Source organism: Eucalyptus grandis, chromosome 1 (assembly GCF_016545825.1).
Source record: "Eucalyptus grandis isolate ANBG69807.140 chromosome 1, ASM1654582v1, whole genome shotgun sequence".
Taxonomy (NCBI): Eukaryota; Viridiplantae; Streptophyta; class Magnoliopsida; order Myrtales; family Myrtaceae; genus Eucalyptus; species Eucalyptus grandis.
This window is the reverse complement of record NC_052612.1, coordinates 34,535,108-34,657,003: the sequence shown is the minus strand read 5'-3', so window position 1 is coordinate 34,657,003 and position 121,896 is coordinate 34,535,108. Positions and strand designations below refer to the sequence as shown.

At 42.5% G+C, this 121,896-nt stretch overlaps 19 protein-coding genes, 1 non-coding gene and 1 pseudogene across 32 annotated transcripts; 10 read left to right on the top strand and 11 right to left on the bottom strand.

Annotated features, from left to right (window-relative positions):
* Positions 1-274: 274 nt before the first annotated feature.
* On the bottom strand, positions 275-1,840 carry LOC120286503 (exopolygalacturonase-like). Its single transcript, XM_039298749.1, has 4 exons — positions 1,715-1,840; positions 1,316-1,624; positions 624-1,139; positions 275-529 (listed from the first exon to the last, which is right to left on the bottom strand). Exons 1-4 carry the CDS (start codon positions 1,838-1,840, stop codon positions 275-277), a joined length of 1,206 nt encoding a protein of 401 aa, XP_039154683.1.
* Positions 1,841-2,913: 1,073 nt separating this feature from the next.
* On the bottom strand, positions 2,914-7,209 carry LOC104434853 (threonine--tRNA ligase, chloroplastic/mitochondrial 2-like). The gene is given in 9 exon segments (XM_039305906.1): positions 2,914-3,418; positions 3,555-3,755; positions 4,016-4,179; positions 4,182-4,323; positions 4,636-5,013; positions 5,178-5,431; positions 5,892-6,039; positions 6,191-6,337; positions 6,790-7,209. Coding segments are annotated over 9 exon segments (2,046 nt in total). The 5' UTR covers positions 7,141-7,209; the 3' UTR covers positions 2,914-3,157.
* Positions 7,210-8,342: 1,133 nt separating this feature from the next.
* On the bottom strand, positions 8,343-10,083 carry LOC104434844 (cytochrome b561 and DOMON domain-containing protein At5g35735). Its single transcript, XM_010047706.3, has 3 exons — positions 9,360-10,083; positions 8,989-9,240; positions 8,343-8,865 (listed from the first exon to the last, which is right to left on the bottom strand). Exons 1-3 carry the CDS (start codon positions 9,984-9,986, stop codon positions 8,551-8,553), a joined length of 1,194 nt encoding a protein of 397 aa, XP_010046008.2. The 5' UTR covers positions 9,987-10,083; the 3' UTR covers positions 8,343-8,550.
* A 14,127-nt stretch (positions 10,084-24,210) lies between these two features.
* On the bottom strand, positions 24,211-24,786 carry LOC104454666 (cytochrome b561 and DOMON domain-containing protein At5g47530-like). Its single transcript, XM_010069583.1, has one exon. The coding sequence runs from the start codon at positions 24,784-24,786 to the stop codon at positions 24,211-24,213; it is 576 nt and encodes a 191-aa protein (XP_010067885.1).
* A 1,395-nt stretch (positions 24,787-26,181) lies between these two features.
* Positions 26,182-26,769, bottom strand: LOC104454657 (cytochrome b561 and DOMON domain-containing protein At5g48750-like). Its single transcript, XM_010069572.3, has one exon. The coding sequence runs from the start codon at positions 26,767-26,769 to the stop codon at positions 26,182-26,184; it is 588 nt and encodes a 195-aa protein (XP_010067874.2).
* Positions 26,770-30,194: 3,425 nt separating this feature from the next.
* LOC104434835 (cytochrome b561 and DOMON domain-containing protein At5g47530) lies at positions 30,195-31,149 on the top strand. The gene has a single exon (XM_010047697.3). It carries the CDS (start codon positions 30,419-30,421, stop codon positions 30,995-30,997), a length of 579 nt encoding a protein of 192 aa, XP_010045999.1. The 5' UTR covers positions 30,195-30,418; the 3' UTR covers positions 30,998-31,149.
* Positions 31,150-32,084: 935 nt separating this feature from the next.
* TRNAL-CAG lies at positions 32,085-32,165 on the bottom strand. The gene has a single exon. It is a non-coding gene; the product is annotated as a tRNA-Leu (tRNA).
* A 275-nt stretch (positions 32,166-32,440) lies between these two features.
* On the top strand, positions 32,441-34,544 carry LOC104434825 (thymidine kinase). Its single transcript, XM_010047689.3, has 4 exons — positions 32,441-32,809; positions 32,966-33,110; positions 33,815-33,936; positions 34,073-34,544. Exons 1-4 carry the CDS (start codon positions 32,637-32,639, stop codon positions 34,341-34,343), a joined length of 711 nt encoding a protein of 236 aa, XP_010045991.2. The 5' UTR covers positions 32,441-32,636; the 3' UTR covers positions 34,344-34,544.
* A 122-nt stretch (positions 34,545-34,666) lies between these two features.
* LOC104434814 (BTB/POZ domain-containing protein At5g48130) lies at positions 34,667-37,965 on the bottom strand. Its single transcript, XM_010047680.3, has 4 exons — positions 37,436-37,965; positions 37,254-37,323; positions 35,824-36,975; positions 34,667-35,566 (listed from the first exon to the last, which is right to left on the bottom strand). Exons 1-4 carry the CDS (start codon positions 37,528-37,530, stop codon positions 34,868-34,870), a joined length of 2,016 nt encoding a protein of 671 aa, XP_010045982.2. The 5' UTR covers positions 37,531-37,965; the 3' UTR covers positions 34,667-34,867.
* Positions 37,966-41,287: 3,322 nt separating this feature from the next.
* On the bottom strand, positions 41,288-44,415 carry LOC104434797 (probable serine/threonine-protein kinase WNK11). Of its 2 annotated transcripts, none has more exons than XM_010047664.3 (3): positions 44,177-44,415; positions 42,765-43,299; positions 41,288-41,937 (listed from the first exon to the last, which is right to left on the bottom strand). In XM_010047664.3, exons 2-3 carry the CDS (start codon positions 43,266-43,268, stop codon positions 41,551-41,553), a joined length of 891 nt encoding a protein of 296 aa, XP_010045966.2. In that variant the 5' UTR covers positions 43,269-43,299; positions 44,177-44,415; the 3' UTR covers positions 41,288-41,550. The 2 variants fall into 2 exon arrangements, with proteins under 2 accessions (XP_010045966.2, XP_010045973.2); XM_010047671.3 differs by lacking the exon at positions 44,177-44,415 and adding an exon at positions 43,974-44,145.
* A 7,306-nt stretch (positions 44,416-51,721) lies between these two features.
* Positions 51,722-56,106, top strand: LOC104434780 (WRKY transcription factor WRKY24). Its single transcript, XM_010047652.3, is given in 6 exon segments — positions 51,722-51,992; positions 53,559-54,136; positions 54,213-54,378; positions 54,619-54,777; positions 55,368-55,477; positions 55,480-56,106. Coding segments are annotated over 5 exon segments (1,281 nt in total). The 5' UTR covers positions 51,722-51,992; positions 53,559-53,616; the 3' UTR covers positions 55,806-56,106.
* Positions 56,107-56,601: 495 nt separating this feature from the next.
* On the bottom strand, positions 56,602-60,806 carry LOC104434750 (scarecrow-like transcription factor PAT1). Of its 4 annotated transcripts, XM_010047637.3 has the most exons (4): positions 60,670-60,767; positions 60,419-60,472; positions 59,174-59,288; positions 56,602-58,603 (listed from the first exon to the last, which is right to left on the bottom strand). In XM_010047637.3, exon 4 carries the CDS (start codon positions 58,451-58,453, stop codon positions 56,876-56,878), a length of 1,578 nt encoding a protein of 525 aa, XP_010045939.2. In that variant the 5' UTR covers positions 58,454-58,603; positions 59,174-59,288; positions 60,419-60,472; positions 60,670-60,767; the 3' UTR covers positions 56,602-56,875. The 4 variants fall into 4 exon arrangements, with proteins under 4 accessions (XP_010045939.2, XP_010045932.2, XP_010045945.2 ...); XM_010047630.3 differs by lacking the exon at positions 60,419-60,472 and having other exon boundaries at positions 60,670-60,771; XM_010047643.3 differs by lacking the exon at positions 59,174-59,288 and having other exon boundaries at positions 60,670-60,769.
* A 10,276-nt stretch (positions 60,807-71,082) lies between these two features.
* On the top strand, positions 71,083-76,495 carry LOC104434740 (vacuolar protein-sorting-associated protein 11 homolog). Its single transcript, XM_010047614.3, is given in 6 exon segments — positions 71,083-71,562; positions 72,154-72,327; positions 72,414-72,684; positions 72,687-72,736; positions 72,819-74,576; positions 75,573-76,495. Coding segments are annotated over 6 exon segments (2,835 nt in total). The 5' UTR covers positions 71,083-71,340; the 3' UTR covers positions 75,933-76,495.
* A 4,684-nt stretch (positions 76,496-81,179) lies between these two features.
* LOC104434716 lies at positions 81,180-84,450 on the top strand. 7 transcript variants are annotated; one of them, XM_039302330.1, is made up of 5 exons: positions 81,213-81,318; positions 81,533-81,564; positions 81,655-81,739; positions 83,266-83,458; positions 83,977-84,450. In XM_039302330.1, exons 3-5 carry the CDS (start codon positions 81,686-81,688, stop codon positions 84,105-84,107), a joined length of 378 nt encoding a protein of 125 aa, XP_039158264.1. In that variant the 5' UTR covers positions 81,213-81,318; positions 81,533-81,564; positions 81,655-81,685; the 3' UTR covers positions 84,108-84,450. The 7 variants fall into 7 exon arrangements, with proteins under 7 accessions (XP_010045902.1, XP_010045910.1, XP_039158254.1 ...); XM_010047600.3 differs by lacking the exon at positions 81,533-81,564 and having other exon boundaries at positions 81,180-81,318; XM_010047608.3 differs by lacking the exon at positions 81,533-81,564 and having other exon boundaries at positions 81,180-81,336.
* Positions 84,451-85,669: 1,219 nt separating this feature from the next.
* On the top strand, positions 85,670-93,513 carry LOC104434701 (nuclear pore complex protein NUP133). Of its 2 annotated transcripts, none has more exons than XM_010047588.3 (8): positions 85,670-85,863; positions 87,063-87,187; positions 87,274-89,115; positions 89,571-90,292; positions 90,361-90,513; positions 90,838-91,168; positions 91,791-91,861; positions 92,564-93,513. In XM_010047588.3, exons 1-8 carry the CDS (start codon positions 85,703-85,705, stop codon positions 93,104-93,106), a joined length of 3,948 nt encoding a protein of 1,315 aa, XP_010045890.2. In that variant the 5' UTR covers positions 85,670-85,702; the 3' UTR covers positions 93,107-93,513. The 2 variants fall into 2 exon arrangements, with proteins under 2 accessions (XP_010045890.2, XP_010045884.2); XM_010047582.3 differs by having other exon boundaries at positions 87,271-89,115.
* Positions 93,514-94,163: 650 nt separating this feature from the next.
* Positions 94,164-96,043, top strand: LOC104434692 (chlorophyll a-b binding protein 36, chloroplastic). The gene is made up of 3 exons (XM_010047576.3): positions 94,164-94,393; positions 94,808-95,153; positions 95,552-96,043. The coding sequence occupies exons 1-3, from the start codon at positions 94,248-94,250 to the stop codon at positions 95,855-95,857; spliced, it is 798 nt and encodes a 265-aa protein (XP_010045878.1). The 5' UTR covers positions 94,164-94,247; the 3' UTR covers positions 95,858-96,043.
* A 99-nt stretch (positions 96,044-96,142) lies between these two features.
* On the bottom strand, positions 96,143-96,944 carry LOC104434683 (pentatricopeptide repeat-containing protein At5g48910). The gene has a single exon (XM_010047568.3). The coding sequence runs from the start codon at positions 96,906-96,908 to the stop codon at positions 96,195-96,197; it is 714 nt and encodes a 237-aa protein (XP_010045870.2). The 5' UTR covers positions 96,909-96,944; the 3' UTR covers positions 96,143-96,194.
* Positions 96,891-98,766, bottom strand: LOC120286270 (annotated as a pseudogene).
* Positions 98,767-104,858: 6,092 nt separating this feature from the next.
* Positions 104,859-105,263, top strand: LOC104454640. The gene has a single exon (XM_010069550.2). It carries the CDS (start codon positions 104,859-104,861, stop codon positions 105,261-105,263), a length of 405 nt encoding a protein of 134 aa, XP_010067852.2.
* A 2,144-nt stretch (positions 105,264-107,407) lies between these two features.
* On the top strand, positions 107,408-113,269 carry LOC104434674 (heat shock protein 90-6, mitochondrial). Its single transcript, XM_010047562.3, has 20 exons — positions 107,408-107,685; positions 107,940-108,128; positions 108,219-108,292; positions 109,017-109,145; positions 109,226-109,319; positions 109,412-109,495; positions 109,635-109,778; positions 109,906-110,019; positions 110,150-110,209; positions 110,333-110,407; positions 110,496-110,600; positions 110,786-110,926; positions 111,041-111,133; positions 111,229-111,306; positions 111,435-111,689; positions 111,781-111,883; positions 112,072-112,246; positions 112,369-112,474; positions 112,571-112,660; positions 112,902-113,269. Exons 1-20 carry the CDS (start codon positions 107,581-107,583, stop codon positions 113,073-113,075), a joined length of 2,388 nt encoding a protein of 795 aa, XP_010045864.2. The 5' UTR covers positions 107,408-107,580; the 3' UTR covers positions 113,076-113,269.
* Positions 113,270-114,113: 844 nt separating this feature from the next.
* On the top strand, positions 114,114-118,223 carry LOC104434656 (OBERON-like protein). Of its 2 annotated transcripts, none has more exons than XM_010047552.3 (3): positions 114,114-114,264; positions 115,600-116,767; positions 117,340-118,223. In XM_010047552.3, exons 2-3 carry the CDS (start codon positions 115,630-115,632, stop codon positions 117,957-117,959), a joined length of 1,758 nt encoding a protein of 585 aa, XP_010045854.2. In that variant the 5' UTR covers positions 114,114-114,264; positions 115,600-115,629; the 3' UTR covers positions 117,960-118,223. The 2 variants fall into 2 exon arrangements, with proteins under 2 accessions (XP_010045854.2, XP_010045846.2); XM_010047544.3 differs by lacking the exon at positions 114,114-114,264 and adding an exon at positions 114,295-114,459.
* Positions 118,224-121,896: the final 3,673 nt, after the last annotated feature.

The following is a 121,896-nucleotide window of genomic DNA, read 5'->3' as shown; positions in this document are numbered from 1 at the left end:
GTCCTAAAGTCATTCGCCCGGCTAACTGGGCAAGGGTTGGGAATAGACAGTGACTTAAATAGAAAATAACGACTTTAACTGCCAAAATCAACGGAAAATCTTCACTCATTAAATTGCCGTCACACGACAGGCGGATCTCTTATTTCTACAGCCGGTTATTTTACTCTAACCCGGTAATTTTAACATCAGCTAGATTAAGAAGCCGACAGGAATGAATAGGAGACGGTCTAAATCCCCCATCAACTCTGTGATCACCGTGCTACAAGTATTTCGTTTACTGAGAAACGGGGCTTGCCGCCGCACTGGCGCAGATTGCGGGGTTCTGCTTGCCGGAGATCGTGGGCTTGACATTGGAACATACGGATGTAGCAGGACCCTCGGGACCATGGTACGCGATATCGATGTCGCTGATCTCCACCTCCGTGCACGGGAGTCGGCTGCTACAAGCAAGAGTAACTGCGGCTTGTGTTGAAGAAGTTCCCCGGATTCTGCTGAAGCTGACGTTGCTTATCTTTATCTGGGACGGAGCCTGAAAAAATCGCATGGAACAATCGAAAACTGAACCTCAGGTCAAAACGCACGATCGTATGGCAAGTATCCTATGAGAATGGTTCTTTGGTTACCTGCGATTTGCACTGATTCCATGGGCAGTACTGCTGATCTATGATGACCGGGTTTCCAACATTGTCCAGTGTAATATCCTCGAAATGCATATCCGATGCGGTTCCGGCAGGAGAAGCAGGCCATGTTTTGATCCTAAGGCCGTTCATCGTGCCAGTCATCGTGCAGTTCTTTACATGAAGGCCGGTCACAGGCTGTTCATTTGGGTATTTTCCAAGACTCCCTACACTAATGCCATGACCAGGCCCGCAAGTTACTCCTGTGATGGTCATTTGCTCACTGCCATCACCGATGGAAATGCAATCATCCCCGGTCTTGATGCCGGTGTCGATAATGTTGATCCCAGTCGAGCGACCAATGTGGATTCCATCCGTGTTGGGACTATCTCCGGGTGCGGTGATGGTAACATGTTGGAACGTGAGATTTTTGCAGTTCAAAACATTCACGTGGAACTGTTTGCTGTCGAGGGAAGTTATGTCCTTGACCATGCCATTGGTGACAGAGTCGAACCGTATGTTCTATTCATTTCAAACAAGGTAAATAGAATTAATGTCTCCATATAGCGAGAATTGCAGACAAAGACTTCGCTGATTATTCAGCTGTGAAAATTGATGTACTACTCTTTAAAGTTTTCAATTGAAGGCACTATAATTTTGCAGTTAACAATCTAAAATGAAGATCGAAACAAGCTTACTATAGGAAGGGTCACGCAATCCGTCTTTAGGTTGCAGTCATTCTTCGTCCACGCCGTTTTCCCTTGACCGTCAAAAGTTCCACTACCTGACAATGTGAGCAGGTCGACGCCCCGGAACGCGACCCACCCATCGGTCTTCATTTGTGCAGGATCTGCAGGGGCCTGGAGTGTGCCATCGACCTGGACCTCGATCGAGCTCTTGCAAGGACCTTCTAAGACCACTTCCCGCAACACGTATGTCCCCGCCGGTACCAGGACTTTGCTGGCCTCTGTTGCCGCGCAGGCCTCTTTCCATGCGCTAACCAAAGCCTTTTGAGCAGAAAATCAACATCAGACTAGATAATTCACACAATATCCACAGGACTGACAAGAATGATTGCCTCGGAGATATTCCGGTACCTGGGTGATATCTGAACTCGTGCCACCGCCCGCACCATATTTCGTGATATCACAAACTAGGGACCTAGCTGTGGAAGCAAAGAACAGAAGCGCAATTGCAGCAGGTAAAATTGATATTTTGCCCATTTCTACCCACTGCTGTCTCCTTTCCTCGGCTTCCTCGTTATAGATCCCTCGCTAAGAACAGTTGAGATATTCATAACTTGCACAAATGCCCCTTTTATAATCGAGTGCGGCAGCTCGAAACAACATGAAGTTTGAACTATAATTAGCCACTCCATTGTGAAGGGTTCAATTCCTGTGGCTTGACTTGGAGATACTATTATTGGCTAGTCTCTCACATTATGGATGTTGAAGATTGATTTGAACTAAATAAGGCCAAGCATAAGAATAGTTTGCAAATGGACGATAAAGAGATGAGCAAGGGCCATGAAATTCCCGTCAATAGTCCGATAAACTCTCAGGGTTGTTATCCTCCTCAGTGAACTGAGGAATGACCCGTGAAATGAACTATCCTCTTCAATTTTTCAGAAGTGTTGCCTGACTTTCAATGGCTCTACCTCTCCAGATTTCTTCTAGTTTGAATCCTTAAAGCGAACATAGTTCGAGCTTGAGCAACATCGCCTGACTTAATATCTCGTTCCACACCCGGATAGTACATGGTCCTATGAGGCAATTGTATTCGCCGGAGGTCTCTAAATTCGAGGTCCGCGAAGAACGTATTCAGGTTCAAGAAATGCAAAATAGAGCAATCCCAGTAGAAGAACCCATTAGCGACAGGATAATGGAAAAAGGAGTACTAAAAGATCTGTGCAAAATCGGCGTCGAGTTTCCTGAAACTGCAAAACCAATATCTTATCCTAAGTAGTGAACTAGTACTGGCAAATAAGGATAAACTGAGTGGTTAGACAATCAAAATGAACAATCAACGAACATTGGATTATAAGCAGCTTCCCAACATTGTCACTTTCAGCAATATTCCTCCAATCTTGTAGAATATCAGGGTCAGAGGTTATATCATTGGGCAGATTCGGACAGATCCGGAGGTCGGGCCTAAAGTGTCGCCCAAATTTGCCAATATCATAATTCATATAGGGAGTTTGCAGCCGAGCCAAGACCAAAGATAGTCTTTCTCATGTAAGGCCTTGGCCGAACCCGGCATGGGCAGGCTGCATGGCCGTGCTGGCGTCGATAGCCTCTCAAACACAAGTAGTGTCGTTCATTAGAAGCTTGGAAAGATATCGATACCGTTTTTCATAAGTGGAATATATACAGAACTCTGATGAACACATGTACAGAAAAATTTGTTACAATAACCCGCCAGTGCTCAAATTGTTATCTATATCGCGGTTTTTTGCTCCCCTTCTTTTATTTTCCTACCAGTTGTATTCGCCTCTGGAAAATAAACAGCGCCTACGGACTCCTTTTTCATTCTCGGGAAATTCAAAACGAGGTTCTGTTTTCGCTGGCCTTTGTGATTCTGTAGATAAAGTCATCGATGGTTATACTCCCGAGTTCCCCGCCAAATCTAGACCTGACCGTCACGGTTCCAGTTTCGACTTCCTTGGGGCCCACGACTGCCATCAATGGTATCTTCTGCTTCTCGGCATTTCTGATCAGTTTTGGCAAGCGCTCACCATGACAAACTTCAGCTCTAACCTCATTCTTTTTCAATTTTCGCGTCACCTCATTGCAGAAATCAAGCTGCATTAAACACGAGCAACTTAGTTTGAGAGGGAGACTGAACCAAAGGAAATTGACATGACGGTGTTGAATCACCCTCCAGAGGCTACACATGCCCAACAGATCATAGCCAAGAAAGTTCTTGCTGGGTTCTCACCTGGTTGTCCGTAACTGGCAAAATTCGAGCTTGTATTGGAGAAAGCCATAATGGAAAATCTCCTGCATAGTGCTCTATAAGGACCCCAAAGAACCGCTCAAGCGATCCAAGCACTGCCCTGTGGATCATGATAGGCCGCTTCTTCTCTAAATTTGAGTCCACATAGGTAATATCAAACCGCTGGGGAAGATTAAAGTCAACCTGCAGATGATAAAATGGAGTCACCGATAAATGAAAAGCTCAAGCAAGATACTTGAGATAAAATGAATGCTTAGTCCTGATTCAACCATATGGTAACCATCATCTCTCTATTTTTAATCTTATAGTCAGCCCATTCTGGACAAAACAACCCATAAAAGCGTGCATAAGTATAAAGAGAATCATTCACTAAAACCATCCTTTCAAAGTCTAAACTCGCGTTAAAACTCAGCTTGCTTGAGTTCTGAATGCTTAGAAGTTACCTGTATGGTCGAGCACTGCCACTTCCTTCCAAGAGCATCCTCAATCTTAAGATCAATCTTTGGACCATAAAATGCACCGCCACCTTCATCAATTTGGTAGCTCCATCCTTTGTCATCTAAAGCTTCTCTAAGAGCAGTTGTAGCCTTGTCCCATATATCATCATCCCGACAGCTTTCTCTGGTCTGGTAGATAGATTAACCTCGTATTTGCTAAAGCCAAACTGGAGTAAAATTCTTTCTGTGAGGTCCAGAACTCCCCTGATTTCACCTCTGATTTGATCTTCTAGACAAAATATGTGGGCGTCATCCTACCAAATATAAAAAGAATACAGATAGCCTAATCAAATTCACTATTTAGGGCATTCATATAAATGATCCAATTGAGGAAAAGAGATGATGCTAAAAGGAAAGGACATCCTAAACTTCTCTTCATACCATACATAAATGGACATCTTATAACCAAGGGGCCCAAAGTGTGGACCAACATATAATTGAATACATACAGAGCACTATCATAAACAATGAAGCAATCTTTCCTAATCATATAATGCAATAAAATACACCTCCAAAGTTCAATTGAAATGACAAGCTAAATGCCCTGTGGGATCAGTATCACAAACCTGTGTGAAACCTCTTACACGAAATAGCCCATGTAAGCTTCCAGACAACTCATATCTGTACACTGTTCCCAACTCTGCAACCCTGATGGGAAAATCACGATAAGAGTGGAGCTTCCTTTTGTAGACCAATATGTGATAGGGGCAATTCATAGGACGAAGCTGGTAGAGGTCATCCTCAATGTTCATCTGGTCATACATATTTTCTTTGTAAAAGTCCAAATGACCACTGGTCTTCCAAAGATGTGCCCTTGCGACGTGTGGAGTATACAAGAGATCATAACCGTGTTCCATATGAATCCTCTTCCAGGAGTCCTCAATAATGTGTCGTATAATGGCACCTTTTGGATGCCAGAACACCAATCCTCCACCAGCTTCTTCCTGCAAATAATCAATTGAGAGATGCAAAAAATTTGGAAGTAAGATTTCATATTGCATAAAACTATTGCGCCAACTTCAGATTTTTCATAAACAGTAAGATGAAATATGGTGAAGTTCATTTGTTCAAAATATGAAGTACTATAGTGTCCTGCAAAATGATTTACCTGAATGGAGAAGAGATCGAGATCTTGGCCAATGCGCCTGTGATCCCGGCGTTTTGCCTCCTCTTTAAAGTGAAGATATGCTTTCAACTGTTCCTCGTTCTCCCAGGCCGTGCCATAGATCCTCTGCAGCATTTGTCTCTTTTCATCTCCCCTCCAGTAAGCACCAGCAAGAGACTCCAGTTCGACAGCTTTCCGATTAATGTTTCCCGTAGATTCAACATGAGGACCAGCACACAGGTCCCACCATTCATTTCCTATAAAGAACACAAGAGGAACTTAAAATAATTCCTGCATTTAAATGAAAAAAAGAATATTTCACCAACTCCATAGAAGGAAGCAGATTATCAAGTCTATGAATGACAACCCACAAGACAAGTCTCTCTCTCACACGCACGCGCAGTGAGGCACTACATAGTACAGCTAAGCTACAGCATGCAACACAAATTTTAGTTGCCTAATGTTTCTATGCATTCATGTCAACTGAATAGAAAAAGGGTGTTATCGCACCTTAACAAATAGAAAAGTTTTTGCTTGTGCAAAACTTTTTGCACTCTGTCAAAAGCTTTCTCTCAGGGTGGGTGAAAACAAGAGATCTAATTAAATCAAAAACACTTTTGAGTCACGGGAATAATTACAATCCATGAATTATAACCAAAGGACATCATTAAATCAGTTGCAAAATGGAGCAGGCACTGACAAAATAACGAGGCTTACCAATATGATATATGGTAATCGGTTCTTCCTTGATACTTTCCAGTATCTCCATTTTGTAGGGTTCATTCATCGCCGTAATTCTTCTCTGAGCTTCATCTTTGGAAACTTCTTCTCTTACAAGGGGTAAATTTTTCCCAATGATACGGTCCTACAGATTATGTAAGAAGTAAATCTGTGCCCTGAAAGCATACGTGAATGAATAATCTCCGAACACTTATTCAATTAGTAAAACCAATTCTTGAAAATGAACGAGGCAAAATGAGAAAAACACCAGCATTGATTGAGTATCTTTTGCTCACCATTTCCTTCTTAATTCTCTTCAAATCTTTATCTGTCAATGGCTCCATATCAAAATCATAATAAAATCCATTGTCTATCCATGGCCCGATCGTCACTTTCGCATCTGGGAAGAGCTTTTGAACAGCCATGGCCATCACATGCGCGCACTGCATTCAAATGCTACTCGCAGTTGGTCATAAAAAGAATCGCACAATCAAATCAACTATCCACAAAATCACCAATTGATGGATGCCGCAATTCATTCTGAGATTATCTTAAAATTCGAGAATCCGCCATCTCTTACAGCCAGACATCTTCAGGAAAAAGAAAAAATGCAGCTTGACTATGAACCAGATTGAAAGCATGCTCTAAATGCATAATTAACTGAAGCATTTCGGATACACCACCATCCCCCAAACGCCGATTCAACGACAGTTCACTGAAAAAACCCAAACTTGATGCAAGTTTTGAAATCCCAAAGTCTAACAGTAGCTTCACAATTCACAACACATCACTAGTATCCGTAATTCTAGAGAGACATAACCAAGAACATCTAATCAACCGAAAGAAAAAAAAAAAAAGAAAAAAAAAGGTTAAAGGCATTTATGAGCTCCGATACCGTGTGGCGAATTCGCAGAAGCCTATCCGACGACTCGTTGGTGGGCAAGACGATCCTCTCCTCCTCTCCTTTCCGGGTCTCTTCCAAGCTCTCGGCCTCGCGCGTGCTCGCGGACTGAGCCGCCGACTCCGTGGCCACGGCACAGCGCACCGAAGGGGCCCCACCCCATTTCTCGCCGCGGACTCCCGAACCCCCGAGCCCGCTCGCCGCGAGCCGCCTCGGGACCGACGGAACGAGGCGTTTCGCGGCCGAGAGGGCGGGGATTCGAGGAGGGCGAGAAGAGGAGGGGCTCGAGAGGAGGACGGAAGAGGAGAGAGGATGGGACGTGGCCATCCAGTGGACAGCGAACATGGCGGCCTTCGCTCGGAGCGGAGGGAATGCTTCCTCAGCTAAATCCTTGATTCTTGATGATGATGTTGCTCTGCGAAGTTGCCAAGGTTTGTGTCGTGTGGCAGAGATTGTGCGAGCGGGACGAGGTAACGTTTCGACGGTTGCATAGGAAATTCCGAACCGGGTTTGAGTTTGACCCACGAATGGGCTTTTTTTTTCTTTTTTTCTTTTTATAAACGCATTGGAAATTTTAGTATTCATAGTTAAATTCTAAACTTTCAAAAGATAAAATCGAATTATAAAACGTCAGCAAATATTTACGCTTCCACGATTGCTTCGGTGCTTTAGTTCTTCCATGGTTCCTCCTTTCTACTTATAGGGCCAAAGCGACTTGATTCTTGGGCTTTTGCTGATTGGATTTATTTGAAGAGCCACTTTGACTAATTTATAATAAATTTTTAGCAACACAAATTGTTAGTGACACTTAAGTGATTGATTTTATATTAATACGGTACTTAAGTAATTAAAAAAAAAAGATTACGATACTAAAGCAAACACTGAACGAAAATTATGACGTCATCCCCGCACACATCTTTGCTCAGCACAGGTTTTGAAAGTCTAAGTATAGTATTCGTAATTTTCCCTTGATGTGGTAATAATCATGGCTTCTAGAATAACTAGGGTCAGACAAATCACATTCAGAAAAGTCTTCCTGGATATTTATCTTGAGTAATTGGTTCATAACTTCCCAATTTCTGCCTCAGAATCCTAGCTAGACTGACAATTGACAGGGCACTGTGTCGTTAACAAAACTTTTGATATCATAATTTATAGACATACCCTACTTCTCTTAGACATCATGTAACTTTTTTTATTTAATTTTAATTAGCAACAAGGTGCCACCTCCTTAAATTAAGGTTAAATTTATAAAGAAAAATTTTGATGGAACCTTTTAACACTCCTTCTCACGTGTAACTTTAACCTTAAAATATGAGTATGGAATATTTAGATCTAAGACTTCCACGCTTTAATAGGATAATAAATTTTGGTAAAATCGCTGTTAATTATTTTAAAATTTTAAATTATTAAATAAAAGTGTGATTTTTTATAATTTAACATACCAAACTGGTGACTTTGACTGATAAATCCAATCACATGTCGCCATCTTCGTCAGGGACGGATTTGAAACGACGATGGGGGAGAGAAGACGAGAAAACAGAAGGTTAAAAGGAAAAGAAGCACGGGACCTCCAATATATGTATAAGCCTAACAATATATGCATAAGCCTGATAAGAAAAAAATAAAATAAAAAGGCTCTATCATATGGGCCACACAAAAGACCCTCAACATGGAGCTGAACATAACCAAAAAAAATAAAAATTCAAGAAAATCGAAGAAGAAATAATCGGAATCTATGAGTGAAATCTCATACTATACTCTGCCATTGCTGTAACCATCGTCTCCATTCATGCCGTGAGAGATCTTCGGAGCTGAAGATGCCGTCTTTTTCCTCTTGATCACGATGTACCAAGTGGCGGCTTCCAAAACGGCGGCGCTGGCCCCCAAGGTGGCGACGATGGCGATGTACGCTGTCCGCCATTTCTGTTCCGGGTCCAGTATGTCCAGCCCCTTGAACACGTTGATGATGCTCAGGGCGATCACGGTGTATCCGACCGCCAGGTGATACATGTTCCAGTAGGGTCTGTACTTGTGATCCTTCTTGGGCCTCAGGAGCAGCGCGAATCCCTGCAAAAACACGACCGCGTCCGAATCGTCATACGTGAGATCATGTCGAGTTCACGTGCAAAGGCAGATGTGGATCGCGAATTCATGTGACTTGGCCACGCGCGGTGCAGCTTCTGAACGTACCTGAAGAGTTCCGAGGACAAAAAGGGCGATGCCGATGTTGCCGTGGACCTTGTGGTCGACCGAGGAATCGCTCCCGAGCTTGAGGCCGGTGGCCCAGCCGGCGACGCCGACCGCGTAGGCCGAGGCCTGGCACGAGATGTGGAGGTAGAACCAGGCGGGGTCGGCGGATTGGAACACCTTCAGGTACCTCGCGATCAATGCTCCCATCGGCATCAGCGTCCCCCAGCTCACCGCGTTCAACACCCCATGCACCTGCAAATCCGTGCAAATCTCCATCAACGTTCACGGAAATGATTCTTGTTTTCAAACGATTTCCAACGAATAATGCTAGTGACACCAAAACTAGTTTGAGAAGTTAGTGGGCCACTTACGTTCCTCCTCCGCTGCCTCGAGCTTGCCGACCCGCCGCTCGCCACGGTGGTCCCAGACAGGAGGTCCAGCGTCCCCACCGACTGGACGTTGGCGCCGCTCAGCGCGTGCGATCCGGGGGATCCGCTCTGCAGGGGGCCGACCTGCCACACCTGGTTCACCGTCGTCGTCCCGCTGCTCAGCTGCAGCGTCGCGAAGATGGTCATCTCGCTGCCCTCGAGCTTCGCCGAGATGTTCGACACCCCGAAGCTAAGGTTCCCCTCCGGCAGAGTCGTCCCCTCGCTGTCCACCGAGGAGGTGTAGACCCTTAGAGACGCGCTCGAGTTCTGGTAGGCAACCAGCGCCTGCGAGCCCACCATCCTGAGGCCGGAAGGGTTGATGGCCCAGGACACCCAGTCGGACTCCGTCGCTCCGGTGACCCGGAAGGCGATGTCGGCGACGGACGAGGCCTGGTTGTAGGTCCAGTGAAGGTAGGAGTTCAGGACAGAGAGGTCGACGCAGGACGAATAGGCTCTACCGTCCGAGAAGGCGTAGCTCGAGCACGTCTGCGCTCGACACGGAGCAAGGAACAGAAACAGAGCGAGCGAAAGCAGGGCGAGGCGGGGCGAGCCGGCACGAGCTCCGTCCATGGCGGTCGAACGAGCAGGAGTTCCTCGAGGAAAAAAACGAGGCGGCCTTGGGGTTGGTGAAATCTGTAGGGGGGAGCTGCGGTTGTTGACTGGTAACGCCGCGATTCGCAGTGAACGCATAGGGTAGGGCGCGTGTTTATATAGGGGTTGGCGCAGGTTCTCCACCGCCACGAGTACGAAAGCAAAGGTGCAGAATTTTTGTCGTTTTCCTGGATCGGGAAGGTGCCGAGAAATGTCTGACCGGCGGTCGCAGAGTCAAACCATGGACGCGCGAGCGAGCGAGCGAGGGTGCCCGTTTCCTCTCCGCGTTCCCACTTTCCGACCTGTTGAAATCCGTACGTTGCTCCACTGCATGGCGTTCTGATTCGTTGGTTGACTTGTCAGAGAGTCGGAAGGCGCGGGGTCAAAACGGCGTCGTTTTTTCCGCACAATTTTTATTTTATTTTATTTTATTTTATTATGTGTATCATTGCTGACCTTCCCCTGACATCGGGGCGAGGTTGACCGTGTGCTTTTCTGCCTTTTGCGAGATGTGAATGCGGCGTGTTCTTTCTAGGCTCTATTAAATATGGACGAGATTAATCTGAAGAATTTATGCTTCGATAATTACGATCGTGTGATTTGAATCTTCTGGTTCACACGAGAAAATTCACGCAAGAGAAAAATAAATTAACGAGGAGAAGAAATTGGATATTTCTAAATGAAAATTCATTTTCTTAGGACTTTTCTTGTGGACTATACATCGACCTGGAGGTTTTTATTTTTCAAACTAAAGACGCGACCTGGCCTTGGCGACTCGGCTAACTCATCTAGAACTAATTTTTTATCTTTCCCTCTGAAGGTGATAGAATCGTTCGGTATTTTTGAGCATCCAACTAGATAAGGCAAGTAATATGCCGTGCAAAGTGCAAACCATGTAAGATTATTGCGAGGTTCGTCTACCGTGATACTTAACGTATGACAACGGAGACCTCAAGGTACCCCGTATGCGCATCCATGTGGCAAATTATTTTTAGAGGTGGCCTACAACATCGGGATTATAATTGGGTGGATGACCTAATTTTATTTATATTAAATATTATGAAAAATCTCAAACTGGAAAAATTAATTTTTTTATCACCAAAAACCTCAATTGTTATACATATAATAAATTTACTTATTCGTTAGTTTTCGTTAAATTTTAACATTAAATTGCTAAATTGGATTATATATGACAGTTAATAGACATGACAGTTTAGGGTCTTACCCTCATTTTATCACAAATGTACTGGTTTATAATTTTCATGAAATTAATTAGCTTAATGAAAATCATTGGAGGTTAAATTTTCGTGCACATATTCATTTGTAATTTGGGATAAATTTATAATGGGCTTATCAATTTTGGATTCTTAGTGATTAAAAAATTAGTTTGTCATAAATTTATTACGCATGTATCAATTTGGGATTTTCATAATATTAATCAATTTATTTGAGATGAATAGTGTTACCTACCACAGACATTAAACCTAAATGGAACCATCACAGGAGAGGAAGATTACAACGCACGGTCGACATCCTTCGAAATAAACACATTGAGAATCTAGAAAGTAATATAATAAAAGAGTCCGCGCTTTCTTTTTCCTTTTCTTTATTATTTTTATTAAAATTAAGTTGCTTCTCTCTCTTTCTTCCCCGCCCCCCGAGAAGAGTACGCATCCAGTACGAGTATTATGGCGCGGAAGTCCAACTTAGAACCTTTGATAAGCGAAGCTAATGAGGAAGGAAAGCGACCGGACATGCTCGTTTGACCCGCCGACGAAACGACGGAAAGTGTTGAAAAAATTGGAAAATTATTGAGGGGGGATGGCGTGGAGGCGAAGGTGAGAACCCAACGCAACGCACCACCGACCCGGCCGTGGGAATGCACGGTTTTGTTCGTTCGGATCTTCAATTGGGTCCCGCTTCACCGTGTCGGCTCGGCAGAGCTAATCCTCCGGCCGCTCCCATGGATCATTCTCAGGTGGAGAGTCTCGGCCATGGAGTCGCGACGGCGGAGGCGCCGGATGGGACGGTAGGGGAGGTGGAGCTTGAAGGTTGCTGGTGAAGAATAGATGATCATTAGGTGGCGAGCAGTGGAGGGCGGTCGGCAGAGACGCTATGTGAGGTGGATATACGCAATTATAACTTAATCTTTTATGTTCCTTCGCCATATATTCATATAATCCAGTCTCACCATATAAAAAAATACCAATGAATTCATTTTATGAATAACATAATCGATAAAATTAATCGCGATACAACGTGGCGGTGAATTGTCACCGATTTTTCCATTGGATACATTCACAATCACGAGGGGATCGATAAGGTCCAGTTGCACTGCACCTGAACAGCAGCTGGGTTGCTGACGGATGTCCACATTGACCCCGGCTATCTACATCGGAGTCAACGCACATCCGACCGACTGGTCGACGTGGGAGTAGGTTTGATTTTTGTCCTTTGCTACGTGGAATGAAGAGTCTCTGCGTCCGTCCGTGAAAAGCACCACTCCGGCGAAAGTAGGTAGCCAAATTTGTTTTGGAGGACTGCTAATGCATCCAAAAGGCCGTACGGCAAACTCGCGATCGGTGAAAATCATGGTGAATTGATTTTCGTGACTCGGAATCGATTCCTTTCACCATTTAAACCGATGATCTCATTCGACTCTATGGTTTGATTTTTCTTTCTATGACGGCCCCCACTTCCACCCCGACTTTAGCTCCATACAGCCCCCTCGAAAGTTAGAATGACAAAACAATTTCCCTTCTTTTTTTTCTCTCTCTACGTCGTCTTCCATTCACAGCCGCCGGTTAGCTTACGGTGAAGAGCTAGCATCGACGTAATGAAGATCCCAACCGTCGAATCAATGACTGCGTAAACCATTAGTAGCGATCCTATAGAAAAATAAAGTCTGGAGGGAGCAAAAATCGGGAACATCCTCGACGAACGATTGAGAGGAAGACGATTTGAGAAGACGATTGCCATGGGTTTTGATCGAAGAGTCATTGGCGAGTGAGTGAAATTTGTCAAATAATCAAATATAAAGGAAAATAAAAAGATACAAGTATGCGAGTACTCATTTATTCATAACCCATCATTCTTATTGTTCCAAGTTTCAAGCATTTCTACAGATGCTATAGTCTCGAGTACATAGGCAACCACATCGAAGCTCCCGCCTAAATCAAGACGAATTTCACTAGCAGCGCCGGTGACGAGGTTTAAAATTCCCAACGACTTGAGATGATCTGAGCTGGTAGCATGTATAGCCGGTGCGCCGCCGTTCAAGGGACCGTTTTGCCACACCTGGTTGATCGTCACCGTGTTGCTCGGCAGCTGAACCGACGCGGATATCATCTTCTCGCTGTTCTGGTACGTCCCCCACAGCGCGGAGACACTGAAGCTCAGTTTCCCCTCTAGCAGCACCGTCTTGTAGCTATCAACCGGCGACGTGTAAGCGCTGGACGATCCGCCCGGTCTTTGATAAGCGACGAGGGCCTGAGAACCTACCATTTTGAGCCACTCCGGGTTGATGATCCGTCCCCGCCACTTGCCTAAATGCCAGGTCGGGTCGGGATGATGACGCGGTATAGTTCCAGTGGAGGAACGAGTTTAGGAACAGGAAGATCAATGCATTTCGGGTAGGTGTTTTGGTTCGAGAACTTGTAGTTCTTGCAGGTCTAAGCGAGAGACGGAGAGCAAAGAGAGATCAGAATTAAAGGCAAACACCGCGAGTTGCAATGACTTGTTCATGATGATCGATTATTCGAGTTTGGATCAAGTTCAAGAGATTGCGACCAAAGGGTTCTTCAATTTATAAATCGAGTTTCGGAAGATGCCATCATTGTCGACCGATTGTGTCATAATTAGTTTCACCGAACGTACATACACTTATAGCTAGCTAATCGAGGGGAATAAAATCTGAATTAATTGAGCCACAGGACCGTGTTATTTCCATAATATGATCTGTATTCTAGAATTTCTTCCTTTTCCTTTCTCATGCGCGTGCTTTCCACAACTGAGCCACACGACAATGTTATTTCCACCAAAAAATGCCTATTCCATATTTTCTTCCTTTTCCTTTCTCACGCGCGTGCTTTCCACAACTGAGCCACACGACAGTGTTATTTCCACCAAAAAATGCCTATTCCAGATTTTCTTCCTTTTCCTTTTTCATTCCAGTTCCTGATTTTCATCTGTTTGTTTGTAAAGAGATTTACACACTTGTGGAGTATATCAACATGTCGAGCATACCCACTTGCCTAGAGTATATCCACTTACCGAGTATATAAACTTGCTGAGTAATACCCCACATGCCAAGTATATCCACAGCCTAGTATACCCAGCTTCTAAGTATATCCACGTGCCAATTTATGACCATTTACTATTTGGCCCTGCATGGAAATGCTCCAAAAAAATGTTTCTGGAACACTTTTGTACTTTTTTTGTTCCCAGGAAACAAAAAAAAAGAATAGAAACGCGTTTGGTTGCGTTTGTTCTTTTTTTTTTTTGTTTAGAACAAAATTGGAACAAAAAAAGAAACACAAAAAGTTGTTTTGGAGAAAAGAAACACTTCTTCAAAGCCAAAAAGAAACGCTTCTCTTCTTCTCTCTCTTCTCTTTTCTTCTTCTTTTTTTTCTTTTTTTTCTTCCGCCGGCGACGCCCTTGAGGGTCGTGGCCGGCCGTCGAGGGCCGCGACGCCCTGAGGGTCGGCGACCTCGCCGGAGCGTCGCCGGCCCCAGGCGAGGCCGAGCCTCGCCCGCGCCCGGCGAGCCGAGCTCGCCCGGCCAAGGCGAGGCTCGGCCTCACTCGAGGGGAGATCTTCGGCTAGGGTTCCGGCGAGGGGCTCCGAAGGACGGTGCGGCGATGGCGCGGCACTAGAGGCCGGGATCGACACGGGCGACACGGGCCTCGTGGCGGACGGCGTCGCGAATGGCGTGGTGAGATCGGGACGGCGTCAAGGCTGCGGCTTCGGGGCGCGAGTGCTCGGCTCCGACAGCGGGCGGCGAGGCTCGGCCTCGCTGCGCCCGGCGACGCCGAGCCTCGCCCAGATCCGGCGAGGCTCAAGCTTGCCCAGATCTAGCGAGGCCAAGCCTCGCCGGGGGCCGGCGAGCCTCACCGTGGCCGGGCGAGGCTACCGGCCGAAAGAAAAAAAAATAAAAAAGAAAGGAAAAAATGGAAAATAAAATAAAAATATAAAAAATTAAAAGAAACAAAAAAGAATAAAATTTACCAAATGTGTTTCTATTCATTTTTTATTCCCAGAACAAATGTTACCAAACGCGTTCTTTTGTTCAAAAACCGATTCCGAGGAACAGAAACACTTTTTTGTTTTGTTCAGGGAACAGAAACATTACCATGCGGGGCCTTTCTAACCCGATTCTCTGACTAAAGTCCTTTATTACATCAATAATGGAAAGATTATATCAAAAAATTCTCAAACTATTGCACTTTTGTCAATTCAGTTGCAAAACTTTTAAAGATGATTATGCCGGTTATACACAACTAAGCCACACGACTTCGTGTTATTTCCATAATATGATCTGCATTCATGATTTTCTTCTTTTTCCCTTCCCATAACGTGCTTGATTTGCATGCATATATCTGTATATAGATGTATACACAACCGAGCCACACAATTGTGTAATTTCCTTAAAATGATCCGTATTCCAGATTTTCTTCCTTTTTCCTTTTCAGGGATAAGTACACTAACGGTGCCAAAAGTTGTGTACGGCGCTCACTTTGGTGCCAAAAGTTTCTGTCGGATCACTTAAGTGCCAAATCGAGGAAAAACGCTCACTTTGGTGCCACCGGCGAAAGATTCCGGCCTCCGGCGAAAGATTCCGGCCAAAATGATTTAAAAAAAAAAAAAAAAAAAAATTGATAAGCCTTTAAATGACGTCGTTTTGCCGTCCCTACGTGGATGGCTTCATGGAAACGACGCCGTTTAGCTCACATGGGGAAGAAATTAGGGTTTCGGCGAGGTTGAAGCCGTGGCCGTCGTCGGGGTTGAAGCTGCGGCCGCGAGTGGCCATCATCGAGGTCGGGGTCGAGGTCGGGGTCGAAGCTATGACCGTCAGTGGCCATCGTCGGGTCGGGGTCGGGGTTTGAGCCGCAGCCGTCGAGTGGCCATCGTCGCGGTCGGGGTCGAGGTCGAGGTCGGAGCTACGGCCGCCGAGTGGCCATCGTCGAGGTCGGGGTCGGGGTCGAGGTCGGAGCCGCTGCCGTTGAGTGGCCATCGTCGCGGTTGGGGTCGAGGTCGGGGGTCGAAGCCGTGGCCGCCGGCGCGAGGACCGTCGAGGACGGCGACGGCCGGAGATTAGGGTTTTGAATTGGGGGAGACACCAAACGGCATCGTTTTGGTGTTTGGATCTTGACTCAGCTCTCCGACGAGCCACGTCGGCGTCAAAAATTAATAAAAAAGGCCACGTCGGATTTCCGGCCAATTTCATCGGAGTTGGCACCAAAGTGAGCGTTTTCAAATTTTTGGCACTTAAGTGATCCGACGGAAACTTTTGGCACCAAAGTGAGCGCCGTACACAACTTATGGCACCATTAGTGTACTTATCCCTCCTTTTCATATCTATGCTCGATATACATTTTTCACTTTTTGCTAATTGAATCTATTCAAACAATTTTTGCTGGAAATTATAATGTGGAAAGCAGTTGTGCTATGTGACACGGCCAACCTAAGGTGGATAATTTTTAAATATTTTTCAATTTTTATTTATATTTTCCTTTTTTCCTATGCCGGCAAGGTGACCATCGCCAACCACAAAGGACTCACCTAGACAGGGGGAGGGCCACCTTGCCGAGGGCTATTGCGACCTTATCGGCTACAAGCGAGGGTTTTCGAGCCCTCGTGGGCCATGGGTGTGGCGGCACTCGCCCAATATGGGCGAGTCCTTCATGGCTAGCAAGGGTCGCTAACACATACATACAAAAAAAGAAGGAAAATAATAATTATAATTAAAAAATATTATAAATTCAAAAAATGTGAAATTTTTGTTTAAAGTTGTTCATGTCATGGTCAATTGTGCAATGTAGGATAGCTAATGTCCACATCAGCAAATTCCAGTCAAAATTAGCCAAATTAACTCAATTGACAAAAAGTGAAAATATTTATGACTTAATTAATAAGAGTGCAATAGGTTTAGAACTTCTTAGACAATTTCCTCCATCAATGATGACATGATGAGAAGAGGAGAGTATATGTGAAGTGAATGTAATTATTAATTGCATGAGAAATGACAAATTATTATGATGTATATGAGGATGACATTGACACCATGTGAGGAAGACATTTGCCATGGCTGATTTCCTTGTATGAGTATGAATTAGTCAGATGTTATACTCGTTGATGTGGAGGAGTATTCGAGTTTGTGTCTTCATCTGATCATCTATTCGTATAAAGGTATTATATCGCTCCTCCATCCCATCAGTTTTAAGACATTAGAACAGTATATTCAATTAACAAGTACAAGTAAAGTCAATTAATTGAAAATGGAGTAAAAGAGTCCAAGATTGGACCTGATAATTTATATCTCCCGTATATGATAAATAAATGGCAAAAGTCGGCATATGTGATTATGACAGAATTTTGGTAAGAAGTGTTTTCTTGTATATCTCTGTATGCTAGTACATTGTACATTTATAATGTATAGCTGAAAAGTAAACTAGGAAAGGAAATATACGACAATATACATCTATCGGAGATTTCCTATTTACTGTATTAACAGAATATCAAATAGAATCAATTACAATTAGAATCAATTCTAAGATCTTCCAACACTCCCCCTCAAGCTGGTGGCCTATATATGTCGAGGACACCTAGCTTGCTCAATAGAAACTTGTGTTGTCTTTGGCATAGTGGCTTAGTGAAAATATCTGCAGGTTGATCCACTGTTCCAATGCCTTTTTCTATGAGAACTCCCTCTTTGATCTTGTCTCGAGTGAAGTGACAATCAACCTCTATGTATTTCGTTCTTTCATGAAAAACTGGATTTGCTGCTAACTTAAGTGCAGCATCATTATCATAGAACAACTTACTTGGTCCACTGACTTGTATTCCCAAATCTGATAGAAGTCCTCGTATTCAGACTATTTCACAAGTTGTTTTCGCCATGGCTCGATATTCTGACTCGGCTGATGACAATGATATAGTAGATTGCTTCTTTGTCTTCCATGAAATCAATGATTTTCCTAACTTAATACAAAAACCAGTGATAGATCGCCTAGTCATCGGGCAAGTTGCGTAATCAGTGTCACAAAATGCTGTCATCCCCATATCACACTCGCGAGATAAAAATATACCGAGCCCTGGGCATCCCTTCAAGTATCTTACAACTTTTAAAGCTGCATTCATATGTGACTCTTTTGGCATATGCATGAATTGACTAAGTATTTGTACGGCATAACATATATCAGGTCTCATCATGGTAAGATATATCAACTTTCCAACAAGTCGCTGATATCTTGATGGATCCCTAAGCAATGAATCATTATTTGATGAAGATGAATTGAGATCATACTCATGTGTTGTCAACTTGGCATTGTTCAATAGGAATTACTGCGGCTTGCAACCTAATAACCTTGAAATGATTTCCAAGACAAATTTTCTCTGACTGAGAGAAATTCCTTTGTCAGACCTGGCAATTTCAATGCCAAGAAAATATTTGGGAGGTCCCAAATCCTTGATGTGAAAAGTGGAATGTAAATATTTCTTGAATCTCGCAACATGAGAATCATTATTTCCCATAATCAAAATGTCATCAACATATATCAACAAATAAATTGATGATTTTCCCACATTTCATGTAAATAAAGCATAATCATGCTTAGAATGTTGGAAACCTGCAGAGGTTAATGCAGCAATAAACTTGGCATACCATTGTCTAGATGCCTGTTTTAATCCATACAAGGATTTGCGAAGACGACATACCCGATACTCCCCCTGTCTGCGTAATCCTTGAGGAAGGTCCATGTAGATTTCTTCATCCAAATCACCATGAAGAAAAGCATTGTTTACATCCATCTGATGTAAGGGCCAATTGCGTATTGCTGCAATGGATAAAAAAGACCGAACGGTAACTTCCTTCGCGACTGGAGAAAACGTCTCGTGGTAATCAAAACCTTCTCTTTGTGTAAAGCCTTTGGCTACCAACCGAGCCTTGTAGCGTTCTATAAAACCATTTGATTTGAACTTGATCTTGTAAACCCATTTACATCCGATCGGTTTTCGATCCGGTGGCAAGGGAACAACATCCCAAGTATGATTCTCCATGAGGGCAGTAAGTTCGAACTCCATGGCATGCCGCCACTTGGGATCTTTTGTTGCCTCATTGAATGAAGATGGCTCATGCTCTTCGGAAATTCGACTCATACAGCACATATGATCTGCTGATAACTGTTTGAAGGAAACATATGAGGAAACAGGATAATGTGTACCTGAAGAGCTGGCAGTAGAACAGATATAATCTTTCGTCCACGTAGGGGGATGACTTCGTCTTTCAGAACGACGAGGTTGGTCAACCAAATGTGCAGGAGCCACAGATAAGTCAGCAGCCACTTCTGTTGTGTCCTCTGAGAGAGGAGCTGCCTCAGATGGAGCTTGTAATTCCGTCTCTGGATGGGAAAATTCCACCGGTGCTGGTACCATTGAGGGTTGAGGCATCAGAAGAAAACCCGGTGCTAATGACAAGTCTTCATCAGATAGGAGAAACCGATTGTCTTCTGATAAAGTGGCTTGTGATGAAAATAGCTTGTCTTTGAAAGGAAAAGTTTCTTCATGGAAAATAATATCTCTGTTGGTAAAGAAATGCCCTGTAGAAAATTCCATGACACGATAACCCTTTTGAAGATAAGGGTATCCCATAAAGACACATCGTGTTGCACGGGGACTCATTTTATCTCGAGGACCCACATTTGTTGTATAACATAAACAACCAAAAACTCTTAGATGGCTATTATCTGGTTGTTGCTTGTAAAGCATCTCAAAATGAGATTTACCATGAAGAATTCGACTTGGCATGCGATTAATCAGATAGGCAGCTGTGACCACACAATCTCCCCAAAATTCTTCAGGGATGGAGGCTTGATATTTGAGTGCACGAGCTACCTCTAAGAGATGTCTATGTTTTCTCTCAACAACTCCATTTTGCTATGGAGTATAGGTACAAGAACTTTCATGGAGAATTCCATGAGTAGATAGCAAAGTTGTGCAATCAGAAGAAAAAAATTCTCGCCCATTATCTGTACGAATCCGATGTACAGATTTATCAAATTGATTCCTAATTAAGGAAAGAAAGTTTGATAAATGAGTAAATGTTTGGTTCTTTGACTGCATAAGATATAACCAAGTGGCACGACTATAGTCATCAACAATGGTAAGAAAATAACGAGACCCATCACGATGAGGAGTATGATAAGGTCCCCAGATGTCCATGTGAAGCAAAGAAAAAAGATTTTTGGCTCGAGATGTACTAACTGGAAAAGATGCTCGAGTTTGTTTAGCTAAAGGACAAATTGAGCACTTTGGATGAGGAAATTTAGTACTGTGGCCCAATCGTTGATGCAAAAGAATATTTTTATTATAACTGATCGTGTTACAATAAATGCCTTTATTCAATAATTCTAAATCTTCTGGAGAATTGGTCCAAAAATAGAGTCCTTGCGCCTCATTACCCAAGCCCATCACTTTGCCAGTCGAAGGGTCCTGAAAGACACAATTTTCGGAATTGAATATGACTTTACAGGAATTGTCCCTACATACTTTTGCAACAGAAAGAAGATTGAACTCAAAATCTGGAATGTATAGGACATTTTTAAGAACAAAGTTCTGACCAAGATGTACGGTACCGATTTTAGTAACATGTGTAATGTTCTCATTTGGAAGACGTATCGTAACCGGAGACTGTAGATTTTGATGGATTTGGGAAAATAGGGATTCATTACAGACTATGTGGTCACTAGCGCCTGAATCGATAATCCATGCATCAACAGACAATGAATTCCTTTCATCAACAGACAATGAATTCCTTTCATGGAGAAAAGTACCTGAGAATCCTGCACTAGTGTCACCGGTCTTGAGTTGGCTCAAAGCTTGCACAATATTTTCATATTGTTCTTGAGTTATACTCTGTTGGGATGTTCCACCACTCTTTTGTGTAGAGACTTGGTATACAGAAGACTCCTTTTTATTGTTGGGTCTCCCATGTAATTTCCAACATGTATCTATAGTGTGGTGTGGACGTTTGCAATATTCACAATATTTATTTTTAAATTTTGAATTTTGCATACTGACCTTCCCTGGTATCGGTGCATTTCGTGCAACGGACGAAGATTTATACACTGGTGCTGACGTGGCAAAATGCCGAGCGTCCGATTGCACGCGATGATCCCAGACGTCCGATGGCGCGCGAGAATCCCAGCCATCCGATGGCGCCCTAGAATCCCAGCCGTTCGATCCGGCAGATCTCCTCGGCCAGTCGGATCTCACGCCGCGATCCCAGCCGTCCATTCCAGAAGACCTAAAAACCCTATGATCATTTCGCGAAGCCATGGCCGCGAAACCTCCCCCTCGTCCTCTCGATTCTCCTCCGGTCCCGGCTAGGGTTTCTGTCTAGACAAATCCAGAAGGGAAGGGAGCGAAACCTGTCCCTTCTCCGACGCGAGCGTGATCCGTTGCAGCAGTCCTCTGATTTTCTTCCTGCACGGCCAACTGGAAGATCCGGCCGAGCGGTGGTTGGGGATCCATCGCAAGAACTTGCGATTGGAACACGGCGTAGGAGTCGTTCAAGGTAAGTAAAAATCTCGTGGCTTTCTCCTTTTCCTTAATCGCGTGATACTGTCGGAGAGTGGCCTCCGGCCCTTCCAATTTGTCTTCGGCCGCTTCGATTTCGTTCCACAGGCCCGACAACCGGTTGAAGCAGGCGGTCACCGAAAGATTCCCCTGTTTTAGCTCGGTTAGGGCTTGTGTTAACGAGAAAAGCCTCGCCCTATCTGACTTTCCATACATCTCTTGCAGGTTATCCCAGTATTGCTTCGGATCTTCTGTCGGAGGAAGTCCGGCGGCGACATCCGGTGCCAAGCAATTGACCGATCCAGGTGCGCACCAACTGATTGCATCGCCTCCAATGTCTCTGCAGTCGTTCTTCCATTGGGTAAGGAATTTTTCCTTCGATAAATTCTTCTTTAGATTTAGTAACGAGTGCTCGTCAGAAATCACGGGCCCACGAATGGTAGTTCGCCGTCCCAGTAAGAGATTGGGTGATTAGGCGCAACTCCGGCCCATCTGCCGGTGATGTGTAAAGTGGATCTCCGAGCTCCGGCCGCCCTCCGTTGAAAAGATACGGCGGTCCGTGTGAAACCGGGTAGGGTTCCATCCCTTGACCCAGTATGAATTCGGGTCTGTGACCCGCATTCGACTGACCCGACTGACCAGTCGGGTTGGTTCCATATGGATATTGGCCCCATTGATGCCATGGGGCTGGAGGCCAGTAAGGATTGCAGGGAATCCTGTCTTGGAGCAGGGCGAGCGCGAGACATTGGTCACCTGCCCTTCTCCAGTCGATCCATCAGGATCAGAAGCTGAAATAGTTTGATCCTGAGTTGATGAATCTTCTACTGAGAGATCCATAACATTCTTGTCTTTTGTCATGATATTGAGAATGAATTCCTGATTGCTTTGCTAATCTGTTCTGCAGGAAGGAATCCTCAGTTACAAATTAGAAAGAAGCAACGGCAATTCAGAAGCGTTGCGGAAGCTAGGACAGTAAACGGAGCTCTGATACCATGACAGAATTTTGGTAAGAAGTGTTTTCTTGTATATCTCTGTATGCTAGTACATTGTACATTTATAATGTATAGCTGAAAAGTAAACTAGGAAAGGAAATATACGACAATATACATCTATCGGAGATTTCCTATTTATTGTATTAACAGAATATCAAATATAATCAATTACAATTAGAATCAATTCTAAGATCTTCCAACAGATTAGGCACTCCAAACACAAAAACATGAGGTTTTCTTTCAACGTAGATGAAAAGTGAAAAAGTTTTATACAACCCATCCCTCCATTGGGTTAGTCCTAAGCATCAACTGGACATTAGAGCAGTGGATTCGATAAACGAGCACAAGCAAAATTTAGACATTTAAAAATGGAGCAAAAAGAGTCCAATATGAGACTTGACAAGATTCGGAGATAATTAGGAATTTCTCTGGGACAATTATCTATGCTAAAGATATTTTAATATTTTTAATGATTAATTGTATTTCTCAAAATTGCACATATATTGTACATATATTGCATGTGTGTTTCACGTATATGTCTTTTTGATTATGCATATCCTAATTGAGATATTATTTTAAAATAATTATCTAATAAAGTCTATTAATTGGTTGATGTATTCTTCATTAATATAATATTAAAATATACATAAAATTTCATAATTTTTCCACTGCTTTATTATTCTCAACTTTTGATTTGGTCCTTTGCTTCGTGGAATGAATGTCCCTGCCTTTGTCCAAGAAAGCACTACTCTTGCGAAAAGAAAAAGTAACAGGCCAAATTTTTTTCGGAGGACTTCTAAAGCATCATAAACCATTTAGATAACTCGTGGCTTGTAAAAATGGCGGTGCATTGATTTCGTGACTCGGAATCGATTTTTTTGCCATTTGAAATAGTGTTTCCACTCGATTACATGGTTTTTTTTTCCCAAATATATAGATTTTGCTTTTATTTTAGTGAGATTATTTCTAAAAAGTTATTCAAGTTATTAATACATGACTTATCATAAAATTGTCAATAAAAGACGAAACATAAAAGGACATTTCTTGGAATTTGTCAAATAATCAAATAAAAGGAAAAAAAAATGATATAAATTCCGTGCATTCCACGGGTATCTATGCCAGTACTCATTTATTCATAACACGTAATTGTTTCAACCATTTCTACAAATTCTAAAGATACGAGTACATAAGTAAACTACATTAAAGCCATCGCCTAAGTCCAGACGAATTTAACTAAATTGCAGCACCGGTGACAAGGTTCAGAGTCCCAAACGACGTGAGATGATCCACGCTCGAAGCATGAATAGCCGGTGTACCACCTTTCAAGGGGCCATTTTGCCACACCTGGTTGATCGTCACCAAGTCTCGAGTACATAAGTAAACTATATTAAAGCCATCGCCTAAGTCAAGACGAATTTAACTAAATTGCAGCGCCGGTGACAAGGTTCAGAGTCCCAAACGACGTGAGATGATCCACGCTCGAAGCATGAATAGCCGGTGTACCACCTTTCAAGGGGCCATTTTGCCACACCTGGTTGATCGTTACCAAGTCGCCCGTCAGCTGAAGCGACGCGAATATCGTCATCTCGCCTTTCTCGAACGTCCCCGACAGCTTGGAGAAGCTGAAGCTCAATCTCCCCTCCGGCAGCGCCGTGTCATAGCCGTCAATTGGCGACGCGTAAGCGTAGAACGTTCCGTCCGGTCTTTGGTAGGCAACGAGGGCCTGAGACCCTAACATTTTGAGTCCCAATGGGTTGATGGCCCAAGCGACCCACTCGGAAGCCGTCGCTCCCACATGCCTGAACGCCAGGTCGAGCTGGAACGACGACGCGGTGTAGTTCCAGTGGAGGAACGAGTTCAGGACCGGGAGATCGACGCATTTCGCGTAGGTGTTTTGGTTCGAGAACTTGTAGTTCTGGCAGGTCTGAGCACGAGACGAACAGCATAGAGAGATCAGAATCGAGGCAAAGACCGCGAGCTGCAGTGGCTTGTTCATGATGAATGCTCATTCGAGCTGGGATCGAATTCGAGAGATTATGACCAAAGGGTACTTCGATTTATACAGCTCAAGTATCAGAAGATGCCATCACTGTCGACCGATTGTGTCATAATTAGTATGCACCGAACGTACATACATATATAGCTAGTTAATCAACGTGAATATCATCCGAGTTAATTGGGCCACACGACTCTGTGTTATTTCCATAATATGATCCACATTCCAGATTTCCTTGCTTTCTATACAGATACACGTACGTGGATATATCCTGCCCTTTAGGTAAATTTCCGCGAATGTATTAACAATATGCAGTGATTCCAATTTGGGTTCTCAGCCTTTTAGCTTTCCGACGAAGAAAAATGCAAGATTGAACGCCTGTGGAAACGATGGAGACGATTTGGAAAGTCCACGTTTGAATGTGCAAATTAATTAAGGAAAGTCAATTAAATGAGAGTAAGATGTGAGAGGTTTCATCCAATCTTGAAAGGGTTGACAATTATCTTGGCTATTTAAATTGCGATTTTGTCTATTATGTGGTACCTTATATGGAGATAACAATTTTTTTTGGGAAAATGTCACAGTCCCTGAACTTTTATCTAATGTTCAATTTCATCCCTGAGCTTTCAATTTGCTCAATTTGGTTCCTGAATTATTAACAAATGTTCCATCTAGTCCTTTCGTTTGTTCAAACTGTTAAGTGATGACGTGGAGTATTAATTGATGACGTGGAACTAGGTTGGATTACTAGAATTATGAGTCAATATATATCTTTAAAAATGAAAACAAATTAGGGGTCAGCTGGAGATGAGAGCACTCATTACAAAAGCAGAAAGAATAAGTGGTTCTATATCTGTTTTTTGGATGGTGACCACAATTTGACCTGCTTTAAAGGTAATTTCCATGTGGATATTCCACATGTCCTTTTTATTTTATATTTAAGAGACTAAAAGCCATGTAAGCCAATTCCGTTAACTTTAACTAACAGAAGGACAGAAATTGGTCAATCTTCAAATAGTCAAAGACTAGATTAGACATTTATCGATAATTCAATGACCAAATTGAACAAATTAAAAGTCTAGGGACAAGATTACACATTAAGTAGAAGTTTAGGGACTATTTGTGACGTTTTCCCCTTTTTTTTTCTTAAAAGATGGGCGTGTCATGAAATTTTTCTGCAGAAGTTCTGAGTTGGAAATCCTATGAAAAACTTTTCCATTGACGTGTAAATATATAATCTATCGCAAATACACAACAAACATTTTTGCCATACTATGCTTAGATATCATCCCTGTTATTTCGTTATGTTTTATTTTTATTTGAAGTATCAAGCAATACAATATTAAGCTCGACACACTATAAATAGTTTATTACAATGTATAATCTCTCCAATATTCAAGATGTTACGCCAGTGACAAGATTGAGAGTTCCGATTGATTTGATGTGATCTCCACTCGTTGCATGCATGCTCGGCCCGTCGCCTTTCCCATTGAGGGGACCTTCTTGCCATACTTGGTTGATCGTCCCCATGTCGCTGGTCAGGTGAACCGCCGCGAATATCGTCATCTCGCTCTCCTTCTCGAACGTCGCCGACAGCCTCGAAACCCGGTACTTCAATCTCCCCTCCTGCAATGAGGTGGCGTACGAATCGACCGGCGACGTGTACACGCGCATAGAGCCGTTGTTGTTGCTCTGATAGGCGACGAGAGCCTGTGAGCCGATCATTTGCTGGCCCGAGGGGTTAATCGCCCAGGCAACCCACCTCGAGTGCGTCGTGCCGACATGCCGGAACGCCATGTCGAGCGTGTACGAGGAGCGGTTGTAGTTCCAGTGGAGGGACGAGTTCAGGACCGGGAGGTCGACGCATCTGGCGTAAGTCCTGTTGTTGGAGAAGGTGTGGTTCTCGCAGGCGTGACTAGCTAAAGACGGAGCAAACAAGGTGATCAGGACGAACAAAGCAAAGGGCAGCACTGCCTTGTGCATGGTGAACGTGGGCGATGAAGCTCGGCTGAAACTGGCGAACGATGAAAGCTACAGAAGCTTGAGATCAGTGAGGAGTTTCTCAAAAGCTACTGCTTGTTGTCGAGCTTGTATGAAGCGAAACGGAAGAGCGAATGTACTCCTTATATACATGATGGGATAAGCCTGAAATGCGACAGCGAAACCTAGAAGAAGTCGAGGTTGAAGAGACTCGGTCGTGTTTGCGGTTCGTTTGACGAAATTACAACACGATTGTTTCTTAAACAGACCGACGGGTAGAATTTTCAAGGTTCGCTGTCGAGGGGGTGAGATTATAATATTGAAAGCTGGACGCAACTGAGAAAGTCTTCACACTCGTTTTTGTCTAATTCAATGATGGTTTTTTTTATGTCATAGTTACGAGATTGATCAGTTCAACGGGAGGAAAAAAAGAAAAACACGTGGAAATCTGACGGCAGAGAAAATGATAAATAATGTGATGTTGCAAACGTAACATGGAGACAAGTAATTTGGGATTTTTATAAGAAGCATTGTTGGCGAAAATTAGGAAACTTTGCAGGCTGATAAGTGTAATACCATCTAATGCGTGCATTTAAATGAAATTTTCTACTATCTCGATTGCGTATATTTTGACGTAGCCTTTTCGAGTGGGGCTCTAGTAATTTTCGCATGCAGTTTCGTGATGGACACGTGTCGCCCAAGGGGGGGCTCGATTTTTCCTTCTGCTCGATTCGATCCTTTGACCACTTCAGTCCCCGACCCTCCCAACTTTTTCGCAGCTGTCCAAAGACGACGCAATTGTCGCAGAAAACGTAGAAAATCAGAACGCCCTCCCGATGTTTAGGTAGCTCGCCGACTATTAGACAAAATCGCCGACCCTGACGTGGTGATTGATCCGTTGATTATAATAGAACCAATAATAAATAAATAAAAAATCTATACGTGATCGCGAGCGACCGATTCATCGCGTTGATTCTTATTCACCATCTTAGTAAAAGTCCAAATAGAAGGTGAATTGTAAGATCATTAACCATTTCAATCCTTCATAGGAAGAAAAATTTCAGACGATCCTTCTTTCCACTTTGAGAGAGCACGTTCTTTAAGCATTTTACATCACGCAGTACGATAGGGGTACGATTATCGATCGATTGATTTGATAGCAAATTGGTTCGAAGATTTTATCTCAATACAAAAAACAGCGAATGGTAAAATCTTTCCTTTTACTTTTTTGTATAAATCAATTAGAAAACATTTTCAGCTGTTTAGTGTGGAGAGTCTATTTTTACAGGAAAAAATTGCTTGAAAATTCGGTTCTTTAATTATTTTTATTCTTCTCTTATCTTGTTTTTCCTTTTTCTTTCTCCTTCAATCGCTCCTTTGCTTCCTTGCTACCATCCATGTGTCCTTCCTTTGGCAATTCATCCCCAGTCGGCTCGTAAGGGGCAGACTCACCCTAGGCCGACGAGGCTCAAGTTTGCCAAATTCCAACAAGTCAAGCCGAACCAAGCCAATTGTGGGTGAAGCTCCACCTCATTAGATTTGGCAAGGTCAAGCTCGCCCAAAGCCGGTGGGCATGAGTCCTTGCTAGAGGTCGGTGAGCTTGAGGTCTCGCAAGTCAATGATCCACTTGAGCTTGAATGAGGCACACAACAATAGAGGAAGCGAAGGGTTTCGCGTGGAAGACAATGAGCTTGAACAGAGAATTAGCCTTAAATGAGCCGACTAGCCTCGTTGAGCTCACCAGATTTCAACAAGGCTCAAGCTCACCAATCTTGGGCAAGGTCAACTTTGCCAGATTTGGTGAGGCTCAAGCTCTTTTATGGTTGGCAACTTGCCAAGGAAGAAGTGAAAATAAAAAGAAAAATATATATAATAAAAAAATATTGTAATTGATTTTTCTAAAATAATTTAATTAAAATTCAATTGTTTTAAAGTTTTTATAATAACAAACGTTTCATTAATCAAGGACCCGAACCCGAGCACCAAGGACCCACACATCGGGGCCTCAAGGGCCAAAACTTGAGCCTCAGGGAACCCAAGCATCACCTTTATGGGCCTAGGCTTGGGTGTCGGGGCATTAGGCATTGGCACTAGTGTTTCAAGCCTAGCCTTGATGGATCTGGGCATGCGTGCCTAGACCCGGCCGTTGGAAACCTAGTCCTAAACACCGAGATTGGGGAACCAATGTTAGGTTTCCATGTAAGACGTTGGGGTTTCCATTCTCAAGTATAAAGTTTTAAGTCCAAGCATCAATACCTAGTTATATTTTGAAAAACGTTTTTCAGTTCTTTTAAAGATAAAATCATTTTCCCAAATTTAAGCTTTAGTAGGAAAATTTTTTCGTTAATTAGGAAAATGTTTTTTGTTGAATCATTTTCCTAAACGAATCAAATGTCGAAAAATAAGAAAAATGTTACATTAGAAAATGTTTTCCATGAAACAAATAAACTCTTGGTGATAGTCCAAATAGTAGGTGAATGGTAAGAACATTAGCCACTTCAATTCTTCGTGAGGAAGAAAAATTTCTAGATGATCCCTCTTACCACTTCGAAAGAGCTTGTTCTTTTAGCATTTTACATCGCGTGGAATGACGGGGGCGCGATTATCAATCGAACGATCTGTTCGTGGATTGGTTCGGAGATTTTACTTCAATACAAGAAAAACGCCAAATCGTAAAATCTTTCCTTCTACTTTTTCATAAAAATCACATATGGCCACGGAAAACTGACCTCGCTAGTGAACGGGAAACGCCTTCTGCATGGATCCACAAACAATGTCGATCACATCCTTGGAGTTTACCTTGGCAACACGCGCGCGCGCACTCGCACATTAAAAAAAAGGAAGCACCACCTAACTCCGTTCTTCTCCATCTTCCTCATTTCATCTACCCACCCCATACAAGGTCAGCCACGTAGCCTTTGCTTAGTCACCGTTTCTCAACACTTGCTACCTATGCTTCCTCCGACATCCGATCCGCAAAAGGACAAGCAATCGATCGAACGCAGCATATCTTAACTGCTAAATGCCGCGAAGAAGTAGAGGAAGCTCCGCACTTCTAGATGGATTTCTAGTTCATCTCGCGCAAGTTTCCTCAGTAGTTCACTCATTTGTAGGTTAGACCAGGCCTTCCTTTCTCCCGCTGTGAAACTCTCACGTTATTAGGTCGGAACCAGAAGAAAGGCGCACTTATTTTAGAGCAGCAGCAGCAGCAGCAGCAGCAGCAGATCAGATTAAGGAAATAGGAAAAATCGCACAGGCACACGCACACTCGATGACGGACAGTTTTAGCACGACATTCCCGTCGCGCGATCCGCACGAAAGCTAAAATAACGTGAGCCAGTGACCAACCCTTGACTTAAAACATCGCTCTTTCTCACCACATCCGACCCTATAAAGACACCCGATCGGTCCAGTTCCTGATCACACTCGCACCCTTTTGACCGTCGATTGACACTTGAGAAGTGTGAGCTCCTCTCGACTGCGAAAGCTCGAGTTTTTTACGTTGATACTTCTGAAGAGAGCGGTTTCTGGACACCCTCTGCATTGCTCGCGAGGAATCCCACCCACTCTGACCACTTCAAGAACCCCGTCGGGACAAAGCAAGACCTGGAGTTCTAACTCCACCATTCATCGAACGCCTTCCACCCAGCAAATGGCCGGCCCAGGACCCGTCCTTTTCGCCCTCTGCATCGTCCTCTGTTCTCTCCGCATGGCCTCGTCCCAGGCCGGCACCTGCGCGAACCACACCTTCTCGAGCGACCGGGCCTTCGCCTCGTGCACCGACCTCCCGGTCCTCGGCGCCCACCTGCACTGGACCTACGACGCCGCCAGCGACAGCCTCCACGTGGCGTACCGGGCCACCCAGTCGCCCTCCGGGTGGATCGCGTGGGCCATCAACCCGACGGGGACGGGCATGGCGGGGTCGCAGGCCATCGTGGCGCTCCAGAACTCGGACGGGACGATGCGGGCCTACACGACGCCGGTGGACAGCTACAGCCCGTCGATGGCGGAGAAGGAGCTGAGCTTCGGGGTGTCGAACGTGACGGCGGAGTACGAGGGCGGGCAGATGGCGATATTCGCGGTGGTGGGGCCGCTGGGGAACGGGACGGCGGGCGGGGTGAACCAGGTGTGGCAGGCGGGGGACTCGGTGGTGGGCGGGGTGCCGCAGGCGCACGCGACGTCGGGGGATAACGTGAAGTCCATGGGGACGATCGACTTCGTCTCCAAGTGAGAGGGAGAGAGAGAGCATGGCATGGCATGGTTGTGTTTGGGCGGGTGAATGTGGTGTTTTCTTTTCTTTCTGGCGTTTCGTGTTGGCTCTACTGTGTTGTGCTTCTATTTGGTGCCTTTTTTTTTAATGAATCTTGTGGTTTGCTCCTGCCAGAGACATTCACGATGGAGAAATTACTGCAAATTTAGACTCCCTTGTTTAATGTAAAATGAATAACTTGAAAAATATTTTCTTAAAGATAATAATTTGTTACTTGAAACAATTAACCAATAAAAATATAGGTTAACACCATGAAAATCCTAAATTAGTACATCAATTACAAATTTATCATAAACTAATTTTTTAACTTAAAAGATCGATAAATTCACCCTTGTTAGTTTCCATTTAATATCACAAAATACCACAAATTTGTTATATTTGTGATAAATGAATAGTAAAATCTCAAATTGATTTATCTATAATAAATGGAGAGTGAAATCCCAAATTGATATACTCATTAATTGTTATATATTGTCTAACTTAGTAATTTGACAGTAAAACTTTATAGAAAATAATGAATGAATGATAAGTTTATCCAAAAATTTACCGATTTAAGGTTTTTGGTGGTGAAAAAATATCCTAAAATAAATTTATCACAAGTATACAAATTTAAAGTTTTTTTGCCACAAGTGTATCAATTTGAAATTTTCCATGATATTAACCCTAAAAAATATTTTATCACTAAAAATATTTTTGTTATCAAGAAAAATTTATGTCTAAACATTCTCGTAAATGATAATATATTTTTCTATCATTCATATTATCTTTATAAATGATGCAAGTGATTAATTTTTAGGAAATATTTTTCACTCTACTCTATCCTAATTTTCCATCTTGGATAATCCCACTAAAAATCCTATACATTTCTCTATGGGACTGATAACTCAAAAAGGAAAAAACTTGTGTAACAAATGATCCTAAAATTTGTCTCGATGGCCCAAAAATATTTTTCGTTAGACTTATGTTCATAACGAGCATCAAAAACATGTTCCAAATTGTGCAAAAAAATGAGGAAAAAAGGAAAGGAAAAAAAAGAAAAAAAAGGGAATGTCAAGAATGGGATTCGAACCCATGCCCTTTCGGACCAGTACCTGAAACTGGCGCCTTAGACCAACTCGGCCATCTTGACCTTTGGTGAGAGTTGTAGATTCATTATATTTAGTATTTTTTCAGATCTCGGCTCAGGAGATAGATGGAAATGATCAGAGGGACAGGTTTCGTCTCAGCCGCCTTTAGGAGTTCCATCTCTCGCAAGAAAACATCAACGTCCTGACTTTTTACCAATTTGAAATTTTGTAGTGGCGGTCACGGAAACCACCAAATCCTCAGGCCTTCCCTTCCTCGCCCCAGCACGCAAAAGGGGCGAAAAAGCCAACGCCGGTCTTCTCCCGCCGTTCCCTCCATCGCTTCGTTTAAACCATTCGCGTTCCAAATCCCAAAAATTCAACCTTTCCTCCCCTCCTCTCTCTTCCTCTCTATTTAACGTCCCCGCAAACTTGGACCCCCGCCATGGCATGCTCGCCTACCCCCGCTGGCCCCACCCGCTTTCCTCTTCCCTGTTTTCGCAAGTCAAAGTTGCATTCTTTCGCGCTCCCCCCACATGGCCTCCGTCCGCCCCTCGACCCCTCGCCCCTCCGCCGCCGTACCTGGGCCCGCTCCGGCCCAGGTGCCCGGCCGCGCCGACGGCGAGATCCACGTCATCGTGGGGCCCATGTTCGCCGGCAAGACCACCGCCCTCCTCCGCCGCGTCAAGTCCGAGCTCACCGGCGGCAGGTAGTCCACGATTCGTCGGCCTGGGCGTCGCGCGGCCGAGCTGGAGCTCGAGCTAGGCTCGCGCCGTCCTGATCTGGTGGTCTTGGTCATCTTTGTTGGTCTAATCTTATGTGCCCGTGAGCATCGTTCGACTGAATTTTATGCCGTTGCGTGTAGGAATGTGGCTATAATAAAGTCGAGCAAGGACACGAGATATGCGACCGATTCGGTGGTGACCCATGATGGAATGAAGTTCCCCTGCTGGGTTTTGTCGGATCTGTCGTCGTTTAGACAGGAATTCGGAGACGATGCCTATGAGAAGGTGAGTCGGGAGACCGATACGAATTGTCTTTTAGCTGGAAAAAAATCCAGTATCTTCATATAAAGACAGAAGTGGTACGTCATCTGTGTACTTAGTAAAGCGTAACTCAAGTCAAACGGCCGTTGCTTCTGGTGTTTGCCAGTGGGCGGTGAACGGTTGAAGACAGTTAAACCAATCTCTTTCATGTTTTTTAATCTCTTGATGGACAAACGTAGAGTATGTTTCTGATTAGTATTTCGGAGCTTGTCACTTGGGTCATTTCCTAGGTATTTACGGTAACAAGGGATTGGGGGACATGAATGCTTACTATGGATCTGCTATTGCTCATGGTAACCTTTCATGTTCCCCCACCCACCATATGGACTTGTGATGAAGGCATCGTGGGACGCAAATGGGTACTAGAGAGGTAATAGCCTGATGTTTTAGGAGCTGTTAGCATTCGCCTTTTTACTGGTAAGCAATCTATGCGGAGAAGATATGCATACGTAAAGGGTTTACGTTCTTGGCAGTCAGTGGAGTGCCTGTGCTAGAGCTGCATTTGCGCTAGCCAGCATTTACATGCGACTAAATAGGTGAAGCTTGGCAAATGACTTTATCTACATGAGATGCGTGACGTAATTTTGTGAACTGGAGTTGCTACTATATTAATATTTAAGCAGCGCAGTAATGTTCCAAGTTCATTGTTTTCTGCTCCACGCTGGCAGCTTGATGTGATTGCCATTGATGAAGCTCAGTTCTTCGAAGACCTTTATGATTTCTGCAGCACAATTGCTGATCGGGACGGGAAAATTGTCATTGTTGCAGGCCTCGATGGTGATTACTTAAGGTGCTTCTCAATCATAACCAAATCATCTCCGTGCTTTTGGATCTTGCAAAATTTCTCCATCATGTTGCTTTCAATTCCTTTTGTTGCTAATCAACCATGTACTAACTTGGACTGAAATGCAAATTCTTAATTGCAGAAGGAGCTTTGGTTCTGTTCTTGATGTAATACCGCTTGCTGATACTGTGACCAAGTTGACAGCTCGATGTGAACTTTGTGGTGGGAAGGCCTTCTTTACATTGAGGAAGACACAGGAGACACGGACCGAACTGATTGGCGGGGCGGACATCTACATGCCAGTTTGCCGTCAGCACTATGTCAATGGACAAACTGATGCAGATGCTGCAGAAATCTTAATGAAGTCTGGAATTAGGACCGATTTCTTTCTTGAGGCAGCTTCAGAGGTTTAGTCACATGTAAATTGCTAACGTGTAAATCATCAATGGGGATTATTACCTATAAAATCCCATGTTGTGAGCTCTAAGAAACACATAGTCCAGGTCCTTCCTGTTTCTTTCCTCACTTTCCAATGTAATAATCATACTTTCAGTGTATTTGTAATTAATCATAGTATGCAATCATGTGCCTTTTGGCATGAACATTTAATTTGATATAGTTGGAGCAACTACATTTTGCCTGGCTACACGGATGAACATTGATTTGGAAGGATATGGCCAATCGTTGTCATTAGTGGCTTACTGTGGACAAAATGGTCTGAGTAACACTGTTATCATAGGAGAAGACTGATGAAACCTCAACTGTGGTAATTGTTTAAACGACACAGCAATTCAGATACATATAAAAATAAAAGAAAAGGAGAAGCTAATACATTTAAAAAAAGAAAAAAGAAAAAAACTACAGAAGCATGTATTGAGCATTTTTACATAGTTCATAACCTTTGTCTTATTTCACCAGTATTGCTTGAGAGTCTTTGCTAGAATGACATAGTACGTGGAACTGTTGCACCTGACTTTTTCCTCGTTTTCCTACTTCCAAACAATGTTATCCGCCGGAATATTTTCATTAGTCTGCTGGCGTACTTCCTTTGGGTTGCAAAAGTGACAGAGCCAATGCAACCCGTCTTTTGTCCGAGAGGGTTCTTTCTCCTGCTCATTGATCTATTCTCCAGTCCAAATGGTTTGACATTCTGTACTTTGTTTGAAGTAAGCTCTGTTCTCTTCGAAATGTTTTGCCATTGCAGGCTTCTCTTTAAAGACATGAGCTCTTGTTCGAGGGTCTGAATCCTGAAGCTGGTGGATTCATATTCCTTTTCTGCCATATCTAATCCTTGAATCGTGTGATCCTTCTGGAGTAGAGCGCTCAAGGGCCTTCTGCCTGGCTCTGCTTCATCTACATAGGGGCTCTCCCCTAGATTCTGACTCTTGGAGTATGGACACCTAGAGCTCGAGAGGCTTCCGGAGAACTCCCCACAATGTGCATACCTGAACGAATCGGAGCATTCTTTAAAAGCTTGATGCGTGTTCAGTTGTTGAATGAAAAGTGCCTGGACAATTAAACGGAGAGGCATCAAGTCGTTCTGAACAGCCTCGATGCACACCTCTTGCGATAGCTTTTGGCAGCTAAGGTACTTGCAGACTGTGTTCTTTTCTTCTTGGGATGCATCTGGGTGTGCCTGAACAAGAGAAATGCTTTTCTTCATCACTTTGTCGGTTAAAAGTTTAGTCATCCAGATAAAAGAAGTCAATCCTACTTCTAATTTCATATGGGTTTCTGCCAGGCTACAAGCTAGAAGTTTTGGCCAAAGAATTCGCAAGAATTGAGGAATCAACAGTGCTTCACCAGAATTCAAGCTGATGTTTTTCCATTTTCTTATGTAATTAATTTTAATTATATTGACCGTAAATAAGATTAGAATATCTGTGATTTTACCTGGAGGAAAGTGTTCAATGCTCTGTACAAGTTGTCGTGGCTCTGCCTGTAGGAAATTGGTACTGCTTCAATCAGTTCCATGAACCTTTTCGATCCCAGTTTTGGGTCAAGCGCTATGTTAGCAAGATACGCATCCCATAGCTCAGCAACAACTGAGTTGCTCGTAGAAGGAGTATGATTCATATCCAAATCAAATGATACGTATGTTGAAATAATGCTCTCCATCGTAGCCAACTCTATGCTGAAACAGACTGATTCAGCCCTGCTTTTTGGTATGAGAAAATCGTCCACATGGGCAAGTGGCAACAGCAATGCGATCTGATCCTGCAACTTCGATTTGATTTCGCTCCTCATATCGAGCTCTAGAGTCTTGGATAGCATAGCAAAGTAGAAACCAACGGGGATGATTCTGCTAGACTTCTCCCTCATGGGAAGTAAATCAAGAATGCCATGTAAGATAGTCGAGACTTTATCCTGAACATTTGTATCACGGTCTATTTCACCTGAGTTCTGACGAAATTGACGTGTCTTCGCTGAGATTACCCATTTATTTGCATAGAACACTATCATTGGGCTAACGTATTTTTCTTTCATTCCTTGCCTCCTCAGAGATCCTATAATCCTTTTGAAGAACCCAAATGGCAGAGCAATCAGGTCCTTGACCCAGAGATCTTGGCTCACGAATTCCTTCACACTTTCACAGTTCCAAGCAGAGCTAGCTAATGCCTCTAATGTCAAAACTGGTCGGTCATGTCTCCTTTCCGGATCAAGAATCTCCATGCAAGCCATGAAAGCGAGAGATTCGATGCAGCGGCTCACAATTAAGAGGTCTTCAGCCCACGGAAGCAAAGTTTGGCACTTCTGGAGTACAATTAAAGTGTCGTTCCAATTTTGCAGAACTACTTGGTTCAGATACAAATCGAACCTCTCACACAGATTGCCGGAGCAGTACTCTTCCGTCATCTCAAGAAACTCAGCGGCAGATCGCAGGGCTGCTACATTAAAAGGGTCGACCAAAGTGGAAGAACCATAGACGAACAGGGTGATCTTCTCAAAAGTCTCCAGCCCTCCTGGAAAATCTTGCGGTAGCTCAACCTCAGTTGAATCATTCAACTTTTTGTTGAAATATCCGCTCTTGGAAGACAAAGGGAACTGCGAGTACAAAAAAGGGGCCAAAAAACCAAGAATCAATTAAGTGATGACTCCAACTGAGAAAATTCTCGATCTTACTTAATTTTTCTGCTTATAATAAGTTCACGAAACACTCAAATAGGAAATATTCATCCGTTTCTGCAAATTGAAGTACTGTATTCCAAGCCAGGACCGGATAGCTATTCAGGAGAAGCTAGTTTGACACGAGTTCAATCTTGCAAGTCACCAAAGCAACCATTTTAGTGCACGCAAGTGGATGATAACAAATTTCATCTTACCTTGTGCAGGCAGAGGATCCTATCACCAAGCCGAACACGAACGGAAGCAGGCAATCCTGTTTCTTGGCTCCTAAAACATGAGTAAGCAGGTACAATTATCAGGTTTCCGAAGATCCTGTCTTCCAGTTACAACGCATATTATGCAAATTATGAGACCCGCAAAACAAAACAAACCAGCTAACCATGAAAGAATCTTGATCTTGAGGAGGGCGCTGATGTTCGGTGAAGAGAACGGACTTGACGCCACTGAATTGTCTTTTGGACTTGCAGCTTCCATCTCGCATAACTGATGAGAGCTCTTCCAGAGCGACAATACAGTATGTTTTCGCTTCAAGAACTCCAAGGTTGGTTGTTAGTGAAGATCACTTCCTCTTACCAACGTCCATAAATGCTTGAAAATGAACAAAGCCCATCTCAGGAATCGAAGTGTAGTACCATCTGACCTTCTAGAATTTAGAAAACCAGGGGGGGAATGGAATAGAATTAGAATAGAAGAGAGAGAGAGAGAGAGAGAGATGGTTTTCTTTCTTTAGTTTAATTTAAAAAGATCAGCCCGTTTCACACACTCGTGCAGCTAGAAACTGTTTTTGTTGTTCGAGTCAAAAGTCAAATGAAGATGCACACGAGCCAACTCCAAAATCCAAGTTTTAAGGCTTCAAAGTCGTTCTTGAATCCAGAGAAGTTGAAGTATTTGGGGGTCATTCCTCCGCTCGAACTCGGATTTTCATGAACCAACCCACGTGCGTAAGTGTACCGAAGTCCCAATTCCTAATAGGAAATCTTGATATCTGCGAACGAAGCCTGGAGCTATATGAACCAACGCAAACCCAGCTACTTTTTTTCGCTTTTTATTTATAACCGATCTACCTGCCTTGTAGAGAGAGTAACTTTTAGCCTAGATCTACTTGTTTACTCAAGGACTCCCCCATTTCATGTCTCATCTAAGGTTTTTTCAATTGGTATTCCGCTCGCGTGTATCCTAAAGTCTCCAGATCGACCCGACCGGCCCTGACGGTGCCAATTTTCCCCAATCCACGGTGCTTAGCAATTAATCACTACCCTAGCTCGTACTTATTAAACTTGACGCCGTTGTGCAAGTCCACGAGAACATTTCGATCTTGATGGATATGTTACAGGCCTATTTCTCTGGTAGAAGACAAGAGAAGATTGTCGTTCCAGAATCAAAGGCATTGGTATTTGGAGAGAGGGAAAAGCGGGGAATTAGGTAATTACGGAGGGTAAATAAATTACTACAAAGTACGAGGGAGGCGTAGAAGGAGAAGTAAGGGCGAAGGTTTCCAAAGCGAAGACGAGGAGGAAACCGGGCGCACCCAAGACGGCACGGCTGCTGAAAATAAGGAAGCTTTGGAATTGGAGGGAGTGGCCTTTGCTTGCTTCTTGCCCAACATATCTCAATCCCAATAATTTCTTTCTTCTTTTTCCTTAAAATCTTTTTTTTCTAAACAAGTTGGAAATTAATAATTAGAACACAAGCAAAGCAAGCAATCTGGGTGCTTGTACTTTGAGAGAGACCGCAAATCGGTTCCAAAAACTCAAACTTTATTAAGACGTACAAGAGAATTCGGATTGGCGATTGCAATTGCGATTGCGATTGCGATGCGATTGCTCTTTGTGGTTTTAATTTTCTTCCGTTCACATAACATTTTCGCCAAGCTTTTGCTTTCTTGCAAGGCTCAACTCGCATTAGTTTTTATAAACTATTCAAGTTTTACCTGGCCAATGTATCGATTTCATAATGGCACAGTCCGGTCTAAAGCGACATATGGGAATCGTTGAAAGTCACTGTTAACCGATTTTCCATGCCGTGTTCAAAGCAGCAATGCTCGGATAGACATTGATAGTGCAAGGTTGTCTTTATAAAAACATGGAATACATTGTCTTGACTTGCAAAAAGAAAACACCCCTTCAAAGTCTCAGCCCAGACAAAAAGGAAGAGAAGGAAGAAAATAAAAAGAAGGAAAGTCTTCATCCGGACAAACCAACTACCTTCAAAGCTTGAATCTCGCCTCGATGCATCCAATAGGGGGGTCGGCTGGTGATGCATCTAGGGTTTACAAAAAAAAAGGGGGCATTCAAAAGCGTGAGAGAGGAAGGACAAGGAGGTTTCTTTATTTGCATTTTGTTATTGCAGCTGCTTAGGTGGAGTGGGGCCAAGAAGATTTTCGGGTATGAAGAAGTCCAGCTTACATGCTTAGAGCTCAAGCAACACATTCCTCTAAAGCTGCAGAGGAATTCTGTGCATTATTATAATTGAAGGGAGGGGGATTAAGGCTTCAATCTCTATAAGAGAAATAGAAGGACCTTGGACTCTGCGATGCTTTAATCTCAACATACTCTGGCGAGATTTCGGAGGGAAGAAAATTAGAGAAATGCTATGTCGATATGTAGAAGCTCGATAGGAACAAATGACCCAAGAGCCGACGAAGCCAGTTCCGCAAAGGAAGCCTCTTGAGGAATTTGGCACGGGCAGGTGAGGCTGCTTTGGGACCGAACCAGGTTCATTTAGTTAAGAATAATAACATGGAAAACAAGAATTGGGGAATTTTCCGAATATTTCTATGTATGAAAAAGAGTGCATGGATATTTAAGGAAATCAAATTAGATATGAAAAATTAGGGAAATGTTCTAAATATCTTTGGAAGATATTAAAGTATCTCCAATATCGTCCTCCAAACTCACGGTAATTAATTTAGCTTAAGTTTGAAATCAAGTCAAATAAAGTCTTGTGGCTTAGACGCTTTTCGTGGCGAAACTTCCAAATCTAATTGGTATGAAGATGATGAGTTTGATGGTAGTGTTGACTTTTCCAAATGACGTGTGAAAGGTCGAGAATCGGAGGGGAAACGGCAAGCGAATGGCTTGCAAGACAACAATCGAGTGATGCGTCTTATACGGCTAGTTTCTTAGCACCAAGAGGCCTATATAGCTAGCTTTGGAAATTTGTTATCGAGTGACACGACCTATGACAGCTGGCAAGAAAGGAGGCTCTGATATAAGTCAAGAATAATAATGTGAAAGACAAAAGTTCTAAAAAATTTCGTATAATTCGATAGATAGAAAATAGTACATTGAGAGTCTATTTAGAGGCTTTAATAGTGACTATCTAAGGAAATCAAAATAGATATAAAACCTCGAATGAAATATTGTAAACATCTCTAGAAGATATCTTAATATCTCTAACGCATCCATCGATTGCCTATGATGACTGGACCAGTATGGAACAAATTAGATAGACCACGGGGGACCCGTAAAGAGTCGCTACTAGGCATGCTCAATGGGCGAGCATGGACAGGCTCGAATCGAGCCCGTGGATTTGCATCCATTGCAATGAGTGGTATCTAAAACTGGTGCATAATGCCAAGCATGACAGATTGACACCGTTGGGTAGGCCCGACACAAAGGATCCACTGGACCGAGCCCGCCAACTCGAAAAGAAAAGAGAACGTGCATTCGCTCGAATGTAGGCTTTTCCACTTTTGATTTTAGCCATTCCTTTTCGCAGTCTGTAAAAACAATCTTTTGATAACGAGTAGCAAATTTTAATTGCAGGTTACAGAGTCTCATTTCTTGGATTCCAAGCAGCAAGCTGAACACCACATGATTCATGTCCCCAGGTTGATCGACAGCAGAAGTCCCTGCTGAGTGACTTCCACGGATGAGCAGAAGTGAGGAACTTTTGTCAATTGGATGCCAGAAAAGAAAAGTAGACAGCAGTGCTTCAAATAATTTCATGCATCTGCCGTAAGTCTGAAAAGAGACGCTCGTATTTTCGCTTTCCAAATGCATAAATGTCATGCGAGCACCGTCCGATACGTGCCAGAAACCGCAGATTCGAAGGAAGAGCTCCTCCAATCTGATGGTCACGTCTCCTAGGCCTTCTTCCATACGACGTGCTTCTTTTAATTCCCTTGGAATAAACCGTTAAATTGTGGTTGATGTTCTTCTAAATCCACAAGGCATAGCAGCACCATATCGGTGCACCGTACTAATTGTAACTAAGTAGGCATAATGAATCAGCTAGAAGGGGTAACAAGATAGAATGCACTAGTAAATCTAGAAGAATACAAGGATAGACAGATCTGCAATTCTTTCCCCTTTCTTCCTTTTTATTCCTTACAACTCTGCTTCTTCTTCTATCCACTACTTATGTACTTGATGAGCATGACAGAGAAAAAATTCACGAGGTATAGAGAGGGATTGACAATAGTCAATGACGGGATATTTAGGCTGGTGGAATTAGCTAATAACTCCGCCAAATAATTCGCTTGTGAAGCAATCAGCCAGTTGGGTCAGTTTCATCACCAGAGACCTCAGAAAAGAAGGGGTCCTTGAGAAGATCGGAGGCCGATGGTCGCGCCCTTGGCTGAGCTATGCACTTCTCAATAAAAGCCTTCACTTCTGGATTTGTCACTCTGGTCATAGCTCGAGGCCATATGCCACCCGTCACCTTCTTGTATATTTTGGCAATACTGTCACATTCACTGTAGGGTATCTCCATGGTCACCATCTCCAGCAAACACATTCCAAAAGAGTAAATATCCACCGTCTCTGTGTAGTCCTCCTCATACAGCTCGGGTGCCATATACTCTGGAGTCCCAATCAATGAATGCGCTATATGGCTCTTACCCACAACAGCTGCCAACCCCAGATCACCAATTTTTATCTGTTCATACATAATGTTTGAGTTTACAGAGTTGTGGAAAGCCCAATATACAAGAGTAAACTGACTAGAATCATATGAACTTTCACATTTTGCCAGACATTAATTCTAATATTCTCAGATTTCATGTGGTTAATCCAGAATTAATCGCAGTAGGCAACGGAATAGTTTGACATGAACACAGAGGAAAGAGCCAATAAAAGCCAAAAAAGGGATAAAAAAGAAACAGAGATACAATCAGTACTAGGGAGACCATGCCTCCTCTTGCATCATAGATTCTAATTAGTAATAAATTCATTCATAAAATCCCAGTCCAGAACAATGTAGGGTAGGTTTATTATTATTATCATAATTATTATTGGCTAGGCAATAGGTTTATGTTCTGCAGCTGCACTTAGAGGCTAAAGAAAAACCAGCAAGGATAATCAGACCCTTTGTAAGCAGAAAGTTACGCATCCTTTAATTGCTCTTAATAACACAATTATTTAGACCAAATTGCAACAGAAAGTTTCATGTAGCGGTAGCTATAAACGTAGGGAATGGGGGGTGAAATCTAAAATAGACACATAATAAGCACATTTTAACTTTTGACAAGAAATATAGATAAAATGGTAATCAAACATCAAAAGTCACTAAAGTCAACATGATGCAAATGATAAGCATGGACTTAACTGCATCAATTCAAATTAACTTTTAAGCCCACCGATGAGCATGGACTTGGCAAATTCACAGCGTCAAATTCCAAAGTCTCTGGATGAAATTACATTTCTTTTGGAGAGTAGGATGGTATATAAAGAAATATAGATACCAACAGAGGGCAATTGCCATACCTGGCCAATGTTCCCATTCATAAAGATATTGCTGCAATTCAAATCTCTGTGAATGATGCAGGGGTCATGCGTATGGAGATAATCCAGTCCCTCCAGTATTTGCTTTGACCATTTTTTCAGCGCCTTGATAGACACTTGACGATGTTTCCTCCTGTAATTCCTCAAGTTCCCTGAATTGCATACTTCCGTAATGAAGTTCAGAGTATGGTTTTCATCGTTCCTCCACACACTGTGGCAGACAATAATGTATTTGTTCTTCAATGTGCTCAGCAACTGAACCTCCGAGTAAAGACGATTGATGAACACCGGATCGTCGCTGAAATTAGCCAAACGAACCTGATTCCAAGCCACCTCTACTCCTTCTTCCTGATCAAATGCTCTGTAGACCTTTTTCACTGCACCATGTCCAAGGAGATCGCCATACCTCCCAAATCGCCCCGTTGGATCAAGCTCCAGGAAAGGTTCCACATCTCGATCGGATGTGTCAGCAGTTGCTGCCGGCATATTATTCAATGATCATACAAACCTCAATGGCCTGACAACATTAGAAAGCACAGTTAGCCACGCAAGGAAAAGTTTCTCCAGGGCCATATTATCTACGATTTAATCGTGGCAATCTCCGTATGCTTACAATAAGGCAAACCAGACAAAGGATGATGGTCGATAAAACTGGATTTCCACTGAAATGTATTCAACGAATGCAATCTGAACACAGAATTTCCCCTATAGATTATGTCTAATATACTAGCTAGAGCCAATCCTTGCAGAATTTCCATAGAACTGACCCCTCCGACAACTCACGAGAATCCGACAGTAGCCGCTATCTACTTTAATCATAATGTATTTCCACAAACAACCCCAAAAAAAAAAAAAAAAAAAAAGAAGATGAAAATCGGACAAAACCGTCAAAAGGCGCAAAATTAACTGGCTGCATACAACGATGAACTAAATTCAAGATGCCCAAACACCATATATCACCAAAACAAAAGAAGAATAAAATCATTTCTTCATTAGAAACGTCGGAGCTGGCGAGGACGACCTCGCCGCAATCAGCCAGAAGCAAGCGCGACCAATCCCTCCCTGCGCTCTGAGCACCCACTCGACATGAATTCGAACCCGAACCGCGAGCTCGCCGAACGAGCGGCGCAGAAGCAATTCGCCCACGCGCGGCGAAAGAGACGCCTTTAAGAAGAAAAAAAAAAAACGTACTCTCGAGCCAAAAGGGATCGATCCAAGAGCGACCCGGGACAGCTCACGTCAACCACGCCACTGCGCTGCAGCGAACGAGCTGAACTGAAAAAAAAGCGCACACGCTCGAGCGAGCGGATCGCTGCGGAAGGCGATTCGGACAGGGACGAAGGGAGCAACGCTAGCGTACAACGTAAGACGCGGAGGGAGCGAATCCGGCGTACCTTCGCAATACAAGATTCCAGAAAGAGAGAAGGAGAGAGTGGTCGGTTTCGGCAGAACGAGGGAGGGAGGGGGGGAGGGAGGGAGCTCACGGACTTGCCATGGAGAGACGAGGACGGGGGATGGGGGACTGCGCGGGTATTTATAGGTGCGTTTTGGGGGAGAGCTCGTCCGGCACGTCGGCACGGCACGGCGTCGTTTTCCGCAGCGCCTTCTCCATCTTTCCGGGGGAAGTTCCGTTTTGTTGACTTTTCGGGCAGAAAGATGGAAAATTGATGAGCACGTCGTCGGTCGAAGGAGGGGGGACGTTAGGGCTTGAGAAGGGTCTTCTGGGCATGTGATTTTGCTTGCGGAAAAGGGTAATTTGATTTTTGCAATCATATATGTATATATGTTTATATAATAGGATAATCTGATTAAACAAAACTATTTTCTAGAATCAATTATTGCTTATCGAAAATGAAAAAACCCATATTGAAAGGTTGTTAATATGGAGCAGATATAGATTAGTAATAACTTCATTTGCGAGTAGAACAGCTAAGGGGTGCCCAAATCAAAGGGGGAGAGGAATCCGATGGAGACATTAAAAGCCAGATTTGCATAGCACTGATCATTACGACACGTCTGAAAAAAAGGGAGAGAGGAATCTGATCAAGACATTAAAAGCCTCCTCTGATCTACGTACATGTCTCTCAAAAACTAAAAGGCTATAACTGAGAGAAGTTTCATTATTGATGTCAAGAGGTGTAATCACCCGTAAGTTTAAATTTATGGTTTGGACATTCCAACATAATATCAGAGTCAATGCTATCCCTTTATATATACGTCTATCCGAATCAATTAAATTCCACATACTGCTCCTACTTCGACTTGCATATGAGAGGAGGTATTGAAAAAATTGTTTCACGTGGCTTGACAACAAGTCTTGGTTCAACTTGGGTTTTTCAACATTTCAAAAGCAAATTAATCACTTGTATCCTAAGTTTGACCCTAATTTTGCCCCAAAGGTCGGTTTCGTTTGCCTAGGCTGACCAGAAGCTGGCTTTTGAAGGAGCAGCCAACAAGCAAGCAAGCAAGCACCACCCAACCCAAGACCATGTGAAGCTCGTGAGGACATTAAATCTCTTGCTTTCTCCATCGCCAAAGGAGAGGAGATCGAGGACTCCAGGAGATGCAGATCATCTGCCCATCATCTGCAGAATCTCATGCAGGGCCAAGAAAAGGTGGTCATCAACCGGTGAGACTCCCGTGTCGTTCTAGACAACATTGAATTTTAACTGTACTCGTCCTTCCCCGTTTACAGGCGGTTCCATATTTGAGCCGCCTACTCGTGCTTTGGCTCGCATTTAACTTGATCCACGAGGTCAGAAAAGTATTTCATAGATCCGAGTTTATGACCAAAAAGAGAGAGAGAAGAAACAGAAGACCCCTTGTGCGTTGCAAAGAAATTACTTTCTGGTGTGGAACGATAGGATTGCGCTATACCAGCCGACCATGTTGGCATTAACTCGCCTTTTGGCTCGGCTATAACCACAGGCTTGGCGCAATTGAATTTGTTCATCGCGGTTTGGGCTGAGATGGGGATACATGAATGGAGTACGCTAGCAATCTTTAGAGTATGAAAAGGAGGTCGACATGGTGTAAGAGCTGGGCAACCATTTAATTGTTTCAACCGAAAGTCACACAGCATCGAGAGAGCCAGTGCAGCACCGCACAGGCCCCTCCTTTATTGCAGAAACAGCAAGGATTCTTACGGGCTATCTGAGCTGGAGGTGGAGTGTCCTTGTCGACGCGAAAGCGAGCAGAGGCGGTTCGAGCCTGTCGTCGGGCGAATGAGCGGATCGAGATCATGAAACGCACGGGAAGCAGGTTGGATCGCAGAAGCGCTGGGCACACATGAAGGCGCACGTGAAGAGTGATGGTCAAGTGTAGAAGATGAAGCTCTGGTGATGGAGGAAAAAAGCTGAGGGAGGACATGTTTGTGCATGTGAGTTGACCAGGCCATATGGTTGAGTGACACATAAAAAAAAGTGAGATAATAATACAAATGATCCCTTAACTTTAATCTAATGCGTAATGTGGTTTTTGAATTTTTTATTTGTTTAATATAGTCCTCGAATTAATTCATGTACTATATAAAAATGTTAGATGTGTCCATGGATTTAAAGAACCGTATTAAACAAATTAAAAGTTTAGGAATAATATTGTATATTAAACTAAAGTTCGGAAACGACATTGAACAAATCAAAAGTTTATTGGCCATATTATACATCATGTCAAAGTTCAATAACTATTTGTGTCATTTTCCTATAAGAACTTCATAGCAAAGTTGTTTTTTATTGAGTGAGAAGTAAGTTTCTAGGAAACTTATCATTGGGTCTCCATGATTATGAATGACAACTTGATTCGGCACCACTAATGGTCATCGAGGTCGCCAACCACAAACGAGAAATTATTTACTTGGACGTTGGCAATCGTATATAGTATGACCAGCGCTGATATAGATAAATTTATTTTAGAATTTTTTTTTGTCTTTTATTTTCCTTCTTTTAAAATTTTTAGTACACTATTGGTCAGCGAGCTCGCCGGCCAAAGATGAGGGCATCAGGCTCTTGCCTAGATTCTTGTGCCAGATTGTGGTGATGCAACGCCTTTGCCTAGTCTAGGCAAGGCTTCATGGCCCTTGCCGACCATGAGTGAGGGCCTTCGTGCCTTTGCTTTAGGTCAATAAGGGTGTGGAGGCCATCACTTGTGGCCTAAGTAGTATCGACATGTGACATAATATGACACATTATTTATCAAAAATAGAGAATTCCGACATATTGGGACACGTTGTTTATTAAACGAATATTTTTATTTTTAATTAATTTGATTCAAATTCATAAATAAATAAATAAGAGCCTATAATGAATTTACACTAATAATATTAATAAATCAATTTGTTGGAAATTTGAAAGACATATTCATAGTTAATGCGTATCCATGTTTGGAAATATGTTTTTAACTTCAATAAAAGTTATTTATGAAACTAATGACTAGTAAGAAATTAGAATCAACTTATTTAAATAAATTCATGATCTTCTATAATAGCCAAAATTTATTATCATTCAAGATTTAGTACTTTATTTTTCGAAATCACTTTTTAATCTCATTTATTTATTTTTCCAATTAAAAAAAAAGTCCCTCGGGGGTCCACCCCCAACCCCACTCCCTTCTTTCCCTCGTCAATTTCCCCCAACCCCAAATTTATTTCACTTTTCTTTCTCTCCCCACCACTTGACAGGCTATCACTTCCCTCTCCCTCCAAAATGAAAAATCACACCATCAGAGTCCCCCCCTCCCCCTTTTTATATTGTTTTTGAGTTTCCATATCAAAACCCTAGCCAGGGCCCCCTTCTCCTCCTCCTCCTCCTCCTCCTCCTCCTCCTTGTCGCATGACCCCCTTCCTCTCAATCCTTCTTCTCCTCCTCATTGCACGACTCCCTTCCTCTGCTTGCTCTCGGTCTTTGTCACAATCATTCACCACCTTGCCTTTGGCCCTTCCTCCCTCGCAACTGCAACTTCGTCATTGATCCATCACAACATCACAATGGCGGCCCTTGCCTCTTTCTTTGGCCGTCTCTCGCCGTTGCGGGCTCGCCATTGCTCGCTGCCTCGTCTCTACTCCCTCGCCCTCGCCTCCACCCTCCATCGTCTTTTGGACACAAGTGTTGAGAAAAGTTGACCACGTGTCAAACACGACATGGAAGCACGTGCAATGTGTTTGTGCTTCATAACCTGTGGCTGACGAGGCCTTTAATGCCCTTGCTTGGTCTGGGCAAGGGTGTCGTGGCCCTCACCAGCCAATAGGAGAGATTTTGGCCCTCGCTTGAATCTAGGCGAGGGCTCAATGCCCTACCTATAGCCGACGAGGGTGCGGAGGCCCTTGCCCTAACCAGCCTATGGCTCCAATGACGTCATCAACCGAGAGGGTAAAGAAAAAGAGAAAAATACTAAAAAATTCTGGAAAAAAAATATTTTAAAAATATTAAAAATATTAAAAAATTCTAAAAAATTTCCACGTTAGTGCCGACCATACCATGTAAGACCGTTGGTGTTTACGTTAGCAATTTCCGACTTATATTGGTCAATTAGACTAAATTGATACCAATGCAAAAAAGTTTAGGACTAAATTCAATTAAAAGATTTATGATTGAATCGGTATTAATGCATTAAGTTTAGGACCCTTTTTCTTTTTCTCTTTTTAACTTTTCCCCTAGCAGAAAGTTAGAGGATAAGAATGCAATATTTCAAGTCTTGTTTAGAGCCAAAGACAGCTTGTGAATTAATGCCAAAGCAAGATCCACATTAAAGTTACTCATCGAAAGCAAGACTTGATATAATTGATTGTTACAACGGTAAACACTTTCAATTCGTCCATATAAGGTGTATTTGAAGTGTGCTTGGTAACCATTTTGCTCTTAAGAATAACTTCCACTCATAAATGATTCTTTTTTATTCTATTTTCAAGAATAACTTTTGATTATTTGAAGGTATTTGGTAACTGTTTAAAATTGTTATTCTTTGTATAGAAATACATTTGATAGGACTCTTAAATTTTTTGTTTATTTTGATTTTTAATACTTTTATTATATTTTTATTTTTCCTTTAGTCTTCTTCTTCCTCCTTCTTTGTGGTTGGTTGCCGGCAACGGCGGTGGCCGGCAACCGGCTAGGTGAGGTCCGGTGAGCTCGTTGGAGGCTTGCCTGGCCACCGCAAGCCTCAGCCTCGCAAATCTAGGTGAGGCCGACCTCATGCCGCTTAGGCGAGGTCAAGTCTTGCCTAAATCTGTGAGGCTGAAGCTGCCAGGTGAGCCTCCAGCAAACTCACCGGACCTTGCCTAGCTGATCGCCAGCCACCGCCGCCACCATTGTCGGTGGCCAGCAGTGGCTAATGACTAGTTAGAGGGAAGAAGAAAGAGAAGAAGAGAGAAATAGAAAAGAAGAAAAAGAGAAAAAGAAAAAATAGGTTTGGGTTTGATTCTTGAATTATTATGGGGAACAAATAAATTTTTTCTGCTTCTTGATTTTGTTCCAAATTTTGTTCCAAATGTATTCTAAAAATAAAAAAAAAAAGATTTTTATTTTCGAGAACAAAAAATTTCTTGAATGGATTTTCGTTCTAAATCTATTCCCGGGTGCATTTAGCAACCAACTAAATAATGTCGATTCTACTTTTTTATTCCTAGAAATATATTTAGAACAGAAATCCGTTTGGTAAATTTTTGTTTTCGAGAACAATAATATGTTTTTTTTCTCGAAAATAAATTTGGAAAACAATCAAAAAGTAGAACAAAATTTCTTCTTTATTCTCGAGAACAATTCTAGAATCAAACTCAAACCTTTTTTTTTTCTCTCATTCTCTCTTCTTCTTCCTCCAATCTGTCACCAACCACTCTGCTACCACTAGCAGTGGCCGGCAATCGGCTAGGTGAGGTCCAGTGAGCTCGCCGGAGGTCACCTACCCACCACGAGCCTCAACCTTGTTTATCTAGGTGAAGCCGAGCCTCGATAGTAGCTAGGCAAGCCTCGCCAGGCCACCGATGGGGCTCAACCTCGCCAAGACGTGAAGAGGTTGGCCTCGCCTTGGCCTGGCAAGGCCCAACCTCGCTAGTAGCTGGGTGAGGCTTGCCTTGCCAAATTTGCTGAGGAGAGCCAGGCGAGCCTAACCTTACGCCACCCGAGCGAAGTCAAGCCTCGTCTAGATCTGCGAGACCGAGGCTTGAGGTGGCCAACGAGCCTCCAACGAGGTCACTAGACCTCGCCTTGCTAGTCGCCAACCACAAAGAAGGAGGAAGAAGAAAAGAAAAGGAAAAAGAAAAAGAGAAAAAATATATATAATAAAAGTATTAAAAAAATTAAGGGCCCTACTAAACACATTTCTAATTCGAGAATAAAATTTTTGGGTAATTATCAAATACCTTTAAATGCTCAGAAATTCTTCATGAAAATAAAATAAAAAAGAATCATTTTTTAGTGGAAATTGTTCTTGGGAATAAAATAGTTATCAAATGCACCTTTAGTAAGCATTCTGCTTTTTAAGAATAATTTTTGCTTAGAAATAGTTTTTTTCAAATTTTATTCCATGTGCGAGTTTCTAAGTATTCGAACGCGTTTGGTAATTACACAAAATTTTCATTCTTGAAAAAAAAAAAAAAAAAGTATAGAAAGAATGGTAATGCATTTAGTAAAACTCTCATTTTTTTATGTAGAATTTTTAAATTTTTTAATAATTTTCTAAGATTTTCTTTCCTTCTCTTCTTCTTCCTTCTCTAGTTGGTCGTGGGCCAGGCCTTGGTGATGGCCGACAGCCGAGCAGAGATAAGGGCCAATAGCCTCGCTAGCCTCAAGAGAGACTCCTAACCTCTAGCTAGGTCGCCAAACCTCATCTCTAGCCAGTCATCAACTATCGCCAAGCCCAACGACCACTAGAGGAGGAAGATGAAGAAAAAAATGACTTATTTTTAAAATTGTTTTCAAGAATAAAGAAATAATTTTTTTTTCTTTTTACTTCTTGTTTCTATTTGAATCTATTCTCAAGATAGAAAAATTAGCCGATGTTGCCAAACGGATTTTTGTGCTTTTTTGTTATGGAAAACAAAAATAATGAGGATTTAGCCAATTAGGGCCATAATGTCTTTTTGAGGAGCAAAGGAAATGCATCTCAAGCCATAGGCACAAGAGGATTAATGTCACTTCTTCAAGGCTAGATAATTGATCTTCCCATCCAAAGCAATTTACTCTTTTCATCTAGCACTTACCCAATTTGTATATACTCATTCCGTACGATTACTTATGTGATATGATCACTGCTCCAATTGAATAAAGAAACCAACACCCATATCGGACAAAATGCTGAATCATGCGAAACATTGTCCATACGATGCCAAGAGACTCCTTCCAAAGTGTCGACTTTCTCCTCCTTCGATACATTCTTCGCGGTTCGAGGAGCAATGATTGAGTAATAATTCGCCATCTTTTCTTCTTTCTTCCTTTTCCCTTGGAAATTTTGACGCGGCGAATATGTATATATGCTCGAGCTTACGTAGGCCAGAGTTGAAAGGGGAAAAAAAGAAGTAGAAAGTTGAAAATGGAGCTAAAGGGCAGCATCGGATCAAGTGTCGAATAACAATCGAGAGATGGAAGGAAATATTCTCAAGACTATATTATATTTTTCCGTGGAACATATGCCGTTTTCCTTTTCATAGTGCCGAATGACTATTTTATATATATTGCGTGGGGGCCAAAATGCGCGCACCGAGAGCCGGCGCACGAGCCCCGCGAGGGGCAAAATCGTCAAACCAGGATCCCGCCCCAGAGGGGCGGCGAAGTCAAACCGGCACGCGGGGGGGGCTCCGAAATCCCCAAAACGGGTCTCCGACAGGGTCCGACGGTCCGGTCCCCCAGACCGTGGGCCCCGCACGTGTGTGTGGGGGGGCAGCATCCAATGAGAGCGCTCCGTCGAGGGTGGGGAGCAAAGATGCTCCGATGCGCCCGACCGCACCCGGTCCCGCCTCCCATCCTCGTCCTCCTCCTCGGCCTCGTCCTCCTCCTTGCCTTTCTTCTCCCCGGAGTTGGACTGGGCTTCGAAATCTCAGAGCTTTCTCCGAACTCTCTCCCCCTCTTTCTCCCTCTCTCTCCCCTGCGAATTGAGCCGCGCCGCCGCCCGGCCGTTTCGTCATCATCGTCGTCGCAATCGACGGCTGCGGTTCGCGGGTGGTTGGGTGGGTTGGTGGGGTCGGGACTTGAATTGGGTTCTGATCGAGCTGGGAAATTGAAGGTGAAGTTGATTCCTTTTTCTTGGGTCCCCCCCCTTTTGGATTTTCTTGATCATATTCAGCTGAAGCTTGCTTCTTGATTGTGCTCGGAGCCGTGTAATTTTAGCTGTCCGGGCCTCGATGGGTTGGAATTTTCGATTTTTCAGTGTTTAGCTGAACACCCGAGCGTTAATTTTGGTTGGTGCTTGCCATTTCTTTCCCCTGGTTTTTGGAATGAAGGGAATTGGTCCCGGGCCTTGCGGTTTCTTGTGATTTTGAGCCGGTTTTCCATCAATTTGTCGAGTTCACTCGAGTTTGATGAGAAGTCAGGACCCTATTTCATGTTGAGCTGAAAAGAGGGCTAAAGATAAGAAGAGAATTGAATAAAAGGAAGTGGAAATCCTAGTAATAAGTTCAACTGAATCGATTTCTGCTTCTTGCCTGCAAGAATTGGCGAGATAGTTTCGTTAGGCTCTAGTTTCTATTATTATCTTTCTCTATCTACTCTCCCAAGTAGACTTTTGGGGAAAATTCTGGTTCATGGATGATTATGGAAATAAGTAAAAGAGGCAATTTTGGGTTTTGACTCTTAGGGCGAAAATTGTGCTGTTTTATCATCAAGTTTTTGGGATCTCTTTTGGGTATTGGATTTTTCGTTGAAGACGGTCAATTTTCTTTTTATAAGTTAGCAACATGCTTGTTGGGTGTGATAGTTGTGGACTTTGTAGATTCATTGTAGCTGCGTTATGATGTGCAGTGGAGCTTTGCTTGGAAATACATGTTTTGAAGGTGTAGCAGCTTCGAGCCGCACCTGAATTTGGGTAGAGCAGCGATGCTGCAGCCATTTTAATGTTTGGTTGGGTACCTCAAAAGAGCTAAAACAGGCCTTTGAAAAGCTGTAACTCTAGTCAGGGAAGCTGAGCCAAGCATCCTGTTTAGAGCTGTAATACCTTGAAGTTGGATGGAATAGCTTCCTATAAGCTCCTTAGATTCTTAAGCAGCACATCTTGTAAGTAGTCATACATTCTGAAAGATGAAAATCAATAAGTTGATACCCCTGGTTGCTCTAGGGCCAATGAGGAACGAAAGGGACTGGGAAGCTTTAGTTGGTTTTATGACTTTTAATTTTTGTTGTCGTGGAATATTATGTTTGCATGTTTTCTAGACATGCTAGAAACAATTCTCTGCCCCTGTTAATCTTTCTGTGCATGAGTTCATTTTGCTTGATCGGTAAGAGTATTTTTCCGATAGATAACTCTTCTATAGAGTTCATTAATATCCGAGCTCATTAGCTTACCTCCATCTATCTGAATGATGGGTCGTAGTTCAGGAGGAAGAACTGGTAGTAGACATAAAACCATCCATTCTGGACTTGTTGTGAACTATTTAAAGAATGTAATACTTTCAGAGTTGTTCTAGAGCTAGCTTCATGAAGTTATCTTCTTTTTCTATTTTATTTTTTTTAATTGATATTGGATCTCTTTTATCACTCTCCTCAACCTTTTTATGCCAAAAGTCCAAGCAAGACATTGTTTTATGCAAAGTGTCTACAAATCTTTATCATACTGAGTTGTGCATTCTATGCTCAGATGGTAGTGTGCCTTTTGACCAAGTGAAGTCTTTAACAATCCTAATCTAAAGTGACATATGGCTATTGAAGAAAGTGCACCAAATGAAACTGGTCCTGAAGGGGTGAAGCCTGAAAACAGCCCTCAAAATGGAGGTGATACACCTCAGCCTGATCAAAAATCAAATTCAAAAGAATCCCCTGGATGTGGTGTGGGGCTTCAAGGGGTACAGTCAAAGGAACCTTTAGCATCAGAGCTGACCCCTGAAAGTGTTAAGCATGGGTCACAATCTGGTCAAGAAGGCAGCACTCCCTCTATCAGTTATGAAAAGAGTTCAGAGGATGGATATAATTGGCGAAAATATGGCCAGAAAAATGTTAAAGGAAATGAATTTGTGCGTAGCTATTACAGATGCACGCATCCAAACTGCCCTGTGAAGAAACAAGTGGAGCGCTCGCGTAGTGGCCGGATTACCGATAACATCTACTTAGGCGAGCATAATCATGCTAGCCCACAGAAGCACCTACCAGTGGCTGTCAGCTTTGCCGTGTCTATAGTTGAGGAGAAACCAGAGAAGCCTTCCCCAATAAGCACGCAAGGTATGGGGAGTATCAATTTGCTCTGTCTTTTCCCTTTAAAAAATGTGGTGAAATCAATTGGCTCTTAATTTTGTAGACAAATCATCAGAAGTGAAGAGGGAGGCATCCCATCAGGTCGACGACAAAAAACCTCCTCAGCTTTCGGTTCCCACTCCTGCTGATGTGAAACCTGTGGTACCAGCAATAGTCAAGGTACAGGATGAAATAGCTACTGATGAGGATTCTCCTGGTTCAAAAAGAAGGTAGGCAGTTTCTTGCTAATATTGGTTGAGCGGAAAATTTTAGGTTTTTATTTTTTTTCCTTTTAACTTTGGTATTGGAAGTTTTTCTTAAATATTTTTCCTTGATAATCCACAAAAACAACCCCCGGGGGGCCATTCTTTCCCCCCAAATAAAAAGAAAAAAAAAAGAACTCAAGTTTTGCCACTGCTTGCTAGGACGTGTAAGTTGCCTTTTCTTTAACTATCAGAACAATTGAACAGGAAAAAGGACAGTTGCAACCCAGATATCCCTTCAGGGGATAAGCCTACCACTGAAGCACGCGTCATTGTTCACACTGTCAGTGAGGTTGATATTGTCAATGATGGGTACCGTTGGCGCAAATATGGCCAGAAAATGGTGAAAGGCAACCCTAATCCAAGGTAGGCACTGAAAGTGCTTTGTAATTGTACTGTACTTCCGTTTGATTAATCTTCAACTTTGTGGCATGCATAACAGTTCTTTCAATTTATGGAGTAAGAAATAACTTAAGCAAGGTAGGCTGGCATCACAGCCTGTGGCATTGAGCTGGCCTCCTCAGTAGCCTATGTAGATTAGCATCTCATTTTCCTACCTGTGGCAATAAGGCCGACTGTCTGTCAACTTTTCCACCATCACCCCCACAAAAAACCAAACTTTGCCTTTGCCTTTGATGTAATGCAAGGTGCTTACAAGGATGAGGCAAGATACTAGAAATCTGTTGATGTACTTAAAATAATTGGGCTAGTTTCATAGTTGCATTTTAGGGCCTTGAATTGCTACTTGCATTTCATCCTCTTCCACTGAGATTTTTATCTTAGTTATTAACGGAATGTCCCCTCAGTATTGATTTTCCCTTTTACCCATTGTTCTCTTATCTGACAATGAGATGTGTATATTAGCAGAAAACTCTCTTAAACGTGAAAAGAAATGGAACTCTCTGTCTTATCTGGCAATAGCCTTGGTGTGGACTGACCCCTGCTCGTGCATGCAGGAGTTACTACAGATGTTCAAGCGCCGGATGTCCAGCTAAAAAGCATGTGGAGAGGGCGTCTCATGATACAAAGTTGGTCATGACCACTTATGAGGGTCAGCATGACCATTCTGTCCCCCTTCAAGGACAATCATGCCTAATCCTGGGGGATTCAATGGTCATGCAACCACCCAAAGTGGAGATGTGAACATCAAATCTCCGGATGGCGAGACCGTGTCTCACAGTGTTGGGGAGAATGCTAGTTCAGCTTCTGGGAGTAAGTCAACCGACCAATCCAATGGCAAGGCCGAAGAAACATCGGGAACTGGTGATGAAGTTGGGGATAGAACGGTATTAAATAATGATTTGGGTCCTGAGGATCGAATTAGCGACCAAAAGAAGACCTGTCGAGTACTAAATCAGGGGACCGTGATCCTGTTCATCTCGACTCTGTCGTGAATGTGATGGAGAATTCACACCCACCGCAACAGCCCATCTAATGCAGCAGCTGTTCAAAGCTAAACCAGTGTCCCAATCTGTAATGTTCAACCCGCGCACAAAACGTTCGCCGAGGCTGTACTATTTTTCTTATGTTAATGTATGAGTGATCAGGTGTGGCATAGGTCATTGGAAGTTGCCTAAATTTGGTAACAGATGTTTAGATTTAACTCTGCACTGATGATTACATATTAGTCAATATATTATCAGTTGATAACAGATCCAAGGAGAATCAAATGTGAGAGCAATCTATTTATTCTTAGAAGCTCCCTGGCACTTGCAAAGAAATCATTTCTCCTTCATGCCAAATCATTTGTATAATTAAAGCCACGTAGGGAAAATTGAGCGAATATGCTCTTTAACCTATGTAACAATGGCATACTTGTTTTCTTTGAGTGATTGAACAGTTAGATGAGTATGCTACTGGCTCGCATGGCATCTTATCTTTAGTGTGAAAGGGGGCAAACGTAATGAAATGATCTCACAAACTTTTAAGACTTCATCTCTGGAAGAGAGTATTATCTCCTCGACTATTCAAGCAAATTGATATAACAGTAAGGGAGAGAGGCTGCCAAAATCCTCTCTTTTTAGCAGAAACAAGGTCCAGCTCTTTTTACTAGTTTTACCCTGTAATGCAAGCAAACACGTAAACGGTAGGAATTCTTATAATGTTCGATGCCTTCCCAACATGATTACACGACAAACTCATAAAATCCGTGGCCGCATTCAATATAAAGTAGTTGGAGGGGGGCAGCAGTGAACTTTTAAAAGCATTCCCTCTTTGAAAAAATTTGCACCTGAGTTTCAGTATAGAAGTCACCAAAAAAAAGTTCCAACCCAGTGCAAATGAGTTTGTCCTATCTTTGTCAGTGAAAGAGTAAAGCATGAAATCTGCAGACTATACAATGTGAACAGCTTCAAACACCTCATCAAAGGTAGCAAGCTAAATGATTACAAAGGAACGAAACATGAAAAGAAGAGGAACAATTCCAGCTGCTCCATCATGCCGTCTTATCCTTTCTCAGATTATTTCACTTCCATGCACAGGACGCTACCAAGTCCCGGTTCATCCATCCCAAATAAAGAGCTCCATCTCTCTCCTCAAGCCTATATCTGTGAGAGTAATTCTCCAACAGCGTCTTGATGGTGCCGTTCACTAGGGAACTCAAAGGGAATGGTGTAAATCCTGCCATCGCAAAACGCAACCTCCACTTCCCCAGAAGCTCGTGCCTTTCGACTCTCTCAGCCCCCTCGCATGCGATTATATTGACAACATCTCTTGCCAGGCAGTGCTGCTCTACATTAATCCTCTCCTTGTGCTCTCTGTGAAGAGTCACATCAATCGACTCAAACATGGCTGCATAATAGTCCATCGCCTCAATGAACCGTGGCAAAAAGGCAGCAGTATTCGTGTTAGATTCTTGCTCCACTAGGGTCACCACCTTCGGTGACAGGCTCTTGACCAGCCTCAGGAGCCGGTCCCGATGGTTCTGAATGCTCACACTCTCATCAGGCATGTGGTGAAGCATAAACGCGAAATTTACGGCCAAAGCCTCCCCGCGCCTAACATCAAGATGGTGAAGTAGTAAATCCGAACCTGGTATCAATGCAGCATGGAACTCGAATGGGACTTTGTACAACTGAGCAAGCTTAGTAAGCCTCTTCCCCACTATTTCCAATCCTCCTCCACGGGCATAAGCTGACGTGGAATCATCAAAACCAGTTATTCTTATGTGGGGTGGCCCGCCAGGCCTTGCTGCAAATGCCTGGATTAAAGTGATCCACTGGCTGCCCTGACCAATTTGGAAGTCAATGATGTGGACTCTATTCTCATTCTTCATTGCGTCGGCTATCGCCCCATTTGCTGACATGTATCCAAATTTGAAGTATGGACAGACCTCATATAAAATGTGCATGTAGGAGAGGAGCTCTGAGCTTTCAGGTTCTTTGCATCGCAGAGCTTTATAGATGGAGCTTCCTGAGGAGGCCAAACGTGCAACGAGACCTTCCAACATATATGCTCCCAGCCGCTGGATCGGTTCCCCAGAAACTGAGACCATTCCACGCAACTCATCCATCAACCAGTTCGCTGTCCATAGATCATTTTCTGAAACTGCCTTCGCAGAGGCAATGAGAACTCGTTTCAAATCCTTCCGTTCTATTGCATCTTTTAGTTTGCTCCCTGGTGAAGCTACATGGATCCCCTTCTGGAAACTCCTGTCATTGTTAATGGAAATATCCGAATCAGGTCCAAGCATTACGTTCTCCAATTCTCTCAGCTTGTGCAAAAAATCATTTGCATCGTCAGTGACACAAGATCCACTTATGGAGGAGGCGTAGGTATTATCTGGGGAGTGTAGCGCATCAGGTGGATAAGACACAGAATCTTGCAAGGATACGGGACTCCCATCGGATGAGAAGCTGATGGTTGATGGTGGGTTGTATATAGCATAACCTCCACTAGCGGAGGATGACTCAAGGGTGCAGTAGGAAGGGTAACAATCTAATGTATGAAACTGAGGCAAGCAATAGGTGCCGATCTCAAGAGCAGACTGATAACAAATTTTGTTCGACATGCTTAAATGACTCTTCTTCTGTGATGTTTGCATCTCACCAATGATTCACTTTGGAGGACCACCTGCTCACTATATGGCAGGGTAAAACTATCAAGTTCGGTTCTCAGTTTGCCAGTTAACTTGCATATTGATGAGCTCAAAACTCAATGGTAGTGAGATCTTATCCAACCAAGCAGCCAAACCCTGCACACCACAAGTTGAATATATTAGTGACTTTTTCCCACCCCACAAAGAGGATGTAATGCACTAATGCGAAACATCTCCAAGTAAAGACGCATCAGCATGAACGATGATGCCAAAAAAGTACACAGATTAAAGGTAGTGTAGAAATATTAGAGGCGGGGAAGGTCATAAAGATGCAAATATCCTCCCGCTGATGGAAGAGATACAGCATGCTCATTCAGGCAATGAACTCTTCTACAGGAGAGGTCTGTGGAATGTGGCTATGCACAGAAGCCCTAGAATTACAGGTATAGTAAAGTGAAGGAGAAACCATGATCAAGAGAGGTAGTAATACTAGCGTAATAAAGAGAGGAAAGAGAGAGAAGACGAGGGAGGATCATCGAATTATGACAGGCTTCAGGAAGGACAAGAACCATAAAACAAGTTTGACAATCATAAGTAAAGTCATGCCAAGCCTTGAAATCGGCAAATAGCAAACTGCATTCTTCTGCATCTCAATCATGAATTTGAACCACAATCGAACAAGGTTTAAGCAATGATATTTTATTCTTCTAAAGCACACTGGGCAACCTTGGTGTCTTGCTTGTAGAACACGTGAATTCTTCCTTTTTCTTCAACGAGAGAGAAGGCAATGGCTTTATGTTTTGCAGAATGAGGACCTGGCTATAGAATAGTCCGGTAAAACCTGATAGACACTTAGAAATTCAGTGACTTGAAATGCAAGCACAGAATGTCTTACTCGCTGAGCATCTCACAGCAGAAAGGGTATACAGGATTACTAAGGAGGATATATTCTCCTGTCTATTATTCTTTACTTTGTCCATCTCGCTTTACTATATGAAGCATTTTCCGCATCTTAAGATCCAACCTAAGAAAGTAAGTCTACTCAGCAAAGGCTGACAAACCAAAGCCAGACAAGAAAAAGCAAAAATTCTCGCATGAAAAATCATGATATTGCATGTCACAAGCCATTTAGCATTGCAAGCAAACAAAACATAAATCAGATTAAGCTGATTACTCATCCAAGAACCCCAGGTCTGAATGTCTATCGTGTGGAGATAGCTGCTCTCTATATGCAGATTATAATCTTTCCGTTCAGGTATTTGAGAGTGATCTCTAGGCCAAAAAAGAAATCACTCCGGTTAATACCTAGTGGAACAAATAACTCATCTGAGTTTTGGCACATTGTTTGCTCTAAGATTTGAACAGAAATTTGCTTGAATTGTTTCCTCTCCACATTATATGAAGGATAATCTCATGAAATTAACGCCACACCTTGCGGGAGGTGTCCAGAGAGGGCTCCAACCCGTGTGAAAGTACAGATGGAGCTCTTGATGTGATTGATTCAGCTGAAAACATGCTTGAAATAAGCGATTCTATGTTTATTTTATATGAGGAAAAGAAGGATGGATGGACCACATTTGACCTGAAGTGATCGACAATCACATCCTGGAAAAAACAGAGCACTTCGCTTTCAGCTCCACGTCGAAACGAAGTGACTAATTCCTACTTCGCTAGAAACCCAATTGCCTATATCTATCACCACGATAAATTAGGTAAGCCAATTCCCAAAGGAGATTAGCAATGCAATCAGCAAGGAGAAGACGAACATTCGAGGATGCTCCCATTTCCTAGAGAGACAGGTTACAACAACAACAACAACAACCAAAAAAAAAAGAAAAAAAAGAAATACCAAACTAACAAAATGCAATTTCAAAATTCAGAGAAGACACTTTCCATTCCTCTGCCAAAGCCAAAAGCTTCCACCTTCAGAGTCATCAAGAACAGAGCAGAGAACATGTCAGTGTCACTCACCTAAACCAGGGAAGACACCAAAACAGCCCACGACCCATCAACCCTTCACGAAATCTAAATTGAGAAGCAAAGATTTCAAGTCATGTCTGACCATCGATCACCCAAAACTTCGCCCAACAATTCACTCAGCTCCAATGAACAGAGAACAAGAAAACAGAGCACAAGAAAGGGGAGGAAAATTGGGATATGAACAGTTCTCGAAGCAAGAATGGGGCGGTCCCAAACTCCAACAAGCTGTTGAAAAAACCGACCTTGAGCGAGGAAATTAATGTTTTCAGTGAGCTCCCGGCGGAACTGGTTCCATGGGCCTTTCTTCTTTCTTAGGGAGAGGAGAGAGAGCCACGCTCCCCCGCTGCAGAGGAACCAGATTCTATTTATAAAATAACGAATCCCCTGTATTGCCCCGAAATTTCATCGAATCTACGCGACTGCCATCTGGAGCCGGCGTGCCGGAAATGACAAATTGGCCCTCGGGGTGACCCAAGAAAGGCTCCCCATGTCAGTCAAATTGAGTTGGAATTTCGTATTTAGAACGGGTCGTCTAAACATTTCCATTCGACTTTCTCAACAAGAGATGACTTAGGTGTGATGGGTCCAGTTTGGTTCGATTCCACTTAAAAATAAGAATCGAATCGAAAGGATTGGTTCCCATTTTTGGGACCAAAGACTGAACTGGATGGTCGTAAGATCGAAATCGAACCAAACTAACCAGGTGTGGTCCAGTCCGATCGAACTAGCCACTTAACAAAAAAAAAAAAAGAAAAATATTAAAATTATTACAATCTAGGATTTATTATTATTTTTAAGAAGTTAAAAAAAAATTAAGAAAAAGTGTCAGTGCGATTCTCCTTCGAAACTGGGAACCGAACTGAATATAAAACCGAGAATTGGACTGACGCTCTTGAGAATCGGACCAAACTAGCGGCTCAATCCGGTCTGAGCAATTCCCGATCCAAGCAGTCTAATATGCTTACCCCTGAAGACAACATACAATGCCGCCTTAAGATTGCTCGGGGGGGCTGGAGACATGATTCCATAATTAACGAATGACCAACCAATCGATTCTCAATGAACGGAACACACAGACGCGCGATGCCCTAGAGGCAGCCTCGAGAACTTAGGAACGTGAATTTGGACTTAAAACGGTTCTTCAAACAAGATTACAGGTTAATGTGCTAAGTTCATGAATCGATTATTCTGATTTACCCTTTGGCAAAAGTCGGCGCGCATTATTTTATGAATTGGGTACCGAGTTCCAATTTTAGCTGCAAGAGGACAAGATAGAACGGCGGATGAATTTGGACGGTAAGGAGAAAGAACCTTCCTCTTTGCTTCCTTGCATTTGCCCCCAAAATCGTTGCCCTCGCATCACTTGATGTCGATGGCCAGCCATGCCAAATGATTCGGATTCGTACCACGTGGAGAGTCGAGTACTGAGCATGGGTCCACGGAGAAAATTGTCCGATCGATCAATCCTTTAAATGTCAATTCAGCTCGAGACTTTCTAATTCCGCCAATCAAATCATAAACCTTCACGAGAAACTTCAATATGATATTTCAGATTAATTTTCATTGGACGTATTATACTGAAATTTTAAATAAAAGTTTAGAATCAAATTGAAAAATTTGAAAAATTAAATGATTGGGCGATTTTCTTGTATTGTAATTTGCTTCTTTTTCTTTGTCAAATGTGTATATATTATATTATTTATTAGTGACAAAAGGTGCTCATCTCTTTTCCACGACTGCCTTATCTTCTTTATTCTTTTGGCCCCAAGCACCTCCAGGCCCGAGCGGTCAAAGAAGCGTGACTTAGTCCTTCTTGTCCTTTTCCCCTTCCTTTTCATTCTAGAAAAAAAAAAATCAAATCATCAACTTAGCAATAATGACAACAATTAGGAGATTCAAATGAATTTGGCCGGACATATAGGATTGCAAAAGCCCTGATCACGTGAAAAGAAGAATGAAATCTGGGATTGACAAATTCGCTGTTGAAAATGCAATTCTGCTCCCTCTCTTACATACCAAGTTGTCGGCAATGTCGAACACAACATGCTTTCTAATCATATTGACTTGTCGCTGTAAAATCATCAATCATTCATTGATTCGTCACTAATTTTTTTAAAGACAATTCGTGCACGTAATTACATTCACGCTGAGCCAATTGAGTCGCCCTGGAAAGTTGCCTGGAAGCCAGGAGCGCTGGTGCAGTAATCGACGGCGTAGAGGAAGCCACCGGAGCTCTACGGCTGGCGTTTCACGAGCACTGGGTGGATGGGCATTGTGGTAATTTTGGGACGAGATGGAAGGGCATAATCGAGAAAACATAGCGGGACGTAAAATAAAGCTCTTCTTAGCCTTTTGGCCCCTACCCGGCCAAAGTGGGGACAGCCAAGAGCCTTAAGTGAAACGTGACCGTACAATTAAATTTAAAAAAGCACAATATTATGAATAATTTTAATATTATTAATGCTTAAAATTAACACATTAAGTAACAAGACAATTTCATAAACGCATATTGAATGCGACTTACATCCACTCACACTCTCTATCATATCAAGTGTTATATCGAGTTGAAAAATCAATTTTGATACATTGGATATGAAAATCACAAACTATATATTTGTGATAAATTTATTTGAAATTAATTTTTTAACCACAAAGAACCTAAAATTGATATATTCGAGATAAATTTATTCTCTATTAATTTACGTTAAATTTAACTATTCAATTATTGAGTTAAATAAGATTATACCAGTTCGTGATTTTACACTTTATATGATTTTTTTTTTTTCATAAAAAAAAAAAAATAATAATAATAATAATAATCCAATTTAACAAAAATTAACGGAGAGTGACTTTGTTACAAATGTATCAATTTGGAATTTTTTATAGTAAAAAAATTATATTAAAGTAAATTTATCACAATTATACCATTTTATAATTTTTCGTGATAAAAAAATTAATTTTAATAAAATTTAGGGTTAATACCCTAAAAAATTACAAATTTGCACATTTGTAACGAATTTACCCCAAACTATTTTTTTGACCATGAAAAACCCAAAATTAGTACACCTGTAACAAATTTATTCTGACTGATTATAAAAAAAACTTACATTTGTGATAAATTTATTCTAAACTAATTTATTTGACCGCAAAAAACCCCAAACTGGTAATTTTGTGACAAATATACTCTCCGCTAAATTAGATTAATACCACAAAAAAATCACAAAAATTGTAAACTGTGACAAACGGAGCGTAAAATCCCAAATTTGTATACCAATCAATTATCACGTGTCATTTAACTTAATAATTTGACAGTAAAATTTAACGAAAACTAACAGATGGTAAATTTCTCACAAATGTACCTGTTTTGGGTAAATTTGTCAAATGTATACCAGTTTAGGGTTAATAGTTTTGGATAAATTTGTCACACGTGTACCAGTTTGGGATTTTTTAGTTTATTAACCCCTAAAATTTATCACATGCGTGCTAGCATTTATAATTTTTCATGGTGATAACCTTCAAATGAAATGATGAAGTCATGACATGTGGCACCAAGGAACCGGGAAAGTGCCCGTGCACGACGCCTCGTGCTTCCATCTAATCATCGAATGTTGCTACCTTTCGGGCCCTGTGACGAGGACGGCGATGGCGATGGCGATGGCGATGATGGCGATGACGGGGAGCTCCATCATCTCCCTTTTGGCAAAACATTTGCAAAGCCAGCCTCTCTCATTATGTCCACGAGCATATGATTCCCTCTTCCGCGTTTGCCCCTCCCACCCCCACCCACTCGGGCCAGGACGACGATGATGTACAAACCACCTCCGCGATTTCATCATTTTTACATCGTTTCAAGACCGTTCCGGTCACATCGGTAAAAGAGTGGGGATCTCGTTTTCAGATATGTACAAATGGGTCGGTCGCTTTCCTAGTTCCTAGTTCAATGTATCGCGGCACTATGTAGTTAGTATAATGGATTGATGCATTTGATTAGCAGACTAATCTTGGGTTAATGTTTTTTTTTTTTTTTTGTGGAATGTCGGGCTGGAGGATATTAATAGGATTAAGATTAGCGCGTCCACGGTCAATTGGTGCTTTTGCAAGCGACGTCCAATAATTCTAAGTTAACTCTGTTGGAATTTACCATTTTATAGACTAAAATATTCAATCGAGACGCGTTGTTTCTTTGGCTTCTTCCGAGATAAATGGAATGTAATCTCTGAGATAACGACATCATAAATACGGCATTTTACGCGGTATATTAACATAATCAAAGTGCTTCCCAGTTATCCTCGAAGTATAAATATCGGTTCGACACGTTTTGGTTCGAAGCTTATTTGTTTGTAACTTGAGATCTTTAGAAAAATTACCCAATTGGTCCTAAACATATTGTAAGGATGACGATTCAATTTTAAACTTTTCAATTTTGACAATTTAGCCCTAAACTTATTGTGCAAAAAATTTAGTGTAATCATTTTGTATGGTTTTCGTCAAGAGTCGCTAACGTGGCGATCTAGTCATTATTGGTCATTTATGTGGCACACCGTCATGTCAACTGTTTTGAACAAAAATTGGTTTGAAGAAATACATTGGAATTTCGTAAAAAAATTTAGAATTAGATTGACAAAATTAAAAAGTTTAAGCCTAAATTGGCATATGTCTAATGTTTAATTGGATAATTTTAAGTGAGTTAGCAAGACATATTCGAATTTGGGTGAAGTAAATAGAAAGTAAGCCCTGGGTTACCTGTAAATTACTGAACTAACAGGGCATATTACCTTTCTGGAAGAGAAATGCAATTTGACGGGAATTTGAGATGATGCCCCCTCCAGAAGGTGACCAGTTCTTGCTTTCTTTTCTTCATCAGTAAAAAGCGATTAAAGTAATGGAGTTGTTCGACCGAAAAAAGAAAAAGTAATGGAGTTGATGTAATCCCGCAATCGATAGTGCTTAAACATAGGATTTGGCCAAAAAAGTGAAAAAAGAGTTGGGGGGAGAGGAGGAAAGAGGGAATCATGTTCTCCACTTTGTTTCCTGTTCAAAGATCAGTGAACCTAAAAAGCCTGTGGCCCGCGATTTCTCCCTTCGTATTTAAAATCGTCCCTTTTCTAAGTTCTGATTCTCCAGAATTGGATCCTTGTGTCTTTCTGTCTACCAAAGATCTTCGACCGGACTCGATCGGAGTGGCGTGGCTCCAACTTCGATACGACTCGGAGCTTTTTTTTTTAGTATATCATGCACGACCAAAGGAAAAAATCGCAACTTGAGTGCGTCATTGGTGGGGCGAAGTTTCATCTCATTTGCCGAGTAATGCGACTTATCATCCTTATAAAAAAATTGCGTGCCATGCGGGCTAATATCATCCCCATCGTCACCCCCACCCCATATCAGTGAATTTTTAAAGGATTTTTAAGTCATCGGCGGAACGGCTTCGTGCTTATCATTGGCTAACATGGTCTTTGCTGGGACAATTAACTAGACCATCCTGCCTTTTCCATTTTTTTTTTGTTCTTTTGGTTTATCTTTGTCCTTTTACTTTTTATCTAGAGCCTCATCTTTGCCCTTCCAGTGTCATGGAAAGAGATCCCAAAGATCCCATTCCCACAATTCTAAGACAAAAGCTATAATGGGGTCTCCGTCAGCATCTCGGGAAGTTCCTACTCAGACAAGTCACATGTCCACTTTCAAGTACAACACATTCCCATTCTTTTTTCTTTTTGTGACCGCAAAGGATGTCATTCATGTTGGCAATTTGCTTCGACCAGATTAAGAATTCGACATTAAAGAAATGCAACGAATTGCGCGAAAGGGCATTGGTACTAGCAACTTGGCTGCATCCCTTGAGTGTCATGGGCTCTTGAGACAGTGCAATCTTGGCAGATGAAACCCTAATTTAATATTGTGGCACTGTTCAAGATGACCTTCTTGGGGATTGATCCCAAAAAAAAAAAAAAAAAAAAAAAGATGACCTTCTTGACTTTTGAGGGGGATTTAAAGCCTGCAAAAAGAGACAACACCAGCTTCTCCATTGACAAAAGACCACCAGGTGGTCTTTTTTCCACTGAGCGTGAGAATTCGAGGACTTCAACTTCTTGAATACAGGGCCTCCAGATCTAGATCGCGTAGCATCTTTTTTCTGAATTTCATCCAGAAATTTTCAAGCGAACTCCGCGTGTCATGCTTCGGGTGCTCTAGGTTAGGTTAGGACATGCTGGATGATCATTATATTTCTCTATTTTTGTATTTCTTTTTATTTCAAAAACACTATTAAAATAAAAATCCGTTTAATAATATAATTTTATTTTTCTTATTTTGAAACAAATTTTTACCTCAAAAGCAAGAATTTTTTTTTCTTCAACGAAGATGAAAGATAAAAAAATTGACCCTTCGGCGCACAATTAGTGATACACCTCGGATGGGATATGGTGGTTTAGCTTTGGCGGCATTGCCACCTAGGTGTCCTTTTAGTTTTTCTTGTTTTATTGCAAGTTATTTTGTGAGGTTGGTTTCCTTCGCCCCGCATGGCTTGTACTTTCCTTGTTAGCTTCTAACCGTTTCTTAGGCTTTGGTCGCTTTTGTGGAGTTCTTTTGCCGCTGGCACCCTTCCACTCTTGAAGACCTTTGTCTTTTTGAGTGAAAGTTTTGTGGTGCCAGCCCTTATGTAAATGTTGGTTCAAAGCTATATTCATCATTACCTTTTATCCAAAAAAAAAAAAAAAAAAATTGCCTACTATCACTTGGGCAAGGTAAAAATTTTTGTCATTATAAATCGAATTTTTATTCGAGAACATAAATTTTGTATCATTATTAAATGATATTTTTTCTCATCAATTCATTTGGGGAATAGAAATTGATTATCATTCGCACCTTAAAGTCTTCGGACACTCTGAGTGATGTTGAAATTCACGGTACTCTTGTCATGTCCAAAGGGTGATGAACCGCAAACTGTTTTGTTTTTTCCTCCTCTGGGGTTCCATGTTGATGTCGGGCGTGGTACCGGAGACATCGACGACAATGGGGGTGGTTCTGCAGTTTTGAATCCGAGTTCTTGCCTCTTATCTTTTTGCTCTATTTTAATGATTCGTGCAGGAAGAAATTTGAGGAAGAGCCGTGCCGAAGTTCGAGGAAAGGATGGAGACAAAAGCGAGAAAGGGAGAGGAGGACGATGATGAGGTTTGACTTTTGCATGCTAATTTTTTTCCATCTCGTCCCCATCGTCACGCCGACCATGGTCGGGGCTTTTGCCAGATTGATTGATGACCTCCCACTTCGTGTTTTCAGTTCAGGCTTTTTAAAGCTCTCTCTCTCTCTATCTCTCTCTATTCATCTGCATGGTTTTGTCCTCGTCTTTTCCAAAATCTAGGTCCAAGTATGTCTTTGCATCTTTGCTGTCGTGCGGTCCCTTATGTCTAGTCTCACTACGTGGCCCTCTTTGAAACGCGCACGATCAATCTGCATGCATCCGGTCCATGTGAGTCGATCACGTGTAATTATAACATCTAATGGTTCCGACCATAGATCCCCCCACCCCTTCCTGACAATCCCACGTTCGAGAAGGAGAGACCTTGCGTTGTGATTTGATTTGAAACTCGGTCTCAAACGATCGCCATCTTTGGGTATTGTTGGCTCGTGTGATATCGCCGGTCAATGCGGATGGCATCGAAACGAGACCCTTCTCCAGCATACGTGCGATTTCGATGCAAGAGACCGGGGAACAGGCCGGAATTGTAACACCCCCACGGTCTCGTGACGTGATAGACCGATCACCTTGGGGTATCTTTCTACATTTGAATTTCGAGAAAAGAGACGGACTCAAAAATCAAAAAGCCGGGACAATGTGTCTCCTTGTCTCGCGGGGCGACATGCATCCCTCCGCTTGCCTTCATTTTCCGCGAGTCGTCACGTCCCCTTTCGCATTAGGCCCCCCTGGCGCCCCTTGGAAAAAGCCGAAATGAAGAAAGGCATCATCAGGAATCGGAATTTGAAACCGTCAAATTTGCCCAGAACAAGATTCGATTTCCGTAACTTGATCGTCCTAAAAGGAGTTTGACCCGGGGGAAGAGCTGCCATGACCCTGAATTAGAGAAGTCTCAGATCGGAAATTACAGCCAAATATTCCAAGTCAGTTTATTTTGTTCTGTTGGGGACATGCTCCGCCTTTTCTAATCTTGCAATTCGATCCTACTTTCCGTCTTCTCCTCTGCCTTAAGGAGATTGTAGACTTGACCTCCGTTGATTGTCAACCAAAATGAATACGAAACTCCGCACGCCTAATAAGAAACCATCCTTCTTTCTCTCTCTAATTTTGTTTCAAACATTATATTGTTGACGTTCATACCTTCTTGAAGTCAAATTAATGGAAAGGCTTCAAAGAATTCGATGTCGTCGAAGTAAGGTTGTCGAAGTTCTTCTTGGCAGTTTCTCATCTTGAAAGGCGCCGTGCTATGCGGTTACAGTTAAGCGCGTCGATTATCGAGAACGTTACGTTTGCCTGACTCTAGAGCTTGTCCGTCTCTCTCTTTTCAAATAAGACGGCATCTTCATCCATGGCTCGAAGGCCAAGTTGAGGGCATTAACTATTGAGAATCACGCATTTTTGAATTTTGATCATAGTCGGATCGATTCTCAATGTAACTCTCAATATTGTCCTTGTCACATAAGAGGTTTGGATAATGCTCATCCCCTGCTGCACTAAATAGTAACTTTGTGTGAGTAGCCTCTCCAACTCTTCTTTTCAAATAAGACGGCCTTTTCATCCATGGATCAAAGGGCAAGTTCAATGCACTAACTATTGAGAATCACGCTCTTTCGAATTTTAATCACAATTAAATTGATTTTCAATATAATATTCAATACCATCCATGTCACATAAGAAGGTTGGATAATGTTCATCCCCCGCCGCACTAAATAGTAACTTTATGTGAGTAGTCTTCCCAACTCTTCTTTTTAAATAAGACAACCTTTTCATTCATGGCTCGAAGGCCAGGTTGAGTGCACTAACTATCGAGAATCACGCCATTTCAAATTTCGTTCATAATCAAATCGATTTTCAATGTGATTTTCCATGCTATCCAAGTCACATAAAGAGGTTTGGATAATGTTCATCTCAGCTACACTGAATAACAACTTTGTGTGAGTAGCCTCTCCGACTCTCTTTTTCCAAATGAGATAGCCTTTTCATCCATGGCTCGAAGGCCGAGTTACGTGCATCAACTATTGAGAATTATGCTATCCCGGTCGTGTAAGAGGTTTGCATGATGTTCATATCTATGAGTAGCCTCTCCGACTCTCTTTTTCAAATAAGATAGCCTTTTCATCCGGGGCTCGAAAGCCAGATTGAGTGCACCAATTATTGAGAATCACGCCCATCGAATTCCGATCTCATCCAAATCGATGATTCTCCGTGTCGTCAAAGTCGCATGAGAGGTTGAATGACGTTCGTTCCCCGCTGCACCAGTGGCAACTTACCTTTTGAGCAAGTTGGGGCGGCCAATCTCCGAATTCTCGACCAAGAGGAAGACTCCCTTTCGAGTCAAGCAACGGTGGACGTCCCGTGACGGGCGTCGACCCGCTGACTAGGCGCAATTTCGACTTCACTTGCACGGCATGCGGCCTCGATCATTGGGTGTCTTCCCAGGTGCATCCAAGTTTTCCATGATCTTTCCATGATCGTTTCCTTATATAATTAACTGTAAAATCACCAATGATTGAGATGCCCCCTCTTATTTCCTTGACCTTCTCGAGGGGAAGGGACCGATTTGACTGAATGAAGAGAGGCGGATTCGTCCGTTTTAACGTGAATCCTGAGCTGGTACCAAGACTTCGAGGCACGATCCGGATAGCTTGACTTAGCGGTTGAAGAACGAATGTTGGGTGTGAGCGACTTTTTTTCCGGGTCATCCATCTGAGTTTTGACTCTTTTTTTTTTACCTGGTCCGTACGCAATAATTCCTTGAGCCTGCAGTTGTTTTTTTAAGATGGAAATACTATAACCGTCAAAATAGGTTATGCACTTATTTCAATAAATGGATTTAAAATGGTAAAATCCAAAAGATTTACAACTTATTTCAACCCGACCCACCTTAATAACTCTTCCTTCACTCTTTCTCGCCCTCACTCAACTTCACATTCGCTCACTCTTTGCTCTTACCTCAGTTTGAGAATGAGTTTTTCTAAATTAAATAAAATATGAAAATATTTTAGCAATATGAGTCAATTCGGATATATATTGGATATGAATTGGGTCGAATAAGGTCACTAAACATTATCACATGGAAAATGAGACAAAATAGGTTAAACAAATCAATTTGGATTAGACCAATTTTCGACCCGACCTGCCCACCCATTTGATGGGTTTAGGGAATACAAAGGCAATTAGCAAGTAAGCACAAGCTCGTTCATTTTGATGTCTAAGAACGAGTGAAATGGACCGAAGACCAAATTGAAATACTTGGGCAAACCATTCGAACCGTCCGTCGTAGCGCTCTTCGAATGGGATTTATGGCTAAATGGGCTCAGGTAATCGCGCGAGCCCATGAGTCCCGGCTCTCGAGAGCCCAAGGCCCATTCGGCCAGATCGCGCGGAACGACAGGTCGTTCTCGTTCAGTGCGGACCCCGCTCGGGAGCCCCTGAAACGACGCGTCGGAGAGCCCTCCAGAATCCCACCGAGGGAGAACAGAATCGCCCAGAATTTCATCTTCGCTCGCGAGCTGGCTGAATCCCTTCGCGACGGGGCCATCGATCTTCTAGAGAAAAGCTCTCGCGCGCTAGCACGGCGGAGGGAGGGCTGCCGCCGCAGCCGCCGCCGTCTCCAATGCGGAGATCTTCGTGCGCCGGATCGTGAGCTCGCGTAGGTTTTGAATTCGATTGGTTTTGGTTTTTTTATTCGGGGGCGCGAGATTGGGAGGGAGCGGCGATGTACCAGTGGAGGAAGTTCGAGTTCTTCGAGGAGAAGCTGGGAGGGAAATGCGCGATCCCGGAGGAGGTGGAAGGCGAGATCACGTGCAGCTCCAGCGGCCGCGGGAAGCTCGTGATCGGCTGCGACGACGGCGGGGTGAGCTTGCTCGATCGCGGCCTCAAGTTCAATTACGGCTTCCGGGCTCACTCCTCCTCCGTTCTCTTCCTACAGCAGCTCAAGGTTCGGCCGCCTCTCCCCCTCGCCTTCGCGATCGACTTCGTTAGCGAAGAGCGTATTGCGCGTTGAGTTATTTGAGGGATGAGCTTAATTCGTGTCTCCTCTGGAGTTGTGGCTGGTAATTCAGATGATTCGTTTACCTGCATCAATGTGGCCCACCGGTGGCTCATTGTTTTCTTCCCAAAATTATATCTTGGCGGTGCTCTTATCTGAGTTCTTCGATGAAATTCTCCTTATGTGTGGGGATATGCTTTGTAAGGATGGCATTGATTGCTTTCGTCTTAATTTGTCCGCCTAGTAAAGCGCATTTACTTTTTGGACAAAATTTTATGGTTTTCATGCCTATAATGTTTGTACCAGAGCTCAAAATTTCATTTCTGGTCCTAGAAATTACATGTAGACATGAGGATATGAGCATGTGCAGATTGGTTTTTATTTTCTTGTCTCCTGAGCTAGGCAGTTAGTTGCGTAAATTAGCTTCGGGATGGCAGAGATTGTAGAAAACGGGGGTTTGTAAGAGAGAATGCGGATTTGTTGCAAAATTTTAACTTCAGGGAGAAGTGATGTGTATATATTTTGTATGTTTATCCACAGCAACGCAATTTTCTGGTGACTGTCGGTGAAGACGAGCAATTATCTCCGCAGCAATCAGCTCTGTGCCTCAAGGTATATGACCTTGATAGGAGGCAGGAAGAGGGCTCCAGTACAGCCAGTCCTGATTGTATTGGAATTCTTCGAATATTCACAAACCACTTTCCTGAAGCGAAGGTAATATTTTTTATTTCTTATCTCCGCAGTCAACACCTAATTGGAGATAAGTTTCATGGTATTGAGAAGCTTTGGACGTGATGCAGATTACATCATTTTTGGTCTTTGAGGAAGCTCCTCCGATACTGCTCATAGCCATTGGCTTGGATAACGGTTGCATATACTGCATTAAAGGGGATATCGCGAGGGAGCGGATCACACGTTTCAAACTTCAGGTGGACAATGCTTTAGATAGAAGCCAGTCTTCTATAACTGGTCTGGAGTTCAGAGTTGATGGTCCAGTCCTTCAACTATTCGCAGTGACTCCGGCATCAGTGACCTTGTTCAACTTGCACAGTCAGCCTCCAGCCAGGCAAACACTGATCACATTGGCTGTAATGTCAACAGCATTACAATGAGTGACCGTTTGGTATATCTTCTTTGTGCTTTATGTTCTTTTCAATTGTTTAGCAGTAATTTCTTTGCCATGTGCTGAGTGTTTCACTTTTCAGGAGCTGATAATTGGTCGACCTGAGGCTGTTTACTTTTACGAAATTGATGGACGTGGCCCTTGTTGGGCTTTCGAAGGAGAGAAGAAGTTCCTAGGCTGGTTTCGTGGCTATCTTTTGTGTGTTATAGCTGATCAAAGGAGTGGCAGAAATACTTTCAACATTTATGACCTCAAGAATCGTTTGATAGCCCACAGCCTAGTGCTTAAAGAGGTCTCTCAGATGCTTTGTGAATGGGGTAATATAGTTCTCATACTAAATGATAAATCTGCACTTTGTATTGGAGAGAAGGATATGGAAAGCAAATTAGATATGCTTTTCAAGAAAAACCTATATACTGTAGCCATTAACCTTGTGCAGAGTCAACAAGCTGATGCTGCTGCAACTGCAGAAGTTTTAAGGAAATATGGGGATCATCTATATTCTAAGCAGGATTATGATGAGGCTATGGCACAGTATATTAACACAATCGGTCACCTTGAACCTTCATATGTGATACAGAAGTTTCTGGATGCTCAAAGAATCTACAACCTAACAAATTACTTGGAAAAGTTGCATGAGAAGGGGCTTGCATCTAAAGATCACACGACGCTTCTGTTGAACTGTTACACCAAATTAAAAGATGTCGAAAAGTTGAATGTGTTCATTAAAAGTGATGGGGAGCACAAATTTGATGTGGAAACTGCTATAAGGGTCTGTCGAGCTGCCAATTACCATGAGCATGCCATGTATGTTGCTAAGAAGGCAGGGAGGCATGAATGGTATCTAAAGATTTTGCTTGAAGACCTCGGGAGGTATGATGAGGCATTGCAATACATCTCGAGTCTTGAGCCCAGTCAAGCTGGTGTAACGGTCAAAGAATATGGTAAAATTCTCATAGAGCACAAACCAGTGGAAACCATAGAGATACTCATGAGGCTTTGCACGGAAGATGGAGAATCTATGAGAAGAGGAGCCTCTAATGGTGTATATCTACCTATGCTACCTTCTCCTGTAGATTTTCTCAACATATTTATCCACCATCCCCAGGCCCTCATGGAATTCCTTGAGAAGTACACAGACAAGGTTAAAGATTCGCCGGCACAAGTAGAAATACACAATACCCTTCTAGAGTTATACCTGTCCAATGACATGAATTTCCCATCAATATCACAAGCTGACAAGGATGGGGAGTTTGATACTAGAGCAAGACCAGCAGCAGCTGGAATTTCAAAAGTCGTGACTAATGGGAAACTGGTGTCAAATGACAAAGATATTAGCAAGGAATGTTTAGAAAGACGTGAAAAGGGGCTTCGCTTGCTTAAGGTTGCATGGCCAGTTGACATGGAACATCCACTTTATGATGTTGACCTTGCCATAATTCTATGTGAAATGAATGGATTCACACAAGGGCTTCTCTACATCTATGAGAAGATGAAACTTTATAAGGAGGTAATTGCTTGCTATATGCAGGCCCATGACCATGAGGGTTTGATAGCATGCTGTAAAAGGCTAGGGGATTCGGGTAGGGGAGGGGATCCGACTCTTTGGGCAGACCTCCTGAAATATTTTGGTGAGCTTGGTGAAGATTGCTCCAAAGAAGTAAAGGAAGTCCTGACTTACATAGAGAGGGATGACATATTACCTCCTATAATTGTTCTTCAGATGCTTTCTAAAAATCCTTGCCTCACTCTCTCCGTTATCAAGGACTATATTGCAAGAAAGCTTGAGCAGGAATCTAAACTCATTGAAGAAGATCGACGAGCTGTTGAGAAATATCAGGTTATGTCCCTTTTTGCTTATCCCCTTTTACGTGCTTAATATTTTTGTATCTTGACTAATATTTGCTCGATCATTTTAACAAGTGAAATTTTGATTTATCTCTGTCCCCTCCTCCAGTTAGGTTATGTAGTTCCTTGACATATTATTGCTAAAGAGGGATTGGTGTACTTATTTTACTTTAACATGTGAACTGATGGCTACCAGTACATGATTTTCCGTAGATGTTAACAAAATTGACATAATAACACACCACATCTTAATTTGGATATATTGAAAAGGAAGCCTTATTGGTGTTTTAAGACGTGGAGATTTTGCAGTTAATAGTTTTTTCTTGACTAATATTTGGAAAATTGAAACTTGTTGAAATGCTTTCCAAAGACAAAACATGAGTTTGCTCATTCTTGGCCTAATTACTGAAATGCTTTGATGTGAGTTAATAGTGGATCTTATCGACCGTTTAAGATGAACTGTTGATTAGAGGGAATGGCAAGATATAAGGACTGGTGGCTATAAGGCTGGAGAAAATTTAAGATTGTCAAACTTCAGAATTTCTAATTAATTAATGATAGAAGTGTGAAGCAGCTAGCAGTGGCAACCGTGATGTCCTCTGTAACTTTGCATCTTTGACAAATTTATAGTACATTTGATCGTGCAGTTGATAATCATCTCTTTCATCGCAATTGATGGAGATCTTAATGAATGGGTTGGTATATGGGCAACATTTACGCAGAAACACATTGGATTTGCGCAAGTGGGTGACACCCATATTATTTCCTGAAATATAATTAAATAATTCCTCCCAACCCCCCCCCCAAAAAAAAAAAAAAAAACTACGCAAGTGGACTTGTGGACTTGGCAACTCTTTTGATTTGTGTCACATACATGTTTTGCGCTTTTGAGGCTTGATAGATTTGGTGAAGTTTTAAATCAAAGTATGCTAGAACCATCTGGACTGACATTCTTTTTTTCTTTTTTTTTGGTTAAATGCCTCTGCAGGAAGATACACAGACTATGAGAAAAGAAATTGAGGATCTTAGAACAAATGCTAGAATTTTTCAGCTTAGCAAGTGCACAGCGTGCACATTTACGCTGGATCTCCCCGCTGTCCACTTTATGTGTATGCATTCATTCCATCAGCGTTGTCTTGGTGATAATGAAAAGGAATGCCCCGAGTGTGCACCCGAGTACCGGTCTGTACTGGAAATGAAGAGAAGTTTGGAGCAAAATGCCAAGGACCAAGATCTATTTTTCCAGCAGGTGAAGACATCAAAGGATGGGTTTTCCGTGATTGCCGAATACTTTGGAAAGGGGATAGTGAGCAAAACTAGCAACAAACAGACAGGTGCTCTTAGGTAGAGCAACACCTTCTACAGAAGTGGGCTGATGATTGACTTGTTGGGCCTTCATATTTTGCTCAATGCAATGCTAATCAAAGAATCTGATATCTGTTCAGAAAGATGTTCATATGTGTCAAGTTGAGGGTGGCATAGTTCCCCATTTGTCTTTGATTTGTGAGTGCTGACCTTTCTGATTGAGTCGCTCCAGCCGTAAGTTGATGGGAAGTTCATGTTGCCCTAGCTGTGCATAAAGGAGGAGAATGGCAGTGCTACAGTCTCTGGGTTCATTTGCCAATTTCATCGAGATTTGCTGGAGCTGGGGACATTTGGTTTTTAGTTACACATCTCAGTTTTGCAGATTCAATGTTTCCTGCATTTTCCATCTCATTTGAGCCTTGTGATTGTGAGTCGTGATCTATCTGCCCTAGTGTGCAAAAGGGGATATTGCATCACCTTTGTTAAGTTTTTATTTTTTGTTTACTTTTCTTGTAAGGTTTTATATGAATAATACAATGTGGTGGTTACCTACTAATGCTAATGCGATTCCGAGTGACGGGTGCTGCTCGAATCACCCTTCTTCTATTCTTTCCTGTACACCTGCATGAATTACGCAAGTTACCTCTTAACTTGAAATTAGCAGCATCTTGGGGAGAGAGTTTCGATGTTGGTTGTGCTTTCTTCTTGTCATATTTGAAGCTGATCGATTAAGGCAGATGGACTTTGATGGAACTATGCACCACCATTTCCTAGGGAAGGGAGGTCTCTGGTCCCATGAATGAAGGGCGATTCAGAGACCTGCTAAAGATGGGGGGCAAAATAATTTCATATGGTCCATCACGTGATTTATTGCCCTAATCATCTGGTCAGTTTTGTGGTTTGAGTCAGAGCTTAATTTCTATGTCATACCTAACATCTTGGATGGGAGCTCTGCTGAGATGGATGGAATTTGCCTCTTCATCAGCTGGTTGTGGTTGTTTCTTTCTTGTTGGGTGTTGGTAACTTGGAGAATGCTGTCATGGGGCCCTAAATTATCACCTCAGAAAGCATCGATGCACAGTAATCACGTACCTGTCTTATTCCATTGCTTCTATTGGAGAACAGGGAAGCTGCAGGAGAGGGCTAGTTGTCTCTGGTCAGTTTGGCATGGAATCAACAATTGAGGAGGGGGAATGTATCAGTGGTGGACGATACAGTATAAAGGCCAAATGCATGGATCGGATGAGCAGAAAAGGTGGAAGTGGTTCTGCAAGAGGACCACACCGTGTCTCCATTGTTCTCGAGTGGTACGAGACCCACGTGTTCTTAAAAAGATTGGAATAAGGAATAAGGACATGGTATGGTGTCTGCTTGGTCCTTGTCAAGAAAATCTCGAACTGAGTTGCTCTCCTCGTCCTCCTCCTCTTTCTACCTTAAAGAAAAGATTCTTGGATAAGGTGGGGCTTGTACCGCGTAACCATTGTCCATGTCTACGTGTGGTGGTGGTGGTGGTGGTGGTGGTGGTCCCAGACTCCCAGCAGTCGAGGAAAGGAAGGAAACAAACGCTGCACAGGTTCGCAAACACAGATTGCAATCAAGTTTGATTCGTTAACTCCGTCCAGTTACAATAATAAGAGAGGTGCTCGCGGCCATGAGTCAAGACTGAAAGGAAAACCAAAAGTAGGTGCGCGTGGAATGGGCCCTTGAGCTTGACGTTTGTACTGGTACCTGACTATTGAAACGAATAACCGATCGGAATACTAATGTGCAAAAAACAATCCACATGTTTTGGTCCCCCGTCAACGCCGTCCTCTCTCTTGGTCTTTGACGGTTTTCTTTCGTGGCCGATCTCTGCTCCCTCTCTTTAAGCTTGGTCGAATAGTTTGTAAGCCTTTTCTCGTCCATCGGCCGTGCCTTCACTTCCTTGAATGAATCGCTTGCAGCTTTGTTGAAGCCGTTCCTCGTTCTTATTTTAGTTTCTAGTCCCAGGTTTCTAAAGCTCCTTTACAAACTTCATTTGGAAAATAATAGAAAGACAAAAGGAACAACAATCGCATTGATTGACAATCAGCAACTTTGCATTTCAGAATGCAATCATCTCGGTCCAGAGGAAGTCGATGGCCTGGATACATCGAAGACTTTGCATGTTGTGATTCGGTGCGATGGCTTCTCGACTCTAGAGATTTCGAGGGAGTTGTGGCAGATGAAGGGTTTGTAAAAACGCTTCTGTAGACTGTACATTTGTTTAGAGGACACTAATAGGGAAATCATCGTGGGATCTTCTTACGTCTTCTATTTAAGTACTGAATAATAGTCATCGATGATGCAGAGTTGTTTTGTCAACGAGCCCAAGGAGATGAACAGTAAAACTCCCTTCGATTTAATTGGACTAATTGTCTTTTTCTTCTTCTTTTGACGCGACGCTTAGTGCAAGCTACACCGGTGTTACTTGTATTAAAAATTATAAAGAAAAATCATGTCTAATTGAATGGAGTTGATGGAGGGTATTAATTGACGTAGAGAGTTAGTGAGACAAAACTTACCTCGAAGGGATGGAGGTGCTGATATATACAGAGTCTAGCATGTTGGTTCCAAAAGACTACTCAGATATTAGGACTCGTTTGTTCTGCGAAAAATACATATTTTGAAAAAAATATAAAAATGGTTGGTTATATTATTTGAAATATTTAACTAATAAATAATTTATACCTAAATATTTTTATTTATTCATTTTTTGTAGATAGAATAAGTGATCATTTTTAGAAAATGATTTCAAAATCGTTCATTTTCGTAAAACAAAAAAAAAAATCCTAAATCTTTTGCACTAAGGTTAATCCAATCTCAAACCTTTCAAGTGTGACAATTTAATGTTAAACATTTTAATAAATTGTCAATTTAGTCTTTTCAATTAATATTGGGTGGATATCGCTGATATGCCGGTTCAATCAATACCAACCGTCCTATATAGCACGATTAGTGATGAGATGGATAACCTTTCAATTATTTTTAGGATTTTTATTGAGTTTTATTCTTTTCTTTTCCTCTTTTTACAAAGGGTTGGTGAGTTAAGGATTGATGACCCTCTCTACCCCTAGGCAAGGGTTGTGAGGCCCTTGCCAACGACGGATGAGTCTCATAGCTCTCAACAACCACAATAAAGGCTGCGATGTCTTTGTTGTTGCCTGCAATGGCCTAGGCAAGGATGTCATGACCCTTGCTAGATCTAGGGAGGGTCGTGACACATGCCCGGGGCCAATGGGAATCGCTAGGCCTCATCCGGTGGCTGGTGGAGGTTGCCAACCTAGTGTATGAAAATGAAAAGAAAAGAAATTATGAAAAAATTATCCACTTAGTGATATTTAATCAAAATTAGCCGGAATGACTAAATTGACAATTTGTCAATAACTTTTGGACTAAATTAGTATAATTAAAAATTGAATTGGCAGCAATACAATTGATTTAGAACCTTTCAGATCATTTCCCCTATTTAGAACGGTGAACCAAGTTACATACAGAGTGGTATTTGAGTTTAGTCAGGCATGGGATAAGTCTAGTTAGCAAAGCTGCCTTCCTCTAAGAATGACTCTTCTCAATCCCATTCGAGTGTCGTTCGGTTCGGCAGGGTTAGTGAAACAGCCCCAAAATGAAAGTGTTAAAAAAAGGCCTTCTATTATTGATTTGCAAATGTACATTCAAATGAATGAAAACATTGAAAAGTGCTGATGGTACGAAAAGATTATCGATGTTTCAACAAAATATCAAGAAGGTATTGACCCAAGGAAGATCATGGCCCCCCCATCAGATCACTTTAGTTGGTACAGGATCCTTTTTCCTTGCAAGGAGATTCCTTTTCGACTTACAAAATGACTAAAACGAAGGAGCGCATAAGCTTCAGGCATGTTAAGGGTGCATTTTATAACTTTGTCGAAAATAAGTATTTATATTGTTTTACTTTTTGGAATAAAAATATAATAGAAATACAATTAATAGTTCTTTTGTTCCTAATAACAAATAGATTTTGAACAGAAACAAGAAATAACACAAAAGTTACTTCTTACTTCCAGAAACAATTCAAGAAACAACAATTTTTTTCTTTTCTTTTTTTCCCCTTCTTTTCTTTTATTCCTTTTTTTTTCCTCACTTTTTGCCTTTAGCCGGCCATTGACCTTGGCGATGGCTAGTAACCGGCCAGACAAGGCCTCGCAACCTTGTCAAAACCTTGCTGGCTCCTAACATGGTCACCTCGAGCTTGTCAGTCACTAATGAGGTCGACCTCGCCAAGCCACCGCAAGGTTAGCGTCGCCCAACCAAGTAAGGCTGACCTCGTGATGGTTGTGCCAGACTTGGGCTCACCCAATATGGGCAAGTCAAGCCTTCCCCCAGGTGATGCCAAGCCTTGCCAAGGCTCCCCTGAGGTCGGCGGACGGCTAGAGAAAAGAAAATAAAAAGAAGAAAGAAAATAAAAAAAAAGTTATAAAATTTATTAAAAAATTTAAAAAATTAAGTCACAAAAATATTTTGGGTTGTACTAAATGCATTTTTATTCAAGGAATAAAAATTTTGTGTAGTTACTAAATGCTTTAAAATACTCAATAATTATTCCCGAGAAAAAAAACAAAAAAAAGTATTTTTGAACAAAAACTATTCTCGAAACTAGATAAATTACCAAACGCACCCTAAGCGATCTAAGTAAAACCATAATTAACATTTCCGAAATGCGTGACATGAATGATTCTTGAATTTCAGCCTAATATATAATATCGTCCTTGTACTTTTGATTTGCCTAGTGTGGTTTTTGAATTTTAGCTCGATATGCAACGTTGTCTTTGAAATTTTAATAAATTTAATGTAATTCTAAACATTTACATTTTCAATTCAATCCTTAAACTATATGAAAATATTTAATCGGAACTAAATTAAATATGCACAAAAAAGTTTAAGGACCACGTTTAATAAACTAAAAGTCAAGGATGATATCCCATATGAGAACAAAGCTAAAAAAATTATACTGAATAAATGAAGAATTCAGGAACGAGATTTCACATTATATTAATGTTTAGAGATCGATTTTATCCATTTCACATTATTGAAAATTTGAAAGTAGTTTGACCGGAGGAAAGCAGCTTTTATCCCCCCGAAAAAAGAAAAGAGAAGCGAACGAAAAACGGGTAACCCGAATTTTGTATGGCTCAGATTGAGCGGGCGCCAAAAAAACATAAGCGGGAGCGGGACCCATTCGCTCCATCAAAAGAGTCAAGGTAAGCCAAGCCAAGCCAAGCCAAGCCAAGCCGTTGAAATGGTACTTCACAGACTCCAACTCGCTCTTCTGCAACTTTTTCTTGGCTTTTCACTTCCTTCTTCGTTCACATCCCGACCCCCTCTCTCTCTCTCATGATCGGTTTCCCATCTCAGATGTAGAAAAATACCAGGTCAGCACGTTTTTCGCGGTAAAATACCATAAGCCCTTTTTCTCTTTCCACATGCTGGGGTCGCTAGGCCATAATCAATTGCGAGGAAATTGAAAAATCTGGATTGATTCGGGGATGGCAAGAAAAGGGTCGGTTCCTGATTACGCGTTTAGCTTAGAATCCTCTTAAAGCTCTGATTTTTATCGTTCTCGGGTTTGCTTGTTTGACTCTGAAGGCGTGCTGATTTCAAGACCGGTCCTTTCTGGGGTAATTGGCGTCGTTGAATTTTTTTTGCGGGTTTTCGTTTGGATGGAATTTTGATCTCGCTTTGCTCTGATTGTTGATTGGAAAGGGCAGCCCCTTTTTTTCTGGAGAAGCGAATTGAGATATGACCAAAGAAGTGCCGCCGGAGCCTCTCGATTTCTTCATTTGGACTGTTGAGGTATTCCAATTTCTTCCAGCTTGGATTGAGATGTTTCAGTCTGATTCTTCGTTTTTGTGTGATCCTGGGGGGAGGGTTTGAGTGATTCTTCGGTGGGCTGTCAAGTAGATTACTCAGAAATGAGATATTTATTGCAAATATCGCATGTGAACTCTTTAGACAATTCATTAACTTGAAGAGAGACATTAAGTTGTCAAAGATGTTCAGCCGATCGTAATGTAATCATGCGAGTGCACATGTATTTTAGTTGCCTTGGTCAGAAGGTAATGACAGAATGCGTGAAGAGTCTTGGAGGAGCTGTAATTGCAACTTCGTAATGACCTATGAGCCAGATCATCTTTGAATACTACTCTCCTAACCCTTCTGGTCACTTGTCATTTCCTTTTTGTGTCGAAAAGGTTATCAACCTGGAAGTTGAGTGATATACTAGTTCTTCTGTGATAAGAGTAAAGCCAAACTGTTCCTCTGCATATGATAGACTTTGGTCATTTGTCAATTCTTTGTGCATATCTCATACTCATTGATTGTTACGCGATTGATTGTTTGCTTCAGTCAAAGCTCCTTTCTTAAGGGTCTTCAATCAGAAATATAATGTTTAACTTGCTCTCCCCAGATATGATAATGTAATAGTTGGACACTGCCAGCTTCAACTTACATGAAGTCGTAAAGAATGGGCAAGTGCTTTAACTAAAATTTTGCTCTGCCATTTGGTTTTCCTAGATAGTTTCATCCTTCGTCAAATTCTTAGATCTCTTGCAAGAGCCTTAGGGGTCATTATGGAGTAGCATATTGGTCGCTCGAAATTCATTAGCCATGCATGTTCAACAGAATATCTTTAGACCAGCCATGTAGTTCATTGAAGCGGTGGAGTTTGGAAAACATTCGAAGGAAACATGAGGGCTCGTGTCATTTAGATACAGATGGAGTATCTGTGATTTTATTGGTGATAGTCCCATAACACTAGTCATTGGAGAGAGATCAATGGTGGGTTTTTTTAAATGAGGTGGCATATATATGAAGTGTTTATGTCAAGAATATGTAGTCATAGTTGCAATATGCTCGACCACATAAACTGGTGCATTTATGTGAGCATGTATGCATATGATGTTTAGCATCTCCATATGTGAAACTTAATGAAGCTAAGTAGTGGGCTCTCTTCAGCCATGCTGTATGAATACACAGACAATACATGGAAGGAACTAGAAGCATATTTTCTTGTTCTAATGGGGTGTTATGGACAATTATAAGAAGCAAAACTTGTACCGCTTTTAGAAGTTAATTGGGCAGTTAGCTTTGTAGCTGATTATGATGAGAAGATCTGACCCCAGCATCTTAACTGGTGACTAATGATGCTTTCTGCCCTACATGAAACATTTCTTTTCTTCTCGAAAAGTTTCTGCTTGAATTTGCTTTGTTAATTGAGTGGTTTTGTTAAGGGAAATTGGAACACCAATCTTATAGAAGCATTCCTCTGCATCCTCAGTGAGGTCATTACTAATTGTAAGCCATTCTAATTGTTTTGCCAGGATGTAGGTTTGTGGTTGGAAGAGATAAATTTGGGTGGCTACCGCCAAGTTTTCAAGGAAAATGGTGTCAATGGAGAATATCTTGAGAGCATGTCTATGTTCACGACTGAACAGATCCTCCGGTTTATTAGGCGGTGCCACATGAAATGGGGCGACTTCATCACATTATGTAAAGAGCTTCGTCGGATTAAGGGTCTCTCTCTCTCTCTCTCTCTCTCTCTCTCATGAACTCATGCACACTTGCACACACAGTCCACAGACATGACTCTTGACACAATTGTTTTTGCTGAGAAAGGTTAACTATGGTGAATTAGGAACAAGTTGCTGGCAATCTGCTTAGGAGATGATGCTTCTATAGTTTTTCTCTGCTAACTAACTATATTGTGTTTATGATTTCATTGTCAGTGCTCTCGCAATGGCATTCTTTGGCGCGTACATGTTTTTGAGATGCACTTTAGTTAATCTGTGCAGAAGATGATATTTTCTTGTTGTATAGCACTTAATAATTGTTAAATCTTGGATGCTGCCTCATTTTGCAACAATTTCTGTCACTTGTGCCTTGATCTTTCTGCTTATGGTCAAGGCATACTACATGACGATCTCTTTGCTCCATTGAAGATTTTGCATGTTTAATATTTTCACTTCTTCTCTAAATCTATTTTTAACTTGAGTTGGTGGTGCTGACTGCTGACAATTGAAACCATTTTCCAGTGGCGTGTCTAAAAGGGGAGCAGAAAGTGCGCCGGCCATGGTGGGCTCCTTCTTGCCTTTCAGTTTTCTTTGTCAGGGTGGCGAAACGGAACAGGCAGTCTCGGGTTGTTTCACTCAAGCTGGAACCGTGATGCAAGATCATCTAACTACTAAATACGTACCTTTTTTCCTTTTCCCTTTTCCAGATAAAGATCAAACAAGTAGGGATTGAGTATTTTCTTTCTTAAGGTTGTATGTATCATATCAAGGTGTTAAGTTTTTTGCCTTCAGTTCTTCCTCCAAGAACTGTCCCCTAGGTAGAACCTGCTCTATCTGTTTTCTTGCTGTCGTTCCTGTAATTGTATCGCTCTAGTTTGTGATAAAAAAGGATATAATGTCACATAAACGTACAGCCTCGCTGCTGAGTGAGTTGTGGATAAATTTTCCCTTAGAATGGCGCTCCACTTGTGCTGGCAGGGCCTCTTGTATTTCTTATGTTTGATGATGCTTTCTGTGGTGATGATTCGACTGTGTCTTTACAAGGAAAGAGTCGGACTCATTTTTAATTCGTGAAGATGGTGGCAGCAAAGGCGTGCATTGGGTCGATGCCGATCTTTAAAATTGGCTATGGAGACATTATCTAATGATAAACTTAACCGTTCTTACTGGACAATTTAGCGATTGAAGGGTTTAGTAGAGGCTGCATTGTTTGTCTTCCTTGTTTGTCACAGCTGAACTTGTGATGTACTGACTATGCTAACAATGGTACTGGTTTAGTTTGGATCTCCTTTTGAACTTGAATATCACTCTTGAGAAAACTAAATGATGATGAGTGCTGAATCTCGGGCGCCTTATGATGGATTTCTTAGCTGACCAGGTTGTTTGTTTTCTCGCGCTTGCTGCGCGCCGGACAAGTCTTTTCGCCCTGCAGGCAGACATGCTCATTATGCATGAGAAGGGAGGGGAAAAAAGCAATGAACCTGGATATAGATAGATCTAAGGTAATCCTACTGGTACTGCTAATACCATTGCTATATCACTAATGCAGTCTTTGGCCCATGGGTGATAGAGCTAGACTTCGCATGCACTTGAAATTTCCCGAGTTCCTTCTCGGCCTTTCATCTTGCTTGACCGAACAAAACTTGGTTCGGAGCCGTCCATGCTGCGCCATTCATCATTGTGCTCAGTGCAAGGTCCTCAGATGAGGAGGATTCTTGTTGGGGTTTACGTTACATCGATTATAGAAAAGGCAGATAGTCAGTTTTAAGTGTGTAAGGGAAGGTCTCACGTCTTGAATTAGCTTTTGAAGTAAGAGAAGCTCCAATCAACACTCTTATCAGAATCCATGGAACATATGAAAAATTTTATGAGTTGTCCCTAATCTTGCATTAAGGAAAATACAATATTGGACATTTTAATATACTTTTAGGGACTACATTGAATATGTATAATAAATTTAGAACCATATTGAATAAATCAAAAGTACAAGGACCATGTTGAAAACAATTAAAAATTCATATCATATTACTTATTGGGTCAAGACTTGGGCCATTTGTTTCATTATCTCTTTTTCAAACTCAGATCTAATAGACCCTCGGACGTAAGGCCTGCAATCTGGGCCGCCTAAAAAGCCCAGAATACTTCGTCTCGGCTTCTCCTTCTCCCTCCGACGAAAACCTTTTTAAACCCTAAGCCATTTCCCTCTCTTCCCTCCTCTCTCTCTCTCTCTCTCTCTCCGCGCAACGAGATGTTCTCGCCGGGGACGAAGAGACTGAGCTCGAGCTCGCGCGTTCGCGTCCAGAACGCCCCCGATTCGCCGCTGACTCCGGTCCCCGAGAACCAAGTCCCTCACCGGCCGGCCACCGGCACCCCGGCGCCGTGGGCTCCCCGCCTGTCCGTCCTCGCCAGGTGCGCTTCGCCCCCCGTTCGCGCCCGTTCTCGCCCTCTCTCCTCCTCTCTTTTCGAGCGCGCGTTTCGCGCTTGGAATATGCTTCTCTCCGGCTCGCAATCGCTGCGCGGGAGTGGGAATCCCGCGGTCATTTCCTCTCGTTTGCTTCAATTGACGAGGCTGGATGCAATTGGCCGGCGTGGAATTTCGTTTGCTGGAGTTGATCTGGAGTTGAAGTAGACCGGTTGCCCTAGTGTGCTGTCCAATGGCCTCTCCGTGAAGAAGTCCTGTTGCTTCCGGTGCATTTCCTTTTGTGGTTGCTTGCCGTGCCTAGGGTAGAGGTAGGAGCTAGGGATATCAGTGAATGGTTCGTACTTCTAAAGCTGTCGACTTGGAAGCTTCTGGAAGACAAGGCTAGAAGTTAGATGCAAACTGTTAGTTGCTCAGATCCCCTGGTTGAGCATGGAATATAGTTGGAGATGTTAGTGGATGGGATTGTTGAGCTGTCTCGGTATCGCTTGGCCTACTGACGCATCTGCTTAGCAAACTGTATTTCACTTGGAGTGACATTTCTTGGGTTTGAGTTCTGTACGCGTGTTTGGCCTGGCGCTCATCTGCATGCATTGGAATTTACGATTGTTTTTATTAAGATATATGAGTGTATTTATATTTTGTTTTTCCATCTTGCTTTTGGTGAACTCGGGACGGGTGATGGAATTTTAATGGTGAAGGCCTGAAGGTGCATTTCTGCCTTGAGATATTGGGCTTATGCCATTTATGTTCTGATGGTTGTAGTTTGCTCAAAGAATACAAACTAACCAATGAATGAGCTGTCAAATTTTAAGTACCTTATTTCATGCACAAAAGTTTGCTTGTTTGAGAGTGACTCAGGTTCTTTTTTTGATAGGCGGGAGCTACTTGTGTTCTTGTTTCTCATTCCTCATATTTCTGTTGATATCATCCTTGACACACAGTGACCTTGACACACAGTGAACTTACCTTAATACGAAAGATATCCACATATTGGAGGGCTAAGAATAGAGGACATAGAGACTCAAAAATGAAAACTTCCGTGTTAGCTTCAATGGAGACTCAGGCTATGACATTTATGGCTCTGAAAAACAAATTTTCTTGTCCAATTATATAAGTTGTCTCATCATTTCGTTGACTAATGCAGTAACATATTGTGGTAGATTAACATTTGGTTATTTGAACCCAGAATTCCAGCAGGGAACAAAGTCAACAAAAATGCTGAGGTTGATCCAACGAAACCTGTATTTGTTGGTGACTTCCCCCCAGCAGTGCGAGATGAACAAGCAAGTTTTTTGCAGAGTCGTCTTCCTGGTTTGTAAATGCCCTGATATGGAACATTCACCATGTAAATATTCATCAAATATGGTGGCAATAATTTTAATTTATTTCCGTAGCAGGTTATGTGCGAACATCTGGTGGGATAGACCATGCAACTTCCCTTACTTGGATTATCTGTCAAAATAAGATTTTCATCTGGAATTACTCGTCTCCTGCAACTGTTAAAAAGTGCATTGCTCTTAATATTCCTACTGTCATATCTGAAGTCGGAGATAAGAACAGAAAATTATATGATAGAACTGATTGGTTAGTCTGTGTTGTTAACTGGGATGGCACACATCACCAAAACAACAATGTCACACAACATTGCAACTCAGCTGGTATTGTCATGTGTAGCAAAAGAAGTCGAGCAGTTGTGTACTGGCCTGAGATCTTCTCTGACTGTGAAACTGATCCAATTATCAGTTTTGCTTCCTCTGATGAGCTGGATGTTTCTCCTGTTGATGACAAGGCCAGTCCAGATAGCCTGCAACAACATGGTGGGCTTGGAAATATTTCAGCTGGATATGGCATTTTCAACTCTTTAATCGCTACTTCTATTCCTGACAGCAAAAAAGAGTGTGTTGCCCTTGCATGTAGTTCCAGTGGTGAGCTTTGGCAGTTTCATTGTGGTCCATCTGTAATAAACCGGAAATTGATGTATAAGGAAATGGGCAGTTCTTTCTCGCAAGGCAGTGATATTGGCCACAGCACAAGCAGGAAGGTTGCTTTGAGGTCACTCAGTTGGCGTTCTCCTTCTGTTTCTTTGAAAAGATCTTCTCAACAATTCTTCCTGCTGACAGATCATGAAATACATTGCTTCAACCTTGGACTTGATTTGGAAGTCTCAAATCTCTGGTCTCAGGAAATTGTGGGGAATGATGGTGATGTGGGTATTAAGAAGGATTTGGCTGGTCAAAAGAGAATATGGCCTCTGGATTTGCAGGTAGATGATGGTGGAAAAGTGATCACTATACTTGTTGCAATTTTCTGTAAGGACAGGGTTAGTGGGTCAAGCTACACGCAGTATTCACTACTGACCATGCAATACAAGTCTGGGATAGATGTACCTTCTGGAGCCATGGAGCCATTGCAGGAACGGGTTTTGGAGAAGAAGGCTCCTCTTCAAGTGATAATCCCAAAAGCAAGAGTTGAAGATGATGACTTCTTATTTTCCATGAGGCTGCGGGTAGGGGGCAGGCCCTCAGGATCTGCAGTTATACTTTCTGGTGATGGAACAGCAACTGTCTCCCATTATTACAGGAACTCCACCCGGCTGTATCAATTTGACCTGCCTCATGATGCTGGAAAAGTATTGGATGCTTCAGTTCTTCCATCTACAGATGATTGTGAAGAAGGTGCATGGATTGTTTTAACTGAAAAGGCGGGAATGTGGGCAATACCTGAAAAGGCTGTTGTACTTGGTGGAGTAGAACCACCGGAGCGAAGTCTGTCACGGAAAGGGAGCTCAAATGAAGGATCTACAGAAGAAGAGAGAAGAAATCTTACCTTTGCTGGCAATGTTGCTCCAAGAAGAGCTAGTTCTGAGGCTTGGAATGCTGGGGATCGACAAAGAGCGGTAATGACCGGCATAGCACGTCGAACGGCTCAGGATGAAGAAGCAGAAGCCTTGCTTGGTCATCTTTTTAATGACTTCCTGATGTCTGGGAAAGTTGATGGCTCACTGGAGAAACTCCAAAATGCCGGGGCATTTGAAAGGGAGGGAGAGATGAATGTTTTTGTAAGAGCTAGCAAATGCATCGTTGATACCTTAGCTAAACACTGGACAACAACCAGAGGTGCTGAGATAGTGGCCATGGCAGTTGTCTCTACTCAACTTATGGATAAGCAGCAAAAGCATCTGAAGTTTCTCCAGTTTCTTGCTTTGTCCAAAAGCCACGATGAACTGTGTGCCAGACAGAGTATGTACATTTTTCTCCTGTCATTGCTGGGATACATGCTAGGATTGATTTTCTTCTTTGTTTCTTTCTTCTATTTTACTAACAGACAAAATGCTTTTGCTGAAGTATTCCTGTTGTGCCATGTCCTTTCTAGGATTCTTTAGCATTCGTGTCAGTTTTTGGGTTGTTGTAATAATATTTTGAGCTTTTTGGAGCTCACTAAATCGATGTTGCATTTTTACCCTTTTCTGGCCTAAATGATAAGAATATATTTATTATTGGTTTTTGTTTTGACATATCTTTTTTCTGTAGTATTTTATTGAACTGCAGGTATTAATCTTTTGTGCTTTAATGAATATCATCTTGAATCTGGATCACTATCATAAGATAGTATTGCAACTCATTCCTTTTAGACATGAATTGATTTTGATGTTATTGGTGGAGAGAATCGCCATGATGTATTTGTGTTTTTGCAGGAAATTCACTCCAGATTATTTTGGAACATGGCGAAAAGCTGGCTGGGATAATTCAACTGAGGGAACTGCAGAACAGGATCGGCCAGAACCGTTCTAGTGGAGTTGGCTCACCTTTTCCTGGATCAGAGAGTGATGCTTCAGGTGCTCTTTGGGATCTGATTCAATTGGTTGGGGACAGAGCCCGTAGAAATACTGTTCTTCTGATGGACAGAGACAATGCAGAAGTATTCTACAGTAGGGTTTCTGATCTTCAAGAAGTTTTTTATTGCTTGGAGAAACAACTAGACTTTTTGGTCAATGTAGATGTGCCACTTGAGATTCAGATCCGAAGAGCTTCTGAACTCTCAAATGCTTGTGTCACCATAGTTCGAACTGCCATACAATTCAGAAGTGAGTATCACTTGTGGTATCCACCACCAGAGGGCTTAACACCTTGGTATTGTGAGCCTGTGGTTCGTAATGGGTTGTGGGGCATTGCCTCGTGCGTGCTTCATCTGTTGAATGAAGCAACAAGAGTGGAATCCTCTGTAAAATCCGAAATCTTCACTCACCTACAGGTGATGACCGAAGTTCTACTTGAGGCTTATGCTGGGGCTATCACCGCAAAAGTTGAGCGTGGAGAAGAACAGAGAGGACTGTTACAGGAGTATTGGAGCAGGAGGGATACCCTTCTCGATTCTCTTTATGAACAAATGAAAAACTTAGCAGCAGCAAGGCACAAGGTTCAATCCTTACAGCTCCACTATTTCATTCAATCATTTGATTATTCACATTATGCTCACTTTTGCAGGACCTTAATGAGGGAAATGGACAGGAGAATGAGGAGAACTTTCAAAATCTCTCAGCGCAATTGCTGGGTGTAGCAAAAAGGCATGAAGGTTATAGGACTCTGTGGAGCATATGTCATGACCTCAATGACTTTGGCCTACTTAAAAATCTCATGGTAGGAAGTTATTATGTTGACTCAGCTTGAACTTAGCTCCAACTCAAGACATGAATATGCAGTCCACTTTTGGGTTTTGAGTCATTAATTTTAGATGCTTTTGCGTGCTTGTAATATTTAAATCCAGTTTTTCATAATAAGACGTGAATTTTGCTCATTGCCGTAGCTTGAAGTTCTTTAACAAAGATCTCCTGTTTTAAGTCTCCCAGTTTGTTCTGTGAGCTTCACCAGTCCTTGCTTGTCTTTTAAGCAACTAGCATTTTCAGTCCACATTCCCTTACCCAGCTAATTTTTCTGCTGGTTTCTTAATGATGCGCAATGCAGCGCGACAGCATGGGACCAAAAGGAGGGTTTAGTTATTTTGTCTTCGAACAACTATACGAGAAAAAGGAATTTGCAAAGCTTTTAAGACTTGGGGAAGAGTTTCCAGAAGAGTTGTCGATTTTTCTCCAGCAATATCGTGATCTCTGCTGGTTACATGAAGTTTTTCTTCATCGGTTCTCATCAGCTTCAGATACACTTCATGCATTAGGTCTTTCTCAAGATGAGGGTAATATTACAGTAGTGGAAGATGGGGTTGAACCAAGGGATTTGAATCTGACACTGTCCGATAGAAAACGTTTTCTGAATCTCTCAAAGATAGCTGCTTTAGCAGGTATTTTTTCTTTTTTTACTCGTTTACATTCAGGATAAATACTGTCCTATAATCTTCTTAAATCCTCAGAAACTGCCTGTCTCGTTCTCCATGTTTTATTTTATTGCTTCATTCCTTGTGTTTTACTTCCCTTATGCTGTCGTCCTTCGAAGTTTTTCTTTGATGTTGATTTTGTCAACAGTTATAACTTACTTGACTGAAACAATTAAGAAAATAGGTGCACTTTGCCTGATTCTGTGGATTTTACGTTTTTAGATGACTTCATCGATTGGCTTTGAGTGCCATGATCGGATGCCAAAATATGATATTTCTTACCTGTATGTCTGCCTTTCAAGTGTAGATTCTTAATGGATATTAGTGATTAATAAGTTAAAAGTTCGATGGCATATATAACTTCTATTTGTATTAATGTCCAATATTGTTTGCATAGTGCTGGTTTTTTATGTCAATCCAATGAGAGGTCTTTGACTTTGTTTCTGAGATCTGGTTTAAGCATAGTCAAACTTTAGATCATATCTGGTCACTGCAGTTCATTTAATCTTTCTTCATCAGCATGACAGTAATATTGCGGAACTGCTCACTAGATTGGTGTCCTTGTTGTCTTTATTTTTGCAAACCACAGGTGGTAATGATCCTGATGCTGAGATAAAGATAAAACGCATCGAGGCTGATTTGAGAATTCTGAAGTTGCAGGTTTGCATTACTCCTATTTGTTGTAAAAAAAGAAAAGTTGGTCATTATGCTTTCTTTAAAAACTTATCTGCATAGGTCAATTCTGGGCAATTTCGAATGTATGTAGTCTGCACAATTCTTTTCACTAGGCAACTTGATTGCAACTACAATTCCATGCTGAGAATGCTTGTTGAGTTTATACTGTGGCAGCAGATGCCGCAAACCCTAAATAGTGTAGTCTATAATCCAATGTTCGTTTTGCATTTGGGTTTTACAAACTTGGCCAGTATTATCACTGTAAATGAGGATCTTTCCATTGCAGTTATTGAAACCATTTGGCTTCCATTTAGTGGTCTAAGCTGGAGTTAGACAATTGTATAGATAGCTCAGAGGATGCATTACCAATTTTTTTTTTTTGGGGGCGTCATTCACCTAGTTCTGATAGCTGGCGGATTTGCAAAATAAATCTGGTCTTGTATTAGCCCATAATTCACTTATTGGTCCGTTCACTTCACTGTAAGGAGTGATCTGCTCCTGAATTGGGTAGAAAGTTGTGCTTAGGTTATCCAACGTGATCATTTGGCAGATCATTTCCGCAGCTCTTTATTATTGAGCCATGGGGAAATCTATCCATGTATGAATTATTCATATTTACCTTTGGTGATATGAGATGTAATGCTTGTGCATGTGTCTGCAAGTTCTTCTAATCACTAGAACTTGCAGGAAGAGATAATGGACCTCGATATTGAAGCGAAGCAAAACATAGGGCAGCAGCTTCTCCCCCCTGATGATCTGATCAAGTGGTGCCTTAAAAGTGGTAGCCCGGAGCTCATCCTGCGTTCTTTTGATATATTTGCATGGACCAGCTCCTCTTTTCGTAGGTTTCACAAAAGCCTTTTGGAAGAGTGCTGGAAAAGTGCGGCCGATCAGGACGACTGGGGGAAACTTCATCAAGCATCAACCATTGAAGGCTGGAGCGATGAAGAGACATTGCGGGTCCTTAGAGATACCATGCTTTTCCAGGCTTCGAGCCGCTGTTACGGGCCCGAAGCAGAAACTTTTGAAGAAGGGTTTGAGGAAGTGCTGCCATTGAGGCAAGAAAATATGGAGCCATCCGTTCTAAAGGAGTCGGGGTCTTCTGTGGAAGCAATATTGATGCAGCACAAGTACTTTCCAGATGCAGGAAAACTTATGCTGATGGCAATTGAGTTGGGCAGTGTTCGGAGCCGTACCAACTGTGAAGAGGGTCCTTTGCCCATGGAATGATAACTCCGAGACAGAATGATATAACTTGTCCTGCTTATATCCTTGTACATTGTAAGAGTCTCGTGTTCTCATGGCATGATCATCTAGGCATCCGTCTTTGTTTTTCGTGGGGGGTGTTGAAGCAGATGTGGGGTGACTTAACCTCTAATGATCATAGGCGAGAATTTTCTCGAAAGCCAAGGGATAGTCCGAGAAGAGTGCTTGGAAGAAGAGACGTTGAGCTTAGCAGATGCATCGTGTGATTATAGCAGACTGCAGTGGAATGAAAAATCTGCACCGCGATCTTGTACAAACAAGGAGAAAAGAATGTGAATTCTACCTATGCCACTTCCATGTTTACCCATCTTTTCACCTCTTTACGTTTTGTTTTTTGTTTTTTCAATTTTAAAGTATGGCAAGTTGCATGATCTCTTAGAAAGTTTCCGTCTAGTTCATTCAGTTTGCAGTCTCATCTCAGGTTCTTGGGCAATCGGCCGGGCATTTGCCCTATACACAACAGAGTTTCATTTCCTAGATTTGGTCAGATATGTGATTTGCAATTACAAGCATGAAATAAAATAAGATAAGCTTAAAGCATGTAATATTTTGGTGAAAACTGGTTGCATGGTTGTGTTACTTTTATGAGTTACTTTACAGTACATCCAAAAAAAGAAATTAACATAGAGAGATTAATAATGTCGCTGTGAGTTTTGAAAAAGCTCGAGCTTATTAGTAAAAGAAACCCGAATCAATGAACCAAAACGTACTTCTGTACAAAATAAGCCGACATCCATCGATGAGAAAAGTCAATTGTGGATAAATTAATCTCCAGTGTCCTCCCTGGCGGCCCTGAATCTGACTAGGATTTTTAACTCCATGGTCATGGTCATCCCCCCCACTGAAGACGTTACGGTACGTCCACAAGATCATCCACAGTCCACGTGGCGGAAGGCCATCCGCTCTGTCCTCGGGAAAAATCAGGAGGAGAAATCCGAATCCGACCTCAGGACCAATGGGACGACGCTGACGTGTACATATCCTGATCCAGGAAATCTTCTCCATCCCAATATAACCCTTTGTGCTCTCCTCCTACCATCAGCACCAACTGCTCTCCTCTTGCCATTCGTTCTGAGCCCAAGTCACGATCTCCCAGTGACGAGAAATGGCGACCACCGTGATCCAACAGTCCGCATTCGCCGGCCAGACTGCCTTGAAACAGTCTAGTGAGCTCGTCCGCAAGGTCGGCAACTTCGCCGGCGGCCGCGCCACCATGCGCCGCACTGTCAAGAGTGTTCCTCAGAGCATTTGGTAAACGTCTAGCGCTCTTGTTTGTTTTCGGTGCTTAGTAGCTTAGTTCACTTGATGTTTTATTTTTATCTCGTGGCCTCCAGCTTATAGCCTACTCGATTGCACCATTTCATAAAAGTGAACAAGCAAAGGACTGACAGCTACATCAACATTTAGTGAATCAAATTTTGTGTTATATTAAAAGTTATTCTAAGATGGAGCATCATGAATGGAAAAAATGAACTGTTTATGTCCATTTACGGACAAGCATGAGCTGGGAATCTTCCATGCTTGGGCTTGATCTCTCAAGCTCTCCTCCTGTTGCTTTACAGACTCTTAAAAATGATCATTCCTTCCAGGACAGTGACGTCACTTTCATTTAGGAATAGTCAATAGTGAATTCTTACCCAAGTGAACTCGCAATTTTATCGACAGGTACGGACCGGACCGCCCGAAATACTTGGGCCCTTTCTCGGAGCAGACCCCGTCCTACTTGACTGGTGAATTCCCCGGTGACTATGGCTGGGACACTGCTGGTTTGTCTGCAGACCCCGAGACGTTCGCCAAGAACCGTGAGCTTGAAGTCATCCATTGCAGGTGGGCCATGCTCGGTGCCCTCGGGTGCGTCTTCCCCGAGATCCTCCAGAAGAATGGTGTCAAGTTCGGCGAGGCCGTCTGGTTCAAGGCTGGAGCGCAGATCTTCTCTGAAGGCGGTCTTGACTACTTGGGCAACCCCAACCTCATCCATGCACAGAGCATCCTTGCCATCTGGGCCTGCCAGGTATGATTAACTGTGTTATGCTTGAGTAAAATTATTTTCACAGGATAATTAGATCTAGTCTTCAACGACCGCATCCTATATTTTGTCGGTTAAATGGCATATGTAATTTGAAAATGGCATGACAATTCCTTGGAGTTTATTCAGAAGAAACAATCCTTTCTCATGTTCAATGAGATTCATTCCAACAAATATTAGGGATAACAGCTAACAGGGTCTGTTTAAATGAATTCAGTATCTTAGATTTAGTACAACATTCTAGCATATTGCTTCTATATAAGTCAGAATATACATATATGTATGTATGTATGTATGAATGTATGTATACTGCTTCACTATTTACTCGCCCCAGAAGCGAAACTTGGTTATTGTTCAACCTAAGTTGCTTCTTCTGCTGTTAGGTTGTCCTCATGGGATTAATTGAAGGATACCGGGTTGGAGGAGGACCTCTTGGCGAAGGCCTTGACCCACTTTACCCTGGTGGAGCATTCGACCCTCTAGGATTGGCAGATGATCCTGATGCATTCGCTGAGTTGAAGGTGAAGGAGATCAAGAATGGAAGGCTTGCAATGTTCTCGATGTTTGGATTCTTTGTTCAGGCCATTGTAACTGGAAAGGGCCCGATTGAGAACCTCTTCGACCACCTTGCCGATCCCGCAGCCAACAATGCTTGGGCTTATGCCACTAACTTTGTCCCTGGAAAATGAATTTGAATTGAGGGCTTGCTGAAGTGTAAACGATGTTGGTTTCCTGGAACTTGTTGTGTTGGGGCCTCGTTAGAACTGATGTAACTTTACTGGCCGGAAGATGCTTGAGACAATGTATTAGCAGACTTTCAGCTCTACTGTGCTTCAAAAAAAATATAATTTGGACTGATTGCCTTGTTTAATTTGGTATGTGATGGCTCTATCTCTGAGGAACTGCAGTCTGATTATTGAGAAGCTGGTGCAGACCTTTTCAGCGAGTTATTATGGTATCGAGTTGCTTCTTTCTGAAAATACAAGAGAAGCTACCCAAGTGATCAATAACATGGAAATGGCTTAATCACCAGAAATCATTGCAAGAACATGATCCACTTTTGAAATGATGGAAACGGCTATTATCTCTCACAATGATTTCTCGCTCATAGATACAGGAAAGTAGCTTAGTTATAGAATGACAATCGTTACAAACACGAAGGTTCTTCATGATGCGAATTGGACTTCCGGGGTATACGTTTATGAGACCAAAAGCAATGGCCAGTCTTTCACTATGGTTCTCCAATTCAGTTTCCCTCTCTTCCTCCTCTTCAATGCAGAGAAGAACTTGGGAAGTATCAGGCACATGCCCTGCCAATTTTAATTTCTCTCTCATTTCGGTCAACTTAGAGTAAATTTGTTCCGTCTGCGGATGTGACTTATCACCCACAAGAAATTCATGAAGCATTCCTTTATGCTCAATCGAACTACAACCAGGCTCTTTCCTAATTCCTTTCTTCTTCATCATTTCTCTAACTTGTGAAACTTTGTCCCACTTACCTGCAGCAGCATATATATTCGAGAGAACAACATAACATCCTATAGTCTCAGGAGCCAATTCAATCAAATGTTGTGCCGCATATTCACCAACTTTTTGGTTTCCTTGGATTCGGGAACCACTAAGTAAGCTCATCCACATTACTTTGTTGGGTTTCATGGGCATGGTGTTGATCACATACTTTGCCTCTTTCACATGCCCAGCTCGGCATAATAGATCCACCAAGCAACCATAGTGTTCCATCGTTGGTTCAATCCCTGTATTCTTTCTGCATCATTTCAAAATAATGGCGTCCATGATCAACCAAACCTGCATGATTACAAGCATTTATTACTCCAACAAAGGTTATGGCATTGGGCTTAATTCCAGCTTTGCGCATTTCAGCAAATAGTTGAAGAGCAGGACTAGCCATGCCGTGCATTCCCAGTCCTACAATGATGGCAGTCCAATGGCCCAACTTCTTCTTTGATATGGAGTGAAAAATAGCCAGTGCACTCTCAATGCTCCCACATTTGGAATACATTTCTATGAGAGAAGTACCAAGAACACCATCCAATGGATGTTCATTCTTTACCATGTAAGAGTGAATGCAGCTCCCCGTACTAAGAGTTGCCAATCCAGAAACTGAAGAAAGAGCACAAACTAAAGTAGCATGATTAGGTACGAAACCTTCTTTTAGCAGGGAGTTAAACATGTCTAGAGCTTCCTTAAACCGCCCATTCAAGTCATATCCTGCAATCATTGAATTCCACGTAATTAAATCTCTCGTGGGCATGTCCTCGAACAACTTACGAGCCGAATTGAAATCGCCCTGATTTCATGTACCCATTGACCATCGCATTCCAAGATACCAAACTCCTGCTTGGCATTTTTCGAATATTTCTCTAGCAGCCTCAATCTTCCCACTTTTCGAAAGGCCATCGACCAGAACCGTCCACGAGAAAGCATCCCGCTCCGGCATTTCATTAAACACCTCCAACGCCCGCTCAATCTCCCCACACCTCGCATACCCATCAATCAAAGCATTCCAGCAGACCAAATCCTTATCATCCATGCCGTCAAAAACCTTCCTCGCAGAAGCAATGCAACCGCACTTGGAGTACATGCTAACCAAGCTGCTCTCCACGAACTTATCCGAACCCAACCCAATTTTCAGAGCCAGCCCATGAACCTGCTTCCCCTCCTCGACGGCGCTCAACCGAGCACAGCCCTTAATCACACACGGCAGCGTGAAACCGTCGGGCGTGCATTCCCCAACCAGCTCGCGGAACAGACAAAGCGCGTCGTGGGAATGTCGGTTCTCGACGCAGCACTTGATGATGACGTTCCAGGAGGGCAACGGCGGGTGGGGAATTCGGTCGAACACGGAGCGCGCGTGGCGGAGGTCGTTGATCTCCGGGGCGGCATAGAGGGCGAGAAGCTTGGCAGCCGTCGGCGGGTGATCGAAAGCCCCGGTCTTGAGGGACAAAGCGTGGACTTGCCTCGTTTCTCGGGCGGTCCGGCAGTTCTGGAGGAGAGAGAAGTCGAAGTTCCGGGGAAGGTCGCGGCGGAGAGGCGGCGGCGGAGAAGGCGGCGGAGGAGGAGCGCAGTTCGCATCGTCTCCGAACTGAAGGACGAGGAAAATGATGCGGACTACGTTTCTTATCTGAATCCAACGGCCCTGACGGGCCGGACTCCTGGGCTTGACAAATCGGGCCGGGTCGGTATGGCCCCAGAATGTCGGGCCTGACAACAGTTGTCCAGGCCCGCTCACGGCACAAGGACCCTCGCAGTCCGAACCCGGTTCGGTCCGAAGGGAATGATAAATGGGATAACGACATAAATGGTCCGTTAACTTTAATCCGATCTACAACGTGATCCATAAATTTTAGGATAACAACGTAAAAACTCATTTGGTTCAATATTTCAAATGGGTTTTGAGACTCTAAAATCCCTTGGATAAATGCAAATAAGTTTGATTCATTTTTTGCTCAATGTTTGGGGAAATGCAATTACATTCCAAAGGCCTCCAAGTGTCTTTAACCCAAGGCAGATCCGAAGGTCCTTTGAGAAGTAGCATTCTTGAAATGCAAGTTTTGGCCTTGTTCGTTGCTATGTTCATTGTTCATCTTCTTCACATTTTGCACGAAGGAGTTGAACAAAGGCCGACGACCGCTACCCAAGAGGTTGCGTGAACCATTATCTGGGTCATAGGAACCCAAACAATGCCATCTGAGGTTGAGTGATCTCAAGTGAGGTTGTTCAATGGCCAACTCTAGTTGTCAACGTTTGTTTTGGCTTGCCAACAGTTGAGCTCTACTAGAAATGGTTTGAAACTTTTTTTTTAAATGAAAATTATCAAATGTCCTTTAAAAAATGTTGTTTCTACCCAACGGCATGACATTTAAGTAAAAGCCGTTTCTAATGCACTTTAAAATTTATCAATCACTATTTACATTTTGAAAAACCTCTTTAACCCAAGTAATTGTATTTTCCCAAAGACATTTTCAAAAGCCAAATCAAATGGGCCAATGTGGGCATTGAATTTTACCTCAATATGCAATAAAGTTTATGGAACTTTTAATTTTCAATATAATCCTAAACTTTTTTTATTCCATTTAGTCCATGTTCAATGTTCATGTTTTTTCTATTAATTTAAGTTTAGGAACAATAATATAGTTCAAAGACTAAACTAAACATGCATTAAAAATAGATAAAATCACATTAAATAATTTAAAAGTTTAGGGACGACTTTGCACATTGGAGTAAAGTTTAAAGACCATATAAAAACAAATTAAAAGTTTAAGAATCACAATATACATCGGGTCAAAGTTTCCGTATCATTTATGTCATTTTTTTTAATGTAAATTCATCTATCGATCCATGTGAAATTCAAACAAAGATCGATTTTTTTTTCTTGATTTAAGATTAATTGTATATGATTAATAAGACAAGGAGAAGAGTGGTGTCACTTCATCTGGCCTTGAATCTTTCTGGTCAGCAACCATGCAAATGTCACGGGCCGAAAGAAGGATGACCCGAGAGGTTCCCTAGAGTCGACCGTGACTCTCTCATGGACCTCCTGCTCTCACTCGGATTCCTATCAAGATTTCTCCCTGAAGTTCCAAGGGTGGGCGAAACCGTCATTGAGGCATATTCTAGAAGTCTGTTCCGTTATTTATGTCGGTAAATGGTAGTTGAATATTTATGTCAGTGGTTGAGGTGGTGCGATCTCGTCCGCCGATAAAATTCCAGATCAATGGTTGTAATCCGAGGCCCTCGACTATAAGAAGGGGTGTCCTCATTCATTTGTAAGCATCCACTACTTCCGCAATACAAAGCAAAACTTCTTTCCAAAGCTCTTCTCTCTAGATCATTTCTCTCTCTACGATCTGGGTAAGGCGAGCGAGCGAGTGTTCGTGTGGAGCAAGGCTTGGATTAGGTGCTTCGGCGATCCAATCCGATCCTAAAGCGCCCGAGTCGCCACGTGGTCACGATCCCAATCGATTGGCCCATGACAAGTTGTATCAGAGCTAAAGAGAGATCCATTTCCAAGAGATTGAAGAGCGCCAACTGTTCGAGAGAATGTCAAGCCAAGAAGCGGCTATAGTTGGAGAGGCTGTGCAAGTCAAGGAGACTCGAAGCAAAGCAAAGAAAAGAGATACCTCGATGGATGCTGCAGCTATGTTCGATGAGAAGATCGGGAAGGTCCGGAGTGCCGTGCTCGAACTCATGGAAGGTCTTGACGATGTGCGAGACCGGATCATGGAGGTTGATGGCTCACTCCGCGAAGACTTCACGACCGGCATCAACCAAGCTACGGCTCCATTGTTCGATAAGGACGAAGCTCTCGAAGCATCGATCGATGGTTTGAACGAGCATGTCCAAATAATCGAAGAAGTAAGCCCGTGTAGGGAAGAGGTCAAAGCCATGGAGGCGGAGATCCAAGAGCTCAAGACCGAGCTCGCCCTATGCAAGCTAAGCATCACGAACGGTGCGGTGCCTACTCAAGCGGTGTTCAAAATTGAGATGCCGAAACCCAAGGAGTTCAAAGGCAACCGTTCCGCCCAAGAGGTGGACAACTTCGTGTGGAGCATGGAGCAATACTTTGGCACCGTTAACATCCAAGACGAGTCAATCAAGGTTAGAACGGCTTCCATGTTCCTTACTGATACGGCAATGCTGTGGTGGCGCAATAGGTGCGATGAAATTAGACGCGGCGCCGATCCCGTGAGAACGTGGGACAACTTCATGAGGGAGTTTCGTGACTACTTTTTCCCCAAGTTCTCTCAACAAGAAGCTCGTAGCTTGCTCCATCGCCTTGAGCAAAGAGGCGCGATCCGAGAGTACATGAAGGAGTTCACGAAACTCAAACTCCAAATTCGCAACCTAAGTGAAGAGGAGGCTTTCGGAGCGTTCATGGATGGATTGAAGCCATGGGCACAACTTGAGCTGAAGCGGCGGGACATGAGTAGTCTTGCAAGAGCACTAAGCATGGTCGAGTCTCTCGTCGATCTCACTAAGGTTGAGCCGAGGAACAACCGAGCAAAAGATTGGAGGTCGGATCGACCTGAAGATGATGCAAGAAGCACTCCCCGAGGCGTGCATGATCAAGGCGGCCGAGCCAAAACATGGGGAGAAGGAACTTCTAAGCCATCCTTCCAAAGAGGTCGACCGCAAACGAACTACGCGAGTAAGTTCGATCAACCTCCGCCCTCTCCTTGCTTTATTTGCAAAGGTCCGCCTTGGACCCAAAAGTGCCTGAAAAAGGGGTTGCATCAACGCCCTCCTAGCCATCAAAGAGGTGGAGGAGGAGCCCAAAGAAGAAAGGCGGCAAATCCGACTTGGAGGCGTGAAGACGATCAACTCCGTCCAAGCTTGATCACCATCCAAAGAAAAAGCTGCGTCGAACTCGGAAATATTCTTCATGGAGGTCGACGTATGCGACCGAACACTCTTCGCCTTGGTCAACACGGGAGCATCAAACATGTTTATGTCGACCGAAGTAGCGAAAGCCCTAAAGCTTCGTGTGGAGTCAACCGGGAATACCTTCAAGCCGATCAACTTGGAGGGCGTCCATGGCGTAGGAGCAACTTCGGACGTGGACGTCAAGATTGGCGGATGGAAGGGTAAAATGGATTTCGAGGTAATTCCTCTCGACGATTATGATCTCATCCTTGGTATTCAATTCTTCGATAGTGTGAGAGCCATGATCGACATGAAGACCAAGTGCATTGTGATCCTCGACCCTAAACACCCGACGACAATCCCCTGATCAAAGGGGTGGTCGACACCAAGACCATCGCCACGATCCGACGCCTCGACAAGAACTTGAAGTCCGTGAAGTGACTAAACAAGTTAGCCGAGGTGAAGCCGAAGGAAGAGTTGGATCCTACTCCAACGCACGCCATGCCCATCCAAGTACTCTTCCCTGAGGTTAAGTGCGTGCCACATGCTCTGTCCAAGCTGAAGATGGAGCCGCGTGCCAAGTCCAAGTTCATCATTGAAGGGTGTGGTCCTTTGTTTGTGAGCGTCCGAGTGAAGCGATACAAAAACAAGCGAGCTCATGCCAAAGCTCGTGCTCGTACCAAGAAGGCTGCCCGTCAAGGCTGTGAGCGACGAGGGGACGTCATTCGATTGAGTGGGGGAGAATGTCACGGGCCGAAAGAAGGACGACCCGAGAGGTTCCCCAGAGTCAACCTTGACTCTCTCGTGGACCTCCTGCTCTCACTTGGATTCCCATCAAGATTTCTCCCTGAAGTTTCCAAGGGCGGGCGAAACCGTCATTGAGGTATATTCTAGAAGTCTGTTCCGTTATTTATGTCGGTAGATGGTAGTTGAATATTTATGTTAGTGGTTGAGGCGGTGCAATCTCGTCTGCCGATAGAATTCTAGATCAATGGTTGTAATCCGAGACCCTCAACTATAAGAAGGGGTGTCTTCCTTCATTTGTAAGCATCCACTATTTCCGCAATACAAAGCAAAACTTCTTTCCAGAGCTCTTCTCTTTAGATCCTTTCTCTCTCTACGATCCGGGTAAGGCGAGTGAGTGAGTGTTTGTGTGGAGCAAGTCTTGGTTTAGGTGCTTCGGCTATCCAATCCGATCCTAAAGTGCCCGAGTCGCCGCACGGTCATGATCTCAATCAATCGACCCGTGACACAAAGCTCCGAAAGCAGACGTTTGTCCTCCGGAACTGTATCCACGACGTGTATTCATTTTATTTTATTTTAACACGTGGATCTCATTAATGTTGTTCCTAGTAATTGCAATTGTGTACAAAACATGGCCAACTTTGTTTCATGCGCCAAAGTCAACTTTACAATTAAAAAACATTTAGACACTTCTCAATATTCGGGAGAATTCTTGTTGATGAATTTGTCGCAATTGGTTGAATTCAGACCTCGCCAGTGAAGGGCGATCAAATTTTCATCATGATCAGAGTATGATTTTTGGAAGTAAATACATGGATTTTTGACAATGGACAAACAAGTCACTTTTCCAAGATAACTTGAGATTAGGTTGGGATAAAAATCTCCTCAAAACGGGTGAGAGAAACTTCTAAATCTAGATTGGATCGGAAAAGAAAAACTCTTCAAACAGGAAAAAAAAAGCAAGAAAAAGAAAACAGAAAACCAGATCAGCCAAAAAAGAAAGGAAAAAGGGAGGAAAGGGAGAGATGTAGTTCAAGCCCTCCCCTTCGTAAAGGTTGAAGAAGAAAGTAGCCTGAAGATGAAAGGTAAATGAGCGAATCCTAGGGAGGAAAGTTCCTTTTCTAAAGAAAAATCTACAAATGTTCTTTGCCTAAATAAATTTTCTATCAATCTATTCTTATCTTGCTCTCGTAACTTCTGAATATACATTATTTACACTCCCGTTTATTAATTTCATGTCCGTTCTAAAGTATCAACTACATCTCTATCCTCGCCATATTCCTTTCGATAATTAGTAGGGGGTGTATATCGAAAAAGGTATTCACATACGAAATGGAATCCTACGTTAAACTTTTGGTATAGTATTACTAAGTCTAATTTTATTTTCACCTTATTTATGTGAAATTAGAGATATGGTTACGAAAGATGTTTTTCTAAACACATAGCCTACTAACAAATACCGGATTCAAAACACGGCCGCATTAGGTAATCGAAATCTATAATTTTGAATACAAATGGTCGAGAGAGACGATCCGTGCTTGCTAAACTGCCATCGCCGAGTGCTCCCGCCCCAAAAACTGCGGTCGCCATCAGCCGAAAGAGGCCAGGGCAGCAAGCTTCGCGTCGTCTTCCATGGCATGATGATGGTCTACAAGCCGCTAGCTACAAAACACGACGGGTCGGAACAAATTCCTTCTGCTCCTTGTCCCGTTCTGCATGCCCTTTGTCTGCGTTCCAAACGAATAAAATCGAACCGAGCTGAAAAACCGCAACGACGACGACGACGACGACGAGGCGATCATACGTCCTTCGCCGAAGCCTTCAGGTACAAGACGACAAGCCGACACAGTGCATCGTCACCTAATCGTTTATTCCCACCTCCGCATCCGTCCAAACGCTACCGCGAGATCCCCGGTTTGGACTTGCTCCCTCGCCTTCTTCCTCCCCTGGGAAAGTCTCCCTGTCCTGTTAAACCCACCAACTCAGCCCTTCTCTCTCTCTTTCTGCTGTGAACTCAGGCTTTTGGAGGTTTGTTCTTGGAGGTTGGCTGCACAGCAGCCTGATTCTTCTCCCTAATGACATCACCCCGGATCGAGAAGATGGCCTACCTGGAAAGCAACCCCTCTTTCCCTTTCCTTCTGAACTGATGAAGCGAATTATGTTGACGCCTCTGGATTCATGGTGAGAGCACATGGACAGACACTCGGGTAATTTTCAAGAAAATCCATGTACAAACTGAGGTGGTCGGTTGAACAGCCTCTCGCTGATGTCATGTGCATTAGCATGGAAGGATTCATTTTATTTTTATAGAGACGTGCTCATCAGAAGGTCAAAGGTTTAACAGTTCATTTGGAGAAAAAGAAAATGAACTATGGGGGGAGTTTGACACGGGGACATCCCCTCCTGGACACCTCTCTCATTCCTCCCCTTTTCTTCTCTTTTATATATAGAGAGATCCGTGACATTTTCGGAGCCAGGTTTGAGCTTCTTTCGGAGACCAGCATCATCGCCTACCTTCCGACCCTCTCTTTTTCGTCATCGTCCCTCCGAAGCTCTCGTTCCATGGGCAGGCAAGGCGCCGATCCTAGCCCCACGGTCGCGAGCTCTTCCATCGCCCTGCTGCAAGAGAGGTTCAGGGAGCTGCAGCGAGTGAAGCAGAGAAGGGAAGAGAGAGAGCTGATGAGACTGTCGCTCGAGCCGGACCTGGCGGCAGCTCCTGCCAGGAACCCGGATCGTCAGGCCAAGTTTGGTCTCCAACCCGGCATCAGTTCAAGTTCTTCTTCCGCTCAGGATTATTGCTCTCTCTCGCTCGGCCTCGGGGCTCATGCCAACGGCGACATAGCCGGTTCGGGAGTAGTGAAGACCGACCCTAGGTTGGGCTTATGGCCTGGCAACGATAGACCGGCAATTTCAGGAACATCGAAAGGTTTCGAGAGCCCTGATGTGGATACGTCCCTCCATCTGTAGAATGCCTCTTTTTCTTTTTCCGGAAGTCCTAGATACATGTATGTAAGTACTGGATGTATGCTCTCTTTTTCCTTCTTTTGAACGAGGATCTTGGGTTGGATCGGATGCAACGTCGCGGCCCCATGTGACAGATCCTTCGATTCATACAAATTTTGCTTCTCTTTTTCTCTTGGTTTCGGAGGCGGGCGTTCTTACGGTGATCACCTCTCTTCTTAGCCAAATTCTTTATATCTCTATAGATGCTCTTTCAAAAGGCTAGATCGGAGGAGACCGAGTACCACTCGATCCTTGATGACAGCGGATTTCGCAGTTATCGTCTCAGAATGGACTGATCGCTCTTTCGCCTTCCGTGCTTGGTTTATGGTGCGCACGAGATGCAAAGAGCAGACGCAGACTGAATTTTTCGCTCCAACGAGAATTTTTTACCCCAAGTTTGCGAAAATTCAAGGCTCGCTAAAAGCGAGGATTTGTTACTGTCAATTCTGAAATTTCACGCTGCTCTTACTTTGACATAAGTTCTGGCTAAGTAAACAGATTTGCTGAATTTGGTCGACTGAAGATTAGCCTCTCTCGTGCGTTCACGGTTCACCAAGGCATGCTTGAAGAAAACAGCGAAGAAGAGGAGGTAATTTTGCCCATCGCTTTCGCCTTGCTATGTTACGCGGTTGGTCCAATTTTCATTTTATATCTTGCACCTTTCATCTAAATGTGGGAAGAGAGAATAATTCTGTTCTCTAGCACTTGACGTTTTTATAAAGATTTTATTAACGAGTGTCTCTAGAGCACTTGTTAAGCATGACATAAATGTGATGATTAACTTTTAAAATAAGTGATTATACGTAACACGATAAGGCCAGTACATTGAAAGGCTGGAAAGTCTTCCTTTAATCAGTAGCTTGACGGGTATCCAGTGGAACCCTCTCCAACTGCATCCATTCATGCGATTCTTCCTGCTTAATTTGCTTTGGAGTCCTGATTCCTGCCATGGCGGCTTGAGGGAAGTGGACGAGTCTCGGCAAATGTTTTGGATGGATGGGCCTGGAAAATGGCTGCTTATCAGTCGGGCTGGGATCTAGCTCGGGGGCCCGTCTGTGTTTCACGGGCCGCTTTCTAAGCCCAATTCAAAGCCCTAAATTTGATCGTTTGCTTCTTCTGGACATGGACAAGGTGAAAGGAAAATGGTTAAGCAGATAGTAGAGTTTGCCCGATTCTCCTTACCCTGGAGAATCTTCCTTGTAATTACTAAAAAGTAGACTGAAAAAAAAAAAATACTAAAAAGTAGACATGTTGAGTGGGTGGATAGAAGTCGGGTTGACAATGGCCAAATCCAAATTGATTATTTAACTTATTTTGACATATTCTCGTTCATTATAAATCTGATGACCTACATCCGATCAAACTCCTATATAATTCAACTCATTTCGTTAAAAACACTTTTATATATAATCCAATTATGAGAAAACTTATATCAAAATTAAGGTAGAAGCACGAAGTGAACGAGTGCAAAATTGAGAGAGTCACAGAGGTGCGTTAGATATAAATAAGTTATGAAACCATTTAATATACATATTATTATTATTTTAGGCCTTATTATTTTAAACATATTTATGATCTATTTATTAAATATAACTTATCCATATGACAATCTAACTCATCAAATATGGGTTAAAAAATGGATTTATGACCCATTTTGACGTGTCTACTAAAAATAAAAGGATTTAGTTAATTAAGTCAAGAAACTTATCAAGCAATTGATTAAGAATGAGTTTATGTGTCCATTTTCTTAGTACCATGCGCAATTAACGAGCTAGATTATAAATGATCTCAAATCACATACCTTAGTCATACAAAGGTCTTACGTGCCGTGTAGCAAAGCGTTGGAGTTAATATTATTTGATTGATCGATTGAGTTGTTACCATCAAAGCAGTGTCGCTGAACAAATCAAGAATCCCCGAACTCGACCAGCGATTGTGATTAGAGGATCCCATACCGGTGAAGGATAAGCCTAGAGTCATACAAAGGGGAGGATATTAACCTTAACGGCGTCGATTTGCGCTGAAACGCTGTCTTCCACGTGTCGAAAGGTGATTCGCTAATTAGCCGGGGCATTTGGGAAAAATTGAGGCGATCACACGCCACAAGGGGGTGCACGGACTGGCCACGCTGCGTCTCTGGTTCGCCACCATCTCCAGAACCTTCTTCTTCCCTGCCTCCCTAAAACCCTACTAAAACCCCTCCGCTCACCGCCATTTCGCCGCTCCCGGACCTCGCCGTCGTCTTCCCCTTCCCTCGTCTCGATTACGATCCCCTGCCACCATGCACAGGCTCTCCTCGAGGCGCTCCGTCTCGGCCCTCCTCCGCCTCCGCGGCCCCGCCGCCGGCTGCCGCACCTCCGCCGCCGCCGCCGCCGTTGCCAATACGGTACGATCGCCCGAACTCGAAGCTATCCGTTCGATCGAGATGGAAATGTTTAAACCTTTCGCTGCGAATGCGCTTCGCGTGGAGTGCTGCGCTCCGTCGTTTCCTTTTTTTTTTTTTTTCCGGTTCGAGTTATCTTAATCGTTGATCGTCCGTTCTTCGCCCGTGTGATTTTTGGAAATATCGGATGGTATTTCTCATCCGGCGATGTGAATTGACTTCTATTTCTTCTTGTTTCTGGCATGGACTCTGCGCAGGCGACGGAGAATGATGTCAGAGGCGGTCCGTATCCTGCGGTGTCCAGGGGGTGGTGCAACATTGCCGGGCCTTCGCACTCGTTGAACTTGAAAAGCTCTTTGCTTTCTGGCAGGAGGTATGAATCGACCGCGGCGGCGAACGATGCGTCTCCTCCGCCATCGGCCGAGAAATACGAGTATCAAGCAGAGGTATGCGGCTTGGAGGGACCCATGGATTACTTCTCTCGTTGGTTGGGGTTGTCTGTTGTTGAGTCATATGTTTTGCTTTTTCGATGGCAGGTTAGTCGTCTTATGGACCTCATTGTGAACAGCTTATACAGCAACAAGGAGGTGTTTCTTCGGGAGCTCATTAGGTATCTTTTGGGTTTCGACCTATTCATCTTGCGGATGCTGGCGCTCATGAGTTTCTTTGTTTTCCCGTTGACTACATAAACTCTGTTTTCTCATGGTGGTCTAAGCACAATTTCGAACTAAGACCGTGATTTGAAAACGATATGATAAATGATACTAGTGTGGGCCTGTGGCATTGAGCTACACTTTCTGTGGCTTAGGGTTCTATTTACGACTATAAAAAAAAAAAAGAGTTCTGGAATTTAAAACTTAATGCCTTACAAAAGGCCTTGAATGTTTAGAAGCCCAAATTCAGTCAATATTCGGAATTACTAGTAACATTTGATGTGGTCGACACCTTTATTTTATCTGAACGGATGTTGAAGATAAGGAAATGGTGTCTTTCACATTGAAGGGCGACTTACTTTCTCTTTGCCTACCAATATTGACTTTGAGGTCCGATATAATTGGATTCTCCTTTATATATGATCAATGGAGATACAGGTACACAAATTAGCTGCAGAGTTAAGAGTTCTGCACCATTTAATAGACTAGCGCAACTGAAATTGTCATTCTACTTTATGAGTGCTGTCATTTTGTGGAGGTTTAAGTCAGTTTATTATCGTAATTATCTTTTTGAATTCTAATTGCTGTCTAGGCATCCTAAGAAGGAAAGTAATCAATTTCTTCCTAATTTATCGAGTTGTCATTGTCCTCATTTGATGGTGCTCATGTATGTGTTCCCAGCAATGCAAGTGATGCCTTGGACAAGTTGAGATTCCTTAGTGTTACTGAGCCACAACTTTTGAAAGATGCGGCAGCGGATCTTGATATCCGTATTCAGACTGATAAAGATAATGGAATCATATCAATCACGTAAGTCAATGAGCTGCTGGCTTTGACTGATGATTTTACATTATTTAAGTTGTTTAAAGCCCCGCATGTTGTGTGTGCAGTGATACAGGTATTGGGATGACTAGACAAGAGCTGGTTGACTGTCTTGGAACAATTGCTCAAAGTGGAACAGCAAAATTCTTGAAGGCAGTAAAGGTCCTGCATTGTTGGCTCTGATGGTGGTGTTGTTTTTGTCCATGCTAATTATTGAGATTAACGGTATTCTCTTATGGATGTTTTTGGTGCAGGAGAGTAAAGAGTCTGGTTCTGACAGCAATTTAATCGGTCAATTTGGTGTGGGATTTTATTCCGCCTTTCTGGTTGCCGAAAGGGTATGTTGTCCAATTTGTATAACCTCTTCATATGTACAATGAGTTTTTTTTTTTTTTTTTAATCAAATATCTACAATGAGTGTGCTTGCTGTGATAGTGTCAATCATTGAGACGGTTTTTTTTCTTCCCCATTTTGAAGGTGGTTGTCTCAACAAAGAGTCCAAAATCCGATAAGCAATATGTGTGGGAAGGAGAGGCTAACTCCAGTTCCTATTCCATTCGGGAGGAAACTGATCCGGACAAGCTTATTCCACGGGGAACTCGCCTGACCTTGTATCTCAAGGTAAGCTAAATGCTGCTTATCTTTATGTTTCAACTTGTATCAGTGTCTGTATGTTATATGGTATGTGGGCTCTTATTTGCTCTGTTATTGGGCTCACACGAGTCTTTATTGGTCTATGTTACTGTAGAATGATGATAAAGGTTTTGCACATCCAGAGCGGATACAGAAGTTAGTGACGAACTACTCGCAGTTCGTTTCTTTCCCGATCTATACTTGGCAGGAAAAGGGATATACTAAAGAGGTTTGACAGATCCATGGATTTTTCCTTTTTCATTCACTTCATTCCATTGGAGAGCTGCACTAGTGACATGCCACTTCTGTGGCCCATTTCTTCTTCTTTTATCTAATGTCGGCCCGCTATTCTTATGCAGGTGGAGGTTGATGAGGATCCTGCTGAAGCCAAGCAGGAGGGCGAAGATGACAAAGCTGAGGTAATCTCTTTCAGATCATTCTCTAAAATCTGGTCTGTCTGTGAAGGACACAGTTCTTTTATTATGCACAGTAGAAAGCTTGTGTATCTGCTTATCTGCTACTGTTATGTGATGATGTTGCAGAGGAAGAAGAAAACAAAGAAAGTTATTGAAAAATACTGGGACTGGGAGCTGACCAATGAGACACAACCTATATGGGTAGCTAGATGCATAAGCCTTTGCTCTGTTTGGATTGAAGTTTCTTCGTTCAGGGGAGAGTTTAATACTTGTTTTCCTTTTATTGTAGCTTCGGAACCCCAGAGAAGTTTCCACCGAGGAGTACAATGAGTTCTACAGGAAAACATTTAATGAGTACTTGGATCCATTAGCATCTTCACATTTTACAACTGAGGTGATGCTCATTAATTTGCTTGCATGTTATGTTTACTGTTTATAGTGAGCTCAAGTCATAGAGAGATAGTTGGGATGAAATTAACCTACTTGCACTACCTATTGCTGCTCTCAGTATTTGAGTTTTTAAGGTAGGTCAGGATTCTTACTTCAGTTGATGACATGCTGTCTTTATGAATTCTGCAGGGAGAAGTTGAGTTTAGGTCTATCCTTTATGTGCCAGCTGCCTCATCTATGGGAAAGGATGACCTAGCAAATCCAAAGACCAAAAATATAAGGCTCTATGTTAAAAGAGTCTTCATATCAGATGACTTCGATGGGGAACTGGTATGCAGAATGTCAATAGTTACTCGGTGATATAAAAGAAAGGTCTCAGTTGAATGTAAGCTTATTAATGCTTCTTCATGTTGTTGTTTGCCTGCTTTGCTGGTCTTGGAATAGTTTCCTCGTTATCTAAGCTTTGTCAAAGGTGTTGTGGATTCCAATGATCTTCCACTCAATGTCTCAAGAGAGATTCTTCAAGAAAGTCGCATTGTAAGTGCAATTAGCATCATTATTTCTGTGGAACCAGTGGTCTTCAAAATATTTTCCCATCTAATCTTTGCTATGGTAACTGTTATTTTTTGAAGGTCCGAATAATGAGGAAGCGTTTGGTAAGGAAGGCCTTTGACATGATTCTGGGCATATCACTGAGTGAAAACCGAGAGGTTTGTCTTGCCTTTTCTCTTTGAGATTTCCGTTCTTCTTTTAGTTTCATGGTGAAGATTTCTGACCAGCATGGGGTTTCCTTTAAATTATATTTCTTATACGCCTCTTTACTTGTCTCTCCCTTCAGGATTATGAGAAGTTTTGGGACAACTATGGTAAATACCTGAAACTTGGATGCATTGAAGATCGTGAAAACCACAAAAGGATTGGACCATTGTTAAGGTTTTTCTCCTCGCAAAGTGAGCATGACATGATCAGCTTGGATGAGTACGTGGAGAACATGAAACCTGAGCAGAAGGATATTTATTATGTCGCAGCAGACAGTGTGACTAGTGCTAAGAATGCACCTTTCCTGGAGAAACTTCTTGAGAAGGATCTTGAAGTATGTAATTTTTGTTCTTCACCTTGTTAATAATCATCATTTTCCTTTTTTTCTTTGTTCAATGATGGAATGTTGGGGTGCTCCTTTATAGGTTTTGCTCCTGGTTGATCCCATCGATGAAGTTGCTATTCAGAATTTGAAATCCTACAAGGAGAAGAATTTTGTTGATATCAGCAAGGAGGACTTGGATTTAGGTTGGTTAAGCTTGTTACTTGAATTATGTTATCGTTTGTACCAGTGGAACTCTTTATGACTGAGAAGTACTATTTGGCAGAAATTTTGAGTTGTATTAATCGGGCTTTAGGTGTGCAGCCCTTATGTGGAAATGTAGTGAATCTCTCTGTAGAGCTGTAGCATGATGATTGCCGTTTGGTCTCAACAGGTGACAAAGACGAGGAAAAGGAGAAGGTGACGAAGCAGGAGTTTGGGCAAACCTGTGATTGGATGAAAAAGCGACTGGGTGACAAGGTGGCTAGTGTTCAAATCTCAAACCGACTCAGCTCATCGCCTTGTGTTCTTGTATCTGGAAAGTTTGGCTGGTCTGCTAATATGGAGAGGTAACTTGATATTTGTTTCTGAGAGGCGATTTTGTATTTCGCCCTTTCTGGAAGGATCAATTCTCTTCTTATTTTGTTTTTCTGCTAAGTTCTTGATTGTGAATGTTGTACTTCTGGTATAGGTTAATGAAGGCGCAGACTGTTGGCGATCCCTCCAGCCTGGAGTTCATGAGAAGCAGAAGAGTGTTCGAGATCAATCCAGATCACCCAATCATTAAGAACCTAAATGTATGGGTCTGGTTGTCTGTGTTTTTTGATCTTTTGCACCATTCAGTTAAAAATGGTGTCCGATGCATCTTCACCCTCATAATGCTTCCTTTGCAGGCTGCCTGCATGAATAGCCCTGATGCTGAAGACGCATTGAGGGCAATTGATCTTTTGTATGATGCAGCATTAGTCTCCAGTGGTTTTACTGTGAGTACCCATGGACTTCCTATCTTGAATATTCAGTCATTCCTGTAAACATATAATCTAGTGAAAGCTCATTGAGCATTAGATAGAGGGACACAATGTACTGCTTTCTTTGAGGGCGGTTCCTCAAACAACAGCCAGTATAAGCAGCTTGATGCAAACTAGCCTCTCATGATTTTGCTTGATTCGCTGATATGTTGATATATTTATGTATATGATCATGTCATGACTATTGTACTTGCAGCCTGACGATCCGGCGCAACTCGGGGGTAAGATATATGAGATGATGGGCATGGCTCTTTCTGGCAAGTGGTTATCTGCGCCGGAGGTTCAGTCCACACCAGGTGGATCTCAAACTCCAGGGACATTAGAGGCCGAGATAGTCGAACCGGTGGAAGCAGCAGACAGTCAGAAATGAGAATAGATTTCTTCTTTTATTTGCCATCTCCATAGTATGTATCAGCAGGTGCATGAAGCGAAACGGGCTCTTTACTAATGAAGATGATGAGTGGGTGTCAGTTTCATGCGTTAATATTTTAATTGATGGAAAGGACGAAGAGATGTTTTCTTGTGTAGTCATTGAAGATTTGTTAGGGCTCTAAATTCTCCAAACACCACCCCCCTCCTCCCCCTTTCTCCCTCTTCTTCTCCCTCCTTGCCGCTCCTCTCGTCTCTATGCACTTTTTCGGAGGTTAGTTCTTGGTTTTAGGGATCATTTTAAAATGAAGCTTCAGTATTTAGTACCCAATAAGCGAACTAACCCACTCCCTTCTGTTCTTAGAGTTTAATTGTCCGTCCGTCAAATGGCCCAACCACTCCGAAATACCTAATTAAATTCGATTAAATGAATAATCGGAGTCGAGTTTCCTTGTGTGAAATGGGCATATGTAGACTGTTTAGGTTATGCAGGGCTATATGAAAATTTACTGACGATGACAGATGTTTGGATTCGATCAAATGTTTCTATAAAATTAGGCTTAGCATCTTAATTATTCTCAATAAGGGAGATGATTCTGAAGATTTTTTTTTATTTATTTGTCTTATTCTAATTTTAGCAATTGAATTTTATATTTGAAATTAAGCGTTTCCATTTTCGTTAATTTTTTTTTTTTTTTTATCTCTGGGCTGCATGTGCCATAAGTGATTTTAAAGATCAATCGGATATTCAAAGAATTAAAGGGCGATTGATATATATTTTTGTTGGTTGACATGAGACGATAATTATTATAGAAATGGATTGATAATTGTAAAGACGTCCGTGATGATTGTCAGTTTGAAAAACGATTAAAGGCAGATGTCGTCCTTCTTTTCTTCTTTTTCTTCAGTAAAATGGAGTGACGGGATAAATCTCACAATCGTAGGTCGGGACGGTTTGGACTCCGACAGTGCATCTCATCCGTCGCGTTTACGGGTCACAGAAAAAAGCAAAAGGAGCACAAACGTCGTACGAAAAGACAACGTACGTCGAAAGACACAAGGGGGAACAAAAACGTGCCCGACCGGTCAACTCGTTCGACTGACCGGTTGAACCGGTCGTCCCCGCGTTGAAGATCCAAAACGCGTGCGTCCCCCCAGTCGCGTCTTCGGTGCATCGAGGGTTTTCGCCGGTAACCTCTCTCTCTCTCTCTCTTTGTGGCTTCAGATTTGCAGAAATGATCAGAGTATCGTCTCGAAAATTTCTGCTTGAACATCTGTCTTAGCTTTGCTTGTTCTGGTTTGCCGTTTAAAGTTTCGAACTTGGGTAGTTGTTCTCTCTGCTTCAAATCTTCAGCTCAGTTTTCTTGGGTCTTTTCGCTATCTGGGTAAGCGATTCTTAGTACTTTGGTGTCCGATCTCTTGATTTCTTCGCGGTTTTTCGGTTCCATTGCTGGAAAAACGAGACCTTTCTAGTCAACTGAGCTACAGGATGATGTTTTGAATAGCTTCGACGGGGTTCGGTTCGGTAGGTTAATCGGGGCTTAGTTTTCAGTTGGGGATCTCTCTCTCTTCGTTTTGTTTCGAGTTTTCGGGAGGAAATTTTTTCAATTCGATCGATTCCGGGTTCGTGATCTGGGTTATGGTGTCCATGGTCAGTGGTGGAAACGCGCTGTCGGTGGGCTAAGCTTCGTTATGGAGTTTTACCCCTCTGTATGTGTGCTGGTTCCAGTCGTGATGGCTGGCTTTTCTGGGTTTGGCATAATTGGACCTGGGAATTTGATATTTCTGAACGAGGAAAATAACTTGTATGTGAATTGATTCGAGAAACCTGCTTGGAGTTATTACTGGATTTTTTTTTCCCTCTTTTTAACAACAAAGCTCAGTATAAGCTCTGATTGCTTCGCAGGATATGAATGATTTGGAAATATTTTCCTGAAAAGATATCTGATACTGTTTGAAATAATTAGTTGATGGATAATGTTTTCATTATTGAAAACAATTTATGTCTTAAAACATTTTTGTTTCTGTAAGTGATATAAATGATTTTTAGGAAAGTGTTTTCCGAATCATTCATTTTCTGGGAAACAAATGGGACCTAATTAGATGAACTCCATGAAATGACCCACCGAGATCGACCTAGTAAGACCCAAGCAAAAGCCCTGGTGCCTGGCACAAACTTATTTGTGCTTGGTGGTGTGGGGAATCAAATGGATGCTATGCATCTCATCTGAGTACATATATCCATTCCCTAACCAAGAAGCCCATTGTCTGTGGTTCTGATTGGAAATTTTTGACCGAGGCCATTATGAATCTTGGTCTTCAAAGAGTTCGTTGTTTGCAAAAGCTATTTTTAAACTTGTCATGCAATTATTTTGTTTCTTTCTCATAGGATAAAACACCATAACTAGGTGCTCTGTCAGATACATATCTTTTGTGCCTTTCTGTTCTTACATTTTTCTGGAATTCTTTTCAGATATATGTAGCGCAATAGATGGGAAGTTAATAAACTTTTTCTTCTTTCACAGTGACACGATCAGGAAGATCAAAATCAACTGATGGGAACATCATCTGGTTCTAACATTCACCACCAACCTTCTTCGCAAATGCTGCCTCCTCGTCAACAAGCTCGGGGTGGAGGTTTGCAAACATCCCTTTCCCTTGTGTCATCAGATGCCCACTTGTCTCCTGATGTGCAGGACCCTCGACCTAACTCTGATCAAATTCACGAGTCGCCTACTGAAAGTGCTAGTTCTAGGGAAACATGGCCTACTAGCGATGCTATTTTGGGAAAGAAGTTGGAGAATGGGAAGTCTGACAATGATGCCTTTGAACAGTCAGTTGTACGCCGTATGTCCAGTGCAGATAAGGTAGACCTTCGGGACATTGCAAAAGAACGAGTTGATGTGATTGCTGAGAGAATGCATCGTTTGCCAGACGATTATCTTGATGACTTGAAGAATAGGCTTCGGGCTATCCTTGAAGGGAACGGAGGCTCACAGCAGAGAGAGGAATTTTTGTTTTTGCAAAAGCTTGTTCAGAGTAGATCTGATTTAACTGCCAAGACGTTGATCAGAGCAAATCGAGTACAGCTTGAGATCCTTGTTTCTATAAATACTGGAATTCAGGCATTTTTACATCCAAATATCAGTCTCTCCCAGACTTCTCTTATTGAAGTGTTTGTGTATAAGAGATGCCGAAATATTGCTTGCCAAAACCAGCTTCCTGCTGATGATTGCACCTGTGAGATATGCACAGGCAGAAATGGTTTCTGCAACCTCTGCATGTGTGTCATATGCAACAAGTTCGATTTTGAGGTGAATACCTGTCGGTGGATCGGCTGCGACTTGTGTTCTCACTGGACTCATACTGATTGTGCCATTCGTGATGGACAAATTTGTATGGGGCCCTCTGTTAAGATTGGAGCAGGCTCGAGTGAAATGCTTTTCCGGTGCCGAGCATGCAATCGGACATCCGAACTGTTAGGTTGGGTGAAAGACGTGTTCCAGCACTGTGCCCCAGCCTGGGACCGCGATGCTCTTATCAGGGAACTTGATTTTGTCAGTCGAATTTTTGGTGGAAGTGAGGATCAACGAGGTAGAAGTCTCTTCTGGAAGTGCGGGGAATTAATTCAAAAAATGAAGGATGGCCTAGTGGAGTCAACAGCATGCAGGGCAATACTGATGTTTTTCCAAGGTATCCTTTATGCAGCTGTTCTAGTAGAATAACAAGTAACTTTTTAATCACATGAACATTTACTCTGCAGTGATAATGTGGAGTAATTACTCCACTAAGCTTACTTCTCAACTTACTCTGGATGCACAACAACATCACATGTACACTATACATTGGATGCCTCCCATCCTTGACTGTTGCTTAGTTGGATATCGATATTGTTTTGCATTACAAGTACTACTAACTGCAAAAGTGAAATGATTTCATCTTGCAAGTTTTAGGAAACAAGGCCTGTCTATAATATAGGAGAACTCTCCTTATTTCTTTTTGGGCTATTGCTCTGGATAGTAGCTTAGTAGGTACTATTACTTCTTTGTTTGCAAAGCAATGAAAACTCATCTGATAACTTATTGCATGGATTCACACCTTGATGCAACCTGTAAAATGGAACGTTTGATGCTTTCTACTAATCTTGTCTGCCTTCTTACTGTGTAGACACTTAGAAACCTGCCTAAACCTGAACTCTCTTGAGAATTAAGCTGTGTATTTCTCTCTAGTAATGATGATACTGATTGTATGACATCTTAATGAAGACCTTGAGGGTGAGTCTCCAAAGAACCTGGAAAATGGGGAAGGTGGACGATTGATAGCTCCACATGAGGCATGTGGCCGTATTGCTGAGGTGGTGCAGGAAGCCATAAGAAAGATGGAAATGGTTGCTGATGAGAAGATGAGGATGTTTAAGAAAGCTCGTATAGCTCTTGACACTTGCGACCGGGAGCTCGAGGACAAGGCCAGAGAAATGGCAGAACTGAAGATGGAGCGGCAAAAGAAGAAACTCCAGATTGAGGAGCTGGAAAAGATTGTTAGACTGAAACAGGCAGAGGCAGAGATGTTCCAGCGTAAGGCTGATGAAGCAAAACGGGAGGCGGATAGGATGCAGAGAATTGCTCTTGCAAAGTCCGAGAAGTCCGAGGAAGAGTATGCTAGTCGATATCTCAAGCTTCGTCTCAGTGAGGCCGAGGCTGAGAGGCAATATCTGTTGGAGAAGATTCAGCTTCAGGATAGTTCACGAGCATCGCAAAGCAGTGGTGGGGGCGACTCGTCGCAGATGATGTATACAAAAATCAAGGACCTTCTGCAGATGTACAATTCTTCTGCAAAGACAGAGAATCAGTCCAATGGGCACAATCCTTTCAGATCAAGTTCATGAGAGGTGGTCGTAAATTCTTGTGTTGTATGTCGCGAACTTGCTCGTCATATGATAGTCGGACCTATATTTTGTATTGTAGAGCAGATTTGAATGCTACCTTATTCCATGTGATTGTGTTAACTAAGCTATGCAGGAGAGAGGTAAGAGCAGTTGTACGTGCTCTGCTCGATCCAGTTATTGCTCGGTGGGGGCACATGGCCTGTATATTCATGAACTTGCGAGGCTCTATTTGGACTAATAGGACAATGATCACTTTCTTTAGCACAGGCCATCACTATTTGCAACTTTATCCCGTTTTGATGGATGCTCATGTTGGTGGATTCGAGATCATGACTTCAGTAAATGCTCCTTGTCGTGCCATGTTTCATGAATTTCCCTGGTGCCAGTCGGAATTGGCTTGAAATTGGAAGGATTAGCACGGTAAATAATGTTTTGATTTTGGGACTTGGACAGTGCAAAATATCGTGCCTCAGTCAATGAATTCTGCTGGGGACGGCCTGTAGCGAGAACACCAAATGTGTGACGACCCATAATCTGGCATCCGATAGGAAACATATAAGGGGGTATCTGCATTGGTTAGGACTTCGACCGGTTATCATCATCTTCTGGACCCAGTTCAGGTTCTTGAAAATAGTTCCTCCTCCGCCCTCCAAGCATGAATAGAAGAACCGTCTGCATCGTTCAACCCACGGTAAGCAATTCTGTGAAAAAGACCATTTTGAGGGCAGAGCACTGTAGAATGTTAATACCGGTTCTGCGTAATTAAAAGGAAGAGGTGTACCTATATCTTCCTGACGATATTGGCCCCATTTGATAGTGGACCTATCAAACTCGTACCTAAATTGCAGCCCTGTAAATGGGCCCCAGAGAGAGAGAGAGAGTTGGAATCACTTCAAACCACAGCAATTATGAGCCGTTTGATAGTCTGACATGCGCCAAACTCCCTCATTGATTTTTCAACTGAGCAGCGTGAAATCTAGGTAGAGAAATATTTATGGGAAACTGCAAACGTTTTTGGCTTGTGAAACTGCCGGGCTAAAGCTCGTCTCTGTCCATGAAAGGAAGACGACAATGATTAAACAGGAGAAATTGGAATGAGTCCAAGAGCTAAGATGTGGGAAATCATCAAAAGAACACGGTGGAAGATAGTGTGATCCGGGTCTATAAATAGCATTGTCGGAATAGCTGTCGAGAAGTGAGCCATGTCAATGTCACCAAGGCAAAAACCAGCTGAACCAAGAAATGGGTCTCGAGTGAAAAAGAAAATAAAGATCCGTTTGGTGAACAGCTAAGCTCTAATGATCTCTCGCCCCTTTGTTTTTGTTGTGTTCCGGATCGTGTCTTGTCTCTACATGTTCACCGGGTTGTCTCCTTCTGCTTGGTGCGATATTCCGCTCGATTTCCTTCCGGTAAAGCCTAGCCAAGTATCTTCGTTTGATAAGATTATATGCAACAGGTCCGTGGATCTGCAAATACCTGCGTGAATAATTGGATTTGTTTGTAAGGATTGTACATTCTCAATATGGACCGTCCAAAATCGATTCCGATTCTTGATCGGCATATGTCGTGTTTCGTTGCTCTTCATGGCGAAACCTGGTCCCTGAAGACAGATGAATCCGTGTGCTGTCTCATTACATGTTCGAATCGTGACGATGAGTATTTTCATGATGGTCGCGGGGTCCTTAGCTTTATTAAATGTATGTCAAGCTAACTTTTTTTATTCAACATGTGGTAGTTATTCAGATCAGCTAAGCGAACATATAGTTGATGATAGATGAAACCCCCACTATTCTTTCTTCTCTTTCTTCTATAGTAGTTTCGAGTTCGAAATTGCTGGTGAGAGTAAAATTTCATAAATCAAAATTCTTCTGATGGGTGTTTTGTTCAGCTAGGATATTGGTGATGTTATAGTAAATCGGCTCGCTCATCCCCGCAGCCTAGCCCTTTGCGAATGGTCGTTATGACTCAATTTGATTGTTTCAGAACAAGCATGAAACCTACACAAAAATTTCCGAAGATTTATTTAATCATTTTCACCTTCTCACCTAGCAAAAAAGCAGAAATAAAAGCAGATGGTAGTTGAAGGTTTGAAGCGAGTTGAGGACCAAGCGAAGTGAATTTAGTGGAAGGATCTATCCTTGGACAACGTGGGATCGAATTTGTAGGCGTTTGGTTGGATTTGGTGGATATTTGTCAAATCTCACATTCTTAATCAGATTAATAGGGTGAGTGGACAGGATTAGCATCATAAGTTGGATAAGGACAGCTTGGTCCTGCATGTGTCTGGTGCCCCATGGCTGAGCCACCATCTTCATCATTCCTAAGTCAGACCAAGTTGAAGGAAAGCCATGACAATAGGCAAAGAGCACGGTCTAAGAACCTATGCAAATTACAAGGATTCAATACCTAAATTTACAATTAGAAAGTTGAAAAAAGGAAATCATAAAGCTAACAAGCTCAATTGATGGCATCAAGTATCCATGACCACTTCCCATCTTTATTAAATATAAAGATTTAAATGAAACAGACATGGGTTCTCCCTCCCCCCTTTGGGAGACTAAACAAATGAAGCAAGAAATGAAAAAAGAAAAAAGAAAAAGAAAAAAGAAAAAGACATTCAAAATGCATGAAAAAAATCATGCATTATTATTGTCCGTAGCAAGCAATGCCAGTCATCTAATGGAATCATTTTCCTACTCAGGGCCCCACGATGTGATAAATTCATGATGGTCCTATCAATCAGGTTTGAATTCCACAAGATCAGCACCTTCTTTGACTTTTCCTACTATTAAATCGTACATAACACGATAAATAACATTATAAAACGTAAAAAAACCATTTGAACAGGGGAACAAAATCCTAGAATGTCCCTCTGCCTGGCACCACCCCAAAAAGAAGAATCCCCAACCCCCTTCCCACACTAAACTCTGGAGAAGAGACACAGGCAAAAGCAAAGCTGATCTGATATGGTCTAGATACAATAAAATAAAATAATAAAAAAACCATATAAAAAAGAATCCATATTCTATTTATCCAAAAGAAAAAGCAATGGCTGAAGTTTTCTACTGTCTGTAGTGCTTCCATGACATGCTCCTGGAGTTAAATGGGCATTGAAGGCTCAAGTACTTTGTCCTGATATCATTGTTAATCCGAAGAGATTAGGCAGAATCTCTTTCTTTTTCCCCTCCTTCAAACCCCACCAACACAAAACATCATCACATGCCTCACATTATCTTAAAGCGCCCTCCTTTTTCGCGCCGGTTCGAAAACATTCTCTCCCCTCCCGGTAAAAGCACGATAGAAATCGTTTGCTGAGTTCACCCACCCGCTGCCAGAATCCAGTTCCACTGGATCTTCGCGCCTCGTGGGACAGAGAAAAGACGAGGTGGGGTTCGTCCCCCTGTCAACTCGGCCGCAGCTCCTGTAGTTTTTGAAAAGGAGAGATGCGCACTACCCAGCAAAGTAGCAAAGTGCGAGTCCGGTTTTCAGGAACAGCACGTTTCTTTGCAGCAAGCAAGTCAACAGGTCCACCAAAGAGAGGGCCTTTTGGTCGTGCCCGTTCGCCATTAAAGCGTGGAAAAGAGCAGCAGCACTACCGTCCTTTCGCCCGGTTCTAATCGACCCCCAAAAAGACGAGAACAAAAGATGGGTCGATGATAAAAAAAAAGTGGGGACTTCTCGTATTCTCTTCTTTCCGATCCATGCACATGGGGTGACCACTGACCATATAGCTTGTACCGTGCGTATGGCCCGGTGCATTATTCTCATTTTTTCTTTTTTCTTTGGGTAAAGTCCGGTGCATTATTATCATTGATATGCATGCATGCTTTTCCGTGCAGTGGTTCGTCCTGCCACTGTTTAGAGTTTAGAGTCGATTGAGACTTGTATGGACCTATGAAATAGCTTAATCGACTTTGTAGGTCACGTACGTCACGAG

Excerpts from the sequence above, each read along its gene's own strand:
- LOC104454657 (XM_010069572.3), bottom strand. The coding sequence starts at position 26,769 with ATGCACAAGGCAGTGCTGCCCTTTGCTTTGTTCGTCCTGATCACCTTG.
- LOC104434674 (XM_010047562.3), top strand. The coding sequence starts at position 107,581 with ATGCACAGGCTCTCCTCGAGGCGCTCCGTCTCGGCCCTCCTCCGCCTC. Across the intron at positions 107,686-107,939 it reads CCGCCGCCGTTGCCAATACG|GCGACGGAGAATGATGTCAG; the intron begins GTACGATCGCCC and ends GACTCTGCGCAG. Across the intron at positions 109,496-109,634 it reads CCTTTCTGGTTGCCGAAAGG|GTGGTTGTCTCAACAAAGAG; the intron begins GTATGTTGTCCA and ends CCCATTTTGAAG.
- LOC120286503 (XM_039298749.1), bottom strand. The coding sequence starts at position 1,840 with ATGGGCAAAATATCAATTTTACCTGCTGCAATTGCGCTTCTGTTCTTT. Across the intron at positions 1,625-1,714 it reads CGAGTTCAGATATCACCCAG|GCTTTGGTTAGCGCATGGAA; the intron begins GTACCGGAATAT and ends TCTGCTCAAAAG. Across the intron at positions 530-623 it reads GGAATCAGTGCAAATCGCAG|GCTCCGTCCCAGATAAAGAT; the intron begins GTAACCAAAGAA and ends CGATTTTTTCAG.
- LOC104434797 (XM_010047664.3), bottom strand. The coding sequence starts at position 43,268 with ATGCCGGCAGCAACTGCTGACACATCCGATCGAGATGTGGAACCTTTC. Across the intron at positions 41,938-42,764 it reads TGAATGGGAACATTGGCCAG|ATAAAAATTGGTGATCTGGG; the intron begins GTATGGCAATTG and ends ATGTATGAACAG.
- LOC104434750 (XM_010047624.3), bottom strand. The coding sequence starts at position 58,453 with ATGCAAACATCACAGAAGAAGAGTCATTTAAGCATGTCGAACAAAATT.
- LOC104434825 (XM_010047689.3), top strand. The coding sequence starts at position 32,637 with ATGGCCTCCGTCCGCCCCTCGACCCCTCGCCCCTCCGCCGCCGTACCT. Across the intron at positions 32,810-32,965 it reads TCCGAGCTCACCGGCGGCAG|GAATGTGGCTATAATAAAGT; the intron begins GTAGTCCACGAT and ends CGTTGCGTGTAG. Across the intron at positions 33,937-34,072 it reads CTCGATGGTGATTACTTAAG|AAGGAGCTTTGGTTCTGTTC; the intron begins GTGCTTCTCAAT and ends TCTTAATTGCAG.
- LOC104434656 (XM_010047552.3), top strand. The coding sequence starts at position 115,630 with ATGGGAACATCATCTGGTTCTAACATTCACCACCAACCTTCTTCGCAA. Across the intron at positions 116,768-117,339 it reads AATACTGATGTTTTTCCAAG|ACCTTGAGGGTGAGTCTCCA; the intron begins GTATCCTTTATG and ends ATCTTAATGAAG.
- LOC104434844 (XM_010047706.3), bottom strand. The coding sequence starts at position 9,986 with ATGGACGGAGCTCGTGCCGGCTCGCCCCGCCTCGCCCTGCTTTCGCTC. Across the intron at positions 9,241-9,359 it reads CGAGGCAGCGGAGGAGGAAC|GTGCATGGGGTGTTGAACGC; the intron begins GTAAGTGGCCCA and ends ACGGATTTGCAG. Across the intron at positions 8,866-8,988 it reads TTGTCCTCGGAACTCTTCAG|GGATTCGCGCTGCTCCTGAG; the intron begins GTACGTTCAGAA and ends GTGTTTTTGCAG.
- LOC104434692 (XM_010047576.3), top strand. The coding sequence starts at position 94,248 with ATGGCGACCACCGTGATCCAACAGTCCGCATTCGCCGGCCAGACTGCC. Across the intron at positions 94,394-94,807 it reads AGTGTTCCTCAGAGCATTTG|GTACGGACCGGACCGCCCGA; the intron begins GTAAACGTCTAG and ends TTTTATCGACAG. Across the intron at positions 95,154-95,551 it reads TTGCCATCTGGGCCTGCCAG|GTTGTCCTCATGGGATTAAT; the intron begins GTATGATTAACT and ends TTCTGCTGTTAG.
- LOC104454666 (XM_010069583.1), bottom strand. The coding sequence starts at position 24,786 with ATGAACAAGCCACTGCAGCTCGCGGTCTTTGCCTCGATTCTGATCTCT.
- LOC104434683 (XM_010047568.3), bottom strand. The coding sequence starts at position 96,908 with ATGGAACACTATGGTTGCTTGGTGGATCTATTATGCCGAGCTGGGCAT.
- LOC104434835 (XM_010047697.3), top strand. The coding sequence starts at position 30,419 with ATGGCCGGCCCAGGACCCGTCCTTTTCGCCCTCTGCATCGTCCTCTGT.
- LOC104454640 (XM_010069550.2), top strand. The coding sequence starts at position 104,859 with ATGGGCAGGCAAGGCGCCGATCCTAGCCCCACGGTCGCGAGCTCTTCC.
- LOC104434701 (XM_010047582.3), top strand. The coding sequence starts at position 85,703 with ATGTTCTCGCCGGGGACGAAGAGACTGAGCTCGAGCTCGCGCGTTCGC. Across the intron at positions 87,188-87,270 it reads TTTGCAGAGTCGTCTTCCTG|CAGGTTATGTGCGAACATCT; the intron begins GTTTGTAAATGC and ends TTATTTCCGTAG. Across the intron at positions 91,862-92,563 it reads TGAGAATTCTGAAGTTGCAG|GAAGAGATAATGGACCTCGA; the intron begins GTTTGCATTACT and ends TAGAACTTGCAG.
- LOC104434814 (XM_010047680.3), bottom strand. The coding sequence starts at position 37,530 with ATGGAAGCTGCAAGTCCAAAAGACAATTCAGTGGCGTCAAGTCCGTTC. Across the intron at positions 37,324-37,435 it reads AAGATCAAGATTCTTTCATG|GAGCCAAGAAACAGGATTGC; the intron begins GTTAGCTGGTTT and ends CTCATGTTTTAG. Across the intron at positions 36,976-37,253 it reads GGATCCTCTGCCTGCACAAG|TTCCCTTTGTCTTCCAAGAG; the intron begins GTAAGATGAAAT and ends TTGTACTCGCAG.
- LOC104434716 (XM_010047600.3), top strand. The coding sequence starts at position 81,686 with ATGACCAAAGAAGTGCCGCCGGAGCCTCTCGATTTCTTCATTTGGACT. Across the intron at positions 81,740-83,265 it reads TCTTCATTTGGACTGTTGAG|GATGTAGGTTTGTGGTTGGA; the intron begins GTATTCCAATTT and ends TTGTTTTGCCAG. Across the intron at positions 83,459-83,976 it reads AGAGCTTCGTCGGATTAAGG|TGGCGTGTCTAAAAGGGGAG; the intron begins GTCTCTCTCTCT and ends ACCATTTTCCAG.